General features: G+C 43.0%; 4 protein-coding genes and 1 long non-coding RNA gene across 8 annotated transcripts in view; 1 reads left to right on the forward strand and 4 right to left on the reverse strand.

Annotated features, from left to right (window-relative positions):
* The window catches only part of egln3 (egl-9 family hypoxia-inducible factor 3), a 12,561-nt gene extending 4,634 nt beyond the window's left edge, over positions 1 to 7,927 (reverse strand). For both annotated transcript variants that reach the window (XR_008573435.1, XM_054796649.1), the window contains exons 1-4: positions 7,395 to 7,927; positions 3,396 to 3,515; positions 3,187 to 3,323; positions 621 to 694 (exon numbers count right to left, since the gene is read on the reverse strand). Coding sequence is in view for 1 of the 2 variants with exons in the window: in XM_054796649.1 (XP_054652624.1) it covers positions 621 to 694; positions 3,187 to 3,323; positions 3,396 to 3,515; positions 7,395 to 7,847 (784 nt within the window). In the remaining variant the exon portion in view is untranslated. The remainder of the gene's footprint in view (positions 1 to 620; positions 695 to 3,186; positions 3,324 to 3,395; positions 3,516 to 7,394) is intronic.
* A 680-nt stretch (positions 7,928 to 8,607) lies between these two features.
* On the reverse strand, positions 8,608 to 10,248 carry sptssa (serine palmitoyltransferase, small subunit A). Its single transcript, XM_054796742.1, has 2 exons — positions 10,080 to 10,248; positions 8,608 to 9,323 (listed from the first exon to the last, which is right to left on the reverse strand). Exons 1-2 carry the CDS (start codon positions 10,180 to 10,182, stop codon positions 9,220 to 9,222), a joined length of 207 nt encoding a protein of 68 aa, XP_054652717.1. The 5' UTR covers positions 10,183 to 10,248; the 3' UTR covers positions 8,608 to 9,219.
* A 106-nt stretch (positions 10,249 to 10,354) lies between these two features.
* On the reverse strand, positions 10,355 to 12,185 carry eapp (e2f-associated phosphoprotein). Its single transcript, XM_054796790.1, has 6 exons — positions 11,996 to 12,185; positions 11,676 to 11,860; positions 11,469 to 11,564; positions 11,287 to 11,401; positions 11,083 to 11,208; positions 10,355 to 10,973 (listed from the first exon to the last, which is right to left on the reverse strand). Exons 1-6 carry the CDS (start codon positions 12,073 to 12,075, stop codon positions 10,691 to 10,693), a joined length of 885 nt encoding a protein of 294 aa, XP_054652765.1. The 5' UTR covers positions 12,076 to 12,185; the 3' UTR covers positions 10,355 to 10,690.
* A 22,601-nt stretch (positions 12,186 to 34,786) lies between these two features.
* On the forward strand, positions 34,787 to 70,033 carry prkd1 (protein kinase D1). Of its 2 annotated transcripts, XM_054796951.1 has the most exons (21): positions 34,787 to 35,401; positions 40,697 to 40,835; positions 45,905 to 46,036; positions 46,095 to 46,264; positions 47,391 to 47,414; positions 47,495 to 47,702; positions 48,125 to 48,193; positions 49,061 to 49,250; positions 51,143 to 51,266; positions 51,353 to 51,430; positions 51,601 to 51,768; positions 51,941 to 52,052; positions 59,442 to 59,494; positions 63,901 to 63,973; positions 64,074 to 64,180; positions 67,067 to 67,228; positions 67,339 to 67,437; positions 67,508 to 67,668; positions 67,746 to 67,852; positions 69,454 to 69,539; positions 69,634 to 70,033. In XM_054796951.1, exons 1-21 carry the CDS (start codon positions 35,192 to 35,194, stop codon positions 69,844 to 69,846), a joined length of 2,685 nt encoding a protein of 894 aa, XP_054652926.1. In that variant the 5' UTR covers positions 34,787 to 35,191; the 3' UTR covers positions 69,847 to 70,033. The 2 variants fall into 2 exon arrangements, with proteins under 2 accessions (XP_054652926.1, XP_054652927.1); XM_054796952.1 differs by lacking the exon at positions 67,067 to 67,228.
* Positions 70,034 to 90,684: 20,651 nt separating this feature from the next.
* LOC129192766 (uncharacterized) lies at positions 90,685 to 121,679 on the reverse strand. Of its 2 annotated transcripts, none has more exons than XR_008573487.1 (4): positions 121,468 to 121,679; positions 109,584 to 109,692; positions 95,135 to 95,206; positions 90,685 to 90,796 (listed from the first exon to the last, which is right to left on the reverse strand). It is a non-coding gene; the product is annotated as an uncharacterized LOC129192766 (long non-coding RNA). The 2 variants fall into 2 exon arrangements; XR_008573488.1 differs by lacking the exons at positions 90,685 to 90,796; positions 95,135 to 95,206 and adding exons at positions 103,573 to 104,231; positions 104,369 to 104,408.
* Positions 121,680 to 121,896: the final 217 nt, after the last annotated feature.

A 121,896-nucleotide genomic window follows, 5' to 3' on the forward strand; every position in this document is an offset into this window, starting at 1 on the left:
ACATGGGACCGAACACTCTCAATTGACCTACCTCGCACAGCTTTGAAGACGAGTTCGGCTTACAGCCCAAACGGTTGACTTTATTCTCCCAAACTGTCCGTCTGTTGATATCTGAAGGGAATCTGTACAGCTTGAAACCCTTGTCGTGTCTATTTGTGCATCCAAATGCACAACCCGGCATTTTTGATGAATAAACAACAATACAGCCAAGAATACTGTTGTACAAGTATTCTGTTGTATAAAGGCGAACGCAAACTTGGCCCCAAGATGGCTCCACGAGTTACGTGACCGTATTTTTTCGACTCGTCATGTCGTAACTCTCTATGAAGGGACTCTAGTTTTGTGGCGAATAATAAAGAGTGTAGCCTAAATTACCATGGTGATATAGCTGCTTCAAAAGAGAGCCACCTTCGTTGTACAGGCAAGCCTGGCTTTTTACTCAACAGACCTCGCTAACCCACTAAACTCACTCCGGAGTATTCCCCCCCGGTCTCATAGTCATCTTTTGTTATCAAACCCAAATATTTTCAGTCTACAGCGATAATAAAAGGAATTGACGTCACTGCTCCAATACTTCTGGACGGCACTGTATGTTAGTTGCGTGTGGGGGGGGTGCGTACCAGTCATGCGAGTGAAGCGTCTCCTGGCCTCAGCTCGCTCGTCAGAGTCGAAGTACCAAACAGTGATGGCATACCTTGAACACAAACATGAAGACTAAACAACACATGACCACGACAACGTAAACAACGTAGCATCTCAGCTAATTGTGTCATCTTGATGGACTGCGTGTTTGCTATGGACGTAGTCACGTTGAGGCACAGCCTAGGGTCAAACGCCACCTTGCATTTATGCATCTTTGTTTATATCCTGGAGTTAAAGTCAATGATTTTTTTCTTTCAGCTGGAAATGACACAAGGAAGTAGGAAAAGCTGTGTTTAGGAATGTTCTTATTGTCAGGTTCTTTTGCAATTTAGCCTGCTTGAACTTGAAAAGGCTGAGAAGATGGAAGAGGACACTTTATCAGCGGGTTTTATCATCTTTTCTATTTACAGGAGCTTGTCAGGTTATGTAAAGAACCTTAAATCAATGAGGAACAGCATCAAATTACCTCTCAGTGTAAACATCGTTCAATGCATAGTAAATAACAATTAGTATTTACATCTAACAGTGAATATTACCACATCAACTTCATTTACAAAGCCCTCAAAATGAATAAAGTACAGGAAAACATAAAAACAAGCATTAAAATATAGTAAAGAAAAAGGGGTAAAAACATGTTCTAAAATATAAAAATGTTATATCAAATACAATAAAGCACTGAGTCAAATAAAAATGGGTTCAATGTCTCATGCTGGGTTAAAGGGACAGACATGAAGTTGTATGACATCCCCTTCAGCAGTGGACTTTATCAACACTGACTTACGGTTTTTGTACAGTATTGTGCAAAACAAACTAGTCCATTTGCCCTGTATCGTTCCACGGAGTCAAGTGCCCTAACAAGTCACCCCACGTGTTGCTGACTCACTATGAGTGCGTTGTGAGCAATTACATAAAGACGGTTAGCAACACTATTGAATTCAAGGAAGGAATCATCGCCAAGTGTGGCTGATCTCCGATGTACGAGAAGTCCGCATCAACAATAAGTTCCATCCATTCGTCATTATTAATTGTTGCATGTATAACTATAATTATTCTTATCAAATGTTTTTTTTTCATTTTTCATATTTTGGAACGGATTAACTGGATTTGCATGACTTGCTGTCCCCTCAAAATAACTCAACACACAACCATTCATAAACCGCTGGCAACACAAGTGATTACACCCCTTGTGTTAAAATGTACAAATTGGGCTCAAAGTGTGAATTTTGTTTGGCTGCCATTATTTCCCAACATTGTCTTAACTCTCCTGGAAGTGAAGTTCACTAAAGCCCAGTGTGCAAATGCACTCATGCTGCCCCATACCATGACACTCCCACCCCCGTGCTTCACTAAACAAGACACACTTGACACACAACAGGACATGGTTTGAGTAATCCATTTCCTAAGGCAGATCTTCTTCAGCAAACTGTTGCCAGGCTTTCTTGTGCATCATCTTTGGAAGAGGCTTCCTTCTGAGACGAAAGCCATGCAGACCGATTTGATGTAGACTGCTGCACCGCCCCCAAACCCTGCAGCAATGCTGGCAGCACTCATACATCTATTTTACAGTCCTGTTAAGGCGCTGGCCACTGTGCTGCTGCTGGTCAGTTTCAGGGTGCTGGCAATCTTCTTATAGCCTAAATCAGGGGTGTCGAACTCGTTTTCATTGAGGGCCACATTACAGTCATGGCTGCCCTCAGAGGGCCACTTGAAACTGTCAATATATGTGAATATAAATATGAATATAACCTCATAATATTATTATTTCACAACTGCCCATGCATTTGACTATTATATTTTACTAACAAACTGATGGACACCTTGCTTTGAAATAAGAAGTCAAGTGAGATTGTCAAGGTGTCAAGCAGACATTCCATGCTTGGAATATCTTGCGGCATGATCAGATAATATTAAAGTTCAGCTGTGGTACAATTGTTCAGTCAAAATGAAAGAATAAATGCATTTAGAGGGAAAAGGCAAAGCGTGTGATTGACACACATTATTCCAAGGCTTTTGCAGGCCACATAAAATGATGTGGTGGGCCACATCTGGCCCCCGGGCCTTGAGTTTGACACCTGTGACCTGGAACTTCTTTATGTAGAGCAACAACTCTTTTTTGCACATCTTCAGAGAGGTCTTCGCCATGAAGTGCCGTACTAAACGTCCCGTGACCAGTGTGAGAGTGATAATACCAAATTTAAAACACCTACTCCCCATTCACACCTACGACCTTGTAAAACGAGCAAGTCACATGACCCCGGGAAGAAAAAATGGCTAATTGGGCCCAATTTGTACAGTATAGACGGTGTACTCACTTTTGTTGCCAACGGTTTAGACATTAATGGTTGTGTGTTGAGTTATTTTCAAGGGACAGTAAATGTACACTGCTAGCCAAGCTGTACACTCTATCAAAGTGTCATTTCCTTAGTGTTGTCCCACGAAAGAACATCATCAAATATTTGCAGAAATGTGAGCAGTGTACTCACTTACGTGACATACTGCATGTATGTACGTACATATCTATGTATGTACGTATTGGTGGCATACCTGGTGGCGTATGAGGGCTGCACCTCGTGAGGGTTCCTGCGGTCGGACCAGAACAACAGCAAGCGGTCAAACTGCGGCTCGATGTCCACCGTGCACGACTTCCCTTCTGGAAAAATGCGAAGCACGCCACCGTGTTCCTGATGACAACGACAACGACGTCATGGCAAATGTTTGTGTGAGAGGTCAGAGGGAGTGGTGTGTTCAAGGACCTTCGTGTTCCAGTTCTTGTTGAGGTAATAAATGCAGGTGATGCAACGTCCATCACTGTTTGGGTTGTCCACGTGCTTGATGTAGCCGGCACCGTTACCCGGGTAACATGCCACCATTGCCTGTGCAAACACAAAACACACACACACACACACACATCAGCAAGAGGAGCAGCAGTGCATCGTGGGTACTATGTTGTGCAAACGTGCTGTTTTTTTCTTCATCATGTTGACCTCCATGAGATGATTTTTAACATCATGATGACCTCCCCAAAGGTCATCAACTTCATGTTACTTGAGGTCACACAGGGGTTATTGTGTTCTTTCCTGGGGAGGGGGACATATTTTTGTTCACTCGTCAGCTGCTTCCTGCTCAGGTCAAAAGGTGATACCACTCCCCCCACCCTGTCTGTAAATTGTCATTTGGAAGCATGAGTCAGCAATTTACATGGACTACACTCATGAAGAAAAACTACTTAATCCGCTCAGTAATAAAAAAATAAACCTCTTTTGTTTTGTTCCTGACAAAGCTTACGTGTGTGCGTACGTGTGTGTACGTGTGTGCATACGTGTGTGTACGTGTGTGTGTTCGTGTGTGTACGTGTGTGTACGTGTGTGTGTACGTGTGTGCGTACGTGTGCTGGCCAGCGTGTGTGTGCACTGAAGGGTGAACCATTGAGCACGTGAGCGTGTGCATGCGTGTGTGAATGAGCGTACGTGAGAAACTCCACTTGCACATCTGCATGCCTTCACACACACAAACAAAGAGAAGTGTGTGTGTAATGAATCATGACCGCCCAACAGCTACCATGTTTAGCCTGGCCCTTTTCTTATCCCTTTAGCTCGAATAAAAACTTCAAACTACTTCAGGTTTTGTTATAGAAAGTGACTTTTCTGACTTACCTCCTCGGGAACACAGCGGTAATATGAGAAGCTACCACGTCAAGACATGTTTGGTTGTTTACATTTTGTTGATACTTTCTAGTATTTGAGTCGCTGGAAAATGTTACAAAACTGTTAAGTTCAACTAAAATTTTCTGGAAATAATAGATAAAGTAGCCTACAAATGTAGTATAGATCCAGATGTGATATGTAGTGTAGATATAGATGTACAGGACAGTACCTCACAAAAGAAAGTGAATACTCCCATTATAATACAAATTAGGGCTGTATAATGATTGACATTTTTAATCAGATTAATCATGGTTTTCAAATTAATGTTCGGAGTGACTGCATCTCGCGGTTGTCTAGTGACAATGAGGAAGCGTTGTTGCCAGGACAAAGGGACTAGAGACATGTTTGTGGGTTAGAGATACACATGTGGTGTTGGAATTGCGCTGCTGTTGATGTGTTCAGGTGAGATTAAAGTCATAAAAGAGCATTAGAATCTGTGTGGCTCTGCGGGGATGCTACACTATGCGTTCGTCTGTCGTCATAACAGAGAGGGGTGGCTTGCATATGCGCTAGTTACGCTAAAAAAAAATGACGTAATTAATTAAACAAAATTAGTTATTTGTCGTCTCTAATAGTCTCTTTAATAGTAGCAGAACATTTGAATCACACTTTAACCATGTTATTGTGAGCAATGTCGGGTTGCGTTCAAACACACCACCTAATTTAAGTTGAATTCACATTTTGATTGTATTTTATGCAATTTCCGAGCATACTTAAATGCAGCAAATTGTACTTCCGCAGTAAGAGTTACATTAGTGAGTGATAAGAATATCCACTTAATGTTTTACCTTGTATTTAGCCCACACATGCGCACATAATAAACACATTGTGATGTTCAGAGTGTACGTGAATGCATCTTGCTGTTGTCTCGTGACAATGAGGACGTGTTGTTCTGAGGAGGACTAGAGACGTGTTTGTGAGTTGGAGATACATACAGACCCTTTCCAAAAAATTAGAATGTCATGGAAAAGTTGTTTAATTTCCATAATTCCATTCAAAAAGTTAAACTTTCATAGATTATATACTCAGGGCCCACAATTTAAACAATTTCAAGTATTTATTTGTTTATTTTTACATAATTTGGGCTTCCAGCTCATTAAACCCACGAAAACAGGAATTCAAAAAATTAGAATACTGTGAAGAAATCAGCCCAAATTTTGCAGGGCATGAATGTTTTAAACTGAGTGTCACACACGAATCATCTACTAAACTCAAATCACCTGCACAGGCTTCCCCAGGTGTCATTAAATTGCTTCAGTTTGGTTCAATTGTCTCAGTTGGGTTCAATATGGGGAAGACTGCAGACATGACAACTGGCCAGAAGACCATCATTGATACCCTGCATAGGATGGGTAAGCCACAAAAGTTCACAGCTAAAGAGGCTGGTTGTTCACAGAGTGCTGTGTCCAAGCATATCAATGGAAAGTCTAGAGGAAGGGCAAAATGTGGCAGGAGAAGATGCACCAGCAAAAGAGATGACCGTGGGCTTCAGTGGATTATCAAACAGGGAAGATTCAAGAATCTGGCAGAGATCCAGAAAGAGTGGAATGAGGCGGGAGTCACAGCTTCAAAAACCACCACATTCAGACGCATCCGGGAGATGGGCTACAACTGTCGGGTTCCTCGGGTCAAGCCACTTCTGAACCTGAGCCAACGTAGGAAGCGTCTCCACTGGGCCAAGGAGAAGAAGGACTGGACTTTTCCGATGAAAGTAAAGTGTGCCTTTCATTTGGGATTCAAGGTCCAAGGGTTTGGAGGAACAGAACCCAAGCTGCCTGAGGTCCAGTGTGAAATATCCACAGTCCGTCATGATTTGGGGTGCAATGTCCGGTTCAGGTGTTGGTAAACTCTGCTTTCTTAAATCCAAGGTCACCGCAACAGTCTACCAGAATGTTTTAGAGGACTTCATGATTCCTTCTGCTGAGGATCTGTATGGAGATGCAGATTTCATCTTCCAGCAGGACCCGGCCGCTGCCCATACCGCCAGAAGCACCAAAACCTGGTTTGATGCCCATGCCATCACAGTGCTTGACTGGCCAGCCAACTCACCGGACCTAAACCCCATTGAGAATCTATGGGGTATTCTCAAGAGGAAAATGAGGGACACCAGACCCAACAACAAAGAAGAGCTGACCGCAAGCATCAAGGAAATCTGGGCTTCCATAACTCCCAGGCAATGCCACAGGCTGATTGCTTCAATGCCACGTGGCATCGAGGCAGTGATTAAGGCAAAGGGATTCCCAACCAAGTATTGAAGATTGACATATCGTTTTGAAAGTACCATATTTTGGTTGATTTGATGTGATCCTAATTTCTTTCTTTTTTTCCTGCAAAAACTGAGAAGTAAATGGTGGTTTCTTCACAGTATCCTAATTTTTTGAATTCCTGTTTTCATGGGTTTTATGAGCTGGAAGCCCAAATTATGTAAAAATAAACAAATAAACACTTGAAATTGTTTAAATTGTGGGCCCTGAATCTATAATCTATGAAAGTTTAACTTTTTGAATGGAATTATGGAAATTAAACAACTTTTCCATGACATTCTAATTTTTTGGAAAGGGTCTGTATATGGTGCTGGAATTGCACTGCTGTTCATGTGTTTGGGTCAGAATAAAGTTCTAAAAGCGTCAGCCTCTGTGTGACTGTGTGGACACTATTGTCATTGATGCGTATGCTTTAATCACGCTAAAAATGTTCACGTTATTTAGGAAATAAATTAGTTACTGCTGTTAAAGCGCTATTTTTAAACATATATATATATATATATATATATACACACACACTTTGGACCCAATTTGGAAATTTTCACATAAGGGTGTACTCACTTATCTATTAATGGTTGTGTGTTGACTTATTGTGAGGGGAAGGTAAATTTATAGTTATCCAAGCTGTACACTGACTACTTCCATTGTATTTCTTCAGTGAAATGATATAATCAAACATTTGCAGAAACGTGAAGAATATACTCACTTTCGTGATGTAGTATATATCTAGATCTATTATGGCTACAGATGGTGAGGTAGTATCGCTAGGTCAAGGTGTACGTACCTTGGATCTCTCTCTTATTAATCTTCCTCCGAGGCTGCGTGAGCACACCAAGATCACATGATCGAGTCTCTTGAGGAGGGTGTTGATGGCGTTACAGTGTCGCTCGGTCCCGCTGACCCAAGTAATCTTGTCCCCTCGAACGCTTCCGGGCGAGATGCCGGGTCCGGAGCCCGCCAGTCGGCCGTCTTCCATGGCCCCAGCACAGTGTATGTCCTTGACCTGGTCCAGCACGGCGTCCCCAGCCCGCTCCCCGAGAAGACCGTCCACGCAGCAGAGACCTTGCTCCAGCAACGCCGGGACGACCCGGTCCACAGCCAAGCGCTCTAAGTCCGATACGACGTCAAGGTGCGGCATTGGGACGTTGGAGGAAATTTTGAAACAAATGTGACAATAACGAGGAAAAGTCCTAATAAGTCGGAGGACTCTTGACCACCTCACGAGACAGTTTACCATGTGGTCTGGTCCTCACACAACTTATTGTAGTGTCTACTGGGGTGGGTTATACTTTCAGCCTCTACAGTCCTCAGGTCCGTTCTCTGGTCTACTCTGACTGATGTGACAACACGTCACAACGCTTGATATACTCACACACCACTTCCGGTTGAACCTTTCACATTAAATCACAACGACAGGGGCAGGATTATAGCGGTGTCTGTCATCTTATTGTCATGTCAAAATAATAAACAGTAAATATAAAATACAGGACATTGTTAACGTCTGTTAAATATAAATGCAATGTTAATGTTTGTTAAATGAATACAGTTTTAATGTTTAAATATAAAGTTTTGTTTGTTACTGTTTGTTAGATATAAATGCAATGTTAATGCCTGTTAAATAAATACAATTTATATATTTGTTAAATGTCATTGTTAAATATGGTGAGTTTTTATTTTGAACCCAGTGTATGCATACTGCGATTCCATACAGAAGCACCCTCCTGTCAGACACTTTTAAAACTTTTTCGCTGTAGACACGTGACGTCATCGCCTCACTGACACGCCACATAGCGAGGAGGGGGTGACGTCACTCCGCTGTGTGCCTGCATACTGGGCGTGCCCGCTGCCATTGCGGACTCCGCCAGGCTCATGTAGCTCACGCGCGCAGTGGCCGGGCGACGTGCTAATGTGCACACGCCATTATGACGTAACTGTTCTGTTTGGAGATTGAACTTTGAAGATGAACAAAACCAAAATGATAATAATTGTAGGTGACGTCATGTTCTATTTCCTTTATTGATTCCAAACACGTGTGCCGGCTACAAAAATGTATGCGCCACACGGCACCAAGAAAAAGACATAGAAAAAGCTACGAACGTGTTTGCATCTGTTCAATAAAACTTGACTATTCAACATCAATAAATTCTTTATTCCAGTCGATGCCACACGTCACGTGACGCGGTGACATAATTCATGTTAAAAGTCCATAAACGTCAACACGTCAGTTACATCCTCAGACCACTAGTGGGAGACATAGGAGGCAAAATTGTTTGACATTACATTTATACCCCTCCACCACAAAAAAAAAATATATATATATATATACTGTATATATATTTGATATACTTGTCGTTGAGGGTCAAGAGGTCCGAACCCACTCCTGATTGGTCCATGAAAGAGTCCATGATGGTTTTCCTCAATAAAAACATATAGAAGGTGCGCTTGAAGCAAAATACAAAGTGAAAAGAAACCAAGCGCATCTTCTTCATTTAGAAGCCAACATGGCCGAAGGTCAAAAGAGTTTACAGAATGATGTGAACACGGCGTCCACACCCACTCTGACCTTTGACGTCAAAGTGACTATTCAGAGGTCAGAAGTCAGCGCCGCTTCACTGGACCATCTCAAAGTAGCGTACAATGGCCATGATATGCTGCGGCATGAACACATAGCCCGTGTAAACCGCCATGCCTGCCACGCTGACCAGCAAAGAGTCTGAGTACCAGCTGTTAAGAATCACACAGGAAGTAGCGAGAAAACATGACAGTGCTGTCAGCAAGTCGTCTGACCTTTGAACTTGGAACAATTATTAGACAGCTTCTTTTCCTAAGGCAAAATGAAATACACTGTGAAAAGTCCAACACTGTCTTTCAGAGAGATGCTGCAAGACACTGACAAGTCATCACAGAACAATTAAGCAATTATTCTCACCTAAAGGGAAAATATTGCTTTTCTCATGCAGTTGACTAATAATTGTGATCAAGAAGCTACAAGTGACTCTCACGTATAAGACTTCTTGTTAAAAAGTAGCAGTTGAGCAATCATTCTATGATGACGTCATTCCTTGGTCAGCTGATCACGCAGAGCTAACAGTTAGCTTAGCTTCGACACCGCCCTTTCTGAACTCTGCCCGAACCTCATTTACATTTGTCCACATTTGCAAAGAGAAAGGGTCTTATCGTGTTTCCTACGTCTCAAATGGTGGACTCTTACCTTTTCGGCATTAACTGTAAAACATCAGTCATGCCTTACCAAACTGGACATATGTTTCAGTCGATGTCGAGTATTGAGCAAATTAACGTGGATAATAGAGCGATGATGCTGAACGACATAAACGATGTTGCATTTGAGAACATATAACAAACGATGCTACAAAGAGCAGCTGGTTAAACACAGAAGACAAGACGTTATCGGTTAGCAGGTGGCTAATGCTAAGTTAGCATGAAGCTCATTTGCACATGAAAAGGATACTGAAAACGGTTCTCTCCCAAGGTTCTAGCATGTAGAGAGCCGTCACCAGGAGATACTGACGATAGAACCACGACAAGTTCTTCCAACAGTCGCCAAGAGCCATGTTACAAACTTCTACTAGCGCCCACTTTTTTTCTGTCGCAGTGAAGGGTACTACTTCCGGATAGCTTGTGACGTCCGCACACTTTGCCCTTTCAACCAATCACATTCAGGCAGGGATAGCAATAGACAGAGAATACAGTACACTGGTCGACACAAACAAATCATTACCACTATTATGTTTTATTATACTAAAGCACGTGTTTTTGTGTGACTATTATGTACACTTAAGCATAAAGCACAGAATAAAACAGTAAAACTTTTTTGACAAAAGCCTTTATGTTACATAGTGACACTTCAGTGTCTCAATCTTACAGTTCATTTGGTGGCGCTCGGCTGCCTTGCAATCATCCATAAAAGCCTACTTCAAAAGATGCTCAGAGATTAAAAAATCAAGAAAAAATGTTGTAAACTAAAAAGAAGAAGTTCCACTGTAGCAGCATCATCATCCATTATGGCAATACGGCTCCTCTCAAGGCAACCTCAGTGGGATCGTTCTGTCTGAGCAGATGTCAGCAGTGGCTTGACAGGATGTTGAAGAAGTGGTAAACCTCGTCCTTGTCCAACACAGCCACCTCAGTGGAACACTCCGAACACTGCACAGGGTGGTACACCTCATCAGCATCCATCCCCGCAGGAGTGGGCTCCAACGTCTCGGCCTCCGCGGCTCCCTTCCTGCGCTTCCTGTTGTGGGGCTTCCTCTCCTTCTGGCTTTGGTAGCGCAGCACCTCCTCCTTCTTCACTGTGCAGTTCATGACGAACATGGCGCGGTACTGCGTGCGGTACTTCTCGTGTCTGGGCGGAGACAACCACACGTTAACGTCAGCAGTGTTTACGTTCATTCAGTCATTGTAAATAACATGACATGTCATGAGACAAAGGTGAAAGGTCGGTGGTGTCTCACCTCTGACAGTCTAGACACAGTGTGGTCATGCAGGCAGGACAGTTGAGGACTGCGTCACTGTTTGCTAAACTTTTGGACTGGGAGCGTCGTGAATGTGAGGACACTGACAGTCGTTTCCTGCTATACCTGCAGAAAGTCACGACAGGCAGTGTAATGACAGCACTGGCAGCATAATAGTGCGTGTGCACGGTAAAACCCTCTTACTGTCTCCGCTTGGCATCCACCCAGGCCTGGTCCCTCTCGTCCTCGTCAGGGTCATAAAGCAAATCGTCGTTGGTCGGAATGACCCGTTGTGTACGCCTCTGTCCACTGGAACTACCTGCACGGGAATCTCACTTGAAATGACTGTGACAAACACAGAGTCGCCTTACTCATTTAAGACATACTTGGCTGGTCGTCTTCTTCTTCTGAGTCAGAGTCAAAGTAGATCTTGTCATACATTGGAGGGTTTGCGTGTGCTGAGCCGCCATCTCCACTTCTTGCTGGATTTAACAGTGAATGTAGAAACACGTGTTAAAGTTCTACACAGGAAATGCAACATGCTATCATCAGAAGTCTTGCTAAAAGACATCTCAGCTCTGTGTGTGGGTCACCTGCTGTGTTTGGTTGTCCCCAGGTGCCTTCCATGGTCTTGATGGTGGAGCTGAGCTCAGCCTCCATCTCTTTCTCGAACTCATCCCCGCTGGAGGACTCGCTCTCCCCGGTCAGATACTCTCTGATCAGCTTCTTCTTCTGCTCTGGAGTCCCGCTCAGTAAAACGTCCAGCTCGTCCTCGGAACTGGACAAAATAGAATGTATATAATGTGAGGTAGTGTTTTCAGGGTGAACACTCTTTTAAAGAGACATGTTTGTTTACGTTTTAGCATTCAACTAGCCGGCTAGCATTAGAAGCTAAATAAACGTAGCTAATAACCTGCTGGCTGCTCTTTCCTCGTCGCTCGGCTCTTCAATTTCATACGAGTCAACGTCCTGAAGTCTGGCCATTTTGTTCATCTCCGCTTTCCAAGTAACTCCTAATTACAACATTGGTGCTAGCCAACAATCAGCCAACTGCGTGTTTCTTCTTCTTCGTCTATGATTTCTTCTTCGTGGGATGGCAAACTGCTGTAGTTCCCAACATAGACTATGCTTCGCAATGTCGCCACCTATTGGCTTGATTTGTGGACTGAAAATACACTACCATAAACGTACAGTAGAATAGACACAATCAAATACACATTTAACTTGGTTGTGATAGAAAGTTATTTCTTTAAAAATAGCTTATGCTAAGAAAATCAACTATGCTTTAATGGAGTTGCTTCTTAGCAACGTCTTCATACTTTCATACTGTCATAAAAAGACATCTAAAATATCCCATAGTAGGTGAGGGACTAATTTGAAACTTGACAAAAAACAGTATTCAGTATCAAATTTGGGCCTGCCTTGCAATGATCCCGGTACGGTGTTGTATCCTTCCAGGTCACTGGAAAGATACAACTGGTGGGTCTGCCTCTTTGCTCTGATCAACCAATCAGACGTCGGTTCAGTAGTCTAATTGAAAAAAAAAACAGCCCCATTGTTACTGTGTATGTGACAGCGACCTCCCCAGAATGTCCGTAGTAGTGAACATAAACATTGTGATCGTCATTTGTCGAGTTGTCAATTGTGCAACAACACTAATGGATTTGGATCATCACTACACTGTCAACATTCACACACTCAGGAACTAAGTACACAGCGTACACAGTACAGGTACTTATGAAAGTGCACTGATGCAAGTATTCAATTTGAGACGGTTAGCTGCTACTTCATAGAGTTACCACCAGGTGGAGCCAACACACAACCATTAAAGCTCCACTGTTCTTTGTGTCAATCGGCACCTGCAGGGGTCAGAGGTGATGATATGTCATCAAGAAAGAAGAAAATAAAACATCACACAGCATATATCCACAAAATCAATCTGTCGACTGCTGCAGTATAGAATGTAACATCTCTGTCAGAACAACATTTATTTGTTGTCTTCCTTTGCCACACAGATAAAAAAAAGTCAAGATAAATGTCGTGTTAGTCACCGCCAAACCAAGATGGTGGCCATCAAAGACAGCCTTTATTTGTTTTTGTTTGTTTTGTGTTTTTTTTTCCTTCAACGTGTCTTTGCCGACACGTCGCTGCTGCCACGCTAAACAAATGTACCTGCCGCCCACGTGCGCGCCGCGGCGTCCACCTCTGTCGCCGCTCTGACGAGCTCATTTAGCCAATTAGGCGCAGGTGTGATGCTAATTTGCCCGTGCAGGCAGGCGGTGTGTGGAAGAGGTAAAAATAACATAATTACACCCATCTGTCCCCACGCAGGCAGACGGCCTCTCCCACTGGGTGACACTCCACTGCTGCAACACAGACAGACACACACACACACACACACACACACATTGTTGCTTTAGGGACAATAGAGGTGTGTATCAATGTGTGTGTATGTGTGTATGTGTGCACAGAGGAATCCATGCTGTTTTTTTCCTGTGATTTGTTTGAAGCTCTCAAAGACTTTCCACTCATTGCCTGCAATTTGCAGCAAGAAAAGAAAAACATGCTTTCAGTGTGCAGAGATAATTGCCTCAGGCTGTTTTCTAACACGCCAGGGGGGGGGGGGCGTGTTCCACATCCACTTAGTGTGTGTGTGTGTGTGTGCAGATACACCATGGCAGAAGACACACAAAACATAAACTTTGTGTCAAACACACACACAAACATGGCTTCATGTGTTTGGAGGGAAGCGCTTTGGGGCACCTTGTGAGCTTTGTTAGCCGCACAGTGGCCTAGCGGTGAGCATGTTGGGCACACAGTCAGGAGATCGGGAAGATCTTGGTTCCACTCTGTGTGGAGTTTGCCTTTTCTCCCCCGTGCGTGCGTCGGTACGCCGGTTTCCTCCCATAATCCAAAAACATGCATGTTAGTTTAATTGGCGACTCAATTGTGAATGTGAGTGTGAATGTTTGTCTATAGGTGCCCTGCCATTGGCTGGCGACCAGTCCCGGGTATGCTGGGATAGGCTGCAGCATACCCCCGTGACCCTAGTGAGGACAAGCGGCACAGAAAATGGATGGGTGGGTGATCTTTGCTAGCATGTCGCGAGCTCAATATGTGACTCAACTTCAATCAGTTTTTAAAATATGACAAAGTAATAACATTTTATTGTTGGTTTTTGACCCTGAAACAGGCTACTGGTAATTTAATTGACCTCTTTGAGAAATCGTCATGAAAGGTTTAGATTTGCACGCTACATATGATAACATATATGTGTAACCCACCCTGTTTCGCACCGCCCGCACCGGGACAAGAACACAGGTCCTTCGTAATGAGAGGCGAGAGCGCTGACCACACGGCCAAAAGTCCGGACTGTTGACCGTGTGATCAGAGCAGCTCTTAAGGCAGAGGGAGTGAGGTTTTACCAACGTACAAAATAAATGAATAGATAGATTTTTTTCACCATGTTTCTGCTTTGTAATTATTACGTAGTACTCTTGTGGGATACAATAGTATGGAGAAATAGTGAACCCATAGGTCATATAAGTAAGGGACCTAACAGTCGGGTGAAATATCATTTTCAAACAGGAAACACCAGATCCAGAGGACTACCAACCAGGACAGGAACTTGGGAACCCAAGCCAAATGGGGAGATCCGAGAAGACAACCACCACCACCACCACCCTTCTTCTTGATCTGCAGTCAGGAGAACTGGAAGATGTGGGTTCGATCTCCGTTTGGGGATCTCTGTGTGGCGTTTGCATGTTCTCCCCGTGTGTGGGTTCTCCCCAGGTACTCTGTCTTCTTCCCACATTCCAAAAATAGGTTAATTGGAGAGTCTAAATTGTCCACTGGTATGAATATGAATGTGAGCGCTTGTTTGCCTATATGTGCCCTGCGATTGGCCAGGGTCAGCTGAGATGGGCTCCAGCATCCCCCTGCGACCCTAGTAAGGACAAGCGGCATAGAAAATAAATGAATGAATGAATGAACCTGGATTGTGTCACAAATGAACAATGGTAATTGAAGAGAGTTCTGCAGCTCAATCTAATGTGCCAGTGGAAGCAGGAGGGGGGCAAACATTCTTGAGCGCAGTGGTGAAGATGTTCTCCCTCTCAACGGGGTCGCTCAAGATTGTACATTTTGCTTCAATCAGTCACACCCTGAAATAAATCTAAGGTGGTGAATCTGACATTGATTGGTGAGTCTTTATTTGACATAAACCAACACACTGAGAAGAATGACTCTGGGCCTGCCAGGACCACCCTCATGTTCCTCCATACATGGTCTTCTCACCTGCCAAGAGAAGAAATAGTCCTCACACTCACAGCCTCCTTGACTCCATTCCCACCATCGGCCGTGCACGTGTCCTACAGAGTGTGCACGTCGTACACATTCTCACGTCTGTGCACGTGGCCCCGCTGAGGGACGACAAGCGGACCTGGTCTTTGTCCACTTGTCTCTCACCAGCGGCGACAAGAACGCCGTATGCACGCGTGTGCACGCGCGAGGTGTCTGATGAAGATGACATGTAAGTTCCTGTGATGAAGACATCGTCACACACGTGTTAGACATGTAACATGTCTTCCAGCCCCTCACCTTTGGGAGCGCGACTCCACCTGTTGGCTCGCTGAGAGACGTGCACCTTCATTATCTTCTACCACCTCACATCACATGTCACCACCCACCCCAAAACCCCCCCGCCCCCATGTAAAAGTGTGGCCAGGTTATTATCAAATCATGCTGGCAGCTACACACACACACACACACACACACACACACACACACACATACACACACACACACACCTTGCCAAGTGAAATTAAGCAACTCAAGTGTGTTATGTCTTCATGCTTGATGTTTTTCTCACAAGTGTGTGTGTGTGTGTGTGTGTGTGTGTGTGTGTTTTCCAGTGGCTGCCAACATGATCTGATAATAGCCTGACCAAATTAAAATGAGACAATAGCTCTATATCGCTTATTCGTTATTTTATTTTTTATTATTATTGTTTATTCTAACATCTATTTAGAATATTGATATTATTTTGGTGGTTTGCTAAATTTGTACATGAGCTTGCACCTTCAGTAGCGCAATCTATTTGTGGTGGTGAGTAGATGATATCATCATCTAATTTGCATAATTGGTCATTGTAATGGGCACCGTAGGAGAGAGTAGAAAACATGAAAAGCAAATCAAATATGTTTAGAAATAAAAATGAACATCTTCTGTCTTCTGTTGCTTCTTTTTGTGTTTTTTTAATGTCACAAAGCCTCGGGATCCACCAGGAGGAGTTGGACGAAGTTGGAGAGGGAATCTGGGCTTCCCTGCTTAGGCTACTGCCCCTGCGACCCGACCTCGGATAAGAGGTAAAAGATGGATAGATGAATGGATGGATTAATGTCACAAACAAGATGGAGCCACCTGTAAGTGCTTTTAGATGGGGGGCGGGGGCTTAGCAGCACCACCTGCTTGTGATGTGTGATGCTTTTAAGTTAAAAGTATCCAAAGGTGTCCAGTAAGAACAGAAAACGTTCAAATTTAGTCTGTAGACTTATTATTAGTCAAAACATTGAAATACAAGTGATATGTAGTATTCTGGTCACTAGGCGGCAGTAATGACACAAAACATGGAGACATTACCTTACATTACATTACCTTAACACTGCATTACATTCCTTGCTAATGAATTGCTAATGAATTTATGAAGGAGTAATTCCATTACTAATTCAATTACTTTTTGTAACCAGCAACTATTACTCGTTACTTTTTGTAATTTGCCCAACACTGTACATATGAAGAAAACATCCCCATTTTAGCTTGGTGACGAAGAAAATCGGTGTAATTTATAATAATTGGGGATGCGCCGATCAGGGTTTTATTCAAGATTCAAGATTCAAGATTCAAGAGAGTTTTATTGTCATGTGCATAGTAAAACAGCAGTTATACTATGCAATGAAAATCTCTGTTCATTCTCCTAAGAAAAGAAAGAAAACACAAGAAAGAATAAGAACATAAGAAACATAAACATATATACCAATAAATTAAGCAACAACAACAGAAGAGACATTAATACAAATAAATATACAAATAAATAAATAAATAAATAAAGTGCTATGAGTGTGTGTTGCGTGCAGCGTGTGCTTCGTTGAGAAGCTGCTGCCGTTTCCGATCATTCATGTGTGAGATCAGCCGCTACCAATCCCATTGATTAACTGTACGTTTTTCAATTTATTCATGAGAAGTGGTATTGGTCAGGGGCTCCATTAGGCCATTCCAAGGGCCCCTGGCAAATAGGTAATTATTAAAAAATAAATGTATTGGAGGATTGGCTTTTTTTATGCCTTTATGTGTGTGAAAACAGAATAAAATAATCCAAATAAATATCTTTATTCAATATAAATTCAGTGGCCAGGATTAAGGGGTCTCCAACTTTCATCACCTGTCAACTATTTGTGTTTTATTTATGACTGGCAACTACACTACTTTATTTACCAAGCAGACCTCCACTCAAACAGTGTGGCCATGGTCTTTATGCTATTTTGCACTCATTTGTCATTATCCATCCATCCATCCATTTTCTATGCCGCTTCTCCTCATTTGGGTTGCGGGGGTATGCTGGAGCCTATCCCAGCTGACTTCGGGCGACAGGCGGGGTACTCCTTGGACTGGTCGCCAGCCAATGGCAGGGCACATATAGACAAACAACCATCCACACTCACATTCATACCTATGGACAATTTAGAGTCACCAATTAACCTAACATGCATGTTTTTGGAATGTGGGAGGAAACCGGAGTACCCGGAGAAAACCCACACACACACGGGGAGAACATGCAAACTTCACACAGAGATGGCCAAACCCAGGTCTTCCCGAGCTCCTGATTGTGACTGTGTGGCCAACATGCTAACCACTAGACCACCGTGCAGCCCCATTTGTCATTACATAAAGGCATAAAGTCTGAATTTAACAGTTATAATAAAAAACTACTAGGAGTTTAACCAATTATTCTTTGAGCCTTTGTTGAGCTACTCAAGATCAGCTTGTGAGATAGGAGACCCCTGTGATAGTATCACCATCATAAGGCTGAACACACGATGTGTTTATGTTCACTACTCAACCACACACAATGGACTAATGGACTATCCCATAAATCAAGATGCCTCCCAACGGTTCTCGCTGGTCGAGGAGCCAGGAAGCCTTCGCCGCAGCCCATTGGCAACTTCACTTCCTTGGGTCTTCTCAATTCGTCTGGTTGAACATTGGGGAAGAACTTTGATCAACTCATCGGGTACGACAGTGTTTTCAACTTTAGCAATTTTCTCAAGGCCTTAACATTGCAGAGCAAACACATTCTTGTCCCTCTGGAAGTCTGAGGCCGTATTTTTTCGTCTCCACTGTAGTGACGACGCCCCCCACAGCACGCATGGCGATTGTCGCAAGGCAAGAAGCCTGTAAAGAAGGAGATCCATGACAAAGAGGGAGCTAAAAAGAACAGAGTGAAAGAGGTCTTTTAATCCCAGCCTGTGGGCAGCTTTGTGGGTGATGTCATTTGTATCTGACCCAACATCGACAAGTGTTCCCAGTTTCTCGTCCTTGATTGTGGTCACGTCTAACAGCATTAACAGGACCGTCTTAGTAGTGGTGCCTGACCTGTTTGTGAAGGCCTTCTTGGTTTCTTTGGTACCCTCGGGTGACACGAACTTTCTGACCTTCTCGATCTCTTTGGGCGACAAGTTTGATAAGGCTTTCTTCTGTTCACTGACAGCGGCGGTACTGGGTCTCTCTTTTCTCCTTTCACGGTCCATTTCCTTTTTTGGGCGGAGGAGGTAATGGCGGTCCTTTGCGCACTCCCAGAGAAACGTTTCCTGACAATGTTCTTCGTTGTCGTGGCATTTCAGGCACATTTCTAGCTTCTAGATCTGTGAGTGATGCTTTCCTTTCATGCAGTCCAAGTCCTTGGTATTTCCTACATAGGAAGATCTTATGTTGGTGTCTACCATCTCCGCACACGATGCATGTGCTTCCGGTGTCCCTTGTTGAGGTTGCAGTTTTGGTAAACGCTTGCTTCCTCTCAAAAGCGTAGTCGAGCTTCCTTGGGTTATGCGCGCTGCATCGCTCAATCTCCTCGAGTGTTTCCTCTTTTTCTTTCAGGAATGACGGCAACTTTTTGAACCGGTTGGAAGAAGAAACACTGTTCCCGGGGTTTTTTGCAAATGTCAGCCATTCATTTTGGAGGAAGAAGGGTAATTTACTTTCCACTGACAGTACGGTGAGACGATCTTTTACTGCACCATAATTTTCTAATTCCTCTAAATCTGCTAGAGCTTTTTTGATAGTGACTTGTCTCGGGTTCTTCCCTCTAACAGGAGGTGATTTCTGTAGCTCTCTTAAGATTTTGATGACAATGGATGGCTTGCTTCCATACTTGTTTCCTAAAACCTTACGTATCTCTTCGCCAGTCCTGTAGGACATCAACCGAAGATCTTTTATTATCCTCTTGTCTATACCGTCTATTAAGTGGGTTTTCAAGACTTCCCCTGACTTGTGTGGGTTTGCCTGATTTTGCAGTGAAGTCTAATCTTTCTTCCATCTGTAGTAGTCTCTAGTGCAACCGCTGATGCTAAGCAAACGGGTTGGACTGGGCCGGAACTTGCGCCTGTTGCTTTAAGCTCTCTTCCTTCGCCTTCTCTTTCTCAGCCTGAGGGGTGAGGAATTGGGACATCCTATGGTCCAGGCAACATTGAGTTTCTGAGATTTTGAAGACTCTTGCCTTGATCTCCTTCTTCTCATTCTTTGGAAGCCACATTCGCCATTCTAACAAAGCTTGTTTTGTCTCATTTACCCGCTTTCTCAGCACTTTCAAGTATACTTTGAAGTCATCACGGTTTATGTCAGCAGGGGAAGTCGTTCGGCTATCTCACATTCTAGTTCGGTCTGTCTGATTGCAGACATAAGGCTGTGCTCCATATGATCTGTCACTATACAGTCTCGGACGAGCACCTCAGCCTCCGCAAGCTTTGCTCTTATTGGCCTCAGCTCATTTTCTATTTGTTCCCTGAGCGTTGTTGCTATTTTCTCTTTTACGTCAACCTCTCCATCAGCAGCTTCAATCTCGAGGAAGCCAGTTTTGTAGTCTTGACCTGTGTCTTTTAAAAACAAAAAGTCACATTTGGAGTCCGAAGACCAGAAGCTAGGCGGATAACTCTAGCTAGCTAACTAGCTGCCGCCAATGCAAATTCCAGCCAGTGACAGCTAGGCAAAGCGCGTAAACAAAGATGCAAGAATCGTCAAATGGAGATAGGTTTGGTAAGGGAATGATCAAACACGCTGGCATCGATTGGCGTAGCCTGTGGCAGGCTCAATACGAGATGCGTCATTTTGTTGGCAGCCCTACGTGACACAGTAGACATGCATGTCGATCAGTTTATGTGATCGGCTTTGAAAGGTGTTTAGCGGCATACACCGATCACATGCTTTTATACAGAAATCAGCCGATATTGATCGGTGGCCGATCGATCGGTGCATCCCTAATAATGATATATCTAATTAATAATTCATCTTATATTTACAATATGCCAAATTGAAATGGAAATGGCTCCCGAGCCGCACTTTGGACATCCCTGCTTTAAATGCTAACATGGTTCAGTGTGTCTCAACGCTGTACTGTATGTCTTCCTCTCACTTCACTGCAACCTTCCTCCTCAGCAGCCAATCAGTGCACCGGCTGACATGTGACACAGGAAGAGGAGAAAAAGAATGGAAAGAAGAGATGACGAAGACAAAAGTCCAGCTGTGAGATGAAGGTGGGACAAAGACTGACACAGATGTCATCTATGAGAGAATGGGGGCGGTGGTTTATACACACACACACACACACACGCGCACACACCCACACACACACACTTCTTTTGACAGGCTGTGATTGACTGTTTGTGAATGAAGTCGTCTCCCGCTTGCTATTTGGACCAAGTTGCTTATTTATTGGCTGATGAAATTAAATGAATTGCTCATTGGGATTTTAATGAAGATTCTTCCTGGCTGCGTGTTGAAGTATTTCTTTCTATTTTAATGGCAGCGCGCTCAGCAGGGGAGCAGCTCAACACGCACACACACAGCAGGTGGCCCCACACACACGTACACAGAATGAGAGTGTGTAAGTTGTTTTCATCTGCTGCTTCCTTACAACACACACATGTCACTTAAGTGTGCTGCAGAAACACGTCACATGACAGCTCAGTGTGGCATTAGCGTCTTAGCGTAGCCTGAGGAACGCAAACATGTCACCTTACATCGGGCGGGCCTGTGGCTGAGACGTCATGTGACACATAGCAGCTGGTGCGATGCTAACTCTGTCACATGGCCGTGCTAGCAAAGACACGACAGTCCGCCAGGCCGCAGGCGGGCGGCGCCAGTGAGCGACTATCACCGCCGAGAAGACGCAAGGTGATAAAGCTTATAAAGTCATGTTTGTGTTTTGTGTCTCTTTATGTCCTTAACAACATCATGTGACCCACCTTATGTCCTCACCACGAGCAAAAACCTGAAACATTCAAGACTGAGGACAACACACACACACACACACACACACACTCTGGAAGCAGTGAGAACATTTTCTTTTTGCCTCAAGGTGTCCCATCAAACCACCAACATCTCATTACTACCTTTCCACTGCAGTGTGTGTGTGTGTGTGGGTGTGTGTGTGTGTGTGTGTGTGTGTGAACAGCTCCCCAGTGTCTGCTGGTGTATAATAGCTTTTTGAGGAGATTGTGGCTTTGTAAAGACATTTGATTGACACCTCCTGATGTCTCAGTCCAATTAGAGAGCTCCTTTGTTAGTGTGTGTGCGTGTGTGTGTGTCCGTGTGTTTGTGTGTCGCAGTGAGATGCAGGAAAGAATGCCAATAATAATAATGTAAATATGTTAGTATACTTTGTTCATGTGTACATAGTACATGCATGTTGACATACTTCATCAGTAAATATGTTAATATACTTTGGTCATGTGTACAGAGTCAATATGTTAATATGCTTTCACATGTGCACAGTAAATATATTGACATAATTCATGTGTACGGAGTAAAAATGGAAAAATACTTTTTTCACTGATACACACTAAATACAGTATTTTAATATATTTTGTTCACGTGTACACAATAATTATTGTTGATATAGTGTTTGTTGGTGTACTTTGTTCGAGTGTACACAGTAATGTTAACATACTTTGTTCATGTGTACACATTGACGGTATGAGAAAGATGTTAATGTTAAGCTGAATGCATGAAGGAAGGTTGTTTTTTTTCAACATTTTACAATGTTACAAGGAACAAACACATAAAAAACCAACCACACCCGAAAAGCAATATGAAGTTAAACGTAAGCTAAAGACTGATAGTTGTTCAAATACATTCAGTTAACATTTTAAAAATAATGAACATTTATATGACACCATTAACATGAGGACAAAGTCCTAAGCAAATTCAAGCAAAATGATGAGAAAAACAAAATAGAACTTTAGACTGAATAAAAATGTAAATGATATGCAATTTAGACCATGAATACAATTATTACAACAACTAATAATGAACAATGTTTACATGAAAAAATTCTCAGCTTTTACCTCTGATTGACCTAAATATGAAGAATTGTGATCACTCATTTCTATGTATATGTAAAATAATGTAAAAAAAAAAAATCTTTATTGCTTTACATAATTCAACAATTAAAAAAAACACACACAAACCAAATGATGTCATTTATGACATCACTCATCATCCCAAGGAAAAGTGTCTCTTATTTATTATTATTATTATTATTACTATGTGTGTCAAGTAAGTGAAAAGTAGGTTTGAATGTTGAGATGAACATAGACCTCCCGTTCCTTTTAGAAAAAAATACTTTTTTCTATCAATTGTAATATTGTCGTTAATTGTAACATATACATATAGCATTATATTTTGATTGTTATGATGTATCGTATTGATTTCATTACATTTGACTGCTCTAACGGCACACAACACAATCACACTGCATCGCTTTTTACCGTGGGATTGGGCTTTGCCAGCGGGTGTCAACACTATGTGTGTGTGTGTGTGTGTGTGTGTGTGTGTGTGTGTGTGTGTGTGTGTGTGTGAACAAGGCCTCTGCAATATGCAATATGCAATATGCAATATGAACATCTTAACATCTTAACGAGCGCTCTGTCACTCTCCAGCTCTCAAACCAGCGCACGTGTGTGTGTGTGTGTGTGAGAGAGAGAGCGTAAATGTGTGTATGCTGTGTGATTAGTAGAAATGTAATAATGCACGACAGAAAAAAAACAGTTGATCTCTTTTGCCACCACAATGCCATGATTTCAGTGCCATGCGTGTGTGTCCCACATAGAATCAAAATGTGAAATAATAAAATATATAATAAATTAAAAATAATGTTTTTTATTGGCTTTGTTCAGCAGCAGGTCACATGCAGTTTAGATCACACACACACACACACACACACGCGCACACGATTGAGTTTACAAACACTACAGTAATGTTGAATGTGATTTATTAATGACGTCATGATGCATCATTAATGGTCATATATATTAAAGGTATAAAAGTAATACTCATCTTCATCGTCATCATCATCACCATCATGATCACTGATCAGTACGTCACTTGGTTTACAAACAAGGAGTCATCGCCAGCATTCATTGTGACGGCGCTCATGTTAGCATGTGTTGGAAGAACAGTGGCAGAGGACGCAGATGAAAGCAAAGGATGGGAAAAAAGGCGGTAAAATCAAATGGAAAAACAGGAAGTAGTTACACCTTGACAACAAAACTCCTCCCTCTTTCAAGGAGTGGTATTACTATGGCTTCTCCTCCTCCTTCCTCTCCCAGACGGCTTTTTTTGTTTCGCTCAGAGTTTGCGTGCCGTTTTCAAGTGTTTTCATCGATGTCGAGACCTTGCTATCAAACACGACTGCCTCGCTCTAATGCACACACAAACACACACACACTTGAATGAACATCCATATGAACTCACAATATTTCTATACCCACACACACACTTAAACACACACACTCGTCATCTCAGTAAACATTTACATGTCATTCCAATGTTGTAAAAACGTTTTCATTTCAAAATAAAATCTCTTTGATGGGGTCTTTCCTCTCACCAGGACCCGACTTGCATAGGAAGACCAGCGCACACAAACACACGCGTATTTAGTGTCACAGGCTGTGAATGTAATATTGATTCCTAAAGTAGTTTGAGTGTAACATGTCACAGCGTGTTAACGTCAGCGCAGCCAGCCGCACACAAACCCAGCAGCTAGCACGCAACACTCGGGGAGAGGGGAGGGAGGGGGCGGGGCATGAGGGGCGCCAGGCGGGCCCAGAGGGGAGGGGCGGCGGGAAGACGACATGGGATTGGACGAGAGGAAAGAGGGAGGAGAGGAAAGAGGGAGGAGAGGAATAATGTGTGCGTGCTTGTGTGTGTGCGTGTGTGTTGTTGTCCACAAACAAACAAACATTCCCTCAGGCTTTAATGTGTCAGCAAACACACACACACACACACACACAATCACCGCTGTTTGACCCTACTGTAAGCAGGTCAAAGGTCAAAGGTCGTCATCCCAAACAGCAGGGATGATGTCTCACTCTGCTGAATAAATGACGAACCTCATTGTGAGTCTTAAGGCGCTCATGCATTGAAGGTGTGTGTGTGTGTGTGTGTGTGTGTGCGAACGAGACGGAAGACCCCTTTGACGTTTCACGCCGCTAAATGACTAACGCCTCCTCACCTGAGACAAAGAGCCAACATGGAGGCACGGCGGTGGCTAATCAGCTGACATTGTCGCATTACGCCGTAGGCGCTAACAGCGCCGGCTAATTGTGCCGCCGAGTAGTTAAGACAGACGGATTTAGCCGTGATGAGGCCGTCAGCTGCTGTGACGTGTCCTCTGAAAACTAAATTTTGAAATTAATTTCAAAATGTCTGAGCAAACTGTGATGTCGTCATTTAGCCACACCCCTCATAAACATTCAGCTGTTGTTGCCCAGCAACACAGCCTTTGTCAGTCACCTGCTGCATGCAAATAGCAGTTTCAGCACTTGTGTGTGTGTGTAATGGTTGGTTCCTTCCATCCTGCCTGACAGCAGCAAGCGAGGAAGAAAGCGAAAGATGGCGCCAATCAATGGCGTCATCCTGTGCTCGCCACAGAGACAAGCAGGGGTACACAACACAAACACACACACACTCACACAGTAGAAAAAGGCGCATGTGAAGAGGGTGTAATTAGGAGGCCGCGCTCTGCCTCCGCTCCGCCATTGATGTGCAGATGAAGATGGCGGCCGTGAAAGCCAACTGTGTTTTGGTTGAGTTCTGTCAACCGAACAGCTGGATTGCCATTTTTCACTCAAATTAGATTTCAGCTCAAGCACCTACGCTGGGGGGAATTAAAAGCGCATGCCGCTTGCTCTCTTTTCACGCGTCTGCTCTCCTTTGGCGAGGAGGTTCGAGCTGAGGCCACGACGCCGAGCGGCGTCTCCTCTCTTCACTTGGCCTCAGCTTTTCACTTTTTCCACAAGGGCTTGTTTAGTCACTACTGATTGGTTGTCACAAGCCACGCCCACACGGCACCGCACCTAAAAGAACAGGTGAGCTAAGTCTAATGCTGCAACACCTTTTAGTCTTTTTAAACGTGCTTTTCAAAGGAGTGGTTATGTCATTAAAATGGAAAAATATGCAACCCCCCCCCTCCCCCCAACAAAACATGTCAAAAACAAGCTCAAACGTCGTGACTATTTGAAATCAAATGGGTTTTCATGGTTGTACTATTTGGTGGTTCCTTCTGTGTCCTGCAGGTGGCAGCAGACATCAGTCAACAGCACACGTTTAACTCATACGAATCTATTTGTGCCTTAAGTAAAATAGAAGTCAAACGTTGGTGGCTATAGCACATTAGAAGACATTAGTGATGTTTCTAAAATACTATTAATACTTTGAATTGAAGCAAAGAACATATATTGAAAGTCATTGAAACAGTAACATTTATTGTCTTATTAGCATTTATCTTATTGTGACAAATAAGTCAGGCTTTCCATATGCTAAAAACCCTATAGTGGCATATTATTATATCTTGTTTTCATGAATTAATTGAAGAAATACAGTAAGAAGAGTTTAACTGTAATATTTGACACCCTATTAAAGCATTACAATTGTTAAATGGATTAAAAATGAGCTTTAATGGCAAAAAATAAGCTTTTGAAAATTGGCTGGCTTACCTGACACACTGCTATTTTGGAGAAGCTATATCCTGGGAGAGTCACATGATAAACACTCCTAAATGGTGTTTCCTATAGTCACTTGGTAATCATAACGGTGACAGATAAATATTTAGATAGATACTGTAGCTAGATAGCTAGATAGCCAGATAGATTTGACATAGCATTGTATGTACGCTGTTGTTCAGGATTCTTTTTCCTTGTACTTGCCACCAAGGAGCTTTCGTGTACTTCTTCCCCCTGCTGAGAGAATCTCTTGGAAGCTGTCCGGAAGTCATTCAGCATGGCTTCTCCAAACTCCTCCTATGTCAGCCCTCTCGAGAGGACTGGTTCCAGAGCCCTCGCTATGCGTCAAGGTTAGCCTGACTATATCTAGTCAGAACTTCACCTCGCGCACCAGCTGAGGCCCCTTCCCCACCACCGAGGTGACATTCCACGTACCAAGGGCTAGCTTCTGCAGCCGAGGATTGGACAGCCAAGGTTCCCGCTTTCGACCGCCACCCAGCTCGCTCTGCACCCGACCCATGTTGCATTTTCGGGCTGTGACCCACGTCTGGGCGAAAGAAATAGGTCCAGTGTTTTTGGTCTTCATTAGTGTCTGTTGAGCCAGTCTTTGTCTGGTCCCTTACCGAGAACCTGTTTGGCAAGGGTGACCTTCCCAGGGGAATAAAAGCCCCCGACAACTTAGCTACTAGGATAATCGGGACATGCAAACTCCTCCAGCACGATCAGGTGGTAACTCGGGAAGGAGCAAATGCGTTTGTTAGATCGATAAATAGTCTGGCTGCAAACTGTTTGTGATCTATAGAATTGGTCATTTCTTCGGGGATAGGTACCGTTCACATTTGAATCGGTCCTCGGTGCTACACCGGTACCTCGGAATCGGTACCGGTATTCAACTGTACCATTTTTTGGTACTTTTATGTGTGTTTATGTGGTAATAAATGCAAATTTATTAAATTAATAATTTTAAAAAAGTAAGATATTTATCTCTTGGTATATAAACTTTAACAAAACAACATCCAGCTGTTTGCATTGTAACATTGCAGTTGTTTTACAAATTTCTTCAACATGAAAAACAGCTCTATGTACTCCTATTGCTTTCCTTTTCCCTCTGGGAAGATTGTGTGGTGGGAGTTCATGGCAAATAAGTTTAAAGCAAATGAGCAAAAGACGATGGAGTAAAAATAAATAACTACAGTCGCTACATCGCAGTTTGAATATCGCTCCCTCGCTATGTCATGGTTAAAAAAAATAATCAATAAATAAATGATCACTGTTTCATGGTTAACTATGGCCTATTATCACTCAAAAAACATTTAAAGACAAGTCATATGTAGTATTCTGGTCACTACTAGGCGTCAGTAATGTTACAGTGATGAGACATTACCTGCATTAAGTCAACCATCAAACCCATTCTTAAGTTTAGAATAAATAAAGTGGAGGCTAACTAGTTAGCTCGGTAGATTGCTACAGTATTGTTAACACAGCCGCCATCTCTTGTGTCACTTCTGGGATCCCGTAGCCTGTTATGTCTTATTACTCATCATTAGGCCTGCCACGATAACAAATTTTGATGGTCGATATTGGTGCTATAAATTATTGTCGATAATCGATAATATAGACTTTTTTAGAACATTTTTCATTAAGTTTTCTAAGTGTCAGATCACATTTGAACTACTAGATGGTACTCAAGTATAGTGTACCTGGGTGAAGTTGCCTATTGCGGCACTCACGAGTCAGTGAGGAAGAGGTAGCGCTTTATTTTTGCAAGCAGAATAACAACACAACTCACAACGAGCCCCACTGAAATCGCGGGGAGGTCACCACTTCACATATCAATCCAACTCATGGTGTCATAAAAGTACCGTACAGCAAAGCACGCTGGGAAACAGGAAGTGCTCCCGGCAATGCTACACTATGTAGATAGTCTCTGTTAAGAAAAAAAAACTTAAATAAAACCTACACACACACACACACACACACACGCAGTTATCTAGTTTACTGTTAAACAGATGTAGGGGGTCATATTTGAGCTGGACCACAGCTGAGTTGCGGCGTAAAATGCAATGTTGCTGATTGTACACAACACGTCCTCCTCCACTGGGCCACACAGCTCAGGAACCGCTGCCCACGACATGCGCATGCACACCCTCCCAGGCAACTTGCGCCGTCTGCCAAACACCGCCAACATCTCTCGAAATGCTGGCCCCTCAACCGCACCAAAAGGCTGCACCTCCCCTGCAATGCAGCAAGCGACACCGACCGCGAGCGCACACCACCCCGCCCTATGCATTCACTTCGCCGATCAAACGCCCCAGCAAGTGCCGACCGCCGGGACGAAGGCTCCGCTGTACATCCACACTGAAACTGTGGCATTCGGCTTAGAAAATATCGCTTTTGTGCCTTCATTCATATTCACGTTTGCTTGCTAAGTTGCTAACTGCGAGCACTCTGTGTATCTACTCAGTATGTAGCCCCGCCTCCACGTACTGGGACAAAGAGGCTTAATAGCTGACAGAAGGTTCACTCTCTACGTTCATTCCACTATAGAACCAATATGCACAGACACACAGGTTTTCTATGCTCTCAACTATCAAAAATATTCAATTTAGTAATACTGAATCCTAGTTTGCCGAAATTCACTTATCGCTGTTGAGTTGGGACCCAATTAACCGCAATCAACGAGGGAAGACTGTAATTCAAAGCAGTAAAATATGAAAAGAATATACAGTCATCCCTCATTTATTGCTGTTCATTGGCTGCAAACCTGACTGTGATCAATGTATTTCTGAGATATAGGATTCAGTGTTAATAAATGGAATATTTTCATAGCTGAGAGCATAGAAAAGTTGTTTATGACTTTCTAAATATGGATTTTAACATCATTAGAGCCCTGCAGACATGAAATAACACGCCTGTAGCCACCTGTCGGACATGCCATGGCTGACTTCATGCAGTGTTAAGGTAATGTAATGTAAGGTAATGATTTGTGTATTTTTATAAGTTTTGACTAATAATAATAGACCACTGTCTACCATGAAACAGCAGCATTCATTAATTGATGAATTTCTGAAAAAACGCGATATAGCGAGGGAGTGATAATCGCACTGTGATGTTGCGAAGGGCGACTGTAGACATATTTCAAAGATGACAAAAAGACAGTGTTGCTCCAGTTTATTTTTAAATGCACAAGGGTGAATATGAAAAGTTGCACAAAGTTGAGCTTTCAGAAATGAAAGCACTATAGTATAATAATCAGTGTTAACTTATGCATTTACGCGGTCAGCAATTTTCTGCCAGCAGTCCTCCCTCGCTCTATTGGCGGCGACAGTGTCGTTTTTGGCAGTGATAATCTTTTTGAACTCCTCATTACGCTCCATAATAATTACTCGTGTAAAATACACCGGCCGGGATCGCTGCATTTTTGCCTGGACGTAGAGCTTTGTGTGGTGACAGCACCACACGGATCACAGTAGGACAAAGCATGTAAGGGACGTAACAAACACACCAGCAGCTACCAATAAATACACGACATCTTCATTCTCCTCTGATGAGGCTGAACATGCATTCATTCATCCATTCATTTTCAATGCCGCTTGTCCTAATTAGGGTCGCGGGGGTATGCTGGAGCCTATCCCAGCTGACTTCGGGCGAGAGGCGGGGTACACCCTGGACTGGTCGCCAGCCAATGGCAGGGCACATATAGACAAACAACCATCCACACTCACATTCATACCTATGGACAATTTAGAGTCGCCAATTAACTTAACATGCATGTTTTTGGAATGTGGGAGGCGAAAACCCACGCATGCACAGGGAGAACATGCAAACTCCACACAGACATGCCCAAGCGGAGATTCGAACCCAGGTCTTTACGATCTCCTGACTGTGGGGCTAACATGCCAACAACACATCCACCGTGCGGCCCCATGCGTTCATTTATTCTTATTATTATCGTTACAAGTGGTAATTGTTCATCAATCATTCTTTACCTTTAGAAAGAATAAAGACGTTGTTGTTTGTTAAACTTGTGTTTGCAGTCAGTCGAGAAAACGTCGTTGCTCTTTGTTCCCACCACAGCTCACGCGCATGATTATTTTACACACACGCAAACAAACAGGGACGCAATTATCTGTGTTGAAGTGATGTCAGTAGACAATAACAATTACACACCTTAATTAAGCAGCCAACACGTCAATTTTTTTGGACCTACTGATGGCACACACACACACGCACGCACGCACACACACGCACACAAACACGGCTCTGTTTTTCTACACTACTCAAGTTGCATGTTTATTTTTATTTCTACTGCAAATGTTTATTCACATGCGATGCAATGTGAGCTAGCAGCTAAGTTAACGTGAATGCTAATGAAAGCCTCCAGGTAGAAAAAGTCCCAGGTGACCCACAGCCCATCTGGATGCACCTTTGGGTGTGGGTGTGTGGCGGAGAGGGGGTCCATTAACAAGTTGCCACATGTTTCCAGGCAGTGAGGTGAAGACGTTTTAATTACACTTGGACAAATAAATCCCGCTGAGATACTTGCTGTTGTTTGTAGCTCACACTTTCACTTTACTAGTTGCTTATTTATTTATCTATTTAACGATTGATTTCTTCATTTGGTATTTATCAAGTATTTATCTATTTATTTATCTACTTAAAATTGATCTATGCATTTATTTGACTACGTATTTAACTATTTATCTTTTCATTTATTTGACTATTTGCGTATGTATCTGTTTAACTATTCATGTATTCATTCATGTGACTGTTTAACCATTTATCCGTTTATTTATTTGACTATTTGACTTGACCTCGCTGCTACAATCATTAGAATTGTGAACATTAAACATGAGCATTGTTAACAAGACAGTCATCAATAGCATGTCCACAAGAAGAAGTCAAGTAATAAGTGACTGCTGTGACATGGAGAAGGGGTAGGATTACATCATCTCTGCTTATTTCTGCTCCTTTTCAGAAGTGAATTGTGTGAATTTGTACTTGTACTTGAATGTACCTTTGGGAAGACTATTACAATATTACTACAACTAGTATTACTTGAAATGTGGTAAAAATGCAATCATTGCAAAGGTTTTTGTATGAAAAAAAGAGTTTTCTTTGCATGAACGTGAAGACAGGAAATGAAAACAAATCATATGTCAACAAAAAAAATATTTGATATTTTGACGAAATTCCAACCCTCGAAAAAATTACATTTTGCATTTTGGGGTCCTGCCAGGACTAAAAGATTAAAAAGTTTAAATATAAAGTCATATTTGCCTTTGTGTCCAAACTGTAACTAATATTTATTCTGTGTGTGTGTGTGGCTTCCAGGTGACACTTTGAACCTCTCAGTGCGTGTTTGTTGTTGCCATGACAACACATTTCCATTCCAACTCATCTCATTTGTTTTGGAAAGATCAAGTGACTTGAAACTAAGAAATCAATCACTTTGTCATCTTTGCTCTTTCTTGCATTCATCCTCATAGCGACGACAACATGTGTTACGTGTGTGTGTGTGTGTGTGTGTGTGTGTGTGTGTGTGTGTGCACGCTGGATGCAGCTGAGCACGTTTATGTGTCATTATGAAACTAACAAGGCTTCACTGCTGAGATGTGTTGGACCCGCTGGGAGTCATGTCTCACATGACACACCAGGAAACAATTACACTCGATCAGTGTGTGTGCACGTGTGTGGTGTAGAGACACCCCCTGCTGGTACATTTTGTCATTTTGCAGGTGGGCGTGGCCTATTATGAGCACCTAGCAGGGATTTTGCACATTAATGATGCTGAAAGATGCTAAGAGCAATCCAATGAAGGTAAATATATGCTAAACTATCATCTTAGCTTTGTCATAGCTGACAATGCAAATTAGTGCAATAACTAACAACATATCTCATTAATAATCAATTATTTTATTTTTACAATATGCCGTGGGCCAATAAAAAAACAAGCCGTAGAACGAAAATGGCCCCCGTGCCGCACTTTGGACACCGCTGCTGTTAACAATGTGTTTCATTATCGACAAATTTATGACGAGGTAACATGGGTGCTAGCAGTTATGCTACATGATAACCTAGCGTATTAGCAAAGTAATGCTGCTCATGTGGCAGGCCCTTGTTGCCACGGCAACCAGATGGCCTCCCTCACCGCAATGTAAATCAACTACATGACATATAACGTGTTGGATAAGACACACACTGTTTCACTATGTTTGTCTTCTTTGACATGAAGTCGTCACACACACACGCAGCACCTGTGCTAATGAAGCTGAAGCACATCGTCCTTGTGTCTGTCAATCAAACGCTTCTAATGGACCTCTAGACCCCCCCACCCCCTTAAACACACATACACACACACACTGCAGCTGTACCTTCCCATTGAGGAGGGGTGGGTGGGCTGAGGCGGGTGTAATCAGCCCACACACACTTGAGCAGATGAGATGCTTTTCGAGTGCGAGGTCACATGACAACATGGCAGCAAGCACAAGAAAGAAAGAAAGCGCAGACAAAGCGCGGCAACGTTAGCACAGCGCTAACGCTGTTAGCTCGCTGCTAACAGCTGTACAGCTCAACCTTTGACCTTTGAATTGCATCAGATTCAAATCATCACATGCACGATGAAACTATTACTGCACACACAAAAATGAAACAATCTTTATCTTGGCGAACATGGCATGGCGAACGCTACATTACTGTCTGCATGTAAGGCTAATACTATGTGTTGATTAGCATCTTTAACTGCCTTGGCTAAAGCTGCGCATTGATTAGCATGTTTACTCCAGTGGCGATACGTGTTGATTAGCATGTTTACTTCCTATGTATTGATTAGCATGTTTACTGTTTCGGCCAATGCTACGTGTTGATGAGCATGTTAGCCAGCTTGGCTAACTCCAAACGGTAGCGAGGGTCCGATCAATGAGGAAGTAGAAGGCGAAGCAAACAGTTTATGCGGACAATTTGAAATCACAAGCGCACACACACACACACATTAGGAACAAAGGTGTGAGGTTGTTTGTGAAGCACAGAGAGGCGACTTAACGAGCTGAGCCTCCAGCACCAATTAGCTAGCTAGCAGCAGACGTGGACCAGACACAGCTGCTGCTATTAAACACACACACACACACACACACAGTGAGGTGGGGGATGCTGAGATGATTTATTAGTGCAATGTTTCACATCCAACTAGAAGATAAAGAGAAATGTCTCAGAATAGTAGAAACAAGTACAAACACAAGCACATGATGTAATCAAATACATCACAGCATATCATAGCGATCTGTTTAAACAGGGTTAAGTGTGACGATGATGTCCATGATGACAAGTACAAGTTGTTTGTGGTTAGATTTAGCAGCTAGCTCGTCATAGTGTGTTCACTAATTGACTTGACGCCATCGCCATGTTCGGACCTCGATGGCCACAGTGGTGCTACGGAGTCAAAAGCGTGTGTGAGGTAAAACTTGTTATCGTCCTCTGTGGACACAAGCACCATTACAACAGTAGACGTGTTAGCATCCCAGTGGGCTTTGTTAGCATGTTAGCAATAGTCTGTGCTGTGATGGTCCTCGTGCACGTCCCCGCACGCACTCACGCTGCGAACATGTTTTCTCATCACGCCGTAGTTTGTTGATGTCTAAACACGTGCTTTTATTTTGGCGGTGCACACACAATGAGTGCAACATGAAGGCCTGGAAAAACATGACATGTGACATGTGATATCACTGTGCTGAGTTGGCATGGCGACATAGTGATGAAGAACCACAAAGTTGACTTTGTTGACGGTTGGGGGCACTGTCACCTCGCACAAACTACTTCCTGTTTTCTGTTATGTCACTTCAGGAGCACACACACAGACACACGCGCAGACGCTACCATCCACCAACCACCATGCTCGTGTGCACGTGACATGCACAATGACATGAGGTCATCGCACTGCAACACTTGACCTCTGGTGATCTTTGAGGATGAGGTCACACATGTCACACTACAACACACACACGCGCACAAGTGTGCATGTTTACTTTGTTTGGGGCAGATTTTCACATCAGAGTAACGCCTCTCTTTATTCAGTGACGCCGTCTGTGCGTCTCACACGCAGTGACAGATTTGCTCCCTCACCCCCACATGGGTTCTATTCCCGTCAGCGAGGGGAGGGGGGTGTGATGTGTTGAAGTGCTAAACTTGCGTTGCTGTGTGAATGTTTGTAGGCAAAGTTTGCCGACGGCGCGTACGAGAGGACGTGCAACATCAGGCAGTGGGACAAACATTGGTCACATGACTACCCGGACACGCCCACCCAGTCTAAATCAGTTAAATGTAGGAAATAGGCCCCGCCCACTTCATTCGACACGTATGAAACACCTTTCACGTTAGCCTTTATGCTACTCAGTCGTGTTCGTAGGAGCTTTCTAGCCACTGTTGCTTAGCAACGTGATTGACAGGCTGTGCTGCAATAGCTAGCCAGGGAGGCAGATAGAGAGCGCGGAGTGGTTTCCACGGCAACCGCTTCTTTCACGTCAAATGAAAGTTGTCAAACATGTGGCGTCATCACCATCATCATCACCACCACCTGTTGAATCTGCTGATGAAGCACCCCCCCCTTTCCTTTCACACACACACACACACACACACGCGCACGCACGTACACAGTGTCCACTGGACCGTGTGGTACCGCTCAGTCAACCTGTTGCTCCGGGCGGTTCTGGTGGTACCTCCTCTACTTTTTGGAGGGAAGTTGTGCGCGCGTCCGAGACTCCTGCACGCTCACCGGTGCGCTTCCTCCTCCTCTTTCTCGGCTGCCGGATCTTTTCCTCCGCGGTATCGGTTCTGCGGCTCACATGAGTGCCCCTCCGCTCATCCGCGCGCCCAGCCCGCTCCCGTCGTTCTCAGGGGGGGGCAGCTGCTCCGGTCCCGGCGGGCAAGCAGGGGGGGGCGTGATCTCGTTCCATATACAGATCGGATTGAGCCGCGAACCGGTTTTGCTGGACTCGGCGGAGCTAAGCCTGGCTCAGGTTCGGGAGGCGGCATGTAACATCGTGGACCAGAAGGTAAGAAGTTTGACTTTGACTACGTGCACACGTGATGTGACGTCACAACATGGATGACAAGCTTGGACGAGATGAAAGTTCAGGATCAAAGTGTGTTGTCTTGGTAACGCTCCTTAACTTCACTCAACCATCTCTGCGTGCGTGTGCGTGTGTGTGCGCTCAAGTGTTAGCGCTGACTCACTTGGAGACTAGCTGACTTCCTGTTGGAAGAAACAAGAATCTTGCCTCTGTTCCCACTGTAGACACACACACACACACACACACACACAGCATCCTTTTGTCAACTCTTTTTGCTCACAAACACACAAGTAACAACAAATATTGAAATGTTGTGACGAAAGTAAATTAAGTATCACATAATAAGACAATAAATGTGAGGCCTTATTAGGGACAAACTGCAGACATTCGACATTGGGACAAGTCTCTCAGAGGATGGTTTTCTGGCAAATAGTCAAAAGAATGTAAAGCAATCTGTTCAACAATGTCCAACATAAACAATTGATCAAATGGGCTAATTAATTGGTTTAGCTAGCATGAATGTGAGTGGCATGGAGACATGCTGCATAACACAGTACTAGTATTAGTGTCATTAGCATGAGCTCCCTTTCCACCAAAAGGCCAGGAACTTTTATTTCCAAATAACTTATTGAAAGAATTCCTGGTAATATGTTGCCAATTTTGAAAACGACTCCTTAATCGATTCCAGGGAGCTACGCAACGTGTGTAGCAACGTCATTCACCAGTTCATCTAGCATGTGGCCCTTTTTCAAGGTAAGAAGTGTGAGTTTATGCAGAAACATTTACACACATAGCATTCCATAACTTTGAATGTGGCGTTTTTGATCTGTGTGTGCAGGAGTCCTCCACCCCTCCACAAGCTGGAGACGCCACAAGTCCACAAAGAAGCAGATATGCTTATTTTTCTGGAAAAGAATTGTTCTTTCTTCATAGTTGATGGTTGCAGAATTGCACAGTGCACAGTTCCATTAGACTTGGCTGATATGTTTTTTTATTTAAGTGCACAGCTCATTTAAAAAGGACAATCTTCATTTCTATTAGAAAAATGTTACTGGACATACTTTTGTAATTGCCACAGAATAATGTATGGTGTGTTTTGATCATTTCTACAGAAGAATATTTCATTATTATCGTTTTATACTCATTTTCAAAACAAATAATTTGTTCTGGGGACCCCCCGGCACTCCACCAAGTGGACCGTGGGCCTCTTAAGATCTCACTGTTGGGTTTAGAAGGTCATGTTACATCTAAACTTAACAAAGTTGATGTTAATAGACCTGTTTGTTCTCATTCACTCTCAAATCAAATGCTAATCAATAAAGAAAAATGGAATCGGAATCATAAAAGCCTTGTTAATTCGCATCCTTAATTCTTATCGTACGTCTGGCAACACTGTCCACGAGTGATGGAAAACTCGATTCCATTTACTCACTCCAGTTCTTATGAGTCACTCACTGAGGTGAATTGGGTACTCGACTCACTCGTCACAAAGTTTATGCGCAGAACCTCACACAAGCGCAGCAAGTTCGGCAGGCGAGTTCTAGACACTCGACGAGGACCCGTGAGTCAGTGAAAATCGAATCTGTCGAACACGGGTGAGTCACTGAAACTCGAGCCTTTGCCAAGTACCCGTGAGTCAGTGAAAGTCAAGACTGTGTCGAGCACCGATGAGTCAGTGAAACTCGAGTCTTCGTTGAGCAACTGTAAGTGGGTGAGACTAGAGTCTTGGTCGGGCACCCGTGAGTCAGTGAAACTCTAGTCGTCGTTGAGCACCTGTGAGTGGGGTAGACTCGAGTCTTGGTTGAGTACCCGTGAGTCAGTGAACAGGGGCACCACCAGGAATTCTGGACCCATAAAAAAAAAGAAAACGCATATTGGGCTTCCCTGGGCAGCTGTGGTCACCACATCGAGTTTTCGTCGAGCACCCAGGAGTGTGTCAAACTTGAGTCTTGGTTGAGCACTCATGAGTCAGTGAATCTCGAGTCTTTGTGGAGCACCTGTGAGCAGGGGCGCCACAAGGAATTCAAAAAATCACACACAAATTGGGCTTCTTTGGGTAGCTATGGTCACCACATGGAGCCTTCGCTGAGCACCCATGAGTGGGTGAAACACGAGTTTTTGTTGAGTACCCGTGAGTCAGTAAAGGTCAAGTGTTGGTTGAGCACCCGTGAGTAAGGGTGGAAACAAGTGAGGACAAAAAGGCAAATGAAATGAACAATGTCCAGCATAAACAATCCAACCCAAAATGGCTAATGAATTAGCTTAGCTAGCATGAATGCTACATCACAGATGTGTAGCTTTATTATCGTTAGAATTGCAGCTTCATCAAAATCACTGCTAGTTACAAGAATGTAACAGAATAAAACCTCAAACTGTGACGGTAGTAACTTGTTCATCACTAGTTCGCACACACACACACACACACACACACACACACGTAGAGTGCATGCCGTGTCCATTAAGTTAAATAATTGTCTCACTTCAGGTGAAAATCACCTCATTTCCCACAGTGAACATTTGCACCTGAACTGTTAGCCAGTTAGCGAGGATGCTAACGGCACTTGATAACACACACACACACACACACATACAGAAGCATGTGCATGCCGCTGAAGTTCATAGGAAGAGCAGCAGGTGACCTCAACACCTGCGTGACAACATGCGACACTTAACACATTCACACAGCTCCAAAATGAACTGATTAGTGTTAATGCATGTGTGTGTGTGTGTGTGTGTGTGTGTGTGTGTGTGTGTGAGCAGTCCTCCGGTGAGGATTTTAAAAAGTAATCCAAAATTAAAGTTACTTTGGATGAGTGAGAGGTTGCTGCTGAAAGATGATGCCTTCAAAGACATGACAGTCTGTCACCACAGTAGGGACCAGTCAGTGCTATGATCTTCTGGTGATCTTTCTGTCCATGATATGAACATTTTGTCCTTTGAGACTTTAAATAGTTGAAAAACATCAAAGGGAGGGAAAAAAATAAATGTTTCTGAGGTACAAAAGCATTAGTGTGCTTGCTTTCACACCTTCATGCTGTCTCACACACACACACACACACACACACACACGCACACAGCTGACAGTTATAATAAAGCTGTTTCTGTCAGTAGAGGTTATTTCGCTTGTTGCTCGGCAACTGATGATGATTGCGCTGTGAAGTGTCCTCCTGCCATGATGGGTTTTATACACACTAGGCTGCATGAGTGTGTGTGCGTGTGTGTGTGTGTGTGCGTGCGAGTCCTGATCGGCATTCAATGTTGAAGCTGTGGGAACTAGGCTGTAACTTGGTCTTACGAAAAGGATGAACGAGGTGTCAAGTGTTAGCGACACCTGTGGATCTATATGTGTCCCTACGCATAATTCACCGAATACATCAACATCACACTTCTCATTTTAACTGGATGTGAAGTACACATTCTTAACTGCAATATGTATTTAAATAAACCAAAGATGACAAATATACAACAGCAACTTTTAGAGCTGAGACTCTTACTGCTGTTGCAGCATGCCTCGCAGGCGTGTGTGTATGTGTGTGTGTCAGAGAGGGACACAGAGGAAGCAGCCTTGAGAGCCTGCTGCCATGACAACAAAACACAGGTGCCATGGCGACATGCATGATGAGGATGTTGGGAAAGGAAGTGAAGAGGTGAAGGTCTAATGAGGGACAAAGTGTCCTCGTCCTCGCTGATGACAAAGACAAAGTTTATTCAAACAAGAGTGGCCGAACTGTGGCTGTGTCTCAAATGGAACACTAAGATACTGTGACGACTGTACACATCAAGAAGTATACGGTGTACAGTGGATCCCTGTACATTTGTGGATTTTTGCTCGAAAAAATATTTTTATTTTTGTTTTTTCCTCTCAGAAAAGTCTGTTTTTCCACACAAAATATGTCAATAATATTAACACATTTTCATTCATTACAATAAAATAATACAATATATACAATACAATTATTAATATATTACTTGTATAAATTATATAATATAATTTATATATTGTATAAATTATAATATAAATGATATTATAAATATAATAATTAATAATGTCCAACATTTATGTATTTATTGCTACTCATTTATAAATACATAATTCAAAACTGTAAAGCATACATGTGCCACTATTAAAAAAAGTAAAAATTTTTTACATGTTTATGTCTTTATGCTTCGCTGATCATGTTTTTTCCTCAAACGTTGAGGATTTCTCTGTTCAGTGGTCCTCGAACGCACCGTGGTGTGAAACGTTTATATTACTTCTACACCGTGACTCTGATCACATGTGTTCATGGATTATCTTACATTATCATTCATTGGTGGTGAGTAGCTATACATTTTATACTTCAAATGCGTTTAGTAAGTGTGTTGAGGCATGTTCAAGCAAACGGCAGGAATTGTTAATCGCAAAATGTATTTTTCTGCTAAATTTGAATTATGTACAACAACATATATAGCAACATAGATAGCATATATAGCGTCTGAAACAGTGCAATATGTCCCTAATGGTTAAACTGCAACGTTTTTATAATATAACTATGTACAAAATGTTTAGCAAAATTAACTTCTTTGCTGCACTTCCAAATGAAGCCTCTTGAGGGCAGCCGAGCTGGCGACGCCCGGTGTTGCCGAGAGGAGCCAAGTTTTGCAAGTGCTTGCCGTTTGCGGGTAACCACGTTCTTCAAGTGCTCGACGTTTGTGAGTACCCGCGTTCTTCGAGTGAGCAGCCTGGACAGGACTGGTCCGGTCCTGGGTTTGCTTGACCAAATGAACCGTACTCGCAGAACAGATGGACGAGAGTTCGTTTTGAGCAGCCCAGACTTCTCGCTACGATGACCGCGGCCGTATGCAACACTGCAGAAAAAAAATACTGACTGCAAACAGGTTTTACAGTTGAACCACATTTTGTGTGTGCAAAATGATTATAATTGCATCTCCTCCTCCCAATAATTTTGTGCTTTCTGAAAAGCTGCATATATTCTGCATATTCATATAGGCAAACACGCAAAATGGACAGGGAGTGCTATTTTGCTCCTATGGTAGCAGTCCTTGTAGCACCCTCTCAGTAGGTCAGTTTTGCGCACGCTATCAAGTTTGCATGTTTTTATACACGCAAACCTTCAGTAGATCAGGCCCCAAGTGTAAACACGCAAGTGCACTGATTGGGACACGGCATGTGTCATGACATGAATGGCTGATGTCACATGACGGCTTCCACATTAGGAACATGATTCACTCCTGAATGTCCCAAAAGATTGACCCTTCCTGTCTGTTTCCCGCCAGCTCCCCGAGTGTGGATTTTATGGGATGTACGAGAAGATCCTGCTGTTCCGCCATGACTCCAGCTCAGAGAACATGCTGCAGCTGCTGCGCTCAGCCTCGCAGATCCAAGAAGGAGACCTTGTGGAGGCCATCTTGTCAGGTAGGAGGGGCCAAAGTACCACCTGACACGATCAACTTAAAGCGCCATTTAGTGTTTTTAATCACTATAAGTACACTTAAAGCTGTCCAAACGTTTTCCAGTGAGGGTCGCATACATAAAAATGAAAGGATGAGGGGCCACTTTGATACATTTTGTACATTAACGATACTAAAAGCAAACCTTTGTAGGTCAATATACATTGCTTATGAAAAATTTAAGACCAGCTGAAAAATTGCAATAATTTACATTTTGCACTATTGGATCTTAAGGAGGTTCTAAGTAGAGCTGCAAAGTGCAAAAAGACAAAGTAAGCAATTTAGCACCGAGCCAATATAGTGAAATCAGCTGATCAAATTTTAAAACCATAGCTAAAAAAAAACAGAAACCCCCCTAAAACAGAAATAAAATGTCCAAAAAACAAAAGGACTCAATAATGAGTAGCGGCATCATTCTTGTTTATCAGTTGGTATGACATGCTTGATGCCAGTGTTTCCAGGATGCTAGCGGGAATGTTGCTCCAGGTGGTGAAGATGGTTTCACAGAGGGCATCCACTGTCTGGAACTGATGTTCATTTTTGTAAACTTCCCTTGCCATCCATCCCCAAATGTTCTCAAATGGATTTAGATCAGGGGAACACACAGGATGGACCAAAAGAGTGATGTTATTCCTCTGGAAGAAGTCCTTTGTCAGGCGGGCATTGTGAACTGCAGCGTTGTCCTGTTGAAAAACCCAGTCATTACCACACAGATGAGGGCCTTCAGTCATGAGGGATGCCCCCTGCAACATCTCCACTTAGCTAGCTGCCATTTGATGACCCTGCACAAGCTCCATTATTTCATTGAAGGAAAAAGCACCCCAGATCAAGATGGTGCCCCCTCCACTGTGCCGTGTGGAAAACATCTCAGGTGGGATCTCCTTGTCATGCCAGTAATGTTGGAAGCCATCAGGTCCGTTTCTACATTGTTTCTCATCAGAGAATAAAACTTTCTTCCACCTTTCAATGTCCCATGTTTGGTGGTCTTATGCAAATTCCAAACAAGCAATTTTGTGGTACTGAAGGCACGAGGCTTTTGAAGATGTTTTTTGTTCTTAAAATCCTTCTCTCGCAGATGCCATCTGATGGTTATTGGACTGCACTCGACACCAGTAACAACCTTCACTTGGGGCCAAGGATCATCCCGTGTCTTGAAAGAGGGCCGGTGAAACTTTTTGGGTCTACCACTTGACTTTTTTATTCCATAACCCTCAGGATCTTTTAAGAAGTTTAAAATGACTTACTGCGTCCAACCTCAGCAGCAATGGCGCTCTGCGAGAGGCCTTGCTTATGCAGGTCAACAATACAACTGCGTTCAAAAAAAGAAAGCATTTTTGCCTATGCTATCAAAACGATCATGACAGTGTGAATACCTGATTAAAATGACATTGAATCCACATTTTTGCCAAGATTTGGGCTTTTAAAGGCTGTGGTCTTAAACGCTTGATCAGCTGATGATGACCAGTGACACTGTCTGTGTTTGTTGTACTTCAAGTGTAATTTTATGAAACTAGAAGCACTTTACTTTCATCAACGTCTTAGTCAGGGTTTGTGCGTGTGTGAGCGTGCACACAAGTGACTGACTTCCTGTTCAGCTGGAGTGGGCTCAGGTGTTAGAACGGCGCTTTTGCTTCCTGTTTGTCTGTTTGTTGTGAAATAATGCAAAATGAAATTTTGCTCTTTCTGAGGTTGTTTCTTCCGCACAAGTGCATCCTCCTTCAATGGACGTGTCATCTGATTCAATGGTCACGTTTTAATTAGTCCCACTAATTGCAAGTCCTTGTTGTGATTATAAATGGTGTAGCTGTCTCACAAATACTCCTACCTTACACACACACACACACACACACACACACATGTGCGCACTGGCATAGAATAACATTGTGTTCACATGCATGCTGGTCCTCCAAACAAAAGATATAAACAATAATTTGAATAAATGGCGATCATTTCCTGCAGCAGAATGTAATCAGAGCTGCTTTCTGCGCACCATGGTCCTTGCCAAGCCTGATGGCCATCTTCGTCCACTAAGAGCCTCTTGTGCACAACATTTAGCAAACACCCTTTAAAAGCTTGTTAGTGTGAGTTTGTGTGTTTTCAGGAAGTGAGAGCGTGGTCGCTAACAGCTGATCAACAACAGCACGTGTCAACGATGTTTCAGTGCGCCGATGCAAAAATACAACAGAAAAAGACGTCATTAGTGACCAGGAGGATGTTGACTTTTGAACGCTAACAATACACAACTATTAGATTGTTGGATAGCATTATTGCTCATTCAACTGCTGTGTCTCATTTGGTGCAATTGCGTACTTACACTTGGGGCTTGATCTATTAAAGGTTTGCGTCGATAAAAGCGTGCGCAAAACTGATTTACCAACAGCGCAATGAGGGTTGTCAAATGGACAAAATAGCATTCAGTGTTTGCCGTCATGAATATGCAGAATGTGTGCAGATTATCAGAACACACAAAATATTGGGAGGAGGAGATGCAGATGTAATCATTTTGCACACACAATGTGATTTCTAAAAACTTGAAACCTGTTTGCGGTCAGTGTCTCAGCATCTTTTTTAGCACGTCTGAAAGGCAGGTGCAAACTGACAGCGTTACGCAGGGCTGGTCATTGTAGTGAGAAGGAGGTCGGCACAATGACAGACGATGGAGAGAGAGAATCTTCCCTGCACTTGTTAACTTATTTGGACTGTCAGAAATTCAAATTGTAGAGACATTTCATCTATCCAGCAATGGCATTTTTGAGCTACAGAAGGGCTGATTTGGAGCCAGTTACAAAAAGAAGCCATGCCATAGCTCATAAAAATTTGAAACAGGCATTGTTTGTTTTTAAAGATGTTTCGTTGTTGAGTTATTGATCCAAGAACGCCAAACATGCTGATATCTTCCTAACTTTACCATACTCTCCCTGCAACACTGCATTGTCTTGGTGTATTAACAAGGCGTGCGCCCCTGTCGTGCACCTGGATATGCAGCTATCTCAGTAATGTGTAAGTACATAAGGCTATATAAGTACATTTTCCACATGTTCACATGAATATCATAACCTAATAAATTGTAAAAAAAAAAAAAAAAAAGTGTAAAACACTTATATTTACACATGTTGTAGTGTAAAATGTATATTAAATGACAAAATACAGAACTATAGCATTATTATGATGATGATGTGATGTCTCTGCTGGAGTTCACCATGATTTTCACCAACTCTATGGCTTTAGACCTCATTTTTCATTTACGGCCACTCTGCTCTCCCAAACTCTTCTGGTTAAAAATTGCGCCTACAAATATAGTAGACCACCCGCAACATGCCTACAAATAGTACTTGCAATTTTTTTGTTTGCTCACGCAATTTACCGCTCGTCATTTGGGATCTTAGTAGATCAGGCTGTTAGTGTTTTAACTGCGTAAGTGCATTCACAATGAGAAGTATGGCAAAATGCAGTGCACTGTCAGTACCCGGATATTGCACTCCATATGGCCAAAATGGTGAGTGTGCAATGATGGACACTTACCACCGTCAACAGTCGTCATCTTGGCTACGTAGCAGAAGGGGAGGGAGTAGCAAACAAAAAGCAACAGCGCAATCTCCACCTGAGGGTGCATTCACACTTGTCACTTTTAATTTGGTTAAAACAAACTCTAGCCCATCTGCTTTGCTAACATACGTAGCAGAAGGGGAGGGACTAACTTGAAATAATGGCGGCTGAGAAGCAACCTGTAGTGATGGAAAGTAGTCAACTGTAGAAGATACAGTAGTGAAGGAAAGGAATGGATTTGGAACAGCACTACACTGTCACAATTCACACACTCAGGAACACCGTGTACGCACTATACTTATTGACGTGTAGTGTTGCAAGTACAGTGGATCCCTGCACATTCACCATTCAGCATTCACAGCCCGACAAATTTACAGATTTTTAGGGAAAAAAAGTCTCCCCTGAAAATAGGCTGTTTTTTCCCCAGAAAACACATCTCATTCACCCTAAAGCCTGAATTATGATGCAGTACCATAGAGCCAGTGTAAGCAACACCGACTGGCTCTGCCCCTTCCAAACCATCTTGGCTTTTCAATGAACAGAATTTCCATTTTTTCCCTCTCACGAGGCGCCAAAAAGTCCGCCATAACAAAAGAAACAATGGAGCAAGCTGAGGAGCATCTGAGTGAAAAAGTTTGCAAATATGAACACCTATAGAATACCGTAGCGTCCTGAGAGAATCACGCAGCGTCTGATGCTCTTGTTAAGTTTTATTGCCAACCTTGACCCCAACAGTACTGCTCAGTTCCAACAAAATATGTAGCTCAGCTCACACACACATCTCTTGTTCACTCTCCACACTCAACAACAACACTTCATCCTTATCCACCAATAACATTCACAGCAAATGCATTCTCGAACACGGGTCCAACTTCTGTTAAACGGTGGTGAACGGTTACGAGCGGTGATGAATTTTTTTCACCGCTCCAGGAACACTACAGCAACATTCGGGCGGTGTGACCGGGCTTTTATAATCTAAATGTTTTTAATAAGTGTGTGAGGGCTTAAACCTAGATTGTGCATTTAGCTTGTTTGCTTCCGTTGCTAGTGAACAATGGCAACTGAAGAGAGAAGTATGTTATGTCCAAGCACGCACAGACAACGACTGTGTGCTCACATGACTTTATTTGAGCAAACTGATGCAATCACATGCGTGAACATTCTCTTGGCATTCGTCAGTCTCGGAAGACTATGGGTCTGCGCCTTGAGCTGGGATAGCGGGATTACGGCAACTTTGTTTGTGGCTGTATAGCCCGATACGCGAGCGACAGTCACGGTTGCAGCGGTTGCAGATGTAACAGGAGAGTTTGGAGGGTGAGGAGCAAGCTGTGTGTTAAAAATAGGCATTTTTCTGGGCGTAAAAATTGCTTGCGGTGGCACTCACTGGTGCTCCCAGAATGTAACCCCCAAGAAAAACGATGAGATACAGTATTCCATTTGAGACACTGCTATAGTTAACAGGATGCTAACTGAGTTCCCTGCCTGCAGCTTCAACAACGGTGGAGGACTTCCAGATCCGTCCTCATTGTCTCTTCGTGCACTCATACCGTGCACCCACTTTCTGTGACCACTGTGGCGAGATGCTGTGGGGGCTGGTGCGGCAGGGCCTCAAATGTGAAGGTGTGTTTTTCTTTATCATGGCCGAAATGGCAGCAGGCTGATATGGCACTCTCTGCAGGCTGCGGACTGAACTACCACAAGCGTTGTGCCTTTAAAATCCCAAACAACTGCAGCGGCGTGAGGAGGCGACGCCCGTCCAATGTTTCGCTGACAAGCGGGCTGGTCAACATTCCCCGCCCGCTCTCTGCTGAACCCTCACCCCCTCACTACAGCGACGACGCTTTACTGGTGCGTACATCTTTGGCGTCACACAATCACAGTGGAAATAAACACATTAAAGGGATAGTTCGGATTTTTGACATGAAGTTGTGTGACATCCTCATCAGCAGTGTAGTGTATCAACAGTGACTTACCCCCCACTTTGTTTGGTGAGCGGAGTTCTGGTCGGATTTCGGTGAGGAAGAGCGTAGTTCCGGTTAGTTGCTGGGGTCTCTTAAATAAAGAGTTTCTTCTCAAAACAATATACGTTCGTTCCAAAGAGTAATACTTGCATAAAATACATTTCACATCTCCTCCGAGCAGGCTTCAGCTCATGCTCAACGACAAGGTGGGACAACTCCATTCTGACTAAGTAGGACTAGGACTTGGTAGGACTAGAGTTGCCCCACCTAGTGGTTGAGCATGACCTGATGAAGCCTGGTCAGATGAGTGGCGAAACATCTTCTAAGACAACCTGAACAGTCCAGTTGCGATTGATTCAATGCCCTGAGAATACAATGACCTGGATCAATGACAATAGTCGCAGGCACATAAAAGGTCAGTTATGATGACTCTTGAGGCCTAAAATCACATATACTGAAATGTATTGATTTTCAAACCAATCAAATTTATGCACAAAGCAAAATTAACCTGCTACACAATAATGTGTTTGTTTTTCAACAAGAGAGGAGAAATACATTAGAATAAGTTTTACTCTTCTACTTATTTGCTATTCATTCTATTATTTTATATATTGTTTATCATACATTTTTGACTTATTTTTTACTGAACAATGTTTGTCAATATGACTTCTTTATTTATTAATTTATTTATTCTTCATAATTGATCAAGCTATCTCTACGAACTAACCCTATTAACTTGACTATTACACATCTCACCTTTTCTTGAAAAAAGGTAAATGGATACACCTTGAGGAAGTGAACAAATGATCAGTAGTTGCTTTGAGAAGGAGCCTGAGTAGGATTAAATAAGCTCTGCTTCTTGGTTGAACTGTGTAACTGTGAACATGTGATGTACTTGAATGTAACCTTGTTAAACATGTTCCAAATAAACCAAACCATTAGCTTTAGCACTGTATTGTTTCAAAAGCATTTGGTACACCTAAACAATTTTTACTTCTCCTTTGACTTTGCAGTCCCCTGTCAGTCCCAACATGGAGGTAAAAACCTAAAAGCATATAGTCTTCCCACTGCTGGACATCATGACATCATCACCTGACTGCGCCTCTCTGTGCAACAGAAGAACCACCTGGACTACTTCCCGGGTCGAGAGCGGCGCTCCAGCTCGCAGTCGTACGTGGGCCGGCCCATTGAGCTGGACAAGCTGCTGCTGTCCAAGGTGAAGGTCCCTCACACCTTCCTCATCCACTCCTACACTCGACCCACTGTCTGCCAGCACTGCAAGAAGCTGCTCAAAGGTCTCTTCAGGCAGGGCCTGCAGTGCAAAGGTGAGCTGTCCTCACAACATGTCCTACATATGTCCCCACAAAATGTCCTACATGTCCTACAACATGTTCTACAATATGTCCCACAACATGTCCCACATATCCTAGAAGTCACACCTTCTACATGTCCCACGTCTCCACAACATCCCACATGTCACATGCCATGTCACGCATGTCTTACAACATGTCTCCACAACATGTGCCCACATGTCCCACAACATGTCCCACATATCCTAGAAGTCACACCTTCTACATGTCCCACATCTCCACAACATCCCACATGTCACATGCCATGTCACGCATGTCTTACAACATGTCTCCACAACATGTGCCCACATGTCCCACAACATGTCCCACATGTCCCCACAACATGTCCCCACTCTGTATAGAAAATAATCAACTCTTCTTTTTCTTCTTCTTATCAGATTGTAAATTTAACTGTCATAAACGTTGTGCTGCCAAAGTGCCAAACAACTGTCTGGGTGAAAATGGAGGCAAGTTCTAACACAATTGCTGGGTTTCACATCACATCAGGTTGTTGTCTATTACTAACATAGCGGGGATAAAAGTTCAGGAAACGACCAAAAAATGGTGAGAAGCCATCTTTCGCAGCGTTTGCTAACCCTGTCGCTCTCGTCAAATGGAAACGGGTATGGACTTGCTCCAGTTTACAGTGAGCAACAACAAGCACAACTTCTTGTAAAAATTAAAGTTAAAACATAGTTGGAACTCGAAAATGAATGAAATAACAGAAAACGATAGATTCTTAATTTCCTCGTACATTCATCTAAATGTTCCAACTGTATAAGTGCCCAAATAATCAACATTATAAATATACCGCCGAGATTACAAAGCCTAGTCTATTGCAGGAAAACTAAATGGAAAAGTAACATAAAAGAGGGGAAAAGTCTGCAACACGTATTGGAATTTGTGAAGCGATCGCGTTGTGCCTGCATCTGCCAGGGGCTCCACGCACCTTGGCCAGCCTCACTGACCCTGCCGCCCCATGATGACTCAAGTGCAAGCAGTGCAGCGAAACGATGGACACATACAAAACTGTATTTATGCTTTTCGATGGTCTTGTTTTCAACTATTTTATGTCTTCATGCATCATGTACACTCACACAATTGAAGCAAGTAATTTCAACAACATGCACCGTTATTTGCTTTCACAAACATACTGCATGTTTATGTGGCTGCGCCTTATGCTTGCCCCCCATCTGCTCACCGGAAGTGAGGCGAAGTGCCTCGAGGTCATGTGGTTGAAACCCAGCAAAAGCTTATGGAGTTTCCTAACCTGAGTGGTCCCAAATGGAGACAAAGGGGCACACACAAATGCCAAATGTGTCTTTGACCTGCAGAGCTGCTGAGCCCAGGGGTGGAGTCTGACGTGGTAGAAGGTTGCCTTGATGACCACGACCGAGGCGGCAGCCTTCTGGATGACATGGACGAAGCACTGATGTCTGAAGGAAGTCTCCTGCTGGAGACGGGGCCAGGGGACCTTGGCGACCTGCATGACCCTGATCTGGATGAGTCCAACCGGGCCATCAGGTAGTCAGAACCGTTCTACTGTCTGAATCGTTGTTGACGCCACACATCGTCATCAACACATCACAGAAAATTTTAGTTTAAGCGTCTGATCTACTAAGATGTCAAATAACCAGCACTGAATTGCATCAGCAAACGAAAAAAATTGCACGTACTATCATTGGGCGTGTTGCGGATGATCTACTATGATTACATGCACCATTTTTAACAGGTGCAAAAGTGACTTATTTAAGTGAGAATTTTGTGTGGTAGCGGCTATCACCATGGAGAGTTTGGGAGAGCAGAGTGGCCATAAAGGAAATATGAGGTTTGAAGCCATGCAGTTGGAGGTCTCGGTGAAGAATGCAAATAAACACACCAGTGAACTCCAGCTAACACGTTGCATCATCATAATAATGTTATACAGTCGTCCATCGCCACTTCGCGCTTCATCTTTCGTGGCTTCACACTCATGGTTTTTCCAAATAGATTCATTAAAAAATCATATTGTGGTTCCTCGCTGTTTCGCAGTTGACTACGACCTATTATTAGTAAAAAATATGCATATTTAAGCTAATTTTACATATTTTTGGCCCGAATTAAGCATAAGTATAAAAATGGCTAAATGAACTAAAATACAAATGTAAGGAATTCAGAAGATATCCTCTACTCACGCATTCAAAGACAAAGGCCTGGCTGGGTACGCCTATCTAACATAGCATCATCAAACAAGTTGCAGTATTTTCATAGGTTAATAGTTGTTTGTGTATGTGTATAATTATAATGTACAAATACGTAAGTATTATTACTGTACAGTATAAGCATGTAGTAAGCGTATCAAACGAAACAAATCATAGGTTAGGGCAGGGGTCGGCAACCTTTACTATCAAAAGAGCCACTTATAGCTGTCATGTCTCAAAGAACGCAGGCAGGCAAACACCAGCTTCTCCTCCCTTCCTCGCAATCATCCAATTCATCAGAACTCAGACATGATGCATTAGGGTCTTAAAGAAAGTCGTATATTTTAAACTCTGCGCATTTTCGCCACTCAGGTGTTAAAAATATTCAAGCATTGCTAAGGGAGCCACAACAAGGAGGCTGAAGAGCCGCATGCAGCTCGGGAGCTGCGGGTTGGCGACCCTAGGGGTATGTGTGTCAGTGTTGCCAGGTCTCGCAAGACAAACAAGCAAGGAGATATCTGAAAAAAAAACAAGCCCAAAGTGATTTTTAATAAGCAGACCTGGCAACATTGATGTGTGTGTGTGTCTGTGTGTCCCTATATTAGTCTTATTTTCTCTCATTATGTGTACTATATTGGATAATACGAGTGTAAAGCTGACTAAATGGGTGTTATTGTCATGTCTAGAGGGTTCTAATAATGTTAAAAACTCTATTTAGAAGGTTACATAAACAGGTTTTTATGCTCTAACTACGAAAATGTTCCATTTATAAATAAGAAATCATACTTCATGGAAATTCACTTATCATGGTCATTTTGTGTGGTTTAATAATCTGCATATATTCTGGATATTCATGAAGGCAAACACGCAAAATGGATTGCCAATGCTATTTTGTTTATTTGACAGATAGAATCCTTGTTGTACCTTGTTAGGATCAGCTTTGTGCATGCAGTTAAGTTTGCACGTGTCTTTATACATGCAAACTTCAGGTAGTGCTGTTGTGTAGTGTTACCGCTCTGTCATAGATAAGCGCATACATGTTGCAGTACCCATCTAGAACAGAGAGGAAAATATTCCATTCCTAAGAGCAGATCAGGCCCCAAGTGCATTAGTTCAAGAATGAAAGCGTTATTGTCAAAGTCAGACACCTGGGGCTGAACCCTGAGGTCAACCACTGTTCTTTCCAGCACACGCTACCCTCTACTTGAGCTTATGCTTTTCCCCACCCTCCTGCAGCCCATCGACCAGTAACAACATCCCCCTGATGCGAGTGGTCCAGTCGATCAAACACACCAAGAGGAAGAACAGCAGTGTGATAAAGGAGGGCTGGATGGTCCACTACACCAGCAAGGACACTCTGGTACTCAACACTAGCATGTAGTTTAGCTTATAGCATTTAGCTTAGCATTTGAGTCTTTATGAATTCTTCTCAATGTTTTGCTTCAGAGGAAGAGACATTACTGGCGCCTGGACAGTAAATGCATCACGTTGTACCAGAACGACACAGGAAGTAAATATTATAAGGTAATTTGTGTTTGTGTTTAACATTATGCTACACAGGACGCTCTGTCCTACAGTAGTCAACGTTTAGCTCTGAGAGACCAACTTGTCAATAAAAGACAAGAAAGCAAGTGAATTCAATGTCAAACCTTCACGAAGGAGTCTACTTGCAAGTTCTACTTTGTCCTGTTCAGGAGATCCCGCTGGCAGAGATTTTGTCTCTAGAACCCGCTCAGATGTTTTCGCTGCTTCCTGATGGTGCCAACCCTCATTGCTTCGAGATCGCCACAATCTCGTTGGTCTACTACGTTGGCGAGAACCTGAAGCTTGGCGGCGACTCTGTGGCGGGCAGCAACATGCTGGTGATGACAGAAACAAGCTAGCATTGCTTATTGTCAATACTTTACGCCCATGAGCGCAACTTTAGGTACACTAGTACCGAGGAGTATTATCTTTGTAAAGGTAGAAGATTGTTTACCTAATGAAATGTCCAACGAGTGTATGACCTGATGTCAGGAACGTGGTCACTTGCAGGTAAGCGGCGCGGGTCAGGATGTGTCTCGGATGTGGGAGATGGCCATCAAGCATGCTCTCATGCCCGCCGTCTCCACGGGGATCTCCAACGGTTGTCATGGCGATGGACACAGTGAGTAGACACAAGTGGTGCTCAAACATTCACACTGTGAGAATATTTGTGAACATGTGAGTTCTTCAGCAGGCAGGAAATGACCTGCTCAGGTGTTCACATTGAGTCTTCTCGGGGGCGTTGACTCCCACACAAAGCCTTCAGAGCTATTTTGACATTTATTGACGTCAGTGTGGTCATGACTCACATCTACGTATTTGAGGAGCTCTGCTTGGTCTCAGATGATGAAAATAAACATGGCCTACACATCTCAACTTGCTTTTGTGTGGCATTGCTGGAGACTTCACTGTTAGAAATATCATTATGTCCTGGTGATCTAATTGTACATGCTGCTGTGTTGGCACAGGTCCGATTCCCTAGGAAATGCATGTCTCGATTAACATTAATATCCACCTCCTTTGATTGCAGGAAGTTGTTATTCTGTTGAAGCTACATGCATCTCATCTTGTTCTCCTCTTCTGTTATCAGCTGCCCTGGCATAAGACCTGCGTGTAATGCTGAGCCCAGTCACAATCACATTGATCATGCATGTGCTTTGTTCCTCTCATCCATTCTACACGTAATTTGCTCTATGATTTGTTCCTTTGCTTCATGCTCTTTCTTGAAAGTTTAATGGAGTGCAGTGATTTCCTTCCCAAGAGCCTTCATGTTAGACTGAATTGTGCTGATGGTATTTTCCAGACCCTTGACATTTCTGTCAAGATTCGTGATTGTCTGTTTTTGTTCCTCCATGAAACCTGGTTGTTTCTTTTTATTTTTTGCCTTCTCTGCGATAATCTATGTCTGTGGTTACTTGTCTCCTTATGTAATCCCTGTATTCAGTTTGTTGTCGTCTGTAATTTTTTGTAATTCCTGTATTTGGGTAAGTGTCTTCTTCTGTAATTCCTGTATTTGATTCTGGTCTCCTTTTGTAATTCCTGGATTTGGTTAGTTATCTCCTTCTGCAATTCCTGCATTTGGTTCTTTATCTCCTTCTGTATTTGGTTAGTTGTCGTGTTCTGTAATTCCTGTATTTGATTCTGGTCTCCTTTTGTAATTCCTGTGTTTGGGTAGTTGTCTTCTTCTGTAATTCCTGTATTTGATTCTGGTCTCCTTTTGTATTTGGTAAGTTGTCTCCTTCTGTAATTCCTGTATTTGGTTAGTTACCTCCTTCTGTAATTCATGCATTTGGATACATCTGTGTAGGCTCTCAGTCGTACAGGAGTTGTCCATCGAGGAAAAGGCTTCTTGAGACGTCATCTGTACTTCTGTGAAGAAGGTGTCGGACGTTTCGCTCCTCAGTGTAAGGAACCAATAGGAGGAGGGTGTTGGCACACCAATTCCTCCCACTCTTACTGTATTTAAGGCCTAGGCTACCAGCACTTATTAGTTCGCTGACGAAGCTCTTCGGATGAGGAGCGAAACGTCCGACACCTTCTTCACAGAAGTACAGATGACGTCTCAAGAAGCCTTTTCCTCGATGCATTTGGATAGTTATCTCCTTCTGCATTTGGTTAGTTGTCGCGTTCTGTAATTCCTTTATTTGATTCTGGTCTTCTTTTGTAATTCCTGTATTTGGTTAGTTATCTCCGTCTGTATTTGGTTAGTTGTCTCCTACTGTAATTCCTGTATTTGGTTAGTTACCCGCTTCTGTAATTCCTGCATTTGGTTAGTTGTCTCATTCTGTAATTCCTGTATTTGGTTAGTTATCTCCGTCTGTATTTGGTTAGTTGTCTCCTTCTGGAATTCTTGCATTTGTTTAGGTCAGTGCTTCTCAGATAGAGAGGGGTGCCCCCCCCCCCCTTTTCAGAGCCGTGACTTTGAAAACTGAACATACAGACTTACATAAGATGCACATAAGATTCTCCATGACAGTCAATGTAAACTAAATGCATTTAAGCAAATGCGCTAGCTTGATGCTAATTTACATTGGAAATCCCATAAAGGCTCTAACAATTAGCATTAACATTTGCGATTTCGAACACCCATCAGCAACCAAAGGAGGAGCCTTTGAAAGCTATTACCTGTTTTAAAAAGGTTCTATTATCATATGCCAAATAGTAGATTTATATTGTGATACACTCCTAGTCACAATTTTAAAACCAGTAATTGCATGAATTTACATTTAGCACTGCTGGATCTTTAGAGGTTCTAAGAAGAGCTTAAAATGCAAAAAGAAGAAATGGGAGTGAGACAAAAACAACATTTGGAGTAAGCAATTCATTCAACAACCCTGCATTAAGATTTAGTTTATTTAATTGAATCCGTCCTTCCTGCTGGACCAGTTCAAGCTGAACATGTCAGCAAGCAATCCTGTTTTCTGTAGTCAGGAAAACTAAAAATAGTCTAAAACTCTGATCTCATCGCAGTTTAAAGCTCAGCAGTAAATATCCACTTTCAACAGGAAGTGGAAAAAAGAGTGGAAGAGAAACCTAAAATTGTATGTTATGGTATGATATGGTTTGGTATGGTATACCGCTATATGTTTCAGATATGTTTAACAAGTTACATTAAGGAACATCACATGTTTAAATTTCCACAATTCAACATCCCTTAAAATGAGTAGGAAGAAGCAGAGCTTATTTAACCCTACCACTTCTCCATGTCTATTACTGATAAGTCATTCACACCATAACTTTTACATGTTGACTACGGGTGTCACAATACACCCAGGTCACGGGACAAGACAATACACGATATTAGGTTCGCAAGAACGCAACAAGACAATATTTTAACATTACTTTTAAGAAACTACAATAACAAAATAACTGACTGGACAGACAGACTTTTTTTTTATTTAACTGAGTCACAAAACAATGCAGGTATATTTTGACATGTTTTATAACTTTGCATGCATGGCCTAAGCATGATGCTTTTAACTGTTGAACCTTTTTCTAGTAGCTGCTACTGCATTTATGTTGAGGGATAGTTATGCAACGACACATATGAAACAGATTGCAGTAGATTAGCTTTACTTGTGCTTTATTTGTGCTCAAAACTACAGTTCCCAAAAGGCCGTGCTGTACCAGAAGTAGTGAATTTCCGAATTAGACGCCCGTATCACATGTTTTGATAGATGTCATATGTAGCGATTGTGTTTTGATCTGACAAATCTTAAGTAAGTTTGAGCAAATGTAGAATCGCTACAATGTATTATTCACAGCATGGTTCACATTCTAATAGACTTCTGGAGGACCGGTTCCCACGAGACAGCTTTTCTCCAAATAAAAAACATCATTACATTTTCATCTTGTGTTACTGGACTTTCTAACTCCCCTAATGTTGACACTTATTTTACTTCCATTTTATCATGTAAAGTTTGTTCACTTGCGTTTCAATGATACCATTTTCTACTTAAAGAGAAAAGAATAGAATACATGTAGCAACAGATACCTGTAGATGGCTTATGCAGTGATGAAGGAAGGAAATTAAGAAGGAAGAGCAAATATGAAAAAAGGGAAAAAACTGACAGTACATAGCTAGTGCAATGTTAAAGGAAAACGAAGGAATAAAGACGTTAAAATAAGATAATAAAAAATATATAGATAATAGAATAATGTAATGTAATAAGATTAAATAAAAAAAAAAGGGAATTAATGATAAATATAAAATAAATCAGTGATAATACCAAGTCATAATAAGTGAAGGTATTAAAGGTATTAATGAATGAATAAATAAATACATAATAGAGTAAACAGTTTGACAAAAATGCACACTCTCTAAATAAATGGTGGGTGTAGATTAGGAAAGAAAGGAAGATGTTGAAAAAATACCAATAAATACCATACTTATCTTTAATCTCGTCACTTCATCACTGAATAATCTATAGAAGGTATCTGTTGTTACATGCTCTCTATTCCTTTCTCTCTCTATTAGAAAATGGCAACATTTAAACACAGTAAGTGAGCAAATGATCAGTAATTGCTGCGACCTAGAGAAGAGATAGGATTTAATAAGCTTTGCTTCTTCCTACTAGTGATGGGTATTTCGGCTCTTCTAAGGAAACTGGTGTTTTTAGTTTGGCCACATATTAACAAGAGCAAGACCAAATCCAGGCGTTTGCAGAGCGCCTTGAAGAAACTGACCTACAAACAAGAGCAGAGTGCCGAGGACAGATGCCGCTCTCTTCGCAACACCATATACAGTGCTGCACTGCTCATGTTTAGCAAGAGTGAATGTGAGAACATGGACTGGTTTAAGGCCTACATCACAGAGATGGAGCCAGTTATCATCACAAAGTGCAATGCACCCATCAACTGCAAGCATGACTCATCTCAAAAGAAGTTCCTGGCTCTGAGGGCCGCTCGCAAGAAGGCCCAGCAAACAGCACGCTGCTGTGTGAACAATTACTGGCTTCAACTCTTGCATTCAGCAAGCCTCGCCACGGGGAACATCAGGGGCATGTACAGTAGGCAAGCAAGCAAGCAACAGCAATCCTGTCAAGAAAACTGCACCCTTGAAATCCAAAACAGGGGAAGTCATCACAGACCAGGACAAGCAGTTGGTAGTTGGAATAACTACCTTTTCTCTAGAGTAAACACGGTCACCCAGGAAGCACTTGATGCTATCAAGGAAATATCCGTTCTGGAGGAACTTGACACCAAGCCCAGCAAGGAAGAGCTAAGTAAAGCCATTGATGCTCTGCCAAGCTACAAAGTACCGGATGAAGACGGCATATCCCCTGAAATCATCAAGTGAGGGAAGTCAGCCCTGTTGCAGCCATTCATGAACTTTTGTGGCCCTGCTGGAGCGAAGGCAGGATATCTCAGCATATGCGAGTCTCCAAGATTGTCACGTTGTACAAATGCAAAGGCGGTTGAAAATAACTTCCAAGGCATATCATTGCTGATTATTGTAGGGAAGGTCTTCACCTGTGTTGTCATGGCTCGCCTAAAAGTCCTTGCCAGCTGCATCCAGTGTGGCTTCAGAGCACAGTGTTCCATGTACAGTCGACCTGATTTTCTCTGTTCGACAATTACAGGAGAAATGCCCTGAACAGCAGTGGCCACTCTACATCATCTTCACTGACCTCATCAAGGTGTTTGACCTTGTGAGCAGCAGTGGTGTGTTCCAGCTTCTGAAAAAGATCGGCTGCCCTCCAAGGCTACTGAGCATTATTGCCTCTTTCCATGACAAAATGCAGTGCACGGTGAGCTACATCATCAGAGCCTTTCAAGATTATGGGCAAGGTGAAACAAGGTTGCGTCGTAGCACTGACCTTGTTCAGCATGTTCTTCTCCATGTTGCTGAACTTCCTTTTCCTGAACCCAGAGGAGGGAGTCTACCTGTATACAAAAATTGACGGGAAACTCTTTAATCTGTCTCAAATGAAGGCAAAAACCATGGTTCAGACTGTTCTCTTAAAAGAAATGTTGTTTTCCAATATGCAGCCTTGATCTTGCACACTCAAGAAGACCTACAACACCTGATCAACAGGTTTGCCCTTGCTTGCGAGGAATTCCGACGATCAGCATCAAGAAAAATAACATCATGAGCCAGGACGTCCTTGATCCTCCAACAATCAGAGGTCGACAAGCGTATCACCAAAGCTGCTACCATCCTGGTTAAGTTGAGCAAAAAAGTGTTGGAAAACAAGCCAGCTGACCTTGACCACTAAACCAAAGGTATACCAGGCGTGTGTCCTCAGTACCCTGCTGTAGGGCAGTGAGTCTCTGATGACATATGCCAGAGAGGAGAACCACCTTGAAAGATCCCATCTGCACCGCCTGTGTCGCATTATGGGTATCACGTGGCAGGACAAAGTCACCAATGCCACTATGTTGGGCAAAGCAGGTTCAGCATGCATCACATGCTTTGTAGGCGTCGAGAGGTTTGGCTTGGGCAAGTGCGCCGCATGGAGGACGGCCGCATACGGACCACCTGTATGGTGAGCTGGCTACAGGACGCTGGCCAGTAGGTCGCCCGGCACTGTGCTTCAAGGATGTCTGCAAGCGTGACCTGAAATTCACAGTCATCAAAACAGGCAGCTGGGAAGCGCTTGCAGCTGATCGCTGTGGTTGGCGCCATGCTGTTAGTACTGGTGTTAAGATGGCCAAGGAGAAGAGGCTGCAGCTGGAGGAAAGAAGAGCTAAAAGGAAACCGAGGCAGCAAATTGTGGCGGCCAACCCGCAGGCAGCTTTTGTGTCCACGTGATGTGGCGGAGACTATCACGCCAGGATCAGACTTCTGAGTGGCTCCAGACGCTGCTCCCATTAAGTCTAAATTAAAGGCCAGACTGTTTGGGTCTACCATGATGCACACCATTGTGTCTCCAGACTGAAGGATGCGTACTAGTGAAGATTGACATTCAGAAACACAAAGTGTCTCAGCTTTTGTTTCCTGCTGCTCATTTTTCAGCTTACTTGTGTGTGTGTAACCCTCTCCTCCCCCTTCTACTTAGTGTCGACACACATAGCACCACTCATTTTGACCAATTACATGCAGCTTTAACAGAAAAAGGATGAGAAAAAAACGACTGCTTGTTCACGTCAAAGAACCGGCTCCCACCACTCACATCAAAGAGCCGACTTTAAGAGCCGTTTGGTTCACAAATGACTAGGGCTGTCACGAGAAATGTGACAATATTTCTCGTTGAGAAAAAAAATGCGATAATAAATAAATTAATGAATCACACAATAAAATGAAAATGAACTTGATAATTTTGCCGACCTGCATATATGTGCTTGCGTGTTTTCCTCATCTCTGGCCTACATGCTTCAACACGCACGAGCCAGTATGCCGAATTTATTCTAAAGTGGTAGCAACATAAAAGGCAACAAAACACATTTTCCCACCTCAAACATATACACTCGAACCAGTTTTCCCATCTGGGAAAAAAACTACACATCAAGATGCAGAGACTTTGTTCTGACAGTCAACACTCACTGAGACGTTTGGTCGGCAAAGTAAATACAAATGGAACTGCGCAAAATGGTGAGCATTCACAGAAAGTCATGTCAAGAAAGTCACGGTTGACACAATCCCCTTCCAGGTGGTGTAATTGTAATTAGTTTTGCTTTTTGTTAACGTGTTTTGCACTTCTCAGCCACCATATGTGACACCCCTTCGAACGGCCCATCACTACTTCCTACTCCCTTACGGATATGTTGAATTGTACAAATGTAAACATGTCATGTTCCTTGAAGTAACAAAACAAACAAAACCATTACCATAATAATAATGTATGCTAACATTCAGCATTATCCAGTAGCAAAGAGTGCATCTTCTTCAGACAAGGGACAAACACATTTTGGCTGCAAAGGTCAGTAGATTAAAAGCACTTACTAAGCATCCAATCAAATTGCACTGATTCTGTTCACAACCGCTAGGGGCCATAGTTGCTATGATATGCTATAGTCTCATCTAAGAACATGTTCTAGCTGATGACTGTGATGACGTTTGTCTCCTCAGAGGAAGTCTCTGTCAGCTTTTCTGTGTCCAATCGCCACATCCAGGAGAACGTGGTGAGAACACACACACACCTATCCAAAAAATGTCCTTCAAACTGTGATACCCTTCACAATGCCAAAAATGACCTATATGACCTGTGAGGCCTTGTGATGATGTTGTCTCCAAGGTGCGCACATTATTGGGATTACTCACTCAGCCTGAGCATCGCCATGGTGACGCATAGTAATTAAGCAGAACAGGCTGTACTAATAACAATTAGAGGGGTGTACACATGGATATATTGAATCGTTTCGGTTCGGCATGTTCGGTTCAGTCCACTTGCCTAACCGTTTCGTTTATATTTTATGCTATTTTTCTCACTAAATGTATTACGAGAGTGATCTAAGCGCTTCACGCGTAACTAAAGTCCTGGGTGAGTTTCCACGCGGACGCCTCTGAGTATCTGACAATACTGACTGAGGGGGAGCAACGCTAGTAGCTCGCAGGCGTGACAAATGGCATCATGGCAATTGCAAGCGAGAAGCCTGAGCTGGAAGACCATCGCATCTCACTATGATCTCCTGTTTGGGAACACTTTGGCTCCACTGTTAAAATTACGGATAGACAAAGGCAAGAGGATAAATCCAAAGTTGTGTGTTGACATTGTTCCATGGATATAATATGTATATAATATAATATGTTAGCGCACTTAAAACAGCATTATCCGGCAGTGAATGTTACATCTACAAGAAAGAAAACCAGCTTAGTTCAAACACCACACTTCCGCATATAAAAAACCACCAGCAAGGAACTCTGGCCGGGCCAAAGCAGTAACACATGGTATTGGAGTTTTTATAGCCACGAGATTACGTCCATATTCAGATGTTGAGAGCGCTGGCATTAAGTACCGTCATGGAAAAAATGATTAGACCACCCTTGTTTGACTGAATGCCTGATACAACTAAAGGTACCTTTGTTTGGACAAATATAACAATGACAACAAAAATAGCTCATAAGAGTTAAATTGTTTGTCAGTACAATGCTATAGCTATTCATGTAAGTGATTTTGGTTATTATCAAGAAAACCATGGAAGTTGCTAGATATCAGCTATTAAACTCTTACGAGCTATATTTGTTATCATCATTATATTTGTCCAAGCAAATGTACCTTTAGTTGTACCAGCCATTAAAACGGATCAATAAACTGTAGAAACAAGGGTGGTCTAATCATTTTTTCCATGACTGTATACGATTAAAGTTCTTCAACCTTGTTATGAAATACCATCACGTCCTCACTTTAGCCAGAAAGTTATACCAGCACTTTATGAAAAAGTTAAAAGTGATTTCGTCCACGATCACATGCTATCACACGACAGATGGTTGGACTTCACGCGCAACAGAGAGCTATTTAACTGTCCATTACATTTTGCCACAATGTTTAAACAATTGTTTAAATACAAGTTCATGTTATTATTATTTTTCTATTTTAAAAAACTTTATTTGAAATATCACCCAAATGGGTCGCTTTTATTTATTAAAAGTTGTTTATTTATTAAAAGTTGTGTTTGAATTTTTTTTAAGTAAAACCATTTTAAGTAATTTTTTTCTACCTTTTTTGTACCGAAAATTAACCGAACCGAGCACTTCAAGAAACTGAACCGAAACCAAATTACATTTTAGTGTACCATTTGACCCCTAAATAATAATATTGTATTTTTGTCCTCCTGCGCTGAAGTGTGATATTAGACTGTCAATTAACTGCACACAAGCTGCTTCACAAACCAAAATGGTATATTTCAGGCTTTTTGTGTCACCACAGACCAACATACACACACAACATCCACACAAAATAAACAGTCAGTCAATTAGTTCATTTATAGAAGAAGTTTGAACAGGCCCCCAGTTCCACTTGAAGTATTTTACTGTATGTGTGATGTGACGTACAGTGGAACCTCGGTTTTCGAACGCATTCTTTGACTAAAATTTTGCCTCAGTTCTCATACACTGTCTCAGTTATCGTACAATATTGCGCATAACAAACTGTTGTATTTTACCTTTCGCATGTAGAATATTGTCATATTAATAAAGATTTGGACGGACTACCTCTGGTGTCCTAACCAGAGGTTAGGGCTGCCGTCAAGCTGAAGAAGGAGTCCTGGGTTTGGAGTGAGGTCTTATACCAGATGGAGGAGTTCAAGTATCTCGGTCTTGTTCACGAGTGAGGGGAGGTTGGAGCGCGAGGTCGACAGGCGGATTGGCGCAGCGTACTGGACTGTCGTGGTGAAGAGAAAGCTGAGCCGGAAGGCAAAGCTCTCAACTGACCGGTCGACCTATCTTCCCAACCTCACCTATGGTCATGAGCTTTGGGTCGTGACCTAAAGAACAGGATCTCGGATACAAGCGGCTGGAATGAGTTTCCTCTATAGGGTGGCTGGACTTACCCTAAGAGATTGGTCAAGGACCTCAGCCATCCAGGAGGGGCTCAGAGTAGAGCCGCTGCTCCTTCACATCAAGAGGAGCCAGTTGAGGTGGCTCGGGCAACTAGTCCGGATGCTTCCTGGTGAGGTATATCGGGCATGCCCAGCCGGGAGTAGGCCCCCGGGACACACCTAGGACACCTCGGAGGTATTATGTCTCACAGCTGCCCTAGGAATGTCTTGGTGTCCTCCCGGTGGAGCTGTAACAGATGGCAGGAGACCGGGAAGTCTGGGCTTTCCTACTGAGACTACTGCCCTCACGACCCGGACCCGGATAAGCGTGAGAAAATGGAATGGAATGGAATGGACGGACTACTCCCAGTATTGCTTGTTGTTGTTCAGCCATTTTGGATCGCACACCCAACAACAAATAGCGATAGCGATAATTAGTTTACACAATACTACGGTGTTCTGTAAGGCAAACTCAAATGAGAATGATACACAAACTCGTCCGTTTGTTGCTGTATCATTTTGCAGATGTACTGTATCATTCCCAAACAAAAAATCCCATATTCAGTCTTCCATCCATCCATTTTCTATGCCGTTTCCCCTCACTCGGGTCGCGGGGGTACGCTGGAGCCTATCCCAGCTGACTTCAGGCGACAGGCGGGATACACCCCAATCGCAGGGCACATATAGACAAACAACCACTCACACTCACATTCATACCTATGGACAATTTAGAGTCGCCAATGCATGTTATTGGATGTGAGAAGAAACCGGAGTACCCGGAGAAAACCCACGCACCAGAGAACATGCAAACTCCACACAGAAATGCCCAACGAAGATTCAAACCCAGGTCTTCCCGATCTCCTGACATGCTAATCACTAGACCACCGTGCGGCGTGACTCAGTCTTATTGGTGCTAATTCACTACATGAGGACAACTGTGTTCGTAACATGTCTTTATTACAAAATATTATGCCTGTAAGCATTCTATCAACTCCCACCCATAAGTCATTGTCTCCCAACTAACACAGTTACACCACAAATGCTTTTTATTGAGTACGGCTGCAAAATAACCCACCACGGGGCCAAAGAAAGTTCCAGAACTTTGATAAAGAAGATGAGAAACAATATTGAACCCAAGGAATAACTCATAGCAAAACACAAATGTGGTGTTCGTGTGGCTCTCCCTTCCCCTCTTTGCTCATCAACAAGAGTTTTCAACCACGGTAAAAGTGATGTTAAATGTTCATTTACCCATTTAATTCGTCATGTCTATGCATTTTGCACTGTTTTCTGCATGTAAACCTATCATTTTTCTATCTTGTGTGTGTTTTGTGTGAACATTTTTGGGTGTCTGGACCAGATGAATTGGATTTACTTTATTTCCTATGGGAAACATTGTTTCAGTTTTGTTTCGATTTTTTGATTAATCACGAAAACCAAGGTACCACTGTACACACAATCTATGAAATAACCAACCAATCTATAAATTAACCAATCAATCTGTCAAAGAAAAATGTTCACCCCTTAGACAAAACAGACAAGACAAGCACTTTCAGAATAATGAGAGATACAATTAAATTCAAACGTACATGCAAGAAATCAGTTCAAACCTGATGGATGGTATAAGTGCCTTTGTTATTCTATGTAGCAAGAGACAGGCGATCCAAACCCGTTGCAGTCTGATGCCAGTGTCTCCCTGAAAGAATAAGGGACAGAAGCATATTTATTCAAACTTTGTCAGTAAGGAACACACATGCGGTTGTCTTACAGCCTGCCGACATGGAAACACAAATGTAGAAATTTGTTTTGGAGACGTAAGGTCTCTAACCCTGAGCATTTAATCAAATCACCACAGTGATTTCTTTTAAGCAAGTCAGTGTGTCATTAAGATGTACACTAGCAGAAATACAGTACATATACATGTATGTCAATGCATAACTATGACTAATATTAACAATCAAATGGAATAGTGGACGCAACATTTTATTATAATTTATTTTTCTAACACAATGAAATAAGCTCTCAATCAATCAAATGTTTGGATGTTTCAGGACATCAATTCGGTTTATCAGATCTTCCCAGATGAGGTCCTGGGATCAGGACAGTTTGGGATCGTCTACGGTGGTAAAACAACTTATTAATCATCAATGAATGACCAATAATTTAGTGATCAACTACTTCATTTTCAGCATGAACGTACGTGTGTGTGCGTGTGTGTTGGCAGGCAAGCACAGGAAATCCAGCCGCGATGTGGCCATCAAGATCATTGACAAACTTCGCTTTCCCACCAAACAAGAAAGTCAGCTGCGTAACGAGGTGGCCATCTTGCAGGTACATTATTTTTTACCTGTGTGGTCAGAGCTTTTGACCAAAAAACATAACAAATGAAGGTGAACACCTGAGTCTTTGTGGCACAAAAGCATGAAGACACACACACATGCGCTGAGCGAGACTTCCTGTCGTGAGCGTCTTCATTAGTATGACAACACTGTAGGGGTGTGACTTCCTGGCATGTCATGGTGCTGCTCAGCCTCAGGGCGCCGCCATAGCAAAGACCATACTGCTTTGAGTCCTACATAGTGTCAATCAGAGGACTACATATCCAGTGAAGGACACACCAGCCGGTAACAGGTGAGTCACTGACGGACGCTAAGCCAGAGCAAAGAGAAAGGAAGTCGTGATTCCTTTTACTGATTGATTTACTGAGTGACTCCTCGATTCCTTTTTCTGACCCGAGTTCTTATGAGTCACTCACTGAGTGAATCTGGTACTCGATTCATTCAAGTCACCCATCACTGAGTGCATACGCATAAACTCGCACATACACGACAAGCCCCCCCCCAAACTTAAAATTTGAACAGTTGAAAAATTGCAAGAATTTACATTTTTAACTGTTAGATCTCAAGGAGATCCAAGTAGAGCTTCAAAATGCAAAAAGAAGAAATGGGAGTGAAACAAAACAAACGATTGAAAACAACCATTAAAGTGAAACAGGCTGTTCATCAGCTAATGCTAAGTTGCCAGTTTGGAATTTGCACGAGAGCACCAAACATGGAACACTGAAAGGCGTAAGAAACTTTTATTCTCTGATGAGAAAAAATGTAATTGACGGTCCTGATGGTTTCCAATGCAAACTAGCATGAAAGGGAGATCCTACCTGAGATGTTTTTCACACGGCACAGTGGAGGGGGCGCCATCATGATCTGCGGTGCGTTTTCCTTCAATGGAACAATGGAGCTTCAGGTTGTGCAGCGGCTGGCTATGTGCAAATGTTGCAGGGGGAATCCGTCATGACTGAAGGCCCTCATCTGTGTGGTAATGACTGGGTTTTTCAACAGGACAACGCTGCAGTTCACAATGCCCGCCTGACAAAGGACTTCTTCCAGAGGAATAACTTCACTCTTTTGAACCATCCTGCGTGTTCCTCTGATGTAAATGGGGATGTGGGATAAATGGCAAGGGAAGTTTACTAAAATGGACATCAGTTCCAGAGAGTGGATGCGCTCCTTGAAGCCATCTTCAACACCTGGAGAAACATTCCCACTAGCCTCCCGAAAATACAAATTTTTGAGGTGATTATCAAGAATGGCACAGCTACTCATTACTCAGTCCTTTTTTTTGGAAAGTTTTATTTGTGTTTTCAAGATTCAAGAGTTTTATTGTCATATGCATAGTAAAACAGGCAGTTATACTATGCAATGAAATTCTTATTCTGTTCATTCTCCCAAGAAAAGAAAGAAAACACAAGAAAGAACAAGAACATAAGAAACATTAATACCAATAAATTAAGCAACAACAACAGAAGAGACATTAATACAAATAAATAAATAAATAAAGTGCTATGAGTGTGTGCGTGTGTTGCGTGCGGTGTGTGTGAGTGCTTCGTTGAGAAGCCTGATGGCCTGTGGGTAAAAGCTGTTTGCCAGTCTTGTGGTCCTGGACTTCAAACTCCTGTAGCGTCTGCCTGACGGTAGGAGTGTGAATAATGAGTGTTGTGGATGTGTGCTGTCCTTGATGAGGTTGTTTGTTCTTCGTAGGACTCTAGATTTATAAATGTCTTGCAGTGAGGGGAGGGCTGCCCCAACAATGTTCTGTGAGGTCTTGATCACCCGCTGGAGTGCCTTCCTATCACGTGTTGTACAGTTACCGTACCAAACAGTGATGGAGGCAGTAAGGACACTTTCGATAGTGCATCTGTAGAAGCAACTAAGGATTTTTGTGGACACGCCAAATTTCCTCAGTCTTCTCAGGAAGTACAGTCTCCTTTGGGACTTCTTCATAATTTGTTGGGTGTTGTGAGACCAGGTGAGGTCCTCGCTGATGTATGTGCCAAGGAATATACAGGGGTCAAGGGCCTTTTCCCTTGTTCTTGGGTCGATGATCATCTCTTTAGTCTTATCTGTATTGAGAAGGAGATTGTTATCACGACACCAAGCTATGAGGTCCGCCATCTCTCTTCTGTATGACGTTTCAACACCACCAGTGATCAGTCCGATGACTGTAGTGTCATCCGCAAATTTAATGATGCTGGTGTTGTTCTGGGAGGCCACGCAATCGTAGGTGAAGAGCGTGTAGAGGAGCGGACTCAGCACACACCCCTGTGGGGTCCCAGTGCTCACAATTCTTGAGCTGGATGTGCGATTGTGGACTCTGACTGACTGGGGCCTGCCTGTGAGAAAGTTAAACACCCAGTTACAGAGGGAGGGAGACAGGCCAAGTGTGAGGAGCTTATTTGTGAGTTTGTGGGGGCTGACTGTGTTAAAAGCAGAGCTATAGTCTATAAATAGCATTCTGACATATGTGTCCTGGCCCTGTAGGTGAGAAAGGGCTGTGTGGATGGCAGTGTTGACTGCATCATCCGTTTGGGGGGGGGGGGGGGGGGGGGGGGGGGGGGGGGGGGGGGGGGGGGGGGGTTCGGGTTTTTTTGAGCTAAGGTCTTAAACTTTTGATCAGCTGATGAACAGCCTATTTCAGTTTAAAGGTTGGCTGCAATAAATTGCTAATTTCCACTCCCATTTCTTCTTTTTGCATTTTGAAGCCTTACTTAGAAGCTCCTTAAGATCCAACAGTACAAAATGTAAATGTTTGCAATTTTTCAACTGGTTCTAAAATTTTGATCAGAAGGAGTGTATTACATGGTTTCCATTTGTAATTTAGGTAATGATAGCCAGGGTGAGTGAGCGAACGAGTTAATGGAAGAAATCCTCATCTTCCCAGAACCTTCACCACCCAGGCGTGGTCAACCTGGATTGTATGTTCGAAACGCCCGAGCGAGTCTTCGTCGTCATGGAGAAGCTCCACGGAGACATGCTGGAGATGATCCTGTCTAGCGAGAAAGGTCGACTACCCGAGCGCATCACCAAGTTCTTAGTGACTCAGGTGACGCTAGCACCCCCGCTTGACCAAAACCACACTGATACTTCCTGGTCAAACGAGGAGCTAACTCGCCAGCTAGCTAAGTTGTTGACTACCGTGTGTCTGCTCATCAGATCCTGGTGGCACTGCGTCACCTCCACTTCAAGAACATTGTCCACTGCGACCTCAAGCCCGAAAACGTCCTGCTGGCATCCGCAGATCCACTTCCACAGGTGAGGTGGCACATTCAACATGGCCGCTGAGGAAACGACGCAGCATGGTCTTCTTGCTTGCTGTTTGAAGGTGAAACTCTGTGACTTCGGATTTGCTCGGATCATCGGCGAGAAGTCTTTCCGCCGCTCTGTGGTTGGCACGCCAGCATACCTGGCCCCCGAGGTCCTCAGGAACAAAGGCTACAACCGCTCCCTGGACATGTGGTCAGTGGGCGTCATCATCTACGTCAGGTGGGTGACATGTTGACATGATGATGATGATTATGATGACAGCCGCCTGGTCACATATTTCGTTTCCGGTGTTGCAGCCTCAGCGGGACGTTCCCGTTTAACGAAGACGAAGACATCAACGATCAAATCCAGAACGCTGCCTTCATGTACCCACCGCACCCCTGGAAGAAAGTCTCCCAGGAAGGTGCGTTGACAAGTTAGCCAGGTTGCTCTGATGCTAATCTAAACATTTAGAGATTAGGGAAGAGCTTGTCCATTTTCTTGTTTGCTTCACGGTCATGAATCTAAAGTCAGGATGCAAACCTGCAGCTAGCTTGATTGGCCTTCCTGTCGAGTGTTTGACATTTGTACTCCAAGTGGCATTTTGTCCAATTAAAGTGACACAAATGTCAAAGACTTCCAGGGAAAGTTCGACTTTAATCTCCCGCTGACTTTAATGAGCAACTTTCACATCCAAACCTCCGCCTGGCGTTAGCTTCCAAGCTAACAGGCGTCGAAGGTTAAACAGCTTCCAGCTTGGAGCAGCTCCATCCTGCTGTGACGTTTCCACTCGGGTTCACCTCATGTTTCTTTCACAATGTTCTAGCGCAGTGCTAGCTAAGCAGATAACAGGTTCTCAATCAAGTTGCATTTGAGCTCCATTTCAGGGCCTTTGTATTGAAGCACTATAAGACTGAGCATACGTAAAAGATATTACATAAGATACAAAATAATTTCTCTGGTATTCAACATAAATGAAATGCATTTCAACAAATGCGCTAGCTCGATGCTAATTTACATTGAAAATCCCTTGTAACCACTAGCGATTAGCATTTGCGATTTTACATGGTGAATTCGAACACCTCCAAATATGACAATTAAATAGACAATTAAGATGTACATTCCACTTAAACGGATGATATAGTATAAGCATAGACTACCTACAGCCAAACACTTTCCAAGGCTCAACAAGAGGTAGGATTGGTACATTCAACATCTTAATGGCAGTACAATACTAACCAATATTGTTGGTCTTCTTCTATGGCAGCGGGTTTCAAACAACACTACAGGGCGTTGACACCACCTTACGGTGTATCAATAGACGACACCCTGCTTCATTAAAAAAACCTTCAGAATAAAAGCACAAGATAATTTTCTTATTTTTTTGCCCAGCAAAGACCCACGACTCGTTTTCAGACCCACCAGTTGAGAAACACTGTCCTCGCGTGTCTTCATGGTTGTCCTCCTGAGGGGGCGGCGGGAAGTTAGTGTGTGACTCACCAGCGTTTAGACCACAACAACATGAGTCAGACAAAGAATATGAGGCAGGTAAAGAAGTCGTATTCTTGTCTTCCTGCGTCACATTTCATGGTGGACATTGTATCCATGGCAACAAAGACGTTTAAGACACTTTTAGGACAGAAAGTCTTGAATGTTTTAGTAAAGTGTCTTTATGATTGTGGGGGACAAGTGATATCCCACTGAGACAGACTTCCGTCCCAGGTGGACGTCATAGTTCAGGCAGTGTCCCATGAGGAGGGCTGAAGAGGACAAAAATGTGGGCGTTGTCATAGGAGGCGGGCTGAGGGTCCATTGAAGCTGGCGTGTATTCATGCGCATAATACCAAGCGATGGAGGCCCCCCCAGGCACGAGGGGCCCCGCGTTCTCAGAGCTGTTCAGCCCGCTGACCCCTGAAGAAATGTTAACATCATGTTAGCTTTGCTCATTAGCCTCTGCTGGCCCCTCACAGCGGGGGGGCCAACCCTCAAGCCCCCGCCTCTGACGGCCTCTTCCTGTGTCGGCAGCCATCGACCTGATCAACAACCTGCTGCAGGTCAAGATGAGGAAGCGTTACAGCGTGGATAAGACGCTCAGCCACCCGTGGCTGCAGGTGAGACGCCATGGCCACGACCTTCACGTGACCTCGCCTGACCACACTGCCATCTTTGCACCCCCACCCCCACCCCACACACACACACACACAGGACTACCAGATGTGGCTGGACCTGCGCAGCCTGGAAGGCCGCGTCAATGAGCGCTATGTCACACACGAGAGCGACGACCTACGCTGGCATCATCACGCCCAGCTCGGCGGCCTCCACTACCCCGCCTACCTCGGTGACGGCCAAGGGGCGGAGCTTTACGGGGAGCGGGAGGAAGAGCTTGAGACGCTGAGCGAGCGAGTCAGCGAACTCTGAGCGGCAAAAGTCAACATCGAGCGCCTGAGATTTACTGGTAAAAAGCCAAGCGATAAAATCTTGTTTTTTTTCTTACAACTTTATTTTACGAATTTAGACTTCATTGTCATTTCGATTTTATGACCAGTAGCAGCTTGTGTATCAGTGTGCGTTGCTGCATACCAAATAAAAGCTAAATTATGCTAAACGTTTATTGTGGTCTCTCTCTGATCAAACAAGCTGTGCTAATGCTAATAGCACACTTAACCAAAGTCTAGCCGTTTCTCTCCTAGCCTTCTAAAAATAAGTCTACTTATAAGACAGCTAATGCTAATGCTGCGGTAATCTTAGATCTAGCTCTATGCCTATTATTAAAAAAAAAAACACTTATTGGCTGTTAGCATTCAAAATTTAATTTACTGAACTGTCAGCCAGAACAAAATTTAACCAAAAAAATCTATTTAAAGTCAAATGATGGTGGATATAATGCACAAAACATTTTTTTATTGTGATATTTATTGTGAAATCCTACTAATTCATGTCAAACATGTCACATACTGTATATGACATTTTTCATGCTAAATGTATTCCTTATTTAACACTTCTTATGTAGCACAAATGTACTTTGAATGGAACAAAGAGCATATATTCATTGAAAATAATTGAAACTGTTACATTTATTGAGTGCCTTATTCGCATTTTCACCTCAATATCACGTCAGGCTTTCTATAGGAATTTAAAGCTAAAAGCCTGATAGAGATATTTACCTAGCTTGTTTTCTATGAACTCATTCAAGACATATAGTAAGAAGAGATTAATTGTAATACATGACACCATATTAAAGCACGACAAGTACTAAAGGGACTTGAGTAATTGGCAAAAAAAAAAGCTTTCGGAAATGAGCTAACTTACCTGCTTCGACTGCCATTTTGGGGAAGCTACTTTCTATCGTGGGATAGTCACGTGACTGTCACATGACAACCACTCCAAAAGCCTAAATGTTTCCTATGTTAAAAGTAACCTGTAAGTCACGTAGGAACTTGAGTTCAATGAAGCACAAAGCTGTATAGAATAGGACACATTTTACTTGTGTGTGTCTGTGTGTGTTTGCAAATGATTGAATGCTTGGTCAATAAAAGACGTTGTGTCACATGACCACACGAACATTTCCATACACTTTTTACATTACATACATAATGAACAACTATTTACTTTCAATCTAAGTAACCAAGGATTAAAAACGGAAAATGATTAAAATAACTGCTGCTGCCACTAGATGGCGCCCTATGAGAGGACACTGCCGTAACTGCAGTTTGTGTGTGTGTGTGTGTGTGTGTGTGTATGCGTGCGCGCGCGTGTGTAACACCTACCGCGGTGCTTGTTGGGACACGGCAGGCCACACGAACACACACACACACATTTAAGAAAGAGACGACAACAACAACAAACACAAACAAACACACGGTGAAATAAAAAGACATGATTTTAAGATTTGGAGGCCGTGTAATACATGAAATAAGCATAAAAAAGTAGCACGTGAAATAAACAGCGTGCATGATGATCAGTTCATTATGTCACAAAAAGAATACACAACATTCAGCTCAAAAGTCATTTGCATCCAACTGAAATAAACACACAAAGGTGCGCACAGCTTGATGTGAAGGTGTTGACGTTTACCAGGCATCGTGAACTATTTAAATATTCACGCTTTTATTTGCTCTAAAATCCCCATCAACGTTAGCAATAAATCCTACATACAGCACTATAAATATGATTACACATTTATTAAACACGTCATTAATTTTAACATATGCACGCCGTTTTTAAATGTGATGAGAACGTTTACTAGTTTCATAAACACGTGCATACTGTTTTGATCGTAAAATATTCAACCTGTCACAAATTAAAGCAAAACATTTTTGTAATGATTTTACTGTCGATGAGTAAATGTAAAAGTAAAAACAGAAATAATGATAGATTCGAATCAATCTTATATTATGATTATTTTAACAGTCATTACGATTGTTAATGTTTTAAAATGAGAATGGAATCAAATCCAGTAACATCTGTCTGATGATATTTATTTATTATTTATTTATGTCTTTAAATCATATTTAGTCGTGTTGGTGAATTTGTGTTGATGTAATAAGACATTTTTAAACATTAAACACGATCTAAATGATTATTTTTGTTGAAAAAAATATTCCGTTGGATTTTTTGATGGAATGAATAAAACATAATGGATATTATTTGACAGCAAGAAGCAATAAATACTACTTTCCCACATCATTTCGTCTTCACGTCGTCTTTCTTTGTTCCTTCCTGTCGTCATGACAATAAAATAAAAGCGTTTTATTTATTTATTTCTTTTACCTGTGTCTTGTCTTTGTGCGGCGTGGCCTCTTGCTGTCGAGTAGAATCCATCCAGGTCGTCTTTGTGTTGCCGCTCGTTAAGAAAAAGTCCTGCTGAGGACACGAGACAAAACCTTTTTTTTTTTTTGCTCAGAACCAAATAGTAGAAAAATAATAATAAAGAAACATGTATAAATCGAAGAAAAATGATAATAAAGACAATTGTAGAAAAACTGTAACAAAGAAACATTTCTAAATGAGGAAAATGTATGACTTGAAGACAAACAATAAAGAAACATTTATCCATTTTATAAAAATGGTAGTAAACAAAGAAGCATGTATAGATAGCAAAAAATAGTAAAGAAACATTTATAAAATGAAGAAAAATAATAATAGAGAATAAGCTATACATTGAATTAAAATGCTAATAAAGAAACATTTAAAAATTGTAGGAAAATGGTAGTAAACATAAAATGAAGAAGCATTATAATAAAGAAACATTTATAAATTGAACTAAAATTACATTAGAACAAAAAACATTTATTCATCATTAACACTTTTTGTGTTTTCATTTGCTGCTCAATCTTTTTTTTTTACATTTTAGACTCTTGTAAATATTCAACTGTACATTTGATCTGTTGAAATATTTATTTTTAATAAATTATTTTTTATTATTATATATTTCATTATCTGTTATTGTCATTTAGATTTATTGTATTTTAAATATATTTTCATCTTTATTTGCAAGGATGTGTAGAATTATTTTTTTTTAATGACAATTTTTTTCTGATTTGTAATGAGATGGTTTCATTTGTCATGACAAAACATTTCATGTTTCATCTTTTTAGTTGAAATAATCAAAAACAACAATCAAAAACAACAAGACACACATTTAATCTTCGTCTTCATTTAGAAAGCTGTGTGTGTGCATGTGTCTGTGTGTGTGTGTTGTCTTGTGGCTTCATTCATCTTTCATCGTTTCCTGTCCCCATTAGGACATGAGTGAAGACATAAAACGACAAGGAGTTGCACAGCAGGTTGTGGTCCTGCTTGTGGTTCTGCTTAGATGGGGATTGAGGAACTTGGACTTGGCTGAGAGCGCGTACGTGTTCTGGTCTCGCTGTGTAGTGATGATGGCAGGGTTGCCGTGGTAACCCCTCCTGTCGGTATGTTGAGTGACAAACACGTCGAAGCGCTTCAGTGCGGTGTTAGGAAACAGAACGAGAGGAGACGGCGGCGTCCAGCCTCCCTCCGTCTGTTGATGACACGCAGACGCACACAAGACAACAAAAGACTGACAATTAACGCTCCGTCTCGCGCTTGACGCTTTGTTGTTCGCTCCCGATGAAACGTTAGCGATCGCACGACAAGCAGCCAACTTGTTTGTGTTTCTTTTAATTGAGCGACGCTAAACAAGAACCTCGTCCATTGTTCTTCTCACAACTAAAGACTCTGCAAGGCAACAACACATTTACGTCCTTTGACCTTTCACCTTTGTCAGTGCCATCAGCCCCACCTTCAAGGTTTGCGGCCCACCTGAAGGCCTCCAGGATATCAACCCAGCACACTTCTAGTTCTTCATGTTGTCACCAGAGCAAGAAAACCACAAGACGTCCTGGTCCCAGAAGTGCGGACTGACAGCCAATTGAACTGAATGGACACCTCGTGAAGGACTTCTAGTAGAGCTTCTATGGTAGATCTTTAATTGTAGATCTTCTTGTGTTGAACATGTCATGTGACCAATATCAAAGCAGCCTGATGATGTCATCACGTGGTCAGGGTGAAGGTGTGTTTCCATGGCAACCAAACGCTCCTGTGGTCCATTCCGACCTTGGAAAGGCAGGGCAGCTGCAAGGCCCCTCCCCTCACTCAACGGTGCTCAGTGAGTTGGATCGATGTTTGTGCGGCGGCCAGAGGCCTGCCGAGGGACGCTTTGAAAGGCGCCTCCTCACACGCTGACAGTTTACGCCGTTTACCGATGACAGCCACAAACATCTGTGCGTGCGCACGTGCACATGTGCACGAGGCGAGGGCGGGAAACCGGCTGCCCGCTGGGATAATAGCGTCAACTGGGAGGTTTGTGAGCGGCGTTAAAGTGGCGTTCAGGAAGTAAACAGCAGCCAGCAAAAACGCTTTTTAATTGATTAAAAACATGAACGTTCATCAATGAATGTCAATCTTTCCTTTAAGCTGTCAATCACACGCTCACGTCCTAGTTGCCACTCGCCATCGCTGCTGCTGGATTGTCGTCTTGGCGACTGTAATCATGGCACCACTCCCCCTCCTGTGCGACCCCGGAGGTGAGACAGGCAATCAGCGATGGCGTCTAATGAGACAACAGATGGCGGCCATGTTGTCCTCCGGCAGGAAGTGAAGCGAGCGGCGTGAGGATGAGCTCTATGAGGCCCACCTTGATGAGGCAGACCATAATGATCATAATAGCTCCTCCCTGAGCTCAGGCAATGAGACGTCTCATCTCTATGGCGACGAGACACGTGTCCAAATGTCCAACTTCAGACTTCCAAAGATGAGCACCTTCTAGAACCTTTTGGATGTGTTGACATGACGCGTCTCTGTCCGCCATCTTGATCCCACACTGCTTCCTGCTCACGGGATGGTGCCAAGCGCCGCCACGGTGGTCACTGATTGGAGCTGATGGAGGGGGGGGAGGGGCCTCCAACCGTCATCGTGAGATGCATGAAGCAGGCGAGGCACAGGGACAAGGACATGTTTTGGTTTCAGAGTGGGGGAGAAGTTTGATGGTGATACTGGTGTTACTGGGGAAGGCGGGGGGTTCAAGGGAGTGGGGGCATCATCCAAATCAGCTTTAATCAAGACGCCTCCTTGCATCAAATCAGACAAATGATTACCGCCATTCAGCCATCGATGGTGAGGGGCCGAACTTTCTGCAATCAGCTCACTGCCGCCTACTTCCCGGAGATTGTGTCTGTTAATAGTTTGATGAAAGGACATTGCGCTTTTTGGCGAGAATACAAAAACGACCCTGACTGTTGAGATCAACATTTCACTTCCTGCGAGGTCACGCTTAAAATGCATACGTTGGCCTTTTGTGGGCGCACTCTTTTCCCACGCTCCACCTGCTCCTGCCAACGCCTCCACACCCTCCCTGGGGAGCCACCGTGGTTGCGGGCCACGCCGCCACAGCAGCAGCACACCCCTCGTAAGTCTGGGAAAGACCGGGACAGCTTTTCCCAGACGTCGTTAGCGGCGAGTACACTCCGCCGGCATGCAGGAAGTAAACCGGCGAGGACGCAGCCGCCTGAGCTGGGAGACGCGAGATGTAGCGGCCTGTAGGACCGAGGTCCACGAGGACCGGGGGGGGCGTGGCGTCTGTGCTGGAGGAGGCGGGGTCAGCCTAAAGATGGCAGATTGTGTTTCACAGTAATTGCAGGATCAGTGATCAGTGAATGTGTCGAGTTGGCTCAACAAACAGCCCAAAGTTTTGTTCCCACACTCACCCTGGATCAGTCATTCATGTCAATAAGATTGCACCCACTAAACATCTACAAACATCACAGCATGGAAAGTTACTAAATGTAAGTTAGGTCTTCGAGTTAACACACACACACAAACACACACACACACACACACACACACACACACACACAGGTATGGCGTGCTGATTGGTAATCAATCATAAAGACGATCCTGGCTACCAGATCCAGTGGCCTCACTGCGGCGTGTGATTGGAGGATGCAGAGGGAGTTCACCAAGACGTAAACAATCCCACGACCTGCCGCGCGCCCCTCAGCCATCTTTCTCGGCGCTCGGACCCTCGGGGGACAGTGGTGGCGGCATGGGGATACCTGCTGGCCCCTCCCCATTGGTCCTGATTGACAGATGGCCGCTCCATTAGATGAGAATGATAAGTAGCTTTCCATTGGCAGAAAGAGCTTCCTCTTGACCTCTCACCCCCCAACCACAACTCTTGACCCCTCTCAGGGCATGAGCGGCCCCTCCCTCCCCTGTTCAGCCTGCACAGGTGCAGGACTGCGAGACATTAAGAATCCTTTGGAGTGGGGGGTGGTAGGGGGGTAACACTAAAAGTTCTTTCTCGACCCCTCCCCCTTCTGTCATTCTCACCGGACGCCATCTTGCTTCCCCGCCACGGGCCACCCTGTCTCTCCACGTTAATGAGCAGCGGTGCGCTCGGCATGGCGAAGCGGCGCCATGATTGCAGTACGCCATCAAGGAAATGAGTGTTGTTTCCCAGGCGCCGCGCGGCACAGCGAGGGGTTTGCGACATAACAAGTTGCTTTTGTTTACGGCGGCTCGCTAGCTGTTTTCATTACGCCGCCGGCAGCCCGAAGACTCGCCGCCAGCTGCCACAAATCACACCTTCAATTATTCTGCTTTGCTTTGGAGCATCCAAATATTTAGTGCACTTAGCGTGAACAAAAACAGTCGTAAAGTCATTACGCCACCGCCGCTGGAGGAGGAGGCCTGCCGAGACCAGGAAGCGGCGCTCAAGGGAGGGAGCAAGGAAGCAAGGAGTAAAGCCCAGGAAGCCGGAAGCTCCATGGCCTGAGGTCAAAGGTCAATCCCTCCCAGCTCTCTGAGAAGAACGCTGCCCTCCGCTGGCCTGAAGAGGATCATCAGTCGACGCCTTTAAACGGACAGAGCCATAGCAGTCCATCCCACATTTATCCCGCAATCACCTCATCAAATGTCTGCTTGCACAAACACCTGACTGACAGCGACAATTGCTTTAGACACATCAAAGCAAAACAAATGACCGTTAATTGTCCCGACTCTGTTGCGGCTCTCACACTACCTTCCACGATGGAACAAGATTTGACCTGACATTCCATCACAACGATAAAAGCTAGAAGGAGAACGTCAACTCGTGTCACAAACAGGAAGGCTGTGTCTCTGGGGCACTTGCATACTTATACTTACTTGCTTAGGCTATGTTCACACTGCAGCGGATGATGGCCAATTCATATTTTTGTTCAAATCTGATCTTTTTATGTAGTCATTCACATTACCAAAAAAAAAAAGCAATTTGTATTTGTGTGATTTGTGTAATGTGAACGCAATGCGTCCGGGAAGTGACGCACATTCGCACTAAACACAAAGGAAGTAAACTGGATTCGTGGTCTTAGTCCTGCCGCATTTGTGGCAATTTCATGGATTTTGTGCAACCAGAGTCAACATTTCCTTCACCAAATTATTTTGTGTAGGAAATTAATAAGGAAGAGGGCAAGACTCACGCTATGGCCGTTTGTGGGGCACAGACATCTGTTCTGAGGAGCTTGTGTGTGAGGACTCAGGAGAGTCAGGAGTGGTGGGACATGGACGTGAGCCGCTTCACTGACACATATTTTTTTAAAAATTTTTGGATAATAAGAATAACTTTTGCCTACATCTGTGAGTACCTTTTCCCAACTCTGTTTTCTGCACCTTTATCTGCCATTTTTCGTCGCACCTGTCCATTTCCAATGGCGTATAAGTCGGATATACATGACCGGAACGTTGAGACACCAGTAGCACCTGATACAGATCAGATTTATATCCACATACGAAAGAGGCCTGGCCTTTGAAAAATCTAAATTATACCGTTCACACCGACATGAAAAAAATCCGATACAGGTCATAAAAAAACAGGTATACAGTTATACTATACAGGTATATGAAAAAAAATCTGAATTGATCTGCAGTGTGAATGAGGCTTAGTCTTTTGGGTGCCTAAATGCATACTTGCAGTCGCTGCATGTTGTGCTCACGACAGTCGAAATGATGAGTGCACAGTGATGAAGACTTACCACCTTCGATAGCCGCCATCTTGGGAGGATGGGGAGGAACTAACTGTAGGGCTGCAGCTAACGCTTATTTTAATAACCAATTAATCTGTCGATTATTTTTTTGATTAATCAGATTAAAAAATAAATACATTTCTAATTTCCTCCTCTTAGCAGCAATCCCTTAAAGAATGCATGAATGGACCTTTACCCTCTCCTCTCTCCCATAGCAAAGAAGGCAAGGAAAGGAATTTCTCCAACAGCGAAATTGAAGTAGAGAAGTATAAACAATCAACTGACAAACATCACAAGCACTCTATTGCAAGTCAACAAGTCACTGGCACAGACTGCTACATGTGCATCACCACTAAATAAATAAGAAATAACAAATAAATAAACTTTAGGGGCAGGCTTTGCGTTTGGCATCGGCTCGTCTGCTCTGGTAGAGGGTTGGTGACCTTGTGTTATGGTCAAATTGTGAAGCATGTAGCAAGATGATGTGGTCTGCGCTGGACAGGCACAGCCCTAGGTATTTGTAGTTTCACTGTTGTACCACTAGGTTTTGTGCGTACGCATAATAAGAGTCGTGCATACACATACACATACACATTTTCCTACGCACAAGAACAAGTGGCTAAATCCCATACTTTGTGTGGGATTGTTCTTACGCACGCTCTACGCACCATCTCTGCAGTGGTTTGCTTTGCAAGATATCAGAAAGAGGCAAAAATGTTGATTGCTCTTTTCCAAAGTCAAAGCTGAGGTGTGCAACTATCTTGTTTTGCCTGAAACGCAAAGATAATAGGTCTGCTTTCATGGATAACTAAGGAAATTTAAAAAATAGTCACATTTGACAGGCTGAAATCAGAATAGTTACATTTTTCAATAAATCGATTAATTGCTTACCAAAATAGTTGTCGATTAATTGGATAATCGATTCATTGATTAAGCTCTAACTAACTCTCCTAAAAAAGGAGAGAAGAAGAAGAAGAAGGTAAATATTGTGATCGTCTTTTCCGGCAAGTGTACAACGACAGTAATGCATCTGGGACAGCAATAAGCTGTGACTCCGCCCTCAGCAACACTCAGCAACTAAGTACACAGCGTACATAGCATACTTACTGAAGTGTACTGACACAAGTATTCCATTTGAGACATCAGCAAGCTCTCTGGTGCAATCACAATCATGTGAAATGACTGTCAGATGCAGTGGCCACGCCCCCAAAACAAACGAGACAACCTGCTAGCAAAAACTCACCCAAGAAAAGTTCTCCCAAACCTTCTCTGTGGACCTTCCCCCCCCCTCCCTCCGGCTGAGGGAGTCATTACCGCCTCCGTCGGCTACGATGAGCCTCTCAGCTCCAAACATGGCCGTCTGTAGCCGCCGCGGTTGATTGGCAGGAGCCAGGGGGCGAGGGGGGCTGGGCGGCTGGTGGTGGGGGGGAGGTCGTGTGATGGGAACGCCACTCGAGATGTGAATTGGCTTCGCCACTCCAATCAGGCCGCTGGATGACAAATGAAGTGTGTCTCTCTCGCCCCTTCCTCGTCCCCACACCCCCCCCCCCCCACCTTCACACTTCTCCTCGCCGTCCGGGTGCGGGAAGAAAAGGCGAGTTCATGTGGGAGCGCTTGACAGCAACACAATCACGTTTCTATTCAGCGCCCCCGCCCGCCTCCTTTAGCTAGCGCTAGCAGGCTAGGACGAGGCCGCGCGGCCCAATTAGAAGGCGGCGCAAAGAAACTGTGAAAGACACAAAAGGTCTTTAGAGGTTTGGACAGGTGTCTCATTTGGCCGCAGGACACACAGGAGCCTTTTTATCCCGCCTTCAATTTGTGGGCAGAAAGTGAGGAAGGTTATTTGTCGTGCTGTCATTCCTCTCGTCTTCCTCGCCGCCCGGTTGTCCTCGCCGCGCCTCCATGGGAATGGCGGCTGGAAATGAAATCATCTTTGTGTCCGCTTTTGCCCCCCCATCCCTCCCACCCCTGGCGCAAACGTCCTCATGGGCGAAGATCGCCCATCAGTTTTCCAGCCTGTGTTGCTCATTACCATACGAAAATAGGTGTTTGTGTTTAAATATGCAAATGAGCAGCTCAGGGTAGGCATATCGATTCAAATACTATTCTATCAATATGAAGTGTGTATCTGTGTTGGAGTGATACTAGCGTGATAAGATGTTTCTTTTACAAATAAATATAGTTTTTTTGGTGTGTTGTTGATATTGTTACACTGTTGACATCCATCCATCCATCTTCTATGCCGGTTATCCTCACTCGGCTCACGGGGGTATGCTGGAGCCGATCCCAGCTGACTTCCGATAAGAGGCGGGGTACACCCTGGACTGGACACTGTTGTCATATTGTTTACAAAGTCAGGGAATAAGCTGTTGGCCACAGGAGGACTTTGAAGGATTTGAATGAGAGCCAACTGTAATTTTTGCTTTTCTTTACTTATTTTGAACTATTGACCTCATTTTGCTCAAACAATTGTATGCAATAAAAGGGAATCATTGTATTATCTTGTTCATATTGTTACTTTGTCTTATTTTGTTGTATTATATACAGTGGATCCCTACACATTCATGATCCAGCATTCACGGCCCTGCAAATTCGCTGATTTTTGGTCCCAAAAAATTTGTTTCTCCAAAAATAGGCCGCTTTCCCACAGAAAACACATCTCATTCACCCTAAGTCGGTAATAATTTATAAACACGCGATCAGTACGTGCCATTTTTAGATGTCTATGTTTTTATGCATCGCTGCTTATGTTTTTTTTTTCAAGTGTTGAGATGTTGCACTGTTTGGCGGTCCTTGAACACACCATAGTTGTGTGTGTGGGTGTGACTGTGACTCTGATTCCAACTGTTCATGGATCATCTTGCATTATCATTCATTAGTGATGAGTACCTACTGTATACATTTGAAACTTTCAATGTCTTTTAATCAGTGTGTAAGGCATATTTCAGGATTAAACTTGGATTGTGCCGAGGGAACAACGGCAATTGAGCAGAGATGAGGAGGGTTATGTTGCTGAATCTAATCTAATATTTACCACCACTTTTATTGCAAATGTTGATCCAAAATCTGAGGAAAATGTCAACATCAAGCTAGCAGGACGCCATCTGGACGCTACCTTCAACAGCAGCGTGAGTGGGAGACACGGAGGCCATCATCGGGCGGAGCTGGAGGGTGAGGTTATTGGGGGCGGTGAGGAGGGTATGGGGGGGTAATGTGAGAGCGCTGGAGGTGACAGCTATTGTGAGAAGGTGTGAACGGCCAAGACAAGAGGACTCAAAGTTGTTCTTGTCCTGAGAGGAAGAGGACATTCACCCCCTGAAAAAGCACCCCACTCTCCCTTAGCACCCCCCCCACCCCAATTAGACAAACATTAAGGTCGATTAAGAGCCCTCACGGGAACGTTGGCTCTATATAATTACCTTAATGGCCGCACTCTTTCTCTCTTTCTGTCTTTTCTTTGCACTCTCAATGTCTTAAACAAACTTAGAGGGCCTGAGTGGGAGGGGTGGGGGGCCAGGGGGATAGACAAACGTTGATGGGCAGCAGGGGGGAGTTGGGGGGGTGGCTTCCCATTAGGCTTTGTGGCGCTGGTCCTTCCACAAAGGACTCGCTTGAATTGGACCTATTGGCCCACAAACACAGAGCTGTTCCCACCGAGGGGGGGGGGGACACAAAACAGACCCCCGACCGGGAAGGGGGTCAGGGGGGAGGATGAGGAGTGTAGAGGGAGAGAAGAGAGATGATGAAGATGTCCGCCATGATAGTGATGTCAAAAATAATAGAGTGCTTTCTGCTCGCTCACTTCCTGTCTTGCTGGGTCGGGGGTCAAAGACCACTCTTGTCCAACCACAGCAAGAGAATGACGAAAGGACAGCACGACCTCACGGAGGCCAGGCCTAAGTCCATGGCAGAAGCGACTTCCTGTTCGAGGGAACATGGCCGCTTGGAGACAACTTCTTCAACAAGTTAGCCAACACAGCTGCCGCCAACATGGCCGTCGCAAGCCCGAAGGACGCGTCAATCCAAAGAAGAACAAAGCCGTTTTTTGCCGCCTTTTGGCAGGTTGCAAACTGCAAAGCGGCGTTCGGATCTGTGGACCCTCCGCCGCCAGAACACGTGGCTTCGAGCGCGCTGCTGCTCGCCACCGCTCGCCTGATTGACGCGCCGCAGTCGATTGTTGAGCCGCCAGCTGGCTGCCAGTGCCAACAGCTGTGAAAGAGAGCGCCAACTGTGGCGTGTGATTTTGTCCCTGCAGCCTCGCGTCTTTCAGAGAGTTTCATTTCCTGTTCGCAAAGGTGGACGGTGTCAGCCAATCAGAGAGAAGATACGCTCTCGTCACGTTAAGTCTGATAAAGTGACCAAAAAGTCCAAACAAGACATTTAACTTGTATCCTAATGGTGGAGTCACATTAGCGCCACTTGATGTCCGTGTGGCGGCACTAGTAAACGAGTCACTTTACAGTTGCCGCTTTAAGCTGTCATGCAGTTTAACGCTGCTTTTACGCTTCTATTCCATCAACGCTGCCGTGTTTGGAGCTTTTGTGCCAGTTAGCGTTAGTGCTGACATGTTTCAGCAGCACAATAATGAGACTTTTCACCGAACAAAAGAACACCGCTGCTGACGGCCTACTTTGACACCGCCTGCGTTGGACCCGGCGGGGCGCCGCTCCAGAACGGCAATGCTGCTCAAACACGCTGACAGGAAGTCATGGCGGCGCGGGACATTTGATAATGCTGCTGCTGCTGCATAGGGGGCGGAGTCACAACTTAGCCATGAAAGAACACATTCTTTCATTCAACTTTCTTTTTTATTTCATTCTAACAGCTCCACTTATTGATAGATTGACTGATGTATGTATAATGTTCAGTATGATGATGGGTGTACACCTGTGTGTGGTGTTTAGCATTTGTCATCAAGATGGCCGCCGTGGTGACTTTGACACACAGTGAGCGTGCACATACAATTGTAAAGAAAAATGTTAACCTATATGAAATATATATCAAAGTCAATGTCCAGTGCTAAAACCAAAACAGTGCAATAACCATAATATACACTTTGCACACAATACACAACATTATGCTAGGCTGGCTATCACGTCAGACAGGAGCAATGTATTCACTGTCCAGCCAATGGTAAGATCTGGTTCACATGTATTTATTCATACAGCCAATCAATGTCATTAATAGAGTGTTATGCATACATAGTACGTGACGCTGTTCTGCAGGTTAGTGCGTAGCTAATGGTGCAGTGGAGTTAAGAGAGCTAAATGCTGCTTGCTAACTAGGGTTGCCAACAGTCCCTTGGAAAACAGAATCGCTGACAAGGAACACACTTTGTCCCTTTTTACCTTGAGAATAAAAACTGTAAAATGTCAGGTCCATTGACAACAGCTTGTCACAGGCTAAGCCAGTCGATGCCAGTGTGTCTGTTTGCTCGCCAATCAAACTCGTTGTTAGAATTTTCCGGCATCTTTGTTTACTGGCTGTCACTTTTGACATTGGTGTTCTAGCTAGCTGGAGTTATCCGCCTAGCTTCTGGTCTTCGGACTCCAAGTGTGAGTTTTTTTCCACAGTGACATTTTGTCTTTAAAACAAACAAACAATGCCGTTAGTTCGGAGATCGCGTTCGGGAAGCTACAAGTATCACGTTCATGGGGTACGTGCTAACGTAGTAGTATTAATATTTCTGTCAAGTGTCACTTAAGTGTCACTTAACAACCATGCTGTCTTGTTGTCATTATAATAATCATGTCTTGTCCTCTAAACGCTAGCTGTGTGTTGTTTATCATAAACATGTAGTGTGTCCAGCTTTATGAGTGAGGTTATCACAGAGGTCTCACCGGAAATTATTTACTTAGACACTTTTTAGAACTGTTCAGTTCCGACATGATGTATCTATTTTTTACGACAAATGACTACAAAATAGCATGAAGACAATGACCTCCAGTATTTATATTAGTCTAAAACATGGTCTAAACACGGTGTCCCTCATTTATTTTTATTATGGCAAAACGAACAGGCAGTGCCACAGCCACTCACCAAGCCAAAGTTTAAAAAAGCGGTTCTCTTAAGGTGGACTGGCTGTTGGGGTATGTGTGAACAGAAGAACAAGAGGTGAAACTGGGTGAGATTTTTTTTTCTGTTTCGAATGAGAAAGGGCTGCGCTGAAAAACATGCTGCCCAGCCAAAGTCGCAAGCGTGTTTTCAGAGGGAAAAGTGTGGACTGAATGTGTGGCGTATCCGTGCATGTTTTACTGCCGTGCTGTTATTTTGATAGCAGGACTTACCGGACACAGGAAGTGTTTGTTGCCGAATGGACCAGAAGGTAGTTGTTTGTGATTGATTTTTTTCATCAGAATTTTTGTAATTTAGATAAAAGCAAACATATACAACAAATATGGCATCAATTTCAAATAGTGCCAGAACAGTCTGCTACAAAGCAGAAAGTGAAAGTAAGAAAATGAAAGTATACATCAGGGGTCACCAACGCGGTGCCCCAGGCACCAGGAAGACCCCCCAAGCCTGCTTTTCATTCAGGTTTCCAGTTAATAATGTGAGAACACTAGAAAGAAATGCATTCTGAAATACAAAATGTGAGTTGTGGAGCATTTTGTTAATGTTGTGGTAAAACAAGGATGTTGGGTTTGTTTGGGTCGAAATAAGCTATGAAAATCAATTACAAAAATGAGTAGGTCTTGGCCATTTTCATTTTGTGAAAGTAGCTCACAAGAAAGAATGTTGGAGACCACGAGTATACGTAATAAAAAAAATAAATGGTAAACAAGAAAAGAAATGAACATTTTCATATAAACTAGGGGTTTCTACAATATTCACATTGTTAACTGTATGAGACAGTTCCACAGCTTGCATTTTCTGATGTGGAACTTGACAATAAAAAAAGCTACATTGTGAAATACGCCTTGTCGTTTGTTTGAACCTATACAAAATATGACAGACTGGAAGTTGGACAATATCAAGTTCTTAGGTTTTGGACAAGTGCGATAATAAAGTGTCCAAGTCTGATGGCGTTCACGGAGGTCCAAGGAATGCTGAGGTTGTTTGTGTGTATGCTCAGACACCTGGAAACTGGAGGGAACATGGGACAGGAGGTTGTAGTGAGGCTTACAGTCAAGTTTTTTAAAAATTGTGTCCTCTTATTTAATTTAATGAAGCTTGAACCTACAACCAACCTTCATTACCGCTCTTGACTGCTCTTCTTCTCTTCTTCTGTCTTCAGACTGCATACTTTCAGGCTCATTACTGCCCTCACTTGTTAAGGTTGGCATTACAGCCAGCGTCTTTGCGTGCCCTATTTAAAGCATGAAATGTCTCGTCATTGCCTAATCATGTCTCATCTCATATGTCGACTAATGCCTCATGCCATGTCTCATGTCATATGTCTAATCATGTTTCTTCATGTCTCGTGTCATATGTCCTATGTGTTATCATTTATTGTTGTATCTCGTCATGACTAATCATGTCTCCTCATGTCTCATATCATATGTCTCATCATGTCTCATGTCTAATCATGTCTTCTCATGTCTCATTGTGTCTGTCATATGTCTAATCATGTTTCTTCATGTTTCATGTCATATGTGCCAGCATATCTCATTGTGTTTGATGTCATATGTCTAATTATGTCTCATGTCATACGTCTAATCACGTCTCATGTCATGTCTCACTGTGTCTAATGTCATACGTCTAATCGTATTTCGTCATGTCTCATGTCATATGTCTCATCATGTCTCATTGTGTCTCATGTCAAATGTCTAATCATGTCTCATGTAACATGTATCATGTTATACGCCTAATTATGTCTCATGCCATGGTTCATCATGTCTCATTGTGTCTAATGTCATATGTCTCACCATGTTTCATCATGTCATATGCCTCATCATGTCTCATTGTGTCTCATGTCATATGTCTAATCATGTCTCATGTCACATGTATCATGTCATACGCCTAATTATGTCTCGTCATACGCCTAATTATGTCTCATGTCATGTTTCATCATGTCTCATTGTGTCTAATGTCATATGTCTCATCATGTCTCATGTATCATGTCATACGCCTAATTATGTCTCATGTCATGTTTCATCATGTGTCATTGTGTCTAATGTCATATGTGTAATCATGTTTCATCGTGTCATATGTCTCAGAATGTCTCGTTGTGTCTGTCATATGTCTAATCATGTCTCATCGTGTCTCATGTCATATGTGTCAGCATATCTCATTGTGTCTGATGTCATATGTCTAATCATGTTTCATCATGTCTCGTCATATGTCCCATTAGGTCACGTCATGTTTCTCATGATGTCTCGTGTCATCTTTAGAACTTTCATCAGTGATTTCATGTGGTGAATAAAAACAACACTTCATTTGTTGTCTATGTTTTGATTGGTCAGCGTGTGTTTGCTGATTGTTTAGGTTGTCGCTCCTTCTCTTTTTGACTCCACCCCCTCCTTCACACTTTGCCTGCACCTGAGAGTGGCTGTCAATCATGCGTGGTGGTGGTGGTGGGTTGACAGATGGAGGTGAGGGAGCTGCTGGCTGCTCCATACACGTCTATAAATACGTTAGACATGCAGATGGACACCAACAGTATGGACCACGTAGATAGACCACATATATATGTACAGTACGTATATGTATATACCAACAGTATATGTATTGTATCCTGGGGAGCACGTTACGGACCGATAATTACAGGGCCGATATGAGGAATTATGACGTCATACCGATAACATTAAAAAAAGTTCAGATAACCCATAATTTTTAAAAAACTACCTAATGAGGCAAGATTACCTGTGCTGTGGCGTGTCTTACTGGGCTAAGGCGAGCATCAGCGTAACCATGTGCGTGGCTGGCTGCTATATGTATATTTTTTGTTTGTATTGTTGTTTTTAAATACGACCTTGTTTGTGGCTGAAAAGGGGGCAGAGATAATAAGACTTGTCTTCTTTCTGCTCCCTTTCATTCTGGTTTGAAGAGTGTTTGTGTTTATGTCATATTGTTTTAATATTGTTTGTTTGTTTGTTTTCTTCTTTCTTGAATGAAAAGCGTCAACATACAGTATAATTACAGACAAAGATTTGTGTTATTTGTTAACAGCGTCAACATTTTTCTCTTTAAATTGTGCCTTTAGCTCGATTTCCCCGGTTTTGCCACCAATGGCCCCTAGACCGCACTTTGGACACCCCTGGACTAAATGAAGAAACGTGTTCTACTAAAAACTGTTGTGCACTGGTTTGTAACTGTTAAGCATCTATGCAATGACTGCTTATGAAAGTACGAGTTATTGAATGATTTGCATTTTACACTAAAGTGGACGTGTTGCTTCTGTTACTAAAACCATGCATCTTGTCAGTGTTGTGCGCTGCCAGTGTTACCACAACAGCACCAACGATGTTGTGCACGCGTACCACGGTCCCTACCTGCCTGCGTCCGAAATCGGCACATCAACAAACTTTAATGCCCATTCTTGTGTTAAGAAAGACATTGTGAACGCACTCATTTGAGTGCCTGAGTTGCACTAGCATGCTCTGCTAACCCACAATTCCAGTCACGCCAGCTGACGAGTAAGAGATGACTTTCAAAGCTAGTTTCCAACGACTGAGGCCCTGTCCACACAGGAACGTTGCTGAGATTTTTTTTTTTTTGGTAGGTTGAAATAAATTTGCATCCATACTTTGCCAGATTAATAAATTGCTGCATCCAGATGGGGACGAATCACTGAGTGAAAACAAAGTAATACACAAGCACACCTACGTGTGGCGCTCTGAACAAACCAAACCATAGAATAAAGGACGCATGCGCATAAGTCCGTTGTCTTCGGCTTTTCAAGTGGACTTCTGCGAGTCATTATGGAGTGTAAGACAACAAAATATTAGGAGAATGTCGACTGAGGTTAGTCATGTCCGTCGAAATATTCAGATATTATGTTGGTTTGTCATCAAAGCTCACCTCTGGTCATATGAAGGCGACGAGACGGCAGTGAGTCGGTGACGTCATCGTTTTCGTATTGCCTGTACACACGGCAATGACAAGCCAGCGTTCTCAAATCTACAGGTGCAGCTTGTCTAATCCTCCTTTTAGTTTCTTACTTCCAGGAGTGCACAAATTACAGTTAAATAATTTTTTTTTTTAAATAATAGCTCTAAATAACTTATCCGTTATCATATCAGTAGCAGTCTTGAGAAGCAGAAAATTATCAGTTTTGGTTTGAAAAAAAATCCATCCATCCATTTTCTATGCCACTTCTCCTCATTAGGGTCGCTGGAGCCTATCCCAGCTGACTTCGGGCAACAGGCGGGGTACAACCTGGACTGGTCGCCAGCCAATCGCAGGGCCCATAAAGACAAACAACCATTCACACCTATGGACAATTTAGAGTCTCCAATTAAGCTAACATGCATGTTTTTGGAATGTGGGAGGAAACAGGAGTACCCGGAGAAAACCCACGAACGCACGCACGAGGAGAACATGCAATCTCCACACAAAGATGCCCAAGGGAGAATCAAACCCAGGTCTTCCCGATCTCCAGACTGTGACTGTGTGGGCAACATGCTAACCACTAGACCACCATGCGGCCCTGGAAAGATATAAATAAACCAAATAAACTATACATTCCAAGACCACCAGCGAATGGCAAAAATCCACAAGTAATAGATACGCCCATAAAAATGTGAGAGGCTCGCCCCTCCTCCTCCAAACCCTCTTGCTAGCTTGACGATCAACATTTGCAATAAAAAGTGACTTGATTTTAACTCTTCATGGGACAACACTAGAGCAATGACACTTTGACACTATGTAAAGTAGTCAATGCAGCTTGGAAGGTTACTGTCCCCTCATAATAACTTGACACACAGCCATTAATGTCTAAACCGCGAGAAACAAAAGTGACCATATGAAAATGTCCAAAGTTTTTCTATTTAGCAAGGATAGCATTTTTTTCCAACACTGTCTTAACTCTCTTGGGCATCAATTTATTAGAACGTCACAGGTTGCCTCTTTCAGGCCTCAAGGACGACATCATGGAGCTGGTGGATGTTAGACACCATGCACGCCACCACCTTCCATTTGAGGATGCTCCACAGATGCTAAAAAAAAGTTTAGATCCACCACCTTTACTCTCAGATTCTTTAGCAAAGCAGTGGTCATTTTGGAGGTGTGTTTGGTGTCCTCATCATGTTGGAATACTGTTCCGTGGATCAGTTTACGAAGGCAGGGCATCATGATCTGCTTCAGTATGTCACAATACACTTTGGTGTTTTCCCCAAAGAACTGAGCTCGCAAAGGGGAAGAAGAAGAAGAAGATAGATGGAGTCCTGAAGATGACCAAGTTCAACATCCACATTCACACACACACACAGCTGTCAGGTGAGGAATAATCAGCACTTCCACAGTTTATTTTCCCAGCACAATTTCAACTGATGGACCATTTGGATCAACATCCACATGACCTTGTGTGTGGGTGTGTGTGTGTGTGTGCGTGCCTGTGTGCGTGTGTAGAATAAACACACAGAAACAGCTGGAAACACACACGTTGCGCACGGTGCCGACAGCTAAGAGAACATCTGCCGTCTTCAACTCAAGTCATTTTCAACCACAAGAGGGCGCTGCTCACTTCCTGTTTCGGTCCTCAAGACATGTCAAGTGTCAAGGTCACATAAAACTTGTCAATCAATTTGAGTCCAATGCACAAGATTGTTTTCTCAGATACTACTTCTGTAGTACAACATGGGCGGGTTTGGCCGCCACGTTAGTAGGCAGGATCCCCATACAGTGCAGTTTAAAGACGTCATGGTACACTGCTCAGCAATTAATTGCTCAAATAGACAGTCCTAAAGACCAGATTTCCCATTTTACAAGTTTCCAAAAAACAACGACAAGTATGTGTCATAAAAAGGTTGTAGATTTATAACACTGGCAGTTGCAAACACATGGGACAGTGGCCAAGACTCAAAGTGTAGTCCCACACAATATATCATGAAGTTTCTTCAAATGGCCATAATAAAAGCAAACTTTGTTTTAAATACTGTACACTACTGTAGTGTCCACAGTATTCTTCTATTAACAAACTCCTATCGACCAGTGATATTTTTGTTTCATCAGAATTTGGCTAAAAAGCAGTACATGATAAAATGTACAAATTACATTTTTATGAAGGGAAAGAAAATAGTACAAAGTTATTGAATGTCATAGTTAAAATATGATGTTTCTATGTGATGTGTATGTGAAGAATGTGACACACTGTATAGCACTTCTCATTAAAGGAAAACTGCACTTTTGTTGGAATTCTGCCCATCATCTACAATCCTTATGTGAGACATGAACACATGTTGTTCTCTTTTCTGTGCGTTCTAAAGATATAAAAACAGATAAAAAGAGACAGCTCATGACTTCACGTTTTGAGATCCACCTATGCCGCATACAAAGACTGTTATAAAAACACTTCCAAAAACCTCCACCAAGGATTTAAGGCTTTATATACATGCTGTGACCATGTGGTAATAGGTACAATCATAATAAGATGTAATGTTTACAGCATTTTGCGTATTTGACCATTTTTAATCATTACCATTCATACATTCCAAACTTCCTTCCTCAGCGGTTTCACACAGCAATATAGTAACGAATGCCTACACCTGGCGTTAACTTTTTCAAAAGCAGAAATAAAAACACAGCACCAGTGGTGTCAGCTCAAATATGTAGCCTTACCTTCTTTGTAGTGGTCTGAGGCATTGTGAGCGCAGCGCTGACACGCTGGGAGCGAGTGTGTGGTGAAACTCGTCACTAGTTGGCTAGTAGCTAGCCAGTGAGGTGTGGAGGTGTCACTGCCCCTGTAATGGAGTTCATGGATATAACAATGTTGCTAACAATGTCTCTGTCTTGGTTAATATGCAGGTCACATTATGTAAATGGAGCGTTGTTGCCGCTTTTTGGAGGTTTTTTCATGAAGGCTTTACAGGCAGGCCGCACGGTGGCCTAGCGGTTAGCATGTTGGCCACACAGTCAGGAGATCGGGAAGGTCTGGGCTCGAATCTCTGTTGGGCATCTCTGTGTGGCATTTGCATGTTTTCCCCGTGCGTGCGTGAGTTTTCCTCCCACATTCCAAAAACATGCATGTTAGGTTAATTGGCCACTCTAAATTGTCCATAGGTATGAATGTGAGTGTTAATGGTGATTGGCTGGTGACCAGTCCAGGGTGTACCTCACCAGGCAGCTGGCATAGGCTCCAGCATACCCCCACGACCCTAATGAGGATAAGCGGCATAGAAAATGCATGGATGGATCTTAAGGAGGTTCTAAGTCAGTGGTTCTTAATCTTGTTGGAGGTACCGAACCCCACCAATTTCACCAAACCCTTCTTTAGTGAAAAATAAAATATACATTTTTTTTCAAATTCAAGACATAGGTCTATGTTTGTTTACTGGTGCACAAAATGACGGAGACAGGACGCTGACTACCATCATGGTCCGTGATACGTGTGAATCCATGCTGTACATATTCGTCCGACCACTTTTTTTTTTTGCTCCACATAGTTAGTTGGATGGATTAAAATATTAAGAATGAAATCACATGACGTGCTACCACATAAGTTACACGTTGACTACTTGATGATGTGTTTTGTTTGTACTCGGAACAGGGAAGTCAGCATGAGAGTGAGGTGATCTCTGAGTTAAAAGCGTTCCAGTTGCCAAGTCCGAAAAACTTTACACTATAGCAATATTGTTTATAAATTATTCATTGATTATTTACCGTTTACACACGAGGCAGCCATCATTGATTGTTAACTCAGGGGTGGTGTGGATTCTCTGACTTCCAAGTTGAACATTCCAACTTCGGGGGGCGTTTCAGTAGGGCGTTCCCACTAGGAACTCAGAAATTCCGACTTCCACGTACAAATGGAACGCACCATGAGCTAAATTCTTCGCAGCACTGATTGGCCAAGGGAAGCAATGTAATGTGATTATCTGCAGCCAGTGATGGCTAAGTGGCGGCGTGTCATCACAAATTGAGACAATGGGTCTTAACCTCTGTGGCGGACGCTCCGCCGAACCCCTGGGACTGACTCACCGAACCCCTAGGGTTCGATTGAACCCAGGTTAAGAACCACTGTTCTAAGTAGAGCTTCAAAATGCAAAATGAATGAGTTGGAATGAGTACACAAATTATTACAAACAACCATAAAAGTGAAAGTGGGTGTTCATCAGTTTATGACCATAGCTAAAAAAAACCCCAAAAGCCCCCTAAAATAGAAATAAAATGTTCAAAAAAGTACTCAGTAATGAGTAGCTGCGTCATTCTTGTTAATCAGCGCAAAAACCTTGGGCATGCGTTATGCCAGTGTTTCCAGGAGGCTATTGGATATTTTGCTCCAGGTGGTGAAGATGGTTTCACAGAGGGCATCCACTGTCTGGGACTGAGGTTCATTTTTGTAAATTTACCCTGCCATCCATCCCCAAATGTTGTCAATGGCTTAGAAGTCCATTGTTGGGCGGGCATTGTGAATTGAAGCATTGTCCTATTGAAAAACCCAAATATGTTGTACCCCGCCATGCGCTTTGCCACATCCAGCTCGCTTGCTTACTAACATGTCTGACTTTCTGCTCCATTGCGCACTCCACTTTACTACACTACACTACGTGCTTGCGCTCTAATGTCTTTGGTGCTAACTGCTAATGCTAGTCCTCCAGGTTTGATGTCATTATTGGCATGCTGGTAAGGCTAACGGCTAAAGGTGTCAGGAGTTTAAAACATGACGAGATTCAGAACTAACTCAGTTGAAGAAAAGCTGTCTTGTGACAACAGGGCAGCCAGAAGCCAATCAGACTGTGAACGATGGCATTGCTAGGAATGATAATACAGTAATATGGAAGTGGCAGTGTCCAGGGCATTATTGGAACCGCACATTCAGTGCTTTACACACACCTTGTAATCCAACCTACCTCTGTGTTCCCAGCGTCAGAGTAACATGTAGCTGCTTTTTCCATAGAAGTTGAATAGCTGCATCCGTGGTAATGTCCATTTATGATTTGTCAGATCAAAACATGTAGATGTTCGGACTGGCCTGCACTCTTAATCACCGAGCAGTTCTATTCATGCTCGTTCCATTTGGCGCCAACTTCATAACACACCTCATACATGGAAGAGATTCGCGTTGACAATTTAGCGACATTAAAAGTGAAAGACAGGAAGTGCTGTGTCACTCCATGTATCCGCCGCACAGGCAAGCTGGAGTGGAGCGCCACCTTCGTACAGCTGTGCAATGTGATAAACCCCTCTACAATGCAACCCAACCCCTGACCAGCGACAAACCCAGGAAGGCAGAGCTCGGGCACACTCCTCCATCACCTGGCAGCACCTCACCTTCCTGGCGAAAAACGCATGGTTGCTCAAAGTGTGGCGCAGGGGCCATCTGTGGAACGTGGCTCATTGCAGAAATAAAATAAATATAAAACCCAGCAAAAAGGTGCAATGTAACTAGAAAAAGCTTAAATGTTGATAATAATCGATTATAATAACAAAACGATTAGTTTTAAAATATATATTTATATATATATATATATTTTAAATTATAGATATCAAAGGACAGCTGGACAGCCCTGACGTAAATAGACCAAGACAAGTAGATAAACTATGAATATGACAATAAAACTCTTGAATCTTGAATAAGACAACAACAATGAGCTTGCATTGTTTAACTTCCAGCTGATACTATTAATGCTGACACCCATATTAAAAACCTTTGACAGTATGACTTGCCTGTGAGAAAATACATGTCACAAACGTCAATTCACAACTTTACAGAGTGTAAGGTGACATATTAAAGCAGTGATTCTGAACTGGTAGGTCGGGAACGCCAAAGTGGGTCGCGGAGCTGTTTTCAGTGGGTTTCGGACCTTTTCCTGGACAAAATAATAATAATAATAATAATAATGTAATGACCCAATGTCCATGAATGCACCCTGCGTTCTTGCCTGTGCTATTGGCCTGCTACGCCGCCATGTTTATGGAAGACTTTGTCAAGGTTGAGTGGGAGGGAAAGACATCGAGTGGGGACTTAACGTGCTGCTCAAGAAGAGTGCGCCATAAAGACGGAGACAGCGTCTTGCCGCTGCAACTCATGTTTTCATGCAAACAGTCCCTTTAAATAGAAGATATTTGAGAAGTTTGAGTTGAAAAATGTTCACAATTTGGGTCGCCGCCTGTCGTTGAGGGTGCTGGTGGGTCCCGCAACCAAACCAGCTGAGAACCACTGTATTAAAGGAAATATTGCATTATTATGATACATTATTGTTATATCTTATAGTAATTTATTTGGTCTCAAAAACTGTTGACAATAATATCGTTTAGCGTCAATTTGTGTAGTTTCAGTAAACATTTCAAAACACCTGCATGGTTACACGATTAAATAAATAAGTTTCTTTGTCCAGTCATATTTTTTCATTGTACTTGTCTTAAAACGAATGTTAAAATCTCGTCTCGTCTTGTTCTCGTGGACCCAATCTTGTGCATCGTCTGGGCTCATGAGTTGAGTGTCTCGTGACACTCATACGAACTGCTAACACATTCTTTTCAGTTCATGAACGTTTTTCTTTCTTTATTTGTTACGTCTAACAACTCAACTTTACATGTCATGTGACCTGTGACACCACTACTAATAAACATACACACACACTATCAGGCCCACACAATACTGTAAGTAAACTTTTCACTACTCATTAGTGTGTGTGTGTGTGTGCGTGCTCTTATCACCTTTGCATCTCACACACCTAAAGGCTAACACACACACACACACGCACACACACACACAAGAAGGGCCCAGATGGCGTGACAATCATGTCTGCTGCCAAACAGATGGACATGGTTGCATTCATTCAACCATGGACACACACAAACTCACACTTACATGCACACACACATTCGCACACACACACACAGACACACAATGGCGGCCGTCCAATCACAGTGCCCTCAGTCTGTCCTAACACACACACGCACACAGTCAAGTACACACAGGCACACACAGTGGCTGGTGTCCAGTCCTAGTGGCCTTAGAGTGTGTGCGTGTGCGTGTGTGTGCATGTGTGTGTGTGCGTGTGTGTGTGTGAAGTCTCATTAGCAGCATCAATATTGATGAGGGCCATTTTATTGCGTGTGTTGTCAGTACTTACAGTGAGTGGACTTCCTGTTAGAATGTTGATGTTAAGTGTCCCAATAGTAATGCAGCTTTCTTGTCCTGGTCCCTGGAAAATATTTATACATTACTATATTGTTTTTACTCATTTCAACATCTCACAGCACACACAGTATGTTCCACTGAGGACAGGAGTGTCCAATGTACGGCCATTTTCAACACGCAGCTGATTTTTTATTCGGCATAGGTATTGTAAAATTTAAATGAAGCGCTTTGTCAGCTAAACACAAAGCTAAGATAGATAGATTACCATAGATTGCCCTACATGGGATTGTACCTTTAATGTACGAAATGTATCATCCTTTAATTATTATGTATGTGACGCTCACTGAAAAAAAGTTTGGACACACTTGCCTTAAGTCTTAACATTGTTGCCAAAATACAGTATATTGTGAAGGTATTTATTACCCATGCAAAATATTGCATCAATAAGTGCAAATGGTCAAAAAGAACTTCTGCAATGCAAGAATTCACCACCGAAATGGACACACACTTTAATCTGCTAAACACACTGAACACTCACTGATCAGTTACAGCCGAACTTGTAACAAAAATAGTTAATCCTCCTCTATCATGTTGTTTATTTTCATTATACTGGGTGTTATTTCTTTGTCTTATTGGTATTGATGACAGTATTGAAAAAAAAAATTATTAAATGGTGAACCTCCCACAAAAAGACTTTAAAAAGATGTCATTAGCTAGTATTGCTAGCATGTAGCCACACACTGCTGAAAATGTTGGTAGAAAGAGCATCATTTCCCATATTTCGCCTCACTTTCTCATATTTTGCAGAAATGTTTGCTTATTTTCAAATGCCAAGGTACGAACGAGTCCAGCAGGTACTTGTAGTTGTTTTTGCTAGAAAAACCATAGTTGATCATTACTTTTTCCTTCTCTTTTATTGTTTACTATTTATTTTGTTAATTATGACAACTTTCATTTCCTTATTTGACTTAGCACATATTGAAGCAGGCAGGTATGGCATTATTTGTAAAAAAAACAAAAAAAAAACAAAAGGCTGTTGTTGATAAGAGACATTGAAAATGGATGGATGGGTTGTTGTTGCTAGAGGAGTCGTTGCAATTTGATGTACTGACTCCACCCACCTGTGCCGTCAAGTGACATGAAACAAACAGCACTTAAGAACTTAAGAAGTTGTTTTGTTTGCTCAGTGGAGATGTTGAGCGGAACACTCTTTGCTTTGACACCACACACCGCCTGGCCCCAAATACATCAGCACAAACACACGCACGCACACGCATGCACACACACACACACACACTTTTAAAGAGATTATGAGTTAATGTCTTGAAAAGACAAAGACAAAGATGAAAAGTGTGCGTGTAGAAAGATAATAGGTGAATTAATACTTTTATAGTGCAGAGCAGGTCAGGAAAGTTTCTTTGTGTGAGTGTGTGAGTGTGAGTGTGAGTGTGTGTGTGTGTGCGTGTGAGCGTGTGAGCGTAATTGCAGTGTGTTGATGGACGTGCAGTGACTGGAGGAAAGATGAGAGTGTTCACTTTCAGGCCGCCTGATAGTGGATGCTGAGGGTTGGGTTCAGAGGTCACCATCAAACATGGTTGGGCTCTGTCTAAATGCTGGAGGCCATTCTTTCACTGTCTTTTCATCCCCCTCCCTCACTGGCCTCGCCCCCTCCTCCCAGGGGGCGTGTGATTGGCGGTGAGGGAGGATTAGAGGCTGACTGGTTAACATGTTGGCGGAGAAAACACACGTTAAGAGGATTAAAAGACTCACTCTGCACTCTTTAACACTTTCTGCCCCCAACACACCTTCTCCACAAGGTCAAATACACACAGAGGTCAAAGCAGGTAGAGTGCACGTGGTGAGCATGCATGTTCATTCAACATGTTGAAGGTGAAGACGACGACTTTTTCCTCAAAAGCCTGCTGCACTGCTGGCATGCAGCCACAGAGGGGCGTCGTCTTGACCAAAGGTGCTGAGGATGTTCAACACCTGGGAACTCACTGTTGATGTGCAGGTGGGGAAACATGCATGCCAACACCACTCCTATAAAACAACTACACCTTGAAACTCATGAAGAACAGCCTGAAAGGGAGCCATCTTGGAAGCTAAAAGACTCCATTCTGTGTCTCCATTGGTACACTTGCGTACTTACATTTAGTCTTTTCAGTGCAGAAGTGCGTTCACACTGAGAAGTACAGCAGCATGCAGTACACTATCAGTATCTGGCCGGATGTTGCATTCAAAATGGTGATTGTGCAGTGATTGACACTTACTACCCTCGATAGTCACCATTTTGGCTACATAGTGAAATAAGGGTGGCTGAAGAGCAACCTGTAGCCATGGAAAGTAGTGAACAGAAGAAGAAGGTAAATATTGTATTATATTAACTAAGTGGGGCTGCACGGTGGCCTTGTGGTTAGCATGTTGGCCTCACAGTCAGAAAAGGGTGGGTTTGGATCTCTGTTGGAACAGCTCTGCGTGGACTTTGCATGCGTGGGTTCTCTCCGGGTTACTCCGGCTTACTCCCACATTCCAAAAATATGCATCCTTGGTTAATTGGAGACTCTAAATTCTCCATAGGTGTGAATGTGAGTGTGAATGGTTGTTTGTCAATATGTGCCCTGCGATTGCCTGGTGACCTGTCCAGAACCCCGCCTCTTGCCCAAAGACAGCTGGGATAGGCTCCAGTATACCCGTGACCCTAGTGAGGACAGGCGGTACAGAAAATGGATGGATGAGTACACTGTGTACCAGAAGAGATGCTTGTGGCAGCCTCATCTTAGGTTTCAGGCCCTTCATGTCTATCCCTTAATCAATGGACAAATTTTAATATTTATTTCAAGTTATCAATATTCATTTTTTACATTTCATGAGTGTATGATTTTTGAGTGTTGTGCTGTCCCAAATCCATTACTGTCATTGTGTACGCAAGTGTGCCAATAGAAACACAGCATAACTAACTGAGGCCAACATCGTACAATTTTAATAATATTGCATATGCTAGCATGTGGGTGTTGTATAGCATAGCTAGCATTACCACATTAGCACAATGTTGGTGCGAGTTGTTGACATGTCTGAAGGGACGACAAAGGAAAGGAAGAGGAGGGACACACCCCCTCTTTAGTTTGATGGACACAAAGAGACACAACAAAGTCATTGTTGCCCCCTACCGCCCCCTCACTTCCTCCTCGCGGCCAATCAAAGAGGCTAATTAGCCAAGCAGGTAGAACAAAAACACAAACATGGCCGCCTGCTGGCTCACTTCCTGTGATGGAATCGTCGGGTCAGAGGTGACAGGTCCAACAGAGCATTTAGCAGGCTGCTCAGCAAGCGTCCAGCGCACCACCGCTCACCAAAACACTTGAGTTGAACTCAGTGTTAGCTTAGCTTTAAAGCCAAGTTGACTTTAGCTGACTTTAATTACCTTTGCTTTAGCTTCAGTTGAGTCAAATGTGTTTTAAATCCATCTTAGTAAATTTTGGGGGTCACGGCGAGGTCAGAAAGTCAGCTGACCAACAGGAAGTGATGATGGTTAATCCTGTCGTTGACCTCTGTGTGCGCGTTTGACCTTTTCTCATCTCAGCAATGTCCCGACCATCTGATGTTTTTTTCCTCAAAAAAAGTCCACAGTTTGTTTACATGGCGTGCAGTGGCGGCCATGTTGACTTCCTGTGGCGTGGTGAGCGCTGCGTTAGCATGAGTGGTCCGCGTGCCGTGTGTGATTGGATCAGCAGGATCGAGTGTCGCCGCCAAGGAGCCAATTAGCCGCTGACACTGACCTCGCGCTCGCCGCCTTCGCCACATCTGTCCGTGTATTAGCTCACGCCGCCGCTCGCCGCCATTAAAAATGAATGTGGGCTTTTAAAGTGTGTGTATGGGGGGGGCATGCGGGGTCTGTTTTCCAGGGCAAATATTGTTATTGATCCAAAGTTTTTAGACGTAAACGGATCCGGCCTCACATTTTGCTGTGTGGAACATCCATCACGGTGAACCCGACACCGTCAGAATGGATGCATGCCGAGGGGGAGGGGGTTGAGGGGGTGCTCCCGGGCGGTGGGCTGTTGTCGCGGCGACAAGGACGATGGAGTGGACATATGAAAATGAAGTGGGCCTAATTGATTGGCTTGGTTACATTTTTATTCCTGACTATTGATTGGCTGTACCACCAACAACAACAACAACATGGCCGCCGACAGGAACACAATCACATGATCGCAAACAGAAACGGTGAGAAGGGCTTGGGGCGTGGCCACAACAAAGATACACAAACAACACAATTTGAACTTTCTACAAGTTTTGTAACAACGTTGTGTGTGTGTGCGTGTGTGTGTGTGTGAGGTGATTACAGGTTAGTGTTACACCGCCCCCCAACATACCGTCCAGCGATGGCAGCGAGTTTGATGTTTGATGCTTTGAGTCTTTCTGCGTTCGATGCTAATCTCATCACACACACACGCGACGCATTAGACCTCCTTGAAGGAAGTGAGGAGGAAGAGGATGGGGAGTAAATATGGCGTCATGTTTCACACGTTTGAAACGTCAATTTGATCAAAATTATCTAAAGTGACTCAGACCACTCACTCATGTTACACACACACACACACACGCACACACATCCAGTGCGATGATGATGATGATGAAGCTCATCAGGGCTAACAGGAAATGGGAAGTGACTCAAACGTGCACAGACAGGCACATGAGGTTAAGACATCTGGTGAGATGCAGGCTGATGGCAGAGGTCAAAGGTCCCACAAGCCGCATCTTAACTTACACACACGCACACACACAGAGCATTAGCGTGTTAGCAACAGCTAATGAGCTATTTCACACAAGAATAAAAATAGAATGACTAGAACAGACAAACACACACGCTGAAACATGTGTGCATGGGTATGCGTGCATGTGTGCGTGTGTGTAATGAAGTGTGTCGTAAATAGTGTGTAAGTAGTGAATGAAGTGCGCTGGTCGATGTAGCCACAGCGTAGCGCTCTACAAGACCTTTATTAAAGTAAGCAGGCAGCTAATCAATGCTAACTGGACCATCACACTGTGTGTGCGTGTGAATTCACATTGGTGTGTGGTAGAAGTAGACGCATAGTGGCAGCGCTAGTTAAACTTTGAGGCTGCTGGATGTGAATGTGAAGACGTGATGACGTGTGCAGTGTGTAAAACAGACTAAATGGAGCAGCTTAGACCGCCGCCGATACTTTTTTGGGACTCTGCCAACTAAGCGAAGACGTGGAAATGTTGGAAAGGGGTCAAGCTTTTCTATTATCTGTCAGGGAACTGACAGAACACACGAGAGAGCGGCAGTGCATTCGCGATGAGGATCCTGAGTTCAATAATGTTGCTGTTTGATGGACACTGCTGCCCTAAACCGAGTGAGACAGTGGAGACGTACAGATTTTTGTGTGCGTAATCAAGGAAAGAACACTATTGACAAAAATATTGTCAAATGTGGGGCGGCATGGCTCAGGTGGCAGAGTGGTCGTCTCCCAACCTGAAGGTTGTGGCTCCCGTGATCATGTCGAAGTATACTTGGGCAAGACACTGAACCCCCAGTTGCTCCTGATGCTGCGTCATCAGTAGGAGAATGTGCTAACAGTGGCAAAGCGCTTTGAGTGCCTTGGAGGTTGAAAATCACTATACAAGTGAAAGAACAATAACAAATATGTCACTAATTTGAAAGATTTGGCCAGTACCTGCAATTTTGGGGACATAAACACCTCCAGAGAGCGAATTGTGGCACATACAGCTCTGCAATGAGAGAGAGGCTGCTCAGGGAAAATAGTTTAACCCTAGAAAAGTGCCTTCAAATATGCTGTCAAAAGGAAACAGCAAAACTCTCCAAACTCAATCGCACAGGGGGACAAAACTCAAATCCTACTTAAGGTTGTGGTCCGAACTGGACATTACCCCTCACCCCACCCCCCAACATTGCATCTTTCTAATTATTTATCCTGAAATTTTCAACACTTTTTATTTCTGCATGTTGAAAGTATTAACCTTAAAACCTTCTTGTCCATAATTGGTGAACGAAGCACCCTCATATGCATCATCAGTGCACACATAGATGCTCGTTTGAAGTTGCGAACGTGACAGCCCATGCCCCAATAATCCAGGCTGAAAAAATCGTAGTTAGTATGTTCAGATTTTGAGAAAATGCCTCATCAGCATTGAAGACTAGATAAACAGCCTATACACCTTTTATCCCGCTTCCCCGCGCGCGCAATGCCGGGATTGTAACATTCGATATAATGCACCCCTGTGGTTACGTTTTCAGGTTGGGACAAAATGCACATGACAGCTGGGGAATGTGTCTTTATGTGGACATACATTTTTTTTAAACGTCACTCGTGTGGATGGACTATTATGTGTTACTTTGTACAAACAGGGTGTAATAGTTAAGGTGCTGCCGTTTTTAGTTGTGTACAGTTAAATTATTTTGACTTATGGTCTGAATCTGGCACCCTTATAAGAATAGTTGTGAATTTTGTGCTATATACAATATTGTTTCCACTTTTTTTAATGATTAAAATTCCAGAGGAGTAGTTTATAAGAGAGGAATCGCTTCATTTATGCATATCGTTGTAAGCACTTTGTTTGATAAGGTCCGCAAGGTGGGCCAACTCAATGCTACTTTCCAAACAGCTCCACGGGCCGGATGAAATTGCAGAAGGGGCCACATTTGGCCCCCGGGCCTGAGTTTGACACATGTGCTCTACAAGGATGTGAGGAAGTGATGATTTCAAGATTCAAGAGAGTTTTATTGTCATGTGCATGGTAAAACAGCAGTTATACCATGCAATGAAAATCTTATTCTGTTCATTCTCCCAAGGAAAAGAAAAGAAGCAAAGAAATTTTAGCCTTCTATCTAAGATGACACCATGAGTCAGACTGTTATGTTGACTAATGACCTCCTACAATTTCCGACGGGTTGACAAGCTTGTCATGAGTTCCCTTATAACTCGTGATTGGCTCCTGCCAAAGAAAGAGCTCCCGTTTCCTCACTGACTGGAGTGTGGCAGAGTATTTGAACGATTAGTAGTAGTTTTGAATTAAAGGAGATGTCACAAGATTAGAACATGGTGATAAATTAGCTGAACCTCTGTATAAACAGCAGCGTTCAAAGTTTAAGAAAAGTTTCAGAAAAAAGTAGCGGCTCTATCCCTAAATTACGGTATATATTCTATTTTTTAGCTTTTGTCAGTGTTAATACACTAACAGTATATGATAGCGCCATATTTGTTTAAATGCAAGCCGTCTTCTTCTACTGTTGCTTCCTTCTGATGCAGAGGAAGTACCGCATGAACAATAACTTTTCTGGTTAGACTGAGGCCCTGTCCACACATACTTGGGTGCTTTATGTAAATTAAAATTATGTAATACACAGGGCACCCCTAAAGGTGGCGCTGTAAACACATATGCGGACGGAACCATGTGACACACCAAACCACATAAGAAGAAAGAAAGCATGCACATAAGTCCGTCGTCTTCCGTTTTCCAAGGCTCGTCTAGACTTACGACAAAGTGGAATTACATCTGCGTCATTGTGGGAGTATAAGACAAGATAATACCGGGAGAATGTCGACGGCGGTGAGTCATGACACTGGAAATATTCAGATATTATGCTGGCTTGTCGTCAAAGCTCACTTCTGGTCATGTGGCGGTGCCAGAACACCGTTACCGTGTAGATGAGAGGCTGAAACGATAAAATACTTTGCCGTTTTGACCAAAAAATGTTTCTGTGTGGATAGCCCTGATTGGTCTATATCAGGGGTGCTCACACTTTTTCAGCCTGCGAGCTACTTTTAAAATGACCCTGAAGTCCCAAAGATCCACCTCCTACTACAAACACAAAAAATATATGTATTTAGTATATTTATAAATATGAGTATTTATTTACATTGTACAGTATATCAGGGTTGCATGCTTTTTCAGCATGCAAATTACAAGTCAAAATGATCTACCCCTTACTGTAAAACATCCACCCATCCATTTTCTATGCCGCTTTTTCTCACCGGGGTCGCAGGTACGCTGGAGCCTATCCCAGCTGACTTCGGGCGAGAGGCGGGGTCGCCAGTCGCCAGCCAATCACAGGGCACATATAGACAAACAACCATTGACACTCACATTCATACCTATGGACAATTTAGCGTCGCCAATTAACCTAACATGCATGTTTTTGGAATGTGGGAGGAAACCGGAGTACCCGGAGAAAACCCACACGTGCACGGGGAAAACATGCAAACTCCACACAGAGATGTCCAACGGAGATTCGAACTGATCTCGATCCCGATCTCCTGACTGCGTGGCCACCGTGCGGCCGCTGTAAAACATATAACATGCATATCAAATCTGACCAGTAAACTACTATACTAAATGCTAATGATTAGTATTTCACATTCACAGTTTCAAAGTTTACAGGTCATCAAAATAGTTGATATCATTCAGTAATTGGACAATGTTGTGAAAGAATGCTGTGTTGTCGGCGACAAATGCAAGATGATGCAACAAGACGCACCATGACATATCTCTACCGTGTTGTGGGATGCCTTGAGGGGGAGTACTACATGAGACTTGACACGAGCGTATCCCCTGTAAAAGTGCCTAAATGCAGAGTGCCATTGGCTCTGTTCACACCTCCCAAAGCTGAACTTAGAGAACTACAGAATAATGGAATTATTGCACTTGTGCAATACAGTACTGACTGGATAAGCAGCATGATGACAGTGACCAAACCCAATGGAAAATGTAGGACTTGCACAGATCCAAAACTGCTGAACAGAGCGCTGAAAGGAAGCCATTTTCCTCTCTTGCCCGTTGATATATCATATAGACTAAATATATAGACTTTCTAAAGCAAGAGTGTTCATGGTGTGTGATGTCAGGCATGTTTTTGGTACATGAAGCTGAGTGAGAAGACTAGTTACAGTACGTCACGACATTTGCCACCACATTTTGCAGGTTCAGTTAGCTCAGGATGCCGATGGGAATTAGTCCGGCTCCCAAAGTTTTCCAGCGTGAACTCATGCAGGCAGTTGATGGCCTGCGTGGTGTGCATCTTATTGCTGATGATGTGCTTATTACTGGGGAGGGACAAAGAAAGAAAGAAAGAGGCAGATAGGAATAATGATATAAACTTGAGGTGTTTACTAGCCAGATGCAAGGAGAAAAACGTCAGATTAAATGCTGACACAAAGTCGAGGCTAAGTCTGTGCCTTACATTGGACATCTGCTGACAGCAGAAGGTCTCCAGATTGACCCTGAGAAAGTGCACGCAATTAGTGAGCTGCCCAGACCAACTGATGATAAAGTGCTCCAGAGGCTTGTAGGTATGGCAAACTACCTGTCCAAATTCTTTTGTCATCTATCTGATGACTGTGGGGCTTTGAGACAGTTTACACACATTATGAGACAATATGAGACAATATGTGGGAATGGACAGATTCAGATGGCATTTCAGAAGCTAATAAATAAAATACAGAAGGCAACAGTGTTGTAGTATTATGACAAAGGTGTAGAACTGACACTACAGTCCGATGCATCAGACACAGGACTAGGGGCTGCTTTGACTCAAAATGGCAATCCTGTAGCATTTGGTAGTAGAGCTCTCACTCCTACTGAAAAGGCTACACACATATTGAGAAGAAATGTTTGGCTATAGTTTTTGGCATAGAAAAATTCCATCAATATACTAATGGCAGAAAAGTGCAGACTGATCAGAAGCCGCTGGAGAATACATACAATGCAGTAGATGCTACTCAGGCTTAAAAATATATAATAGAACTGTTTTGTATGTGTCAGGGCAAGAAATGGTATTAGCACATACTTTGACAGGACAGTAAGAAATGTGACATCGAGGCAGAGATCAAGACTGTAAACATCGTTGATTACTTGCCTATATCTGTGGAGAGGTTAGCCTCCATTCCAGATGCCACTGGTCAGGTCAGGTCACACCCATAGCATTTCTGCCATTGGGGCACTGAGATGTCCTTCTCCAGGTGTCCTTATCCTGCGCCATTCTCATGCAGATTTCCACCAGCTTCTCCACCCATATCCTCACACCATCCACCCAATTCCTCCTTGGTCTTCCCTGAGCTCGCCGCCCATCCACCCGACCATGCATTACCGTGTGCGCTAGTGTGCCTGGCCGTCGTGTGACATGTCCGAAATAATCCCAGATTTTCCTCCTGATCTCTTCCAGCACCGATGCATTGGTGTGGCAATCGTGCCAGTGAATTCCGAGTAATCGGTGGAAACATCTCATCTCGAAAGTGGCTATTTTCTTCTCCAAATTCTCGCTGAGCGTCCATGATTCACATCCGTATAAGGCTATCGAGGTCACCAGTGCCAGTGCCTTCATCAGCTCAATCGTTTAATCGATGTTTGCGCCAATGGAGAGGACCCTAATTTGCAGAAAGCGATGGGCTTTATTCTTATTCGGTCACTACCCAAAGCTCATGTCCATAGGTGAGGAACGTAGATCGAGCAGGAAAGCGACAGCTTTGCCTTTCAGCTCAGCTCCCTCTTCACCACAACTTTACTGCAACCTGCACCACACCGTTACTACAACCTTACTGCAGACGCCGCACCAATCCACCTGTCCATCGTTCCCTCACAAGTGCACAAGACTTCAAGGTGCTTTAAACTCCTCCTCTTGGATCTAATCAGGATCTAATCCCCGACCCGGAGGTGGCACTCAGCCCTTTTCCAGCTGAGAACCATGGTCTCAGATTTGGAGATGCTCATGTTAGCATGTTAGCATTTAAACCATTTTCATATGTTTATAATCCATAACGAGTAAGTGCTATTATACTAGGTGTTAGTATGGTAACATCTAGCATGCTAGCATTATTAGCATGCAACAATTAGCATGTGAGCTTTTTTGTTATTTTCAAAGGGTTAAACTGAGTGTTTTAATGTTTGGTGTTACCATGCTACCAGCTAATATGCTAACTTTAACGATTACATTTTTTACTATTTTCAAATGTATAAATGTATATGTATATGTTAGGTGCTAGAATGCTAACAGTTTACATGTTAGCATTGCTAATTTGCTATCACTAGTGACTTAGCATTGTAGCCATTTTTTCAGGTTTATCTTCCATTGACACTTAGCGCTATCATGCTTGGTGTTAACATGTTAACAGTTAGTATGCTAGCTGCAGCATTGCAGTCCCGCGTCAGCTGGTCAGGGCTAGGTGTTAGCATGCTAGCTGCAGCATTTTGGATTCAACGGCGAGTGCAACATAGCAGTTCGGCATCAGCATCGCCAGCATTCACATGCAATAACTTTTGAAATTGCACATTTCTAGTTATTCTTACTAATCAGACAATAAAATATATAGAAATGTCATACGGGAGGCACTTGCAGTAGTACTGCTGCGTCCTGAAGGGGTGGGGGCATCCATGAGTTGAAAGGTGCTTCTTGTCAGGTCCTTCTATAGAGGAAAAGGCCAGTACTTTTGTTTTTTTTTTCTTTCTGCTAGCTAGTGCTCAAATCAAATCAAATGCATTCAATATATTGTTATGCTGTGCCTAATGAATGAATTTGACTGCCAAGATGGAGGATTATGTAAAAGGCTGCATGTACTTCATATACAAATACAGTACAGAGGTAAGAACACAAATATTTTTCAGTTTACAAAAGAAAATAAATAATTGGGTCTAAGAAGTGTCTGAAAACCCTTTGAAAACATGTTGTTACCCTAAATGAATTAATCTCCTCTTTTTGGTTAAAACTCCAAAGAAGTCAGTGCCTCACCAGCCATGAACCTCACCGCACGTCACTGGTAGAAGTAATATCATACCCGTAGTGTGCGGTCAGGCACAGCCTCACCTGTCATTATGAAAACTAAAATAAAAAAATAACGCTATCTATCCATTCATCTTCTATATCGCTTGTCCTCACTAAGACCACGTGTATTTTGAAGCCTATCTCAGCAGTCTTCGGGCGAGAGGCAGGGTACACTCTGGCCTGGTAAAACAAATAATAACATAAAATAATCATTGATGTTTGTACATTGTACTGTACTATACATTTATTTTTAGTATGATTCCAATCGTTTTTAACTGGTGCTGTCAAATGATTACAATTTTTAATCAGATTAATCATGGGTTTCAAATGAATTAATCCTGATTAATTGAAATGATGTCTGAAATGTGCCCATTTTTACTGTATTTTATTGAAAGAAAGATAAATGGCTTATATATATTTGCCTGTATTAACAGCTCCAAATGAACTGAAAAATTCAATCAAGCTAAAAGATACCACACGTCTTAAAAAATCGATTTACCTAACACTGGTTTCTTTAATAGTAGCAGAACATTTAATCACACTTCAACCGTGTTATTATGAGCAATCAGGGGTTGCGTTCAAACACACCACGTCATTTAAGTTGGATTCACATTTTGAGTGTACTTTCTGGGATTTCCGAGCATACTTAAATGCAGCAAAATGCACTTCCGCCTTTAGAGTTACAAATTGAGCGATAAGAATATCCACTTATTGTTTTTCTATGTCTTTCTGTTTATTTAGACGCATATAAAGACGTTCTTGTGATGTTCGAAGTGTCCATGAATGCATCTCGCGGTTGTGCAGTGACAATGAGGGAGTGTTGTTCTGACAACAAAGGGACTAAAGACGTGTTTGTGAGTTGGAAATACATATGTGTTGTTGGAATTGCACCGCTGTTGATGTGTTCACATTACATTAAAGTTATAAAACAGCGTCACACTCTGTGGGCAACTACGCTGTGCTGCCGTCTGTCGTTATAACGGTGAGATGTGGCTTGCCGAAAGGCGTATGCGTTAATTACTCTAAAAGATTTTACTGTGTTTTTCATGAAACACAGTAATGTCTTAATTGCTGAATTTGCACATTTTGTGATCAAATGCGGGTCAGAAACCTAGGATGAGGCTGCCGCGAGCTTCTCCTCTCAGCAAGCCCAGCCTACAATGAGTGCACTCAGTGAGGGTATGTAGAAAGTCATTGTGTATAATAATGTTTCTGCAATTACACTGGTGACGTGCTGACAAACTGGCAGGCGCCATAATGCAATGCACTCACTTTTCTCAGCATATTTTAGGTTACATTAAAAAAAATACATTCATTCGATGAATGAATTACAGATAATAATTCATTAATATCTAATTTTTTTAATCTCTTGACAGCACTAATCATGATATCATAGCACACCAGGATATAGTAGCATACCAGGATGTAATACCCGGAAGTTACACTGACATGCCAGCAGATTGCAGACCATGACCTTGTGAGTGAAGAAGGAATAAAAATGTTTTTTAGTTTGTTTGTTTGTTTGTGCTTTTTGCGTTGTAGTTGTAAGAGGTGCTAATCACACACGCAAACACTCAGCATGGCAGTGGCGGCACTCATCACGGTTGCCTAGCAACAAGTTGCTGCCCTCTGTTATTATGTTTACTAGACATGTTAGCTAGCGTGGAATGCAAGCATTAAGAGGGGACGGTGCGTTCAAGTGACCTGCGCTTGAAATCTATTATTATCCAAAACAAAGCACTCTGTGGACGGCTGGCCACGCCCCCGAGTGACTCTCGGGACTCGTTCTCCCATAAGTCCCCCGACCCCTGGCCGAGGCTAAGTAGCATTTGCCGACAAGTTGTGATAATTAGCACTTTGAAATGCCAGAGCACCGAGGGGCTACGCCAGGGTGACGTGCTAGCGCGTGCTAATGGCTAAAAGACATGATGAGTCCTAAAGGGTGAAGCGTAATTATAGCCTAGCTTGTAGCATCTGCAGGCAGGCTAGCCTACGTGGTCATTAGCGGTTAGCATTGTCCATTAAGACGGTGGACATTCTCATGATTGACCTTGTTGACAATCTAAATGCAGGAAGTTGCCGCCCTCATGTTGGACAGGCATTGTAGATGTCACCGCATGTTCATTACCTCTGCCAAGCCTGACTTTGCTAGTTAGCATCACCCCACTTCATCAGCAGAGAAGAGGCGGGGCCAAATGAAGGACTTTGATCAATGTTAACTTCTTACTGTTCATGTTATGATTTGTTACCATGGGCATGTGGTTACCATGACAACAGCTGCAAGAAGCACTAGTGCGTGGTCGTCACATATGACTTCCTTCCTTCTAGAAGCTTCTCCTCGATGACAACATTAGTGTTAGCATCATTGTTAGCATTATCTGGCTGCCAAAGCAACCACTGGAGAGGGACATGTGATCCGGTCATGTGACCTGTCCAGGTGGCACCTGACGATATTGATGCGTCGCTGCAAAAAGCCACACGCCCACAAGCATGTTTGTGTGCACGACTCGCTGTGTGTCCTCGCCATATTGATTTGATGCCTGGCCATATTTGCGTGTGTGTGTGTGTGTGTGTGTGTGTGTGTGTGAGAAGTGTGAATTGAAGCGAGTGGTGAGCAGATGGTCTCCAGAGATCATCTTACCTGTTTAGACGACAGCATCTGTCCTCGCTGTCAATCACAGAGCTCCACGCCAGCAGGGGGCGGCATGCCGTCACTGACCTCCTCCAACAGAGTTCAAAGGTGAGCCTCCCTGAGCAATCAATACATCAACATCAATATATTTTCATGTTATCATCAATCTGCCCTTCACTGAGCTATTAAGAGAATAACAAAACAAAGGGAGTAAGGGAGCTGAATTTCAAAATAGGCTACTTACAACAAAAACAAAGACATTCTATGTAAAAATGTATGCTCAGCCGCAGCCGTGGGTACCCCCATGTAGTCAGAATGGTGCAATCTTGGTCACATGACATTTTCATATGATTCAAAGACGAGACTGATAGTCAAATCACACTCAGAATCGAATCATAGTAGTCTACTATTCTAAGAAATCCCTGTTATTAGTTTAAAAAAAAGCGTATTTAAGCAAATTGTTAAATGAAATGAAACATTTTCAAGCATAAACATGGCTAGATGAACTAAAATACAAATACAGTCCGAGCCATTCATGTTTTAATTAATTGTGAATGTTGTAACATTATGGCTTATATTTGTATTTTTGTTCATTTAGCCATGTTTATGCTTGAAAATGCTTTTATTCAACAATTTGCTTTTAATTAATTGTGAATTGGGCTGCATTTGGCCAAGTGGTTAGCATGTTGGCCACACAATCAGGAGATCTGAAAGATCTGAGTTCCAATCTCCGCTGGGCATCTCTGTGTGGAGTTTGCACGTTCTTCCCGTGTGTGTGTGGGTTTTCTCCGGGTACTCCGGGTTGCTCCCACATTCCAAAAACATGCATGTTAGGTTAATTGGTGACTCTAAATTGTCCGTGAGTGTGAATGATTGTTTGTCTTTATGTGCCCTGCGATTGACTGGCGACCAGTCCAGGCAGTACCTCACCTCTCGCCCAAAGTCAGCTGGGATAGCCTCCAGCATAACCCCGCGACCCTAGTAAGGATTAACACGGGCTACAGTTACGGTCGTAACACACTACAAGCTAAAACTCAACTCTGAACTCTGTTCTACTACAATGTATATTGGGTAGAGGTGACTATGGTGTTGTTTCATGTCTAGAAGGCTCTAATAATGTTAAAAACGGTTTAGAAGATCGTAAACGGGGTTCATACACCATTCCATTCATAAAGAAGGAATCCTATTTTGCGGAAATTCACTTATCACGAATTAACTGCGATGAACGAGGGATTACCGTACTGGAGAAGTGGAAGTCAAGGAGTCTTGCGCATTGTGTTGTGTGGTCTTTGCCAGTGATTGAGTTGAAGTGATGAAAATATTGTTCAATGACCACTTGGGACACTCTCTTGTTCCAAAGTGGTCACGGCGTCCTCACAAAGACAGCAAAGGTTGTGTGTTTGTGTGGCCGTCATCCTTCCCTCCCACCGGGAGAAGCTTTTAGCCACGTGCTAGCTGTGCGTGCTAGCTGTGAGGCTCCTGACTGTTCAGCCAAATGTCTCCACACAACAAGACGCTAATTAGCTGTGAAGGCCAGACATGCAATTTCAGCCTCAGAGAGCGAAGGGTGGCCTTCGGCCTCATTGAGACGTTTCCATTTACTTACATTTCTCAAATATCACGCCGTCATGGACGCTCATTTGCATACGAGCGCAGCGTGATCTTACCTCAGCAAATAGATGGCGCCGCAAATAAATAGAGTGGGACAGAAAATGCCAGAACCTCTACACCTTCACCCCACCATGCCTCCGCTGAAGATGGTGTGTGTTTGTGTGTGTGTGTGTGTGTGTGTGTGTGTGTCCAAAGGCGACATTGCTGTCTGTCTCCCCCTGCGTGAGACACCAATCACTTACAACACAACCCTTCCTCCACGTGTGAGCTTTCTATTAATGCTGTAGGAGGCGCTCTTCAGCACCAAAATAAAAAAAATAACAAGAAAACCAACAGTCTAACAGCAGCCTGCTCCCCCTACGCTAGTCAACATTTAGCCTTCGCCATGCTAGTCAACATGCTAGTCAAAATTTTGTGTTCACCACGCTACACAACATGCTAATAAATGTTTAGTGTTAGCTATGCTAGTCAGCATTCTAATAATATATACAGTATAATAACATGCTAGTTAAGAACAAGATAAGGTACAACAACAGGACAAGGAAAAGTCTAAACCTTCAAATTAAAATTCTTCTTTTGCGTGTCATGGTGGCAGCAAAGAGGGCCTCCCCCAGGGAGAAGGTGAAAGAAGAGGACGTGTTTACGCTGTGTCCAAGTGAGGAAGACGAGAGAACATTCCAAGAGTCAAATGTCAAAGTGCTCTTAGCCGATGTTTGCTAAACATTCGCTGTAATGACTTCAAGTCACTGTCTTTAACGAGTGTCGAGTGGACACAGCGAGCGATGAGGCAGAAAAGAGACAACAACTTGAAGCTCTTAACCAAGAACAATGAAGAGGTTTTCACTGGAGTCAAGTGGAAACATCACCACCACAAGAAGACGACAGAATTAGCACGCTTGCTATGTGCTAGCTAGCCTTAAACAGGAAGTGGGACAACATTGTCCACATTTCACTGTAAACAAACACGTCATGTGAAAGTTGTATACATTCACAATATGTATTCTTTGCTGGAAAGAAACATGGCCGACTTCACATGCTAACAAACCACCTGATCAATCACCTGACCTGTTACCTGCAGTAACAAGTTAGATGTACAGTCATGAACACTATAGACACATGCTTAAACCAAAAAGCATACCTTGAAGTTGTTGTTACTACACATTACACACAATGTAACCATACCTCAACTAAAAGCGCTGCTTTGCACCTTAGTTGCAATTCTGCAACACACTTGCTCCTGCACACTACACATAATTTCATACAGAGGACACTTCACTCAAAATTGAAATCTCAGTGTACCATTGGGAGAACACATCTATTCACAATACAAAACACACTGGGTAATTGAAAATACTTAGACACGAGAGGTGTGACGGTACACTAAAATGTAACCTCGGTTCGGTTCAGTTTCTTGAAGTGCTCGGTTCGGTTAATTTTCGGTACGAAAAAGGCAGAAAAAAATGGAAGATGAAAAATGCAAACAGAACTTTTTAAAATAAATAAAAGCGACCCATTTGTGTGATATTTCAAATAGATCACTCTTAGATCACCCTGCTAATAAAGTGAATGAGAAAAATAACATAAAATATAACCGAAACGGCACGCAAGTGGGCCGAACCGCACATGCCGCACCGAAACGGTTCAATACATCCATGTGAACCGTTACACCCCAATTAGACACACACCTACTGTACCTACAAAACGGACCGCCAATCAGCCAGCTACACATACAGTCTCACATTCTGAGAACTTTGCAAGCATGAAGGCAGGGAGCACTAGAGGCAGACGTATAGAAAGACAGAGACAGAGCAAGGGAAGAGGAAGAGATGAAGACGTGGTCGACGAGGTTATGCAAGAACCATTATTTCAGATGTCATAAGAGCAACTTTGGTGGACTATGTCATAAACCTTGGTCTGCCTATGAGGGAAGACGGGCAGAGAGTCCACCCGAATCTAAGCCATTTCACATTTTTCTCCATAACAAGGACATCCCGACTGGAAACCAGGTATGTTTGCAAGTCTCTACTCAGACTGTATCTACAGTATGGATGTACCATATGCACTGTATTGCAGAGTGGCTCCTTTTCTAACCAAAGTGGTAGTTTTGTGAAGCATATAACACGTTGAGGTGTTTCAGTACCGTGTACTGACTGGCGGTGGACGACAACCCCGTTCACTCATGTTCACTCATCAGAAGGAACTTGTCACAGTGAACCTCATCAGGGCAAACAACGCAATCCATCTCCACCAGTAATACTTGCAGATATTTGCAATATTGTTTGTTTTATTTTTGGTTATGTACAGTATTGAGTACTTCATTGTTTTGGTTGTTGTGAAAACGTGCCTTCTGTGGAACAGAATAAAAACAGTGACAACAAAAGACTGCAGGGTTTTATATAAAGTACACGTGTTTGTGGCTGCTAATCTGAAAGTGTATTTTGTCATCAGAGTGACATCTTGACAAAGGATTGTTACGTTGCAATAGCAGACTTTCAATATGACATAAATGTGACTGGTTTATTCCCCAGTGTTGTGTCTTATTTGCTTGTGTGTAGAGTTTTGACATGACGAGACAAGTTTTGCAAAACGTGTTCAAGCAACAGGGAAAAACTCTAATAGGTTTCAGACCGAACTGTGATAAATTAATTTTCACAAAGTAGCATTCCTTAATATAGGAAGTCGGATTCCTTATTTATAAGTGGAATATTTTCATAGTTAGAGTTTACCACTTTCTAAATACGTTTTTTTAGCCCTCTAGAAATGAAATAACACCCCATAGTCACTTTTACACTCATATAACCCAATACAGGAGATGTAATAATACTAAATATGATGTCTTATACATAAATAAGACATAACATAAGCACACACGTTAGCATTGACAGCGTACTCCTTACGGTGACATCAATGTAACATTACTGACACCAACTGGCCAGTGTAGAGTACTACTGTAATGCGGCTGTTAGTGGTTAAGGAGAGACTCACAATGCACTTCAATCACTTTACAGTTTTTGCCAACTGCTGACACCCAAAAAGCGAATGTTTACAGCGATATTCTGCATTTTGACACAGATCGGCATCAGAATCAACCTTTTTTTTAATCCGACGGCCAAGGTGACGGCCACCGAGCCTCCCTGTCTGCAGTTCTCTTTGTCCAGCATTGTCCCACAGCCAATCAGCAGTGAAAGCTGTGCATCCACAGCGCTCGCAGACACGCTGGAGAGTAGAAAAACCTTCACAGGTGAAGAAGTAGAGCAGCTGTTATATGTTTGGAAGGTAAGTCAAGGCAGTTTCTCTTAAAGTTGTAAGTACTTCCCTGTCCTCTACAATTCACAACCACAGATAACATGAATGTGTACTTAATCACAGAGTGGTTCTATTAGCACCAACTTCATAACACACACGTAATGTTGCAGAAACATTTATTATACACCGTGACTTTCTACATGCTATGTAATGTCTTTAATGTAACTGTTATTATTATTATTATTCTTTTTACTGAGCATATTTCACACAATACGTTTGCACACCTTGCATAACGGCATGAACCCAAATGGCACGCTACAGCCGAGTGCATGTCTGGTCATACTACAAAACATACATTACTCCACACTACAAGACATCACAATCTGATGAATCGTACTGCATGGAATAAGCTAAATAGTTTGAGTTAAAGGAAAACTGTACTTTTTAAAAAATGTTGCCCATCATCCACAATCCTTATGTGACCAAACATGTCTTTCTCTTTTCTGCGTGTTATAAAGAGATAAAAACAGCTAAAAACAGCTAGCACGTGGGCGCTAAATATCTATGTAACACGATACACCTATTTCGACTATAAAGCCCTCAAATAACACCTCCAAAAACCACCAACAATGTTCCTTTTACATAGCTGACCTGTATATAAGCCAAGCTACAGCGACATTGTTATTGTAGCTGCTAACACAAAGAACTATTTTTTTGGTGTAGTGATGCAGCGTGGCGTGAGACGCTGTTCAAAACATTGCGATAGGACACCAAACTGTACTAATGAGGAAACAACAACAAGCATATGAACAACTACGAATAGACAACCAAGTTATCTGTAAAGTATTAGCCCACATTCCCTGTTTTGTTTATACATGGATAGATGGACTGTGTTGTGATATCATGTGCTATGTTCTCCGTGTATCACGATATCATGGTGACGTACTCGATGGACAGTTGTCAGTCTGGTCCATCTGGCCTGGGGCGTCTTTTCCAGCTTGTTTTGAGTAGATGGAAAAAAGTTTCTATCACTGCAGTTTTTGTTAGCGCTAATAATTATTTGTTCGTTGTGAAGCAATGTCCTCCCTGCCATACACACGCGGCCTTTCCATCGACGGTAACACTGTATGCCACTCAGTGCAGCAGAAACACTCCATTCCCGTCGGCATGGCTCCACAGGCTCCACATTTACACCACCAAGTCATGACGGTGTAATGACTTGCCCCCCGTCTGCTATGAAGTTTCGCTCACCCTTCTTGCGGGCTCAGCTTCTAAATCCTGCAGCTCATCCTCCGTATATTCAGGCTCGAAAAGATAAGGTCCTAGATCCTCATTTGTCCAAAAATAGTTGTCCTCGGATGCCCTCCCAAAGTGCCACGATTCGTAGCAGCAGACAGACACGCACACTTGACACGCTGCTGTTGTTGACGGAAGTACTTTTGTAGCACTAAATGTGAAATCATTGCGCCCAGGAAAGAAATGATCAAAATTAAAAGTGTTTGCATGTCATCATGAATTTATCTGTTAGTGCATGGTCACGGCATGTATATCAAACGATAAAACATTGGGGGTTTTTAGAGGGCTTTAAGTTGAACTATGTGTGTCCCATAATGTGCATTGTTAGCTCGCTCATGCTGATTGTTTTTCTCTCATTAGAACGTGCAGAAAATAGAAGACGTGTGCTCATTTTTCACATAAGGATTGTGGATGATGGGCAAAATCCCAAAAAGTGCAGTTTTCCTTGAAAACAGGGGTCACCAACCCGTCTATCGCGAGCTACTAGTTGATCTTTGGGACTTTGCCGGTCGATGACGAGAATATTAGAAAAAAAAATGCAATATTACATCAGTGCCCTCCCCTCCCGGAGAATGACCAACAGGCACGCAGTTTGACCACTGACCACGCCCGTACGCCTTGCCGCTCTCCTATATATACACTGTATATATATCAGCGGGGGGTAGATCTTGCGCAGGTTCACGGCTGAGACCAGAGATATGGTGACCACTACTTTAAAGCAGTTGGAGAGTGTCTTCTTCAAAATGTTGTCGCCAATATTTTCACTTTACCCCAAACGAATATCGGCTCCAAATATTGGTTATTGACCACTGAAATCGGTATCGGTATCGGGCTCGACACAGGACCTTCGTAATGGGAGGCGAGGGCGCTGACCACGCGACTAAAAGCCCGGACTGTCGGCCGCGTGTTCAGCGCAGCTCTTGAGGCAGAGGGAGTGAGGTTTACCAACGTACACTCGCACAGCCTCACAGGCTGGCATCCGTTACATACAGTATGTACAGTAGCATGTTACATGTAGCCATGTACAGTAGCATGTTACATGTAGTTATGTACAGTAGCATGTTACATGTAGCCATGTGCAGTAGCATGTTACATGTAGTTATGTACAGTAGCATGTTACATGTAGTTATGTACAGTAGCATGTTACATGTAGCCATGTGCAGTAGCATGTTACATGTAGCCATGTACAGTAGCATGTTACATGTAGTTATGTGCAGTAGCATGTTACATGTAGCCATGTACAGTAGCATGTTACATGTAGCCATGTACAGTAGCATGTTACATGTAGTTATGTACAGTAGCATGTTACATGTAGCCATGTACAGTAGCATGTTACATGTAGTTATGTACAGTAGCATGTTACATGTAGCCATGTGCAGTAGCATGTTACATGTAGCCATGTACAGTAGCATGTTACATGTAGCCATGTACAGTAGCATGATACATGTAGCAATGTACAGTAGCATGTTACATGTAGTTATGTGCAGTAGCATGTTACATGTAGTTATGTGCAGTAGCATGTTACATGTAGCCATGTACAGTAGCATGTTACATGTAGTTATGTACAGTAGCATGTTACATGTAGCCATGTGCAGTAGCATGTTACATGTAGTTATGTACAGTAGCATGTTACATGTAGTTATGTGCAGTAGCATGTTACATGTAGCCATGTACAGTAGCATGTTACATGTAGTTATGTACAGTAGCATGTTACATGTAGCCATGTACAGTAGCATGTTACATGTAGTTATGTACAGTAGCATGTTACATGTAGCCATGTACAGTAGCATGTTACATGTAGCCATGTGCAGTAGCATGTTACATGTAGCCATGTACAGTAGCATGTTACATGTAGCCATGTACAGTAGCATGATACATGTAGCAATGTACAGTAGCATGTTACATGTAGTTATGTGCAGTAGCATGTTACATGTAGTTATGTGCAGTAGCATGTTACATGTAGCCATGTACAGTAGCATGTTACATGTAGTTATGTACAGTAGCATGTTACATGTAGCCATGTGCAGTAGCATGTTACATGTAGTTATGTACAGTAGCATGTTACATGTAGTTATGTGCAGTAGCATGTTACATGTAGCCATGTACAGTAGCATGTTACATGTAGCCATGTACAGTAGCATGTTACATGTAGTTATGTACAGTAGCATGTTACATGTAGCCATGTACAGTAGCATGTTACATGTAGTTATGTACAGTAGCATGTTACATGTAGCCATGTGCAGTAGCATGTTACATGTAGCCATGTACAGTAGCATGTTACATGTAGTTATGTGCAGTAGCATGTTACATGTAGCCATGTACAGTAGCATGTTACATGTAGTTATGTGCAGTAGCATGTTACATGTAGTTATGTGCAGTAGCATGTTACATGTAGTTATGTACAGTAGCATGTTACATGTAGCCATGTGCAGTAGCATGTTACATGTAGCCATGTGCAGTAGCATGGTACAACTACTTGCATGTAGTAGGATGTAGTAATGAGTGTGTTGTTCATGTTGTGGTCTTTGAAGTGGTGTTAGAAAGTTGATCCTGACATGATCTTTCCGCCTGAGGCTCGACATGTATACGTGCACAATGTCAGCTCACTCTTTGAATGCACACACACGTACACGTGCACGCGAGTTAACACCTTACAACAATATGTTTACATTGTGCTAATGCCAACACTTTAGCGTTACATTTCATTTGCATGTTGAAAGAAACCAATGCTAACCGTTAGCATCTAGGTAAATGATACTAACATGCTTCATTCCTTCAACCGGCACATTTTCATATACTGTCCATACTGTCTTTGCAAATTCCACCCGTTCAAAACACACATGAACACACATATGCGCACACATGTACACACCTGCCCAGGTGTATCGGGTGTTCAGTAAGTTGACATGTTGGATCTTTTGTTCTCCTCCCTCAAATTCATCCTGAAACTCTTTTGTTGTCCAACAATCACACAAGCACGCACGCACACACACAGTGACACCTGAGTGGCTGTAATTATGTGCGAAGTGCTAACAGCGTTTCTTCACCTTTATACACCTGTGTGTGTGTTTATGTGAGCGCGTGTGCACAAGCGCGCGTGCATGTGATACTTTGTGAGTGAAAAAAGAATGTAAAAAGTGTTGCTGACAAAGACAAGCAAACTACTCGTTATAATTATCATTTAAGTACTTTTGTGCATGTACTTCAAAGTTGACCACCGATGGCATCACATCTTCTACTTCCTGTTTGCCCTCCATCTTGGATGTCATTCAACTGTGTGTCTGTGTGTGTTGACATCTTTGCTGTCAATAATTCAGCTGACGTTAAAGAAGAAACGTGCAAACATACTTTGTGTGTGTGTTTCTTCAACAAGGAGGGGTGATTCATGACGAGCACACACACACACACACACACACACACACACACAGACAATAGTTGTGTGTTGTGAGCTCGTGTTACTTCCTTCTCCCTCTCTTCAAGTTATTTGTACCCCACCCCCCACCCCCGTCCCCAGCCCCCTCAGCACCATCATTAACAGCTAAAGTTACCTCACCCCCTCCCAGCTAAACACACTCATCACTGTCCTCCTGTGTGTGTGTGTGTGTGCGTGCGTGTGTGTGTGTGTGTGTAGGTATGTGAACACGTGCCTGCCTTCAAGACTAGAACAAACCATCACCATCATCATCATAACAGTGAAGATGAATGAATGAGACAAAAGTGTTCTGTCATGTCATGTAGTCTTCCGGTGCATTGATTAGTATTGGTCGTGATCTATATTATGACTTTCATTGATTATTCTTGAGTGTTGTGATATGAAGGTTAGTAGTTACCAAGTGGCTAGCAGCTAGCACACAGCTATCACACTGTCAGTGAGGTGCATGCTGGCAGTCCTCAAGAGGACGCTCTGGATCTTTCTCCTGGGGTGGGAGGTTGATTAGAACCAGTTTAGTGAGTTATCATTTTCATGCAGGTGTGCAGGATTAGCATATACCTGCAGCACAACATCAGATTAACCTTTATACTCATCACCTATGTTTTTCTTTTACCTTTAAGCTGTGTGGATGTGACACAAACACACACACACACACACATTGTCTCTGTTATGTGCACACAATGTGTGTATTTGATGACAAGATAGTGTCAGCTGACATATTTCTCTTTTGTCTTGAATTTCCACATTCCTAATAAAGCTTATATTTGTTTCTATTCTATTACATTCTGTTCTATTTTTCTTTATTCCATTCGGTTCTACTATGTTATTTTCTATTCTGTTGGATTGTATTCTTTCTTCTTTCAAAGTAACTTTGTGCACAAGCTAGCAACACACAACACAGGCCTGCTGTACATCCTCTTAGCCTCTAGTTAGCGAATATCATTGGTCAAGATGTGTGGCGGGGTCTCTGAGCAGGGGGAGGGACGGGGCTAAACACAACGCTGTGGTGCTCTTAGAGCCGATTCGTTTGTGAGATATTTGCATGAAGGGATTTGACCTATTTTTACTTAATTTATCTATTGAGATGGGCCTTTGTTTTTGTATTTTATTTATAACATAACATTATAATACTGCATTTTTTTGTAGCTGCTCATTGAGGTTAAAATAAATCCATTTAAATAATAAACATTTGATATCATCTATTGTTTACATTAGTAAGTCACTTCACACAATACACATCATTTGGTAAAAAATTAAATTAACAAAAACAAATTCATCAAAAAAAATCAGAGGAACCACTTGGGAGCCAAAAGAGCCGTGTCTTTTTAGTGAGCTGAGCCAAAAGAACCGGCTCTCCAAAAAGAGCTGAGATTTCCATCACTAACACACTACAGTGATTTGAAGCTATCGCCATATAAAATATATTGCAAACACATTGAATAAACAGGGGAAACAGTGTTCAATGCTTTCTTCGGGTCTGTTGTGTATAAAACACAATCTGATGTCAATTTCAAGTTTGTGCGTTGACATTTTCTGACATACTGTAAATATATAATACAGTAAATATTAATATTTATTTTATGTTATTACTCGTTTTTCGCTGTGCCTCACTTTTTGTTGTACACTGGATGTAAACAGTATTTGACTTATGTGTAAATAAGCAAATAAGAAGCATTTCATCCTAATGCGCCCTATTTTCGGTCAGGAATTCCATGCCAAGTGCAGGACTTAGACATAAATAGTGCGCAAAATAGTCTTCGCTCTTTTCAAGCTTACCATCTAAATGACACAAATTGCCTTGGCGAATTGCGGGACAATGCAGAGTCAAAATGCATTATATAACCTACTTTTTAACAGTGAATTAGGTGTAAAAATTCAAATATAGTCTTTATTGCGCATGATAACACTATGGTACAGTTAGCCAAAGCAACAGACTTTTCGTGTTCTAGTTTGAATTGAGCATCCAATATGCTGTTTGGCGGTGTTTCGACTTGTAGTGGCTGCCACTAAAATATGACGGTTGTACCCATACAGCTGTGTATACAGTGTTCCCTTGTTTATCGCAGGAGATAGGTTCCCAAAGTAGCCCACAATAAGTGAAATCCGCGAAGTAGCCAACTTTATTTTCTTAAGATGTGTTTTAAGGCTGCAAAATCCCTCACCATACACATTATACACTTTTCTCAGACAGGCATTAGCATTTTCTCACATTTCTCTCTTGTTTAAACACTCTCAAAAAACTTCAAACCTTCCTTTGAATTTGAATGATCTACTAGGTTGGACACAAGAAATTATTAAGTCACTCACGCGTATTTCACTGCCTTTTCTTCCTGGCGCCGTTCCGTTATACTGTAGCGTTTTGTATCCTTGTTAAAACATATTGCTGCAGTACTCCTCCTCCAACCGAAGAGTCATGTATTCCGTGATGACGCCCTAAAGCCGCGTAACGTCTACATTCCTTCAGTGTGGCCAGAAGTTAGCATCCTCTTCTGCCTTTTGGGCCCAGAACATTTTGTCGACATTGTGGGTTTTGCCGGGGCGAATCTGGCAAACATACAAAGACTGCAAGCTAGCAAGCTAGCATGACACAGGAGACACGGCAGGGCGGCACAAAGGAGATTGATTGACAATGGTCTACAGCCAATCAGGATTCAGAAGACAATGGGCTGTGCGGACAGACAGAGAGGGAAGAGAGAGAAACTCAACTTCCCACAATGCAATTCTTCTTAAAGGACA

The sequence above is a fragment of the Dunckerocampus dactyliophorus genome, chromosome 13 (assembly GCF_027744805.1).
Source record: "Dunckerocampus dactyliophorus isolate RoL2022-P2 chromosome 13, RoL_Ddac_1.1, whole genome shotgun sequence".
Classification (NCBI taxonomy): domain Eukaryota; kingdom Metazoa; phylum Chordata; class Actinopteri; order Syngnathiformes; family Syngnathidae; genus Dunckerocampus; species Dunckerocampus dactyliophorus.

Bases quoted from the DNA above. Each gene is read 5' to 3' on its own strand.
- sptssa (XM_054796742.1), bottom strand. From the start codon at position 10,182: ATGGCTCTTGGCGACTGTTGGAAGAACTTGTCGTGGTTCTATCGTCAG. The intron at 9,324-10,079 runs GTATCCTTTTCA...GCTGGTACTCAG, and splicing joins TTGGGAGAGAACCGTTTTCA to ACTCTTTGCTGGTCAGCGTG.
- eapp (XM_054796790.1), bottom strand. From the start codon at position 12,075: ATGAACAAAATGGCCAGACTTCAGGACGTTGACTCGTATGAAATTGAA. The intron at 11,209-11,286 runs GTAAGAGGGTTT...GACTTTCTGCAG, and splicing joins GTGGATGCCAAGCGGAGACA to GTATAGCAGGAAACGACTGT. The intron at 10,974-11,082 runs GTGAGACACCAC...GTCTCCGCCCAG, and splicing joins CTGTGTCTAGACTGTCAGAG to ACACGAGAAGTACCGCACGC.
- prkd1 (XM_054796951.1), top strand. From the start codon at position 35,192: ATGAGTGCCCCTCCGCTCATCCGCGCGCCCAGCCCGCTCCCGTCGTTC. The intron at 51,267-51,352 runs GTACTCAACACT...GTTTTGCTTCAG, and splicing joins ACACCAGCAAGGACACTCTG to AGGAAGAGACATTACTGGCG. The intron at 67,438-67,507 runs GTGAGGTGGCAC...TGCTGTTTGAAG, and splicing joins CCGCAGATCCACTTCCACAG to GTGAAACTCTGTGACTTCGG.